Consider the following 144,179-nt stretch of genomic DNA (forward strand, 5'->3'; position numbering starts at 1 on the left):
GGTACTGGCCTGGTAGAATTCTGGAACAGGTGATGATGTTGCTTATACTTCTTAAATTACATAACATTATATCAGTTTGTGCTACCAAGAGATAGACTACATAGATCCAGGAGCTAGACTGTCACAGTTGAAGATTCTTCATTCTCTATCACTCCCATTAACCCACTTGGCAATTACATTATCTTACACCATGCTTCCGCATCCTCTAGTTTTAGAAATCCTAATTATTTAAGAGGACACTATTCCACCGGGATGTCTAACAAGATTGGAACTAAAATTTAAACTGTACCTGAGGACTCAAAATTCCATGTACTAAAAAAAAAAACAAAAAACAGAAAGCAAGAGGGGAAAGTACAATCCTAGCTAGGTCAATTCACTCTCCTTATCAGAAGGACATTGATTCCATGTTGCAATGGAGATAAGAACTCAGATGATTCAATTTGAAAACAGATGATCTAATTCTCTTCTTTTTAGTACTCACTTTCCATACAGGAATTGTAAAAAGACCAGTGAAGTAGTTGTGTCTTGAGAAAATCATTGTGAGGAGGCTCAATTGATTTGGGCATATGTATGAGTTTCACTCAATCAGCTAAGTTGTAGAGACCAAAAGAAGTCCATTTAGGGGATCTAAAAAGAAGAGCAGAAAAAACACAAGATGACATTAATTTGACATTCAGTCTACACAGCTGTCAAAACTGTAATTAATTGCCCTGTTTTCCTTTTTATAAGTTTTTTTTTTCTTTCAGGAACAGACTCTCACCAGTACCATAAACTAAGTACAGAACTTTGACTGAAAAGCGAATTTTACCCTAACCCTAACCCTAACCCTAACCCTAACCCAAACCCTAACCCTAACCCTAACCCTGTGCTTTATGGCACCATAAGGACAGAAAGATTCATTTCCCAGACAATTGCTGAAAGTGGTCTTTTCAAAATATTTTCATCAGTAGAAGAGAGTTTTTCTGGCTATGACCATTCAAGGCTTCCAACACTCAAGACTGTTTGAGACTCATGTAAATCACACTCTATGTCTCAAGTAGGACCCAATATGAGAGTGCAAGACAACTCCAAAATTTTACTTGGAGTAAGCAGAAGCCTCCTTTGAGATAAGACTGCAAACCCAGATTCTGTGCACCCAAACAAGCTCCATTCCCTTTATTTCCATTGTGCTGATCTGAAGCACCCTACCTTAGAGACTTCCAAGATGCCTAGTCATGGTCTTAATCTCCCTCTTTGGGAGCCCTAATTAGAACTCAAATGCATCCTTCATCTGACTCCATACTTTCTGTTTTCCAGAAGTTCTTTGAAGTCTTTTGTCACTGGATATCACCTCCTTTTTTCATTGTGAATGTTTATCTCATTTTATGCTTCTATTTTACTGTTACTTTAATTCATTGTGCGTAAAATAGAATTGTATATTTGAAGATCCAGGTCTCTAAGTAAAATAGTTAGCTTAGTTTATGGGTTTATAATACACAGTCAAAAATGTTCAATACATTTTAATATGAATTTAGATCCATGATTATAATTGGAGGAAATAAAATAGGCTTTATAAGGATGTAATTCTGCACTACAAAATTATCATTTTGTTTCACAAAGGATAAGAATTTTGGAAGATAACATGACACCAAAAAAAAAAAGAATCACTATTTTTTATATATAGTTGTGCTTGAAAGAGAATAAAAACGTCACTATAAATTGATAATATAATATAAAAAAAGCATTATAACCATGTTCTTTTTTTTTTGACAAAACATATTTGAAGCAAAAATACCAAATCCATTAATCTCCTCCAAATACAATACAGTGAATAGCATTTCTACAGAAAATATATAATTATAATGATATTGTGTAAATTTTTCAGATATAGATATAGAAGCTAAAAACACTAATATTCTTTCTCAAGAAACCTTTAATTTGAAGCATAGTTCCATAAATCTGCAAATATAATTAAATTTTATTTATTATACACAGATCAGTACATCACAAATGACCAAATACCTGGAAATAATTCCTTTGATATTTCTATTTCCTAGACAATAAAGCAAGCTTTAATATAGTATATCTTCTACCTTTTCAGTGACACATAATTTTGAAATTTTAAGTAAACTTCTCCTTTAGGCTCAAAAATCACCATATAACTATGGTACTAATACTATTAGTGATGGATATTAGAAGAAAAATTTTTAGTACTTTTAAGAGAGTTGTTTGAAATGAAACACTAGATCAACACATGATCCTTCAAACAAATTATGATAATGCATGCACAGCAATAAATTTGAAATAAAGAAGGTATAGACATTTATTAGCTACAGGACTTTGAAACCTCATGCTTTGGACCCAAAAGACAATTATTTTGCTTTGTCATTACAGCACTTTTCATAACTGTGTGGGCAGTTTTAGGCCCATGTTTTTGTTTTGTGATCTCACATGCTTCATTTATTCAGATGTATTAATGTAATATATGCTTATATGAGTAGTTTGAAATTATATGCCTCTTTCTAATTATAGAATTGTCTAGAAATTCTTGTTCCTCACAGTTTCTAAATTAGAGAGCAATTACCATGAAAGCTAGAAAATGCACAGTGGCTTAAAGAACTCTTCATCCAGGTTAAATAATTCAGTGAGAAATCCATCTAACTTAAATTGTGAGTTTCAGACACAAATCAAGATTGTAGAATATATTTATGTATTAATGCATTAATCATTAATGAATTAAGTAATGCATTATTAAATATTAAGTAATGCATTTATTATTCAATGCCTTAAATTAATGCATTATCCTTCTAAAGCATTAATAAGTGGTTTTCTTTTTTTAATTTTTATTTTTGACATTTTATAATATACTTGGCTTAGTGCAGTGGTGCGCACCTCTAATTCCAGCAGTTCAGGAGGTTGATCCTGGAGGATTTTGAGTCAAAGCCAACCTCAGCAACAGCGAGGCCCTAAGCAGCTCAATGAGACTCTGTCTCTAAATAAAACCAAAATAGGGCTGGGGATGAGGTTCTGTGGTTGAGTGACCCTGAGTACAATCCCCAGTACAAAAATCAAAACAAACAAACAAAAATTTTGCATTATTTTTCTAAAGCCCAAATTGGGTGTTTTTTTTTCTCTTTCTCTCTTTGTTTTTAATATTTTTTTTTTGCAGACCTGAAAATGGAACTCAGTGCCTCTACCACTGAGCTACAGCCCCAGAAGTTTTCTCCTTACCCTTGACAATTTTTTAAAAATGTTTTTCCATATTAAGAATTCAAGATCATTTTTTTTTTGAAAAAAGATTTAAGATGACTGGTCTGAAGTTTAGTATAGCACATGCCTACCGTCCGAAAGGCCCTAGGTTCAATCCCAAAAGCCACAAAAAAGATGAAAGGTGCTTTCACTAGAAAGCCTCTGAGTTCTCATGTGCTTTGACGTGTGACAGTTGGACACTCCTCACCAAGGTTTCCGTGGGCAGTGTCAGTATTTGTCATCTGAATTACTTCCAGTCTCTGCTCAAGATTTTCTTAGGACCCTAGTGTTTGGCATGATTGTCACCATCGGCCAGTCCATTAAGAATGTGATGACAGGCATGGACAGGGACCCCCTCAAAGATGGGTTCTGGGATCTGCCTTCTGATCACCACTCAGGTGAACCCCCACTCTCACCCCGCTTCCTGAGTGACCCTGTTGTCCCTCTTCCTCCTCAGCAGTACTCAGCCAGAGCTGGGGCCAGGCCAGGCTCAGGGCTGGGCTCAAGGCTAAACACTGGCCTGAGCAGGGTAAGGCCCCGGGTTGGAGGCTGGTCACCGCCCAAAAAGAAATCAATCAAATAAAGACACTGCGCCCATCTACAACGAGAAATACTGAAATCAATAAAGGCATGCTGTCCACCTGCAAACCCCAAAACAATTAAGAAACAAAAAAAATATTGGGCCTGGGTCTCAGTGGCAGAGGTTCACCTGGCATGTACAAGGCCTCGGGCTCGATCCTCAGCACCCCATAAAAATAAAAAAAAGACATTGTGTCCACCTCCAACTAAAAAATAGATTTAAAAAAAAAATAGAGAATTGAAAGACCCTGGCTTTGGCTTCTGAATTTTCATGAGGCAGATTGAGGAAGGGTCTCTTATTTGGCCCTCATAGCAGAGAGCCCTGTCATTGAAGATGGAAGGAACCAGGGCACTGGGGCCAGTAACACAGAGTTCACTTTTATTAATTAATTTATTTTAATTCTGCAGTTCTTTGTGGCAGGCTTGATCGTCTTCCTTTTGCATGAGCTTCATTATAAAGGGCATGGCCTGGGCTCTGGCTTTTCCCTCTCCATCTCAAGCAACATCCTGGGGAAGGCCTTCAACCACACCACCATCAACACCGACCAAGGTAAGGGCCCTGCCTCCGGTTGGGTATATCTGCTGGAAGTTTTCATGTATGCAGAGTATTCCTCTGGGGGAAAATAACTGTTTCAGAATCATTTCTTCTGAATTTTCAGTGTGCAAATGTTTAAAATTATAGCTGAGTGCAGAAGCTCAAGCCTGTCATCCCAGCAACTCAGGAGGGCGAGGCAGGAGGATCACAAGCTGGAGGCCAGCCTCAGGAACTTAGTGAGGCCCTGTCTCTAAATAAAATATAATAGTAGCTGTGGACAGGGCTCAGGGGTTAAGTGGTCCTGGGTTAAATCCCTAGTACCAAATAATAATAATAATAATAATAATAATAATAATAATAATAATAAACAAGCATTTAATAGCCTTGTGCCTTGATCTTATACAATGTGAAAAATGAGTGTCTGTGGCTTATAAACCACCCAGTCTACCATAAATTATTATAGCAGCTTGATGAGAGTAAGGAAGTGCACCATGTGTGTCCTCACAGGATAAATTGAGAAGTTTCTTTGCAGCTCTCTTTTAATAAAGGACAATAATCCCATTCCATAGCTCTACCCACATGACTGAGTAACCTTCAAGACCCAACCTTTTTCTGCCTAGGCTTGTGATAAACTACCACAATATTACAATACATATTCACACAGGGTCTAGGACTGGTCATTTTGCCCCAAGTATGTATAACCAAGCTTCTGAAATCTGGACCTTGAAGTAACTGTCAAGTCCTCTATGTGTTCCTGGCAATAAACTTTCAAAGAATTCTTCAGTGCATATTAATAGTTGTATCTGTGTATTCACCAGGCTGCTCACTCAATATAAGAAGTGGCCTCTTCCATTGTAAACTCCAGTCTAATGGAGAAAGCATAAAACCCATGTTGTCCCTTGCTGCACTGACACTAAACATTGCATATGAATCCTGGGATCCATTATGGCTAATTACTGATCAGTAAATATTACATTGCAACAAGCATGTGGTAAAAAATTTAGGTAAAATATTGTTCACATTGGAGAAAAAGATCCTGGAAATCATGCAAGCTTAGGAAACTAATTAGGGGCTGGGTATCTGGCTCAAGTGGTATCATGCTCATCTGGCAAGCGTGGGACACTGGGTTCTATCCTCAGAACCACATAAAAATAAAATAAAGATGTTGTGTCCCCTGAAAAAAAAAATATATTATATATATATATTTTTTTCAAAGTTCTCTCTCTCTCTCTCTCTCTCTCTCTGTCTCTCTCTCTCTCTTAAAAAAAAGAAAAACAAAAAGATATTAGTCACCGAATAATGTGGTTCATGATTGAGTTGTCAGACTCTTACCTGTTGGGCTTGATTTTTTTTATTGATTTAATTCTGTGTTTTCAACATGGTTGTTGTTTATGTGGTTCAAATATAAACCCATGTTAAAGACTCAACTCTATTCCATCCCCATTAATCTTTTCCCATTGCCCTTCATGAACATCTGTTTTAATTGTTTTTAGTATATATTCTTACTGTTTCTTGTTCTGATAGGAGTCAATAACAATAATAAGTTATTAGGTAAATTTCTTTCTTACCCAAAAGGGAGTGCTCCTGTATATCCTGTCTGCCCCTTATTTATTACTCAATGAAACAACCTGGAAAACAACCCACATATGCAAAAATCTTACCTTTCCATGGTGTAGATAGACCAAAGTTGGAACTAAACAAATGATGGACATTTGGGCTATTCCTGAGCTTTATGTATTAACAATATTTCTGTATTGAATAGCTCTGGGAATCTATTTTATATTCTTGCAAATGTACATTGAATGTTCAGTCCTGCAAGAAATATTGCTTTATCAATGGCTACTTTTTATAATTTCAAGTAATAAAGCCCAATTCTTTGAAAGGTTAGAACATTTTTTCTTTCTGCCAGAAAGTATACAAGTTCATACTTTCTGTAGATGTCCCAGTAGACAGAGGCCACATTTTGGATATTCTTTGCACTATTACAGAATGCTGGTAATGCCTTCTTTTTCTGTGGGAACCATTTTCTCTTTCTGTAATTTATTTTTCTTTTTACATATGATTGATACCATGTCATGGTTACAGAAGAAAACATCAGTGTCCTACCCTTAATAAATCCATGGCTTGGTGAGAGTCCAATGCTGAAACCAATAATTTCTTCCCAGTACAATGATCACCAAGGATACAATGCATTTTGGTATTTTGTGTCTCCTAAAAAATTGATCTTTGTAATCTAAGTCCTTATACCTATGGGCTGAGAGATTTTAATATTATTTATTTATATTAATGTTCACATTTTAATAGTGATAACATCATTTATTTTTTAGTTAGAGGTTTTTCTATTTATTGAATTTTAGAAACACCTGAGAACATGAACCCTATAAAAAGAATTCCTGGAACATCCCAAATATTTAAAATAAATGCCTTAGAAAGTAATGCATCTGTATAATTATTCAGCATACAGTAATAAATATAAGATCATCTCAGGTCACATACATGCAGAATACCCACAGAAAACAAGGAACCACAGGCTCTGATGTGAGAATATATGGTTGAACGTTGCCAAGCAAGAGCTTCTGGGGCTGAGGTGTATGTCATAGAGAACACTCAGCAGGCAGATGGTAAAAATGGAGAAGCCCCCTCTCCAAACCTGTGAAAGTAGATTATTAATTTATATTTGATGTCATCTCCAAAATTCCGAGACAAAAACATCTGTAACTATAAACCCCATAATTATCAGCATCCCTAGATATGTTACGGCCAAGATACCAATGGTAAAGTTCTTGGGTTAGATCTTGTGCTAGAAAAGGCACGTGAAGTTGCAGAAGAAAATTACGGTGTTAGCTGAGATCTCAAGATGAACTTCAGAGGAAATCTTTCTTATACTAATAAAATAATATATTTTGTTGATCTTTATTTTCAAATTTCATATTAATAGTATATATCTTAAGAGAAAATGAAGCAGAAGCCCTTATTTCAAATAGTGTCATCTTTATCAATCTCAGCCTATCCTATTACTAGGGATATATGTGGATTCACCCAACACACATTTTTCCCACTTCACTTATCAACTCTCTCTACAATTCAACAGGTGCCATTCGAATATTATTACCAAATCATGTCTGGATTATGTAATAGTAGCTGTGCTCCCACTGTACATAGCCGTTCTTATAGATTCAGAATTACCATATATTCTCAAAATATTTCTTGATATTATCTTCTTTTGAGATTTTCTGAGGTAGAGTGTTAAGTTGATTTCATCTTTCTCTTCTTGATTAAGCAGTAGGAATATATTGAAAACTCTACAATTTTCAATGAATTGAAATGGAATGATTGTACAAAAGTAAAGAATTGCTACCTTCTCAAAAAATGAATCTCAATCTAGTAGGTGTGCACATAGATGTATTTTTTAGATCTATCTTTTGACCATTTATTATCAGACTTAATGCCTTTAATATATCATCTAAGATGGCACTGAGAAGCATATCCTCTAAGATGATTTTTTAATTTGTATTTGTAGTCTTTTATTGAGTTCAAGTGTTATGTTGGTGCTAAATCTGATCATTCTGTATTACATATATGGAGTCTTATTACATATATTTTAGAGCTATTGTGTATGAAAGAAGAACAAGGATAAAATATGGATGTGTTTCTGAAATAAAAAGTACTCAGTAGAAATGCTGGCCATTATCTTTTAATTATGTACTTCATCATCTATGTGATTTAATAGATTTAAAACTTTTCTTTTCATAATGGCTACATATGTTGTGGATTCAAATTATTTTCATGATATTAAAATTTTCTAGCAATATGTGTAGAAAGCTCTTTGACACTATTTAAGGCCTGTCTTTGAATCCCCAATGTAGCTATCCACCTTGCATATATGCTATTATCATGAGCAGAAAAACTATCTTAAGTGACCAAATCCAGCTATTGAATACCAGTAGAAATATATTATTATTGTTTTCTCCTTAGTCATCTGGAATAAAGGTGTAATTAAAGTCACAGTTCAGATAGACTCAAAGTCATTCCATTGTAAGGTTTCTAAATTAAAGGACAAGAATTTGACCCAAGCCTAAAAGACAAACTTCCATAAGAGTCCCAATATTCATCTGCTTGAAGTAAGCAATGCATTTCTCCAGTAAAGAAATCATGCATAAAATTGATACAAAAAATTTGATGTTAATCTGATGGAATATTTTTTTTTATACAAGGCATGTTGGATTTTAAGTCAAGTACCTGAAATAGTAGGTATGTATTTTAGCTTTTTTTCCAGCCACATATTAAAAAAATACCAGTCATCAGGGCTAAGATTGTGGTTCAGTGGTAGAATGCTTGCCTAGCACATGTGATGAACTGTGTTCAATCCTCAACACCACATAAAAATAAAATAATAAAATAAAGTGTAAACAAGTTTTGAAAATTAATAACAGTCATCAGAAATCCATGTAAATAAGTCTAAATCATTCCATGACTCTTTAGACCTTGCAGATCTAAAAGACATGACAGTAAGGGAAACCAAAACAGTGAAACATTCATGAACATAGGATACTATTTAAAAATCTGAGGTAATGTAGATATTTGGCTAAAACATCAAAGAATTTACTTCTATTTATTTTTATTTTTACCTGGAATCTACTCTTTGTACTTGGAAATGAGACCCATTGTTATAACTCGGCATGTGTTCATATTGTGTAATTATTAGATCAGGGTAATTTTCATCTCATTAAAATTATTATTCTGTGTTTGAAACTTTCTAAGTTCTGGCTATTTTGATTTATTTAAGTAGTTATTATACAATGTAATCACCTTATTGTGCTCTAAAACCTAAGAGTTACTTTCTGGATTTAATTGTTTTTTGCACTCCCTACACACAATCAGTCAGTTTTTCACTCTTATCATAAATCCGGGAAGTGTTTCTGTTCTCAGTTTCTGTGTGATTAACTTTTCAGCTTCAACACATAAATGCCACATGCAGTATTTGTGGGAAAATAAATGCCACTACTAGGAAAAACTAAAATATTATTCTCAATTAATAATTGTGGGAATTGGCATAAACCTCTGCATTCACTCATTCAGTGTTTAGAACTTGTCTACAATAATAAATATGGAAAAAAGAATAAAATATATAAATCAAATGTCCATATGTGTTTAACATTTTATGGGTCATATTTGGTCACTGGGAACAAGTGTTGTGACATCTATTTTTATAAAAATGACATATTCTAATTCTTATAACTTTATTTATAATAACGGAATATATTATGTTTTTATATTGTAAGTTTCAACAGATCCATATTACAATGGAATAAATAACTTTAAAAATTGTATAAGAGTTGGCTCAGTGGTGCAGGCCTGACATCCCAGTGGAAAAAATATTTTAAGAAAAAAAATATTTTAAAAAATGGGGATATATCTCAGTGTTTAACCACCCAAATGCACTCACCCTCTACCCCTTCTCCACCTGAGATGCCCATCACAACACATGAAAGAACAGTATCTCAGCCTGCCACCTATCCAGCAGTTCTCCTTTCACAGCCCATCCGAACCCATTCCTCACTTGATGCTCATCTTTTCATGCCACCCTGTGAGTATGCATTGGGCCTGAACTAAGCCACACCAGCACAACTGGTTGCTAAGGTCCAGGTGGCAGGTATCCCTCATTCATCCCACTGGGACCTTATATTTTTTTTTAAAATGGGTTGCTAATAATTCAAAATGACAAGTTTATGGCTGAAATTACAGCTCAGTAGTAAACAAATTTCACATGTGCCTGGCTCTGTGTTCCAACTCCAGCACCTAAAAAACACAGACAGGCCTAATGGCACATGCCTATAATTCCAGTGACTATAGAGGCTGATGCAGGAGGCTCAGAAGTCTAAGGACAGTTTCAGAAATCTAGTAAAGCCCTAAAAATCTGTCTCTAAAATTTAAAAAGGGTTGGGGATGGTTATTCAGTGATTAAGGAATCATAGATTCAGTCCCCACAACCAAATACAAAAAAAAAAACCCAAAGTAAAAGTGAAAAACAACTGTATTCCCCAATATCCTTTGCAGGTAGTGGTCTCTGTGATTTTGTGCTGGCCAATGAGATAACATTGGAAGCAACTGGGACTCTAGCTCTTTGTTTTTTTCCTTTTTCTTTTTCCCCTGATTGCTGTATTAAATGGATGGCACAATGAAAAACAGGAAGGGCCCTGGGGCATGATGGAATAGCTGGATAGCCATAGCAGCCCAGACTACCAATCACTGGGCTTTTTGATTTTCAAGTAAAAGGAAATATTTTCCAGTATTTGATGGGTTTACTTTTCTAGTATTGGAAAGACTGATGCATTGATTTTTCTCCTTGTTCTGCTTACTGTTCATTGTCTTCAGGTTCAGGAACAATGTAGGTAAAGAAAACCAGCCATCTTTGTCACCAATTGTTTTTCAGGTCTCTGGGGATGAAAGGAAAGTACAACACAGAACCTCTATAGTACCTAATCTGAGCCATTGGGACAGAGTTAGGCCTGAGTCATCTCCAGGGTCCCTCATCTGCCGCAGAATGTTCACAGAGAGTATCTTTCATCTTGATGCCAACACTCAAGTCCAAAATCTCAGGGCTCCCATGGTTCTCCTGAGAACTATACCACAACAGGCTGACACTGGTCCCAATCTCCAATCCTGCACTGATGGGCCATTGGGAAAGTGAGTTTAAGCAAGCTTTACTGTCCCCAATTTTCAAGTGTGTCTTCTCCAAAAAAAAACTTGAAACTTAATGAGCACTGAAGGAAGAAGTCAGGTTCCAAGGACTGAAGAAGAACCCTGCCACCAGAGAAACCTAGGATTTGAAAAAAATTCCAATTTAAGTGAGGTGGCAGGTAAATTATAGACCTTAACATAAAACAATAGCCTTACAGCAAAATGTCAGGTGTGGGCATGGAAGTATGTATGAAAGACTGACTTTTCACAGCCTCCACAACAGGTGAACATGAATGCTAAATTTGTAACACATAACATAAGAAAAAGGAACCACATTTTTTTCTTACTTGCCTATTTTTCTTTCTTTATTCTTTTTTTCTTTTTCTTTTTCTTTCGTTTTTTTTCTTTTTCTTTCTTTCTTTCTTTTTTTTTTGTACAAGGGTTTCAAACTAGGGGAACATAACTACTGAGCCTCATCCTCAGATTTTTTAATGTTATTTTTTAACTTTTGAGAAACATTGTTAATCACAATATTGAGGTATTCTTATATCAAACAAGCCATACTACAAAGGTTCCAGAGCTAGAGAGAAAATCCTGCAATCGCAGACTGTTAAATATGTCTGTGGAAGATGAGCCACATGGACACAATGTAGAAGATCAAATGGGTGGAGTGGGCATGGCTCTGCAGAACAGTGCAGGTAAGAGGCCAGATGCTGGGTGGAGCCTATGAAAAAAAGTGGAGAGGACATAGTGGGGCTTAGTTGTTTGGCAGAGTTGGTGAGGCAGAGTCAGGCTGAGTGAGTGGATCCCAACCATAAGAACAGTGGATGGGGAGAAGACAGAGGAAGCACGTTGGAAGCAGCATCCCACCCGGGACCCCTTAGGTGAGCACAGCCTAGGAACCAGGAGATGCAGTGATGAAGGAGCAGAGGGCATGGTGGGTGCATCCACAGGAAGCAAAGGGAGTCAGGAGAGGCATCCAGTAATTCTGTCAGAAGTCACTGTTGACCCAGTGGGGAAGAAGGGTCTTAGGGCTCTGAGATAGATATGTGACCTCAGGGTCTGCTCCACAAGGGGCCTCAGTTTACCCTCTTACACACTGAAGCAATGGAGGGAGGCTGAAGATGCCACAGCACAGCCTTTTTTGTTCCTCCCTCTCATGGGATGCAGTGCACTTTCCATTAATTTTTTCTGTTCTTCCAGGTCCAGGACAGTACCTAAATCTGTTCTCTAGACAACGATATTTGTAATAAACTCTTCAAAACCTTTTGGCAAGAATATCCGGGGAGAGCACTGTTTGGCTCACAGGAGCAAATAGGTAACGGCAGAATATGAGCCACCAGGACCAGACACTGATTTATAGAGAAAGATACTTTTCAAGAACCTCTCATGTTATCCTGACTCGGTGCCAAAAAATTATCCCCAGGTCCTACCCTGAAATCCTGAACTGAGGTCCCAAACTGGTAACCAGAGAAGCGCACCTAGCTCCAGGTTTTTGTTGGTTGGTTGTTCAATTTTAAAATTTGCTTGGGGTCTGAGGCTGTGGCTCCACGGTAGAGCGATCGCCTAGCACGTACAAGGCCCTGGGATTGATCTTCAGCACCACATTAAAAATAAATAAATAAATAAATAAATAAATAAATAAATAAATAAATAAATAAGATAAAGGTATTGTGTCCAACTACCACTAAAAAATAAATATTTAAAAAATTTGTTTGGAATTTTAACGCAATTCTTTTTTTGTATTTATTTTTTAGTTTTAGGTGGACACAATATCTTTATTTTATATTTATGTGGTGCTGAGGATCGAACCCAGTGCCTCACACATACTAGGTGAGCCCTCTACCACTCAGCCACGACCCCAGCCCTAGAACGTAATTCTTAAGATTCAGGAAAGTTTGCACAAAAACTCAGGTTTCTAACTGTCCTTCAAAGTCACCAGGAGATCTGGCAGCCCCAGACTGAGTTCTTACACAGCAAGGATTGCTAGCACTGTCCTGTCAGTTTCCATGACTCAGGAGTGCAGCCGAGTCCTCTTTGCCCCTTTTGTGTCTGGCCCTGGAGTCCTTGAGTGTTGCTAACACACTAAGCGTTAGATGAGCTGGGGCAGCAGGCAGGAATCAGCATGGAACTTCTGGTCCAGCCCTGCTTCCTGCTTGCTGTGTGACTTTGCTCCAGTCACACCACCTCTCTGTGCTTCAGTTTTCCTATCTGTCTGGAGGCCAATAGACTAGATCAGTGGTTTCCCAATTTAAGCCAAGGCAAGGCTGAGAGGTGGGCTGCCTTGTCTCCCTTCTCTCCTTTCTGAATTAGGCCTGGGCATCAGATTTTGCTTAGGTGACTCCCTGTTTATCCAGGGTTCAAAAATTCCTGGGTAACTACTTGTGTTAACCCCATAGCCAGGGCCTTGAGGTGTATTACAAGAGAAAAGAGACAATACCTTTTTCATTTTTATTTTTTTTGTGGTAGTGGGGATTGAACCCAGGGTGCTTTACTGCTGAATTCTATCCACAGCCTCCACCTCCTTTATTTTTGAGACAAGGTCTTCTAAGTTGCTGAGGCTGGCCTCAAACTGGTGATCTTCCTGCCTCAGTTTCCTGAGCTGCTGGGATTACAGGCATGCGCCAAGGCTTCTGGAACCATAATGTGTTTATAGATAGGAATGATGGAATTTGATGAGCAGCATTATTCTCCTACAAAGAGAGGCTCTCCTCCCCTGTTTTACAGATGAAGAAAGTGAGGTTTTGAGAGGCTGAGTAACTAGCCAGAGGTCTCAGAGCTACAAGTGGCCAAGAGCCCATGTTTGTGTCATTGCAGACAGTGAGGCCCTAACTACTTTTTCTGTCCCTTAGGTGGCTTGGGAGGAGGTGGGTGTAGAGAGGTGCCCTGCAGCAAAGGGGAGGCCAGTGCCCTAGGAGACCCTGCCACCTCTTGCACTAGCCCTTCTTGCAGGCCATCGGCACACACAGGGAAGTCCCCCTCTGGCTGTGTGCTCAGGACCAGGCTTCCCTCCCTCAGGGCTGACCCGGGTTGGGCTCTGGGCTCCAGGTGATCAGGAGGTCTGGCAGCCCTGGACTGAGTTCTTGCACAGCAAGGGTCAGTGGTCCTGTGCGCTGCCTTCAGATGGGGTAGGGAGTTGCACGCGAGGCCCATCGAGTCAAAAAACCCTTGTGGTTCTTTGCAGGTGTAATAATTGCTCACTGAGCTCCACAAGCCACATTCTTCAGCCCAGACAACTGCTGTGGTTGTTACGAGGAACCTGAAAAATGGTGGTTCTTGTAGTTCTCAGGACCCAGCGTGTCCTGTCTGAGTCTTGGTTCTCCCATCTGAGAAAGGATAACCCCTGTCCATTGCCACTCCTAGCCTGTGTCCCTTTGATGGAAAGGGCAAGTGAAACCTCCTCTGCCAGGCTCCCACTGCAGCTCATCCCTTCTGCAGCTCCTCTCAGGAAAGGGGCTGAATCCTCCCATTTACAGGAGATATCTGTAAAGGCTAATGTTATAGGCTCTGGCCAAAGTCCTCAGCTGCTGAGGGCTGGGCTTGTGACTGTTTCCAAGGCCTCATCCATCCCAGGCCTGGGTTCCCAATGGCTGGGGGAGCCTGGAACCAGCCAGGAACACCTGGCAGCCTCTAGCCAGTCCTTGGGCGCAGGCTGCCCTTCCTGCACTGGCTGCTTCCTGAGTGCTCTGGGCTCCAGGGAAAAAAAGTGGGTTCTCAGTGAGCCCCACAGCCCTCCAGGAAGAAAGAGATTGCTTTCTTCCTCCAGGTGGGGCCTGGGCCTGACTCTCCAGGGCGGAGTGGAGGGCTGCAGGCTCTCGGGCCTGCTGAGATCACCCTTCCCAGGTGGCTCGTGGGTGGGATGTGTGTGGAGATGTGCTTGGTCTTAGCGGCTGTCTTAGTAACAGGGCGCTATCCTGTCCATCAGGGTTCAGGGTGCACATGACAGAGGTGACAACATAGGCCCAAGAGGGATTTCCTGGCCGGGGAGAGCTGCTGGGATGAATGGGAGGAGGACTAGGGCTTGGTTGGCTCCAGACCCTAGGGGACCAAGGAATGGACCACCCTCCAGGGAACCCCAACGTGGGGAGAGGCCCTTGTCCTGGTGTCGCTGTGTCCCTGGGCTGCAGAACAAGGGCTTGGGGAAGCATATGCACTATCCTGGGTTAAAAGGGAGAGTCCCTCAAGGTCCGCACAGGGAATAGTTGGGTCTTAGGGCACAGTCAGGGTGCTGGCAGCAGAGGCGGGGCAGAGGCTGCCTGGAGGCGGGGACACCTGCACTGCTGCTGTTTGGGTGTGCTGTCCCAACATCTTGGGAGGCTTCATCGGCCTAGGTCGGGGTCATGGGGTGCCTGGTGGAGAGGTTTTTTGCACATCAGACCAGCTTTGGGCCCTGGATTGGGTTTACCAAGTCACAGCACATGGGACATTGGGATGGGAGGGGTCTTGGGGGAAACCTGGTCCAGTCTCATCTTGTACCACAGGGAAATGGGAGTCCAGAAAGGCCAAGAATTTCTCCAGGGCCCCACCACCCAGGAGGGACAGGTTGGAGAGAGGGGGTCGAGATGGAGCACCACAATACCCTGTCCTCAAGGGAATATGGGCACCCTGGGGATGGGGCAGAGCGTTGTAATGAGGACACACACACACTTTTAAAAACACTGACTGCTCATGAATGCTTATGGGACAAAATTAAAAACAACCCTCAGCCACCCTCCTGCATTTCCCAGAGGCCACCGCCATTCTAGTTTCTGATGCCTGGTAATAGGCAATTGCGTGTTCGACCACATGTGTGACAGACACAGACATCTTCCTCCTGTCACTGCACCACGCTGTGGTCTGTGTTGGTAACAATTCCAAACCCGTTCATTCAGCACCACTTCAGGACTTTCTCTTTCCCTCCCTTCCTCTCTGCCTCCTTCCTTCCTTTCTCTCTCTCTCTTCCCTCTTTCTTTTTTGGTACTGGATGTGAACCCAGGGCCACACATGCTTGAGAAGCACTTGACCACATAGCCACACCCTCAGCCCCTTCTGTTATTTTGGGAGGGGATTGAACTCAGGGGCACTCCACCACTGAGCCACCTCCCCAGCCCTATTTTGTATTTTATTTAGAGACAGAGACTCACTGACTGCTTAGCACCTCTCGGAGGCTGAGGCTGGTTTTGAACTTGGAATCCTCCCATCTCAGTCTCCCACACGTGTGTGGCCCCTACTGTTTTTGAGACAGGGCCTCACTGAGTTGTCCAGGCCAGCCTGGAACTTGCAATCCCCCATTTTCAGCCTTCCAAGTCACTGGGATTGCGGGTGTGTGACACCACATCTGGGACTTTAGTACTTTGTAAGTCAACTTGTTTTTGTTGATACTCGAAACACAGACAAGTCCACTGTCCACCAGCGTTTTCCAATGAGGAACAACAGGTCAAGCTTCCCAGGGGCCGACTGTGCTCCAAACTCTGCCCGAGGACAGTGGCTGCCCTCACTTGGAGGTTTTAATTGCTATGTGTTTGTTTTAGTTGCTTTTGGTTTGAAAAACCAAACCAAACCCCAAACCAAAACAAAACAAAACAAAAAAACCCAGCCGGCACACCCCACTGGAGATTTCCCAGGGAGGATTGCTTGGGATGGCAATTGGGGTGCTAGGCTTGGGGCTCTGATTCTGTAACACAGGATGGCTTAGGCTTCTCAAACCCAGTAATGACAGTGGGAAAACTGGAGGCCACAGGGACCTTATTTTCTCCTGCTCACCCTCATTCCAGTCCCACCCCCTTGACTGTCCACACACAGTCCACCATGCCTGCAAGACATGGCTCATCTGTCATGCTGCAAGACACAGACTCCCCAGGACAAGTGGGGAAACTTAGGAAAGTGGCTTAGCCTCTGCCAGTGTATGTGTCCCAGCCTCTACCAATAACATGACTCGGCTGTCTATCCTTCCTGCACCGTCAGAGCCTTGAGCGGGATAGGTGGGGGTCATGGGTGGAGCACCCACAGCGTCTGCTACAGCAAGTTACCCAGCCCCAGCCTCCACAGCTTCATCTGTTAAATTGGGACATCAGAACAATCTTGCTTGTTTGTTTTTTTAAATCATGTTGTTGTATTTTTTTAATGTATATTTTACTTATTTTTAGGTGGTGCTGAGGATCGAACCCAGTGCCTCATGCAATCTAAGCAAGCAGCTCTATCACTGAGCCCCAGACCCAGCTCTGGACAGCCTTGTTTAAAAAATAAGAAGCCAGTAATGGTGGCATGACTTTGTAGTCCCCGCTGTCCCCGCTGTACAGGATGCTGTGACAATGAGAATCACTGGAGCCCAGGAGTTGGAAGCCAACCTGGTCAACATAAGCAAGATCTCGCCTCAAACATAAGATAAAGCCAGGCATGGTGATGCCCACCTGAAATCCCAGCTGCTTGGGAGGCTGAGGCAGGAGTATTGTGAGTTCAAAATTGGCCTCTGCAAAAGTGAGGCGCTAAGGGTTGGGGTTGTGGCTCAAGTAACAGAGCACTCCCCTAGCACATGTGAGGAACAGGATTCCATCCTCATCACTATAAAAAATTAAAGATATTATGTCCACCTAGAACTAAAGAATATATATATATATATTTTTTTAAAAAAGGTGCTAAGAAACTCAGTGAGATCTTGTCTTTAAATAAAATACAAAATAGGGCTGCAATGTGGTTCAGTGGTCAAGAAATTAGGCTTTTTCCCAATTGTCTTACTAATGAGCACATGCCATTTAGAAAGTGATTTTTCCACTCTACCCTTCTGTCATAAATGTGCTTTGCCTCACTCCTTCCCTAAACAGGCTGTGAATTTTCCATATTTCTCTTTTAAATTATACATTTCAGCTTTAGATTATCCCATTGGTTCCAAGTTGTATAGAATACAATTGAAAGTAACCAGGAAGGAGCCTGAATGCTGTTTTGACTACATATTTTCTTCATTAGATATTATAGTCCATCAGTTCTAGATTTGGCCCTCCATAAGCTTTAGAGCATGGACACAGTTCAGCCACATTCACAGCAGAGGTGTGACAATTGTTGATTCCAGTTTCCAGTAGAATAGTCTTCATTTGCATCTGAGTTCTCATCAGCATGGTCCTTACTGTCTGTATTTCTATCAGCATTCTGGTCATGGCCATTTATCCCATCTTTCAGATATTTCAGATTTTTACAGGTTGAAGGCTCTGAGAGGAGTCCCTCTTGGATGCATCACAACATGGCAGGCGCCATGTTGTGTATCTCTCAAATCTATATCTTATCTCTTTCTCCTTATAAAATCACCAGAACTCCATCAAAGGGGCTCCATCCTAATGAAGGAATCAAACCTAATCATTTTCAAAGGCCCTACCACTAAACACCATAGTCCAATTAGTTTCTACCTTCTTTAATATCATTGACATAAGATTTTTGTAATTAAATTCCTTCATGAGTTCAGAGAGACAACCCATTTTCATACATAGCCTACAACGTATATTCAATTCATCATGGAAGAATTACTTAGACAACCTCTATCATATAGTCTTCCAACAATACTTTTATTAAAAAGTGAAGAAGTTTTTAAATATCCTTCAATTAGCATTTTGAAAAACAAAAACCATTAATATGATAATAAATTCACCTGTATTTTAAGTTTAACATGGCTTGTATTTTAGTGTTTTATCATACATCTGTATGTAAGGTGTGTTTATGAAGACTTCTGTTTAAATACAAAAATAGTGTGAATATAAACTTATATGCTTATATGTCTATATATGAGCAAACTCCCAATGAACATATTTTATACTTTTTTAACTTGAGCATTTGTAATCTAATGTCTCTGCAGACAAATAATCTTCAAAAATATTTTGAAACTATTTTACCATATACTATCATAGTAATAACGTGTAAGATATTAACCAATAGATTATTATTTATAATTCATACAAATAAAATTATAGAACACATTTTTATATAAATATTTAACCTGAATATCAAGAATGATTGAAATTGGAATTACTAGATCAAAAGTATACAGTTTAATAAAAGTACACACATACTCCAAAATTTTGGCAAATTTTTCTTCAGAAAGTTTAGGAAGTGAAAATTCTTATATCAGTTTAACTTTATTTTCATTTTCTTTAATGATGGTTAAATATATATGCATATACACATATATTTATCTGCATATATAAAGAACTGAAAGTTGATAGCTTAAAATGGCATCAAAATCTTGTTTTACTCAGTGGCTCAGGAGGGTGAAGCAGAATAATCACAAGTTCAAAGCCAGGCTTAGAGACTTAGTAAGGCCCTAAGCAAATTAGTAAGATATATATGTATATATATATATATATATATATATATATATATATATATATATATATATATATACACACACATATATAAATTTAAATTAGTAAGATATATATATATATATATATACATACACATACATATATAAATTTATGTAAAATATTTATTTATTTATAGGTTGTATATATGGAAAAGTTATAGATAATGTCATATATATATATATATGACATTATCTATATTTTTTATTTCTTTTATTCCAAATGAGTATGTTCAGTGATTCTAATGTTTTATTATTTATACTGCAAAATATAATAAACTTGTGAATTTCTCCTCTATTCCTAGTCTTACAACCTTCTTCTCAATTGCAAAATTAGTTATTCCAATGTTAGTTATCCACACCTTTTTCTTTGATTTCACTTCTTTGTTTCTAATTTTGTCATCTAAGTGTTGAGTCTTCCGGATGCAATGACACACACCTGTAATCACAGCTGGTTGGGTGACCCCCAAAAAATTTTGAATCCATCTGGGATTAATAATAGTATGTTATCAAGATCTAATTTGATTTTCAAATGAAGCAAATTTGTTCATTGAAAAAATTCTCTTCTTTGTATTGAATTGCAATTCTCTTTATTTATTTATGTATTTATTCATGTATTTATTTTAAATATTTTTTAGTTGTAGTTGGACAAAATGCCTTTGTTTTTTGTATTTTTATGTGGTGCTGAGGTCTGAACCCAGTGCCTCATATGTGCTAGGCAAGCATACTACCACTGGCCACAACCCCAGCTCCTGCAATTCTTTTTTTACTGTGTACATGAACATGTGTACACACTTGGACATGCACATTTGTATCCACATCTAAAGTAACATCTTCTCTAAGATTATTTGTTTGTTACCCATTTTTTTGGTTTTTAAAATGAGTTGTTTATTTAAATGATGTAATTCAGAAGCTCTCAAGATTTATTATCTATTAGCTCTATTTCAAATAAAATGTAAAAGCATTACTTTCAGTAAAAAGACTCAGTGAAAAACAATAAACTCTAAACCTGTTGATCTCCTAAAAGTTGAGAGTAGAACAGTGGTTAGGCAAGATTTAGAAGGGGTAGGGAAGTTGTCAATGGGAATAGTTTTATAGTTAAAAGGAATAATTTCTGGAGTTTTATTGTAAAGTAGAGTGACTTAGCAATAATGTATAAAGAATTGAAGGGAGATTATGAAGGTTCTTACTTTAAGAAATGATAAATATTTAAGAAGGATTTGTTGTTTACCATGAATCTATGATTATACAATGTATACAAGTGTTTAAACATCCTATTATATCAATCAGAAATAAAATAAAACCTAAAAAATCTCAATTGTTATATTCTCCAATCTTGCACAACTCTTATAAATTAATTGTCAAATAATTGACATTTATGCAATAATTAGTTTTCCCATGTAGGAATAAGACTCTGAGGAATTATATAATCATCCAAGGAACTTAATAATTGCAAGAGTATTGCATTTATGGGACACAGAGAAAATAAATATTACTTTTGTCCTGAATTAAAATGAAAATGATGGTATGATTTATACTGCATCTCTGACATTCACCTTAAATTATTAGACAGTTTTTCTTCTCTGTGTACTAGGGCTATCTCAGTGGCAAAGTGAGCTTGCAAACCTTCAGGACAGATCTGAGTATTGATAAAACCATTTTTTTAAAAAATCAAAGATAATATAGAGAGGACACATTCGTTCTATTTGTCTTCATTCTGTTATGCACACTATACTCTCACTCCCATTTTCTAATATTGATCACTTTAGTTAAAGAAGAAAACATTTTATATCATGGAAGTTATTGAATCATTTTGCTGAGGTAAATTTTAGTTTATTCAAGTTTTGAATGTTTGCTTTAGAACTGAAGGAAAAGGCATTGAATAGAAGGTTTCAAGAACTTAGCTAGGAACACTGGATGGGCAGTGATGTAAAGCAGAGCTCATTTTTCCTAACTGGGTGCTTCTGGGGAGTCCACCAGGAGGTGAGTTCCTTCTTTGGTTTTCATGCTAACTGTCTGAGTTCAAGACTGCTACAATTTCAGTTCTCAGGGTTCATGAGTCTTTCTAAAACTTATATTGGCAGCAATTTTTGATTTAGTGAAGAAAAAAAAGTCAATGAGTGTAGGAACCAGGGAATAGGATGCATTTTCCTTCTGAAAGGGAACTTCATGTGAGAAAGAAAGTTTATCTGTGAAACACTATATTGATATAGGCAGGAAGGTTGATAAGGGCATGCTAACTCAGGTTGTTGAACAGAATAAAATTGAAAAGTAGTGTTATAATGTGATCATCAGTTATTTTCTTAAAATAATTTTAGTTACAGATGTGCACAATACCCTTCTTTTATTTATTTCTTTTAATGTGGTGCTGAGGATTAAAAACCTATCACTGAATACCACAGCCCCACCAGTTATTTCTTGCAAAGGTTATTTTTGAGCTCATTATATGAATGAGGTACATTCTAAGTGCCAGGTATTTATCAGTTAACAGGCAAGTGTTTTCATATGTGCGAGGGGGTAAGTGGTTCTTACAGTTGCCTGATTTATAGAAGATGTTAAAATAAATGTCATTATAAAAAATAAAAATAAATGTAAGATCAAAGAAATATTATCACAGAATATATGTGTGTGTATTGACATTTGTATTTAACTTTTTGCAAATAATAATAACAGTTAATGTAAAGTGCTTGCAAATTTTTTCTGATCCTCATGCAATAACTAATCACCATGTTTATACTAGCAACATGTCATAAAATATCTATAGGTTAGAATAAGCTTTTTTTCCCATTTCCCTCACAACCTCTTATATGTAATTTTGTATAACAATGCGGGTCTCCTTGCATTTGCATGCAATTTCCCTTTTCTCTTCCTTTCCCACCGACCTCATGTCTCTGTTTAATGTTAATCTTTTCCTCCTGCTCTTCCTCCCTGCTCTGTTCTTAGTTGTTCTCATTATATCAAAGAAGACATTTTGCACTTGTTTTTTAGGGATTGGCTAGCTTCACTTAGCATAATCTGCTCTAATGCCATCCATTTCCCTGCAAATTCCATGATTTTGTCATTTTTTAGTGCTGCATAATACTCCATTGTGTATAAATGCCCATTTTTTTATCCATTCATCTATTGAAGGGCAGCTGGGTTGGTTCCACAGTCCAGCTATTATGAATTGTGCTGCTATGAACATCGATGTGGCAGTATCCCTGTAGTATACTCTTTTAAGGTCTTCAGGGAGTAGTCCGAGAAGGGCAATAGCTGGGTCAAATGGTGATTCCATTCCCAGCTTTCCCAGGAATCTCCATACTGCTTTCCAAACTGGCCGCACCAATTTTCATTCCCACCAGCAAAGTACAAGAGTACCCTTTTCCCCACATCCTCGCCAGCACCTGTTCTTGTTTGACTTCCTAATGGCTGCCAATCTTACTGGAGTGGGATGGTATCTTATGGTGGTTTTTCTTTGCATTTCTCTGACTGCTAGAGATGGTGAGCAACATGTCAGAAAATATCTATAGGTTAGAAGAAGCTTATGCTTGTTAGTATTTTTCCTAGTGTAATGATTCTGGTAGCACCAGATTCAAACTATAAAGAGCACTGCTTTTAAATAATAGACAATTATGAACAAATTTCCATTAGACTTTTAAGTTGGTTAATAATCATCTGCTATTTAAAAACATCTAGTTCAGATTTGTGTTTCTGAGGTTAACTACAAAGGTCTGCACACAAATCATTAAAAATTCCTGGGCCATTTTATATTTTTTGTTAACATAGTATTTTTTTAATTACTGTATCATAATCTTACCTGGAATTTAAATTTTCAATTTCAGCTTTGCTAATACACTTAAATTATTCAGCTAAAATATTTTACAGAACATTTTCAAGAATATATTCTGATATAAATTATATGTGTTGTTAATTATTCATTTGTAAGCAAATATTACCACAATAATATTATGTAATATTATTTAGAGTGTGAAAGTATATAGAAATATTTTGAATTTTATATATATATATATATATATATATATATATATATATATATATAAATATATATATATACACACTCACACACACATACACACATCACACATACACACAAAGCTTGAAAAAATAATTTGGTTATCTATTGGCTAGACAAATGGAAATTTAAATAAATTTAGCCTCAAACTTGCCATGTAAATTTGAAATAGTTATACATAGTACTGATTTACTTGTCATTTTCTATGTAACTGTATTGTTACTACATGTCATAATCAATTATAACACTATGAAATTTGTATTCAGTATGAGCATATCATTAACAAAAATCAATAATACATTATTGCATTTCTGTGAGTTTACAAATCTCCAGTCCTTCTTAGACTTACTATAGGCTTTGAAGGATTTATAAATTTAACTTATTACTGCAATGTGTTGTTGGGGTCCATTACTAAGAAAACAGATATTTTCTAGATGGCATTGAGATACATCTCTATAACTTTGATGAAAGTATGGAATGCAATCTGGGCAAAAGAATAAAAACTACCTCAGGCATCAAGAACCACAGGAACTCAAGCACCACAGCAGCAAATTGTTGAATGAGCACTGCACAGTGCATCTTAGCCATACTCATGATAACCTGGGAGTTCACAGCTATCAGATTGAGGAAAGATTGAATAATAGAGAGTTTACAATTCATGTTAAGAGTGAATTGGACCCAATTAATGGTCTTCCCTCAGAAAATTAATGTGTTTTTAAGGTACACGTACAATAATATCCACATATACCCAAAATGAAAATTGTAATTTGTTAAAACACAAAGACTATATAAGTCCTGTTACATTTTCATTTTTACATTTAATCATTTCATTAAGTTTACATGGAAATCTCTAGTCACATACTAGCTTACATATTTTTATGTGTTGTCAAATTCTTTTCATCAATTTCAATACTTAAAGATGAAACTAAACAATTCCATTATTATATTTTAAGAAATTACCACCATGAAGAAAATAGACAGGAAATTCATCTTGTCCTTAGTTTACTTTGCTTTCTTTGTGTATTCTCATGCAGTGCTTTTTATTTATGATCTTGAGAAAGCCATGGGAAGGTGAATTTACCTTCTTGCAAAAAAACAGAGAAATGTATTATAGAATGTTTAGTTGTTTCCTGGTGGTATCTTTTTCAAAAGGTATATGGAAATGACATTATAGACAATATCAAGTTACAGTTAAATATTTTTCTGTCAAGGAGAGAGGAGATTTCAGAAATATGAATCTGCTCCTCTTTGGGCCTATCTTAAATTCTGGCTCTTACACCCAGCCAACTGTCAGGCACAGATCTATGTAAACATGAGTGCCTCACGGGTGGGCCTGAGATCTTTCAATTCCAGTCTTTAAAGATAAAGTTTCTTGACAGATGATATTTTAGGAAGACATCTCCTGAGACTTTCTCACAGTTCAATCAGGCATGTCTCGATTTGTATAGGAAAATCTCTGCATTTGCTCTATTATTTCTTGTAAGAGAGAGAGTGTGCTCCCAATGAGTAGACACATTAAGATTTGCTTTTACAGAAGGTTTACCCATGATTGTTGAAACATGATATTTATGCATTATTATTTTTGTGGGATAATAAATTCAACATAAAGTATTCATTCCCATTTTAAAATTACAACCTTGGTTTCAGACTTGATAAGGGTATGTAAAATTTTCTAAAGAAAATATTTTATATAGAAGAAATCATGTAATACCTTGAATTTCAAAGAAGTTTCACATTTGACTGAACCATCATGTGGAATAAAAAATATCTGAAACGTCCAAAGTACAAAAACTACATGATAAAGGGTCCAGAATATGTAGGGATCTAAAACTATTTTTTTGTATGAAATACACTTAATGGTCTCTCCGATTTTACAAATTCATTGCTAGCTTATAAAACAAAAACTATTGAGTTACATTTTCCTTTGCAGATGCACAAAACACACAACAAAAGTCAGACAGAGATTAAAATATTCCAGCCTTCCCATGAGATGATATTATTTCCATAAACTTTATAAAGCAAAATTAAATTCTTCTCTAATTATAGCTAAATATATTCACAAAACTTTAAAGATTAATAATGATTTAAGAAATTTTTAAGAACTTAATAATACACTTAAGAAAAGGTCCTGAGTTATTGTAAAAAAATAGTTTAATGCTGTTTTGTTTTAGGCTTTACATAATAAATTTGCAAGAGAAAAATAAATGCTTTTTCATAATGATATAATATGTACTTAAGAGTATGCAGCTTAATATGTGTTTCTTTGTAGTGACATATTTCTAATAGTAAAAAAAATTTAAGAATTTAAATACTTAAGTGATTCTGTTTTTGTATGTTTTAGGAAAGAAACAAATGTGATGAGCTTATAAGGGATATTATCTCTGAAGATCAAGTTCATATCCATGAAGAAATTACAACCAAAAAATATGAACTACTTTGTAAAATATCCAAGTTACATATTCAAGTTTCATTTAAAACTTTTTTTTCCTTTCTCTTTTTCTGGGAGAGCAAGTGATTCAGTATTTTCCTCGTAGGAAAATTGAATTACTAACCAGTAATTACAGTTCTCTGAATGTCATATTCTCAGTGGATTTGTATCAATTGTCTAGGGGCATTTTGGCACATGAGTTCCAGTAATGTAACATTGTGAAATAAAGAAAATTAAGTTCTAATAGATTATATCTTAAATTTGTCTAGTATATTTCTATAAAGCCACTTTGAAATTTTTTTTCCAACAGTCTTGTGAAATAGATTCAGTTAACCCAAGATGTAGTTCTTTAGCACACAGAAAGATGAAATCCAAATCCAAGATCATAATGTCATTTATGAAGCTAGAAAAATCTGTGCATGATGAGGTACCACAGATTCACTCTGCTATATTGAGTCTGCAATTCCATTTGTTAAATTATGTAGCAAAGCAATATAAATGGGAGATACTAATCTTATAACATTTAAAATACCCTCGCTATCATTGTCTTGTAATTTTTAAGCATTTAATTCATTATAACATGCTACATATTAAAGTATGAATTACTAATTAATATGTGTATTTAAAAACTGAGATAAATGTAGAAATTCAATTACTAGGAGAGTTTTTGAAAATACAAGATATTATAATCTAGAATCTAAAGTGAAAATGTTTAAGCATAATTATTATATTTCCAGTTACATGAACAGTAAGAAATATCTTACCATTTTAGAACCCTTAAAGATAAAAATACATATTTCATTGAATCAGGATTTTGTTTTAGGGTATAATGCAACTAAGAATGAACTAGTATTTTTTTGGAGAACAGAAAGATAAAAATTTTACCTTATGTAATATTGATTTGGGGAAATTTTGAAGAAATACTTTAAAAAGCTTAATTTCCTTTAAATTTTAAATGTTTCCTTCCTATTGCCAAATTAAAAGATCCTACTTTTCCTTGACTTATATTCAATCAGTAAGGTTAAGTATTATTTTAAAACACATGAGCTTACTTATTAACTAAGAGGTATGAAAATGAAGAAAGCTATTATTTTAGATATTTGGATGGTAAAAATTGCTATTATGCAAAGGGATTTTATCTTAATTATTCTGGAAGATGATTCAATTTATTTACATTGCATATCGTAAAATTAGCATACATGATTTATTTAATCATATGATTATCTGGAAATAAATATTGAACTAAGAAAAGATTAAGTTTTATAATTAAAAATTTGGCTCTTTCCCTCTGAGTCAGTCTGAGTCAGGGGATAGGGGACTTTTCCAGAGAGATTTGCAACTCTAGGCCACATAACCTCCTGATCAGGGAGATTAATGAGACACTGGAGGACAGAAAGCCAATCAGTGCATTTGCTGTGAAGAGGAGGGTCATCAGAAAATGGAGACATCCCTGATGCTTCCGAGGGAAGCCACATGGTCAAGCAAGGCCTGGACCCATCCTAGCACAAATGGCACTAGCAGATGTGACAAGCTGCTGCAAGTTCCTGAGGACTCCCAAGGAAACTCAGCTGACTGTTAACAATAGATAGAAACAAAAGTCAGTTTGACTTGCTTCATCTTAAACACTTAGCAAAGACAGTCAAAGCCAAAACACAGCTATTCCTGGGCATTTTAAATAAAATAATAGTTAAATGTAACTTCCATAAATAAGTAAACAGGAGGCTTCAAAAGAGATTCTCAGACAGGAATGCCTGATTACTATCAAAAGAAACTGCCAGAGTAGTTTTTAGTTCAAGGCCTTTATTTCTAACCTACACAGGTAGCCTTAGTGTTTGCTAGTATGGTTATCCAGCCCTAAGTAACAGAATTAAATATTTCTCTATTAGACACAGAGGTCATACTAGTAAAAGGATTTTGCAAGCTCAGATGACATTAAGTTATTAAACTGTATCTTAAGGAAAAGGACATCTGTAACCCTAAAAGTTAAATGTTGTGTTTACACCCCTGACAATTCTGGCAATGTGACGAATATCCTTAACGATTTACATGCTCAGATAGAAGCCATGTCCTCAGCAACTTTGTCATGGAAACAATATCTTAGCTCCTGGTTCTTGGTACTTCCTGGTGGAAAACATTGTTAGTCTTTGTCTTTGCCATCATACTCATTGGCATATTCCTGTGCTATGGGATTTATTGCTGCATCAATCTGGTTCCAGTACTAATGAATTCTTGTTTCTCTTATAGACCACCCATCACTCAAATGGCCTTCCAGTCTATTACTTCTCAATCAGACTTCTATCATGGACCCACTCGATAGACCCGATTTTTAAAGGGAGATTCCAAACTGCTTGCCCCACACGGTCCCTTGTCAGCCTGAAGAAGCCAGAAAGATTTTCTTCACCCCCCTTGCTTACAGCAGTAAGGAGGTCCCAAATTAGAGGGGGGAATGAAGCCAGATTTAAAGTTAGGTAGTCAGTGTAGTTAGGTAAATTGGGTCTAATATCGAGTGAAATCTAAAATGGAGGCCATGCTGGGAATGACTCAGGGAAAAAGCAGGACAATTCATGGAATGTTAATGAAGTCCTGAAAAGGCCCTGGGCCAAAGTCCACCTCAAAGAAATGTTAATGGAGCTCAGGAAACAGCCCCCAACAGATTTGGAGATAGCCCATCCTAGAGAAATGATAAGCCCATCCCAAAAGGTGATAATTGGGCCCACCTGTGTCCTAACCCCTTCAACCTATATTCCATCACCAAAACTATAAAAAGGAGAAAGAACAGCCCTTCCACGGATTCCCACCTTTTGGGTCCCCTTCTTCCTCCGGGAGAAGTCTTTTCTGCTGTCCTTTTATAAATTTCTAATTTCTACTCTGAAAAAAAAATTCATCTTGTAATAAGCATATTTTGTTACTAATGACGTACATAACAGATTTTTTAAAGAGATTGTATGCAATACATATATTTGGGACTGGGAGTATACCTCAGTGGTAGAGCACTTGCATAGCAATTGTAAGGCCTTGGGTTTAATCCTCACCTTCACAGAAAAGGAAAAACAACCACAACCAATTATTCCCTAACACTTTTGTCCATATGTTTGTGAGTATAGTATAACTTGTATTTCAAATGAAGGGTTGTGTTTCTTATTTAAAGGAATGAGTAGTTTCAAGTTTCCAGTATCAAAGATGACTTCCAGGTAGACATGTTTGTCATTGCCATGAGAACTGGTTGCCTTTTTCACTACCCTAGAATAATATGTTAAGTGGAAAATACAATATAAATTGAGTGAGTATTTTCCCAGGTCCAAGTATGAGTTAAAGGTTTAGAAATATTTTATTGTCAAAAAGAGTACAAAGTGTGAAATGTCTAATAGTTTGTAGGTTGTTCATTTTATTAAAATTAGATTTTAAGGTAATAATAAAAGCAACTATCCTTTGAAACTAACTATGAGTGCCAAGTACCTTGCAAGCACTATTGTATTTGAGGTTTACAACACCATTGTCTAGAGAGCTGTGTTCCATGTTAAGTGGGAGAGGCAGAGATAGAATTCAGACTCAGAAAAGCATAACTCTAAAATGCAAACTTTCAACCCATGTACTATACTCCCTTCTGAGCCCCGAAGTTTTTTTTTTTTTTTTTTTTGATTTCTAAAAAGTAAATCCATTCCAAGTCTTAATTTACGTTTAATTGTATTAAAATTTTTTTTGGAAGGGAATATTCTTATTACAAAAGTAGAACATCCTGTGAAGTCTATAAAAAAAGGTAAATCAAAGAAAAAATTAATTACCCATAGTCATAATACTCCCAAATTAATTCATTCAATAACTGTAAATTCTGTAGATTTTTTAACATTAGGTATCTGTAGGCCCACATAGCCAAAGACTAGTGATGGTCTTCTTCTATCTAAAACTTAGACCCTAAAATGTGAAGGCATTAAGATTAAATGATGCCTCCCTGTTATTATATAGCAAGTGATAATGTTAAGTGTAGTGTTTAAAAAATATTTTTTTCTGATAACATTATAGTTTATTAAATGTTCATGTTGTCAATGTTTACAACATAATTGATAATAGTTCATGGTATTCCAGTAAATATGTAAGTATTTTAACACTTAGTTTCTTTAATTTTTTTTTTACCAACTATTGGAGTTTAGTAAAATTTTACCATGTTTATTTTTGTTTAAACTTGAATCCATGTACTTATTCATTATGCATGCCTACATGATTGCATTCCTTATTTATTTATTTATTTATTTATTTATGTATTTTGGTACCATAATAATAATAATGATTTTTAATCACTTCCCACTGAAGAAAACAATCACTATCCCCTTATTTTAGTGATTAGACACAGAGAAGTTTACCTTCTTGCTTATTGACACATGAATGTAGAGACGGAGGTCAGAGTATTCATATAGATTTGGTTCTCATTCATTTCTGGCAAATGTCATTAGTAGTTTGTTTATTGGCTTTTTTTTAATATTTACTTTTAGTTTTTGGCGGACACAACATGGGGTGCTGAGGATCAAAACTGGGCCCCCCACATGCCAGGGAGTGCTGTACCATTTGAGCCACAGCCTCTCTTGGGTGGCTTTTTAATGCAGTGCTGGGTGTTCAACCCAGTACCTCATTCATGCTAGAGAAGTGCTTTACCTCTTATCCATAACCCTAGTCCCCAAAGTCCTTTACTTATTTTTTGGGGGGGAGGAGAGTGTGTGTGCGTAGTGCAAGGGATTGAATCCATGGCCTTAATCAGCAAAACAAGCACTCTACTGACTAAGCTATATCCTCAGCCCTGATCTATTGTCTTTTAACAGTGACAATGGAGCAGCCTGTCATTCAGTCTTTGATTCTGCACCCACTTGGCTCAGGTTGGAGGCAGGGCATGAAACCTTGACCAATCAGTCTCTTAGGTGAGAACTGTCCAACCCTCATGCAGCCAGTGATGAGGGGGATGGCGTCCACAATCTTCTGTTCCCTTGGTGTCTGGAGCCCACCATTTTTTCAATCTTTTTGTTGGCTTCTGTCCTGGATCCAAGCCCAGGTGTCTGTGCTATACAGAAACTGAAAACAAATCACAGGGAGAACACTGAGAACCCTGAGAGTCAGGAAATGGTAAGTGTGCCTTGTTATCTTGAGACTGGGTAGGAAGGTGGCTTAAAACTGACAGAAGTGGCAATGGTGAAAACTTGTAGTCATGGCTAGGGAGTCCTCATGGTCCTCTCCAGAGTCTTGTGGCCAGAGGGTCTCTCTGTGGTAACTTAGCGTTCACCTCGCTCTGACTAGTCTAGTGAGGCTTAGATCAGCAGTTGAAAACCTGGGCATTTTGTTCCATAATTGTAAGGTGTTTCCAGCTTTTTTCTAAAGCCCTTTGTGGGCTTCCATGTCCCATGATTCCAGCATGTCTCCAGAATGCATAATGAAGACTGAGAAAATTACCAGGAGAGAACCACAACTCCATTTGTTGTATTCAAGCATGAGAGAGGCTGCTGATTTTAGGGCTTGTTACTCATGAGGGTTTGTTTGTTTGTTTGTTTATTATTTTTTTTGTGTGTGTGCGTGTGCGTGTTTGTTTGTTGTTTTCTTTTTGGAACCAGAAATTCAACCCAGAGGTGTTCATCCACTGATTCACATTCCCATCCTTTTTTAATATTTTTATTTAGAAACAGGGTCACTTTGAAGTTCTTAGGGCCTCACACATTTGATGATGCTGGCTTTTAACTCATTCTCTTCATGAGTCCTGAGATTTTTAAATGTAGCAGAAGCAGTATCTCAAATCCAGAACAAAAACCTGAAATCCAGAACTTCAGCTTATCTCTCCATAGGTCTCAGAATAAACCCGTAGTTTTCTAACTCTCTGTTCACATATCCAAAACTAGGGTTCTCTGTTCACAGAGAATAAGTTTAATAATGACCATGTAATGCAGATAATGGGCCTCACTCAAAGACACCTGGTGGCTAACTGAAAGATGTTAATGAACACCATTAAGGCCTATTTCAAAAGTAAAAGACCTTGAATCCCACTTGTGGGAACACCTTCTACAAAGTCCTTTGTCCCAGGAGTGATTCCTTATTGAATTTGAAGGAAAAAGGATGGGTCACAGAAAGAATAAAAGTGAACCCATATGGTAGTCAGGATGCCTTTTCCAAAGCCTATTTTAAATGCATTATGCTGCATGTTCTGCCCAAAACCATCAGTAAACTTCTAAGATGGCACAAAAAAATGATTTTTTTTTCTGATATCAATCTTCATACAACATGGTGGCCATTCTATTTCTTCTTGCTTAAATAATTTTTTTCTTCAAAATTTATGAAACAAACACCCAGATTCATGGAAAACTGAGAAATTTTGGTTCATCTAAAAACTTCACTTTCAGCATTATTAATCCTTATTTCCCCATGTTTTATTTCAAATGCATGCATCATTTGTAATGTTTTTCTTGAAGAACTGGAGGGCATTTTTAAATTATTTTAATTTATAATTCTGAGATTTTTCACATGAGAAAAAAGCAGAATAATATTAGGTGACATTAAAAATAATGAATCTCTCCTAAATGAGGTCTATGTGTCCCATTTAAAATTTTTTTAAAAACTGTAATGGGTCATCAATTGAGGGTGTATTTATTTATTAATTAATTTGTTTATTTACTTATTTATGGTCAGACCATTTCATTAAAATAACCCACAGAAGGGCCTGGGGTTGTGGCTCAGTGATAGAGCACTCACATATCACATGCAAGTTCTTGGGTTCGAAGCTCAGCACCAAATAAAAATAAGTAAATGATAAATAAATTAATAAATAAATAAATAACCACAGAAACATTCCAAACATTTCAGGAAACTCTTTTATTCTGGTGTGTCAGGAAAAAATAGAAGTGGGACTAACTTGAATTTAAATTACATGGAAGTTCAATCTCTCTCTCCCTCTCTACCTCTCTCTCTCTCTCTCTCTCTCTCTCTCTCTCTCTCAATCTCTGTACTGAGTTTTGACCCAAGGGCCTCATACTTAGAAGGCAAGCACTCTACATGCTGAGCTATTTACTCAGTCCCATTTTTTTGGGGGGAGAGAGACCAGGGATTGAGGTCAGGGGCACTCTAACACTGAGCCACATTCCTATCCCTATTTTGTATGAGTCAAATGAATATTTTTGTGATCTTTGAATGATATATGTTCCATTTAGATTTTGGACTTGCATATCTATTGCTACTTTTACATGTATTTAATATATATATATATATATATATATATATATATATATATATATATATATAAATTTCTCTCTCTCTCTCTCTCTCTCTCTCTCTCTCTCTCTCTCTCTCTCTCTCTCATATATATTATTTTTGAATGGAGTTTTCTCACCCCTTAATAGTTCCTGAAAGAATCAAGACCCACAGTGCCACCTACTTCATCCTTGAACGATGTCTAGACAAATACAGTGAATATTTGAAATTCTCATGACCAGGAATTTCTGAAATGGAGATCCATCCGATCTCCTGTTGCTAATCATTACTGAACCAGATAGTTCCTTTATTGACTGGAATTCATAAAAATGGTGTAGAACAGAGATGCAATTGAGTTGGAGCCTGCTGGGAACTGGTCTTGGAGCAGTGGAGTGCAGGTGTCTGATAAAACATCTGTGGTGGAGCCATGTGGATCTGTCATTGGCTTCCAAATAACATGTGACTGACATGGGACAGTCAGCAGACCCTTATATGTAAAGGCCTCTTGTTTTGGGGAGAGGTTTGGGGGTGATAATCAGAGTCAGATTGCTACTCTAAGTAGGAAAGATGTATGGGATAGCAGCCCAGTTGGTGTTTTCTCTTGCAAAACCTGACTCATCACATGTGACAGTACTCCCTCCACTGCTGTGTCCTAGTTTGTTGTAGGGACAAATGAAGCAAGGCACTGAAGATAGAAAGAAACAGTTTCATTTGGCTGCATCCAGGTTCAGAAAGCACAGCTTTTGCTGTTATCAATCAATCCCTCCAAGTTCAGGGAATTTCAGAGTTTTATACCCAGCATGTAAGTAGAGGGGCTCAGAAGTTTACAGTGTGCAGAAGTTCACATAAAAGCAGCTTTTTTCTTTCACTGTCTGGGCAAGTTAACCCTTCAAGGACAACACTTGAGAAGAGGAGAACTTCTTCTACCCTTTCTTCCTCCCTCTGCCAGCTGTTACCATGGAGCCAATTTGTAACTTATCTTAAAAATGTAGACATCTCTGTGAAGCCTAGCTCAAGGCCAGAGGCCTTGTTTGCAATTTCTTCAAAGTACTATACTGGATATATTTGTGAAAATAGTAAGGGGGTGTCCAGCACCTTGGCCAGTGGCCAAGTAAACAGGGCAGCACAAAAATAGAAAGTTTACCTACATTGAACTATTTTGCAGAGACTCTTTGGCTGACAGTTCCCAAATCAGCCATGGTGAAGTGGACTTTTCTGTGGAGAAAGCGGGTACCACTACATTGGGCCCCCCTCTTCCTCCAGGGAGAATCTTTTCTGCTGTCCTTTAATAAAGCTTCAACTTTCCACTCTAAACTTGTCTTCATGTGCTTCTCTGGTGTTATACTTCAGCATTGGAAAAGCAAGGCCTCATTACCAGTAAATAGCCATAACAGTAACAGTGAAAGGACAGAGATAATGCCAAAAGTAAATTCAACATTTAGAATTGAAGATAATAATAATCTTTAGTGATAAGAATTCCTTAATTTAATACTTTAAAAATAATAACAACATGTTTCCAGGGAGCAAATTTGTGACATTGCAGTCAAGGGGAGAAATAAAAAATATCCATGCATTTCTGCCCCTTTCAATTCTTTATTCACTCAAATTCTTAATACAACTTTACTCTATAGGTTCCTAATGAAGAAAACAACAATCCTTAATGATAGGCTCTGCAGTGGAGATAATCAAAAAACACCAAGCAATTGTAGATTAATTAATTCCCAGAAAACAATTTTAGATTAATTCTGAACATTGCAAAACAGATTTAATCATGACAGGCTAGTGACAGACATTTCCTCTGAATGCTAAGTTCAAAACTCTCAAGCCTTTGGCTTTATGTCCTGCAGATGCACACCCACTCAGACAGCAGTAATCAGGTCCCAAACCAAAACAGGCTTTTTCTGGTGGGGAGTGGATGACCAGTTGAGGAGAGGGTCACAGGGACAAGTTGCATCTCTCAGAAAGATCAAGACAAGGCGATAGAGTTTGAGAGCAGTGAGGATCACACAGAGAATAGGAAAATTTTGGCAAGTGATGGGATGTCAGTGTAGGTCCACATCAGGCTCTCCTGCTGGAGTACATACTTTTTTAGGCTGGCTAAATCACTGTTTATTAGCTCTATTTTTATACTAATTTTGTTTTTATTTTTTTATTTTTTTACCACACCTTGTAATTATCAGGTGCCACCAGATTTCTCATTTACCCTGAGGTCAGAAATAACTGGTCTGGTGGTCTCCATCCTGATATTCTCACCTTTCACTCTTATCAGGAGAGGAAAGCCTGCCAGCGACTTTATTTAGTTTACCAGGGTGAGGACAAGTAATGTGTCTGAGGCCATATTAGAGGGCTCTGTGGGTGTGCCTGGTGAAAATTGACCTCTAATAATAACCTCAGGTTTCAAAATGGAGTTTTTTAAATGGAGTGAGAAACTGATGTGACTCCCTTTTTGAGAAACCAGCCACCTCAGAGCAAAGCCTGTCCAAAGGGGGGAGTTACCTTTTTCCATGGAAAAACTAAGAGTGCTCCTAGGCATATACTAACCCTGCTGAGTTGTTTGTCTGTAAATAACTGGAGAGATCTTCCATGCCAAGTGATCCTGACTCAGTTACACTAGGTTAGGACCCATAGCAACCCCCTAGCTACCACAAAAAGCATGAGACACAGAAAATACCTGAAACACTAGGTGACCTTCCCAGTACTTTTGTTGATTGGTAACATGATTAGGCAAGTTTATCATATACACTCTTGCAACCTCTCATGGCCTAAACCACTCGGTTCAAAAGTATCCACAACTTGAACTAACCAATCACCCTTACACAACTTGTTCCTGCCAATGAATGTGCTAATCAATGTTAAGAGTTGTTGTTTGACTTTTCTGTGATGTGAAATGATTGGCTATGTGTTGTTGTGATGCATACAATATTCCCCAAAATCTATTAATCCTCAATGAATTAAGGGTCAAGACTCACTCATTGGGACCACTGTATCTGAAATGGTTGTGAGTCCAGGCTTGAGCTTACAATAAACACTCTTGTGTGACTGCATCAGATTCAGCTCCTGGAGGTCTATTGGGGTCCCATGAATCTGGCATTAGAAGAGTTGCTTAGGTTCAGGCCTAAGGCCATTCTCACACAACCCCTTTCACCTTGACAGCTCTTCTGCAGATAAACAGAAGCCATAACACATAACTCCTGTCTTCATAAACTCTATCTCTTGAGTCCAGTGTCATTTCAAGTTCTGGGTTTAAAAAGACATATTCATTTTCCTTGATGTTTTCAATAAGTCACACAGAATTCTTAGGAATGGCTTGGAAGGATAACAATGTTATATTGCAAAACTTCATGAACTTTCAAATTGCTTGCTGTGTGTGACTGACCAGTATGTGAAAGGCCTTGGGAATATGTGAATATATTATGAATATAATAGAACTCTTGAGACTTTTTTCTTACTGTACACACATCCTGAGGCCAAATGAGGCTGCTTACTAGAGGTCATTTCTCAAAGAAGAGATAGTGATCATAAAGGAATAAATTAACCTATATATTATAAATAAATCTAATATATATTTGATTAAAATTGATGACATATATGGCCATGCCAAATAGTTTGCTGAATCATTTCAATTACAGTTATTTAGTTATTTTAATGTTTTGCTTACTGTCTGCATTAGAGACATCGTTGACCTGCAATTCAGGAAAACTTTTAATTCTAGCACTGAATTTATCAGGTTTTGACACTTTGATATATTACTTATTGCCATAGGATCTCTTGTTCCTCAATGTGTATATTTGTAAATTTACACATTCTAGAAGGTTTTAGAAAGATAAAAGAAAATATGTATTAAAAGAGTAGTTTAAAAAGCTCTTTAATATACCATTGCTATGGTTATTAAATAGCATTTTCCTTTTAAGAATGTATTAACCTGGGGCTGGGGATGTGGCTCAAGCAGTAGCGCACTTGCCTGGCATGCATGCAGCCCAGGTTCGATCCTCAGCACCACATACAAACAAAGATGTTGTGTCCGCCGAAAACTGAAAAATAAATATTATAATTCTCTCTCTCTCTCTTTAAAAAAACAGAATGTTTTAACCAGCAATATGTATACAACAATAACATAATAAATAAATATGGTACAAACAAATAAACATAAATTAATAAATGTTATATGATTTATTTTATAATAATATTGGTAAAATATACCCAGAGGTGAAAATAAACATTTAAATAATGATACATATACATGTCCATTTTTATTAAGGTATAGTGAAATACATCTATTTTTGTAATATACTTTTGTTCATGAAAGCATCAAAAATATTATTATCAAATATTATTGTAGCTGCACAAAATTAAAAATCCAAATTGTACATATATCAGTAAATAAATGGCGTTTAGTGACTGAAATTTCTGAGTCTGTTATTGTGAAACACAAATATTCAGTAAAATATGCTCTGAAGAAAACCTCAATTTGAAAATGTAAAAACATAGAAAGGAGTATTTAGAGTTGTTTTACCATGAGATTAATTTAAAATACCTTTGATACCCAATCAAATACTCTGAAGTTTTTGCTCTTAAGAAATACATATGAAAGAATACAGCAATTCTGTCTCTGAGTAATGCAAGCATAAGAGAAAGATGATAAGAATATTAAGTAAGCCTCAAAAATCTGAGGATCATGAAATAAATAAATTCTTGGCAAGAAAATATCAATCAATTTTGATGTAAAGTCAAAACTAATAAGCATTCTAATTTACCAAATCTTAATGATTTTATATATTAGAGAAAAGAAGTCAGAATTTTAAGCAAATACATGAGAAATGGGTTTGCACAACAAGGTTTAACCTCAGAAAATTTTATACATCCCCTGTGTCTGTCCATGTGTCTCTCTCATGTCTTTCCAGTGTGACATCAAAAAAAAAATGAAGAACAAGTTTTTGAGTAATTATATTTAGGTCTTAAAAAAGTTAAAGAAAATAATTAGCTCTCTTTATCTATTTTTAGAAGTAATTTGCCTTCGTATTTCTTCAATAATTAATGATTACCCTGTGCTTGTTGCTGATAATACAGAATGTGTAGAACCACCCAGAATGAGAGCACTATTTAAATAATGTCAGAACAAAAAGTGCTACAGAAGAGTAGGAACTGAAAAACAAGGCCAAAGCCAGTGGAGGACCACACAGCATTTAGGGGTATATCAAAGAGGAATGGAGTTGGTCTTAAGAGGTCTGACTTCCCTTAGCCAAGACAAATAACTAGTACAAACTGTCTTAAAATGTTTTTCTTCAAATCTTATAATTTAATGGATACATGGTAAGAATCCATAAGTTAAATGTAAACTAGCAAATTTACATTCATTTCTGGGACACTTTTACTTCTAGTTCTATAGATTAATTAATTTTAATGCCTTTCTAGATATGGTAGATAACTTTTTCTTATTCAACATTTATCAGGTAATTTACAAAGGACTCCATTACAGAATTCAGTCATTTTTAAAAATTCATAAAGCAACAGATGAAATTGTTTAAAACACAGACACAGTAATATAACAGGATATAAATTCTGTGTAGACACCATGGTCTTTATGTTTAGCTCCTATTTTAAAGAAAGCTTAACTGGCTTGTGTGTTTAGTTTTAAACCAAATTTTATTTTTTCATGTTCTAGCTCTCCTTTTCTATATCTCATTTCTCTCATTTTATAATCATGTTAGGAAAATTTAATGTTCTTGTCTAATCTTCTGTTTTCATTCTGAAGGATCTTTTCAACATTATCTTTCAGGTTTTATAATGGCCATCTATTTAAAAAAAAAATTAAACTTGTTCTTAATATACAAATTCTCTGCCTTCATTTTTGAGTTTTGCACCTGGTGAGGTGTGATTCATTGAGTTCAGGTTTGAAAAAACAATCTTTAAGTTATAAAGTTTCAATTATATATTTTAAGATAAAGAAACAGTTTTAAAGTTACCGTATTTGCTATAATTTTTTAAGTACAATAATTTTAAATTACAAATATTTTAACTACATTAAATTTCTTTTTCATTTGGCAATCCTAATGAAGGCATAATGGCTCATTCTATTTTTACTTATAATTTTATTCTATTAAATATACCTTTTCATTTATTATTCATGCAAAATTATTAATAGAAATTCATCACTGGTTAAGAGACATGAGTCAGCCAAGAGGTAAGTTAAATAAAAATTCAAGTTTATCTCCATACACAACATAACTCTCTAAGCATACTTTTTGCTGGAAAAAAATACTTCAAGATGGCAAGTAGCACAAAGAACTGTGCTGAAGGCTGAAACTGATTCTGAAAGCTAATGCCTCTCCCACAGCACACCATCACAAAGTGAAGATTTCTAAAGTCTGGGAGACTAAGGTGGATATTTTTGATGGAAACACGTACTCTTGTGATACTAACAAATTGTAGAGAAAAAATGATTGATAAAACCCATGAAATGCAGGAACCCCAGAGTTCTGAAAACTATCTCAGATGTAAGCCACACAGTATACCTGCCTGACCATTAGATTTTGTTCACTTTAGACCTTTTAAAGTGGGAAATAAGCATTGATTAAATAAATCACTGAGATGTGGGGTTCTAAACAACATTTATTTTCTCAACTATACAGTCTAAAACATTACTCATAATGGATTAAAGCACAAGTATCTGGGACATATTTTTCAAGGCTTTTTAATTTTATTAGAATATACATTTAATGTGCCACATTCTTTTCCAAATTTCTTATGGAACAATATCAAAGATTTTACATTATGCTTGATGATACTTAGGGAGTCACTTAAAGAACTGTAGAGTCATTCCACTCACGCCAAGATAATATCATATTTACATAAAGAGTGAGTTTTTAGGTTATTTGTGGTATAAGGCACAGATTCTATTCAAAACATTAGCAAAAGAAAATACAATCATTGTCAGATGAAGTCCTGATATATAAAAATAAAATAACTTAAAAAAATTCCAAGCTGGGCATGGTGGCGAATGCCTGTAATCTTGGTTGGCTCTAGAGACTAAGGCATGAGAATTGCAAGTTCAAAGCCAGTCTCAGAAATTCTGCAAGATTAAGTCTCAAAAACAAAAAAAAGAAAGAAAGAAAAAAGAAAAGAAAGAGCTGATGTTTGGCTCAGTAGTTAATCACCTGTGGGTTCAATTCCTGATTTAAATAATAATACTAATAATAGTTCTAAATGACATCATGATAAACACAATAAAAATTAGTAACTGAACTTATTTTTTGGTGGTAATGGGGATTAAACCCAGGGCCTTGTGTATGTGAGGCCAGCACTCTACCAACTGAGTTATATCCCCAACCCTATAACTGAACATCTTACTAGACTCTAGCTTCCTTCTGTGACTTTTGTGTTTTTGCTATTCCTTCTATTATTCTATACTTTCTGCCAAAATTTTCTTCAGAAACGAAAAACTCACTCCTTCCACAAATTACCTTCATAAAGGAAAATTTCTGGACATCTTCACCCCTTTGGTAAGGATTGTCAAGTCTTCTGTTATGAGTTAAAAACTCTATCCTGTTCTTTAATTTGATACTTCTGCCTGTTTTCTATCCTTTTGTTTAAAATTGTGGTTTATAAGTGTATAGTTACAATTATGGTTTACATTGCTTCCTTGTCTTAGAACAAATATGCCTTTTGCACACTTATCTCTAAACACCAAAACTCATGCTTTCATTTTTCTTTGTGTTTTGCTACATCACCAAGGTGGCTACAGGTCTTAATGCAAGCAGTTTCTGTTTGATCGGATCCTGGCTTCCTCCCTCCGATGTATGGTGTCCAAATTTTTTTGAGCTTGGTGAGACTTTTAGTGAGGTTACATGTCATATACCAGTTTTGATGTAATGAGATGTTTTTTGAAAATGTGGTGCACGTGATAAGTGGATGTTATATTGGGACTTCATGGGGATAAGTGACTGCAGTGTCTACCTGTCCTGCTATGAGGTCTTCTTCATAGTACAAAACATTGTCTTATCCCTTGTTTACAAAACTTGAATTGATGGGGTATACGAAACCAAGGTTCATGTAGTTCTGATCTCAAAAGTTATGACCACTGCATGTCTACATTGTATAGAGCGCTTGCTTTTTTTCAGGGCTACTTTACTTTAGAGAACTCTGAAAATTTCTTTTATAACATATAAGTAAAGAAAACAGGGCTGGTGATGTGGCTCAAGAGGTAGTGAGCTTGCCTGGAGTGTGTGTGGCCTGGGTTTGATCATCAGCACCACATACAAACAAACATGTTGTGTCCGCCAAAAACTAAAAAAAATAAAATAAAATAAAATTAAAATTCTCTCTCTCTCTCTCTCTCTCTCTTTAATAAATAAATAAATAAATATTTTTAAAAAAGAAAAAGAAAACAATGTTGGGCATGTTCAAATTTTCCAGAAAAAACTGAGAGCAATTATTAATGATTGACAGATAAGCAAACTGAGAATTCCCGAGTTAAGTGATATATCATAGTTTATAAAGTTACTAAATGAGAAAAGCTAAGATTCTAATGAAATCTAGTTAAGGTTTTACACCTAAAAAATACTATAATATTCACAAAGTCTTACACCTAATACATTATGAGGCAAGGCTATTACTTTATTGGCTTCTCCATTTAATATTTTCATTTTAGAAACATTTTATTAGTAGAAATAATAGTATTTCTGATGATACATATATAAGAAAATATTCAACACCTTCAACATCCACAATGTTCATTAGAAACAATGTAGAGTTTTTATACCTTTATATCAGATTTTTAGAAAAAGCATTTATAATCTGATAGTAAAATCATTTTTTAAATTGTGGTAGTATAAACATTGTTGTAGCTGCATTCATGTAGTGTGCTGTGATGCCCTTCAGTATATGAATTGATAAAGAAAATGTTCTTTTTATACAAAATGGGATAATGCTCATCATTTAAGGGAATGAAATCATGGCATATGCAAGTAAATGGATGGAGCTGAAGAATATTATGCTAAGTGAAGTAAGCCAATCCCCCAAACCAAATGCTGAATGTTTTCTCTGACATAAAATTTCTGATATGTAATGGAAATGAGGGAGAAGCATGGGAGGAAGAGAAAAAAACTATAGATAAGGCAGTGTGGAGGAAGGGAAAGAAAGGGAGCATGGGGATAGGAAAGTGATGAAATGAGATGGATTTCATTATGCTAAGTACATGTATGAAGACATGAATGGTGTGACTCTGTTGTGTACAAGAGATATGAAAAATTGTACTCTATTTGGGTAATATGAATTACAATGCATTCTACTGTCTTTTATAATAAATTAGAATAAAATCTAAAAATTATGTTATAAAAGATTGTGAGCAAATTCAGAGGAAATCAAATATTTAAATACAAAAATAAAAAAGCATGTTTATATATGTTGAAATGTTGTATATATTCCATTGTGGAGTTTGTAAAACTCAAGAATAACTATAACATATTATGAAAAAAAGCAAATACTTTTGAAGCAACTAAAATATATTCATTTATTAAAAAATAATATATTGTCTCATTTAAATCTATTCTTTGAGTGAGATGCAGAAAGACAGAATACAAAGAGTGATTAAGAAAGTAAAACAAAATAGGTAGAAGTGAAAAACTAAATATACAAATGAAGAAAGAAGTCTTAATGTACTAAAGAATCCATGCTAAAAATAAGAAAAGAAGTGAATGCATGATAAGACCGTGAGGAATGACAGATTATGTATCCTCTGATAAATCTATGAAAACTTATTTTTTGGGGGATAAAGATAACATATGAAACTATTTCTCACAAGTTTAGACACGATTTTGTAATTACTTATTCGGGAAAGTGTATTAAATAATATCAATACTAGATACTTCCTGAAATTTTTCTCCAAGTCGATGAAATCTTATATATATTTTAGAATATGTATGTGCATGTGCACTCTAGAACACTATGTATAAATGTATATATGTTTAATCTAAGGTTAACTTTTTATATGTATGTGAAATAATTTGATTCTTTTATATTTTTCTAAATATAATGGTAAATAAAATATTTTTGTAGAAAATATAATGTGAGTGATCTGTTTATTTTAAAGTGTCTGAATTTTTTTTTTTTACATAACTGGCTTTGTAAAGCCAGTCATTTCTATATTTTAAATAAAAGGTGTGTTTGAAGAGGCTGGGGATATGTCTCAAGCAGTAGTGTGCTCACCTGGAATGCGCACGCCTCTGAGTTCGATCCTCAGCACCACGTACAAATAAAGATGTTGTATCCGCCAAAAACTAAAAAAATAAATATTAAAAATCTCTCTCTCTTTCTCTCTCTCTCTCTCTCTCTCAAAAAAAAAATATGTGTTTGAATAAAAATATTTTAAGAAAGCCTCCACTCAATGATGAATAAAATTCCCTATTAAAGAGTATTGGCCATTTTCATTTTTTTTAAGTAGAAAATGTTTCCCATAAAAAGAAGAAATGGATGTGAGCCCACAACAGTACGCTAAATCACCTTTCATAAAAACCTAGGGCAGGGATGCTAAGAAGATTATATTTCAAAGCACAATGGATCTCAAACATCAAATAAAACTTTTGGCTTAATGAAACCAAAAGAAAAGATTTGATCAGCATTTTATATTTACCGCAGAGCCTTCTCTCAAAGAAGTAGGCAGTCCTATGCTAAGTATTTGATAGCATACCCTTGGTGTCAACATTTCCTATTCTTCTATAACAATCACTGGAGGTCCAGATTTCCCCTCACAGTCAGAATTCTATTTTCTTCTATAGGGTATGCTCACAAAGCAAAACAAATAGGATTTCATGGAAAAGGAGTTTTTAACTCATATTTTTCTTACTCTTTTTTCTGGAAACAAACAGAATGCATCTGTCTTCAAAATTACTTTCACCATAGTTTACTACAATTTTCTAATCCCAATATTGGACTGCAGGAATCTCTTTTGTGGGAGCCAGTGTTGAGGGTCTTCTGCTGCCAAACAGAGGCCTCACAAGCCATGTGGAATTTGGATGATCCATGTCATGTCTTGTGAACTGCATGGCTTACACATTTGCTTTCCAAAAGAGTCAACCTGATGTGATCTAAAAGGTCCTCTATTATATAAAATATGATTTTCTTTGAAATTGGCCATCTTTATTCATCTCAGCTAGTGTGCTGCTCCTAATGGTCTCTGAATTAATATTAGTGAAACACAAAAGAGCAGTGGGCCTCAACCATTATTTTTCACCTGTTTCAATCCAAATATTCTTCAGGACTACTTCATGACTTTTTGTATAAAAAGCCCAACCATCTAAAATAGTTAAATATACCAGTGGATTAAAAGGCCCTATTCTTATAGCTTTATGACTCTAATTAGCTTGAATGCTTAAAATTGATTTAAGTTGTAAACCATGCTGTTTTGTTGCATAAATGGTATTTTGTATGTGCATCAAATCACTGTATCAATGTGAAGAAAATGTATGGATACTTAGATCAAGACAGCAGAGGCATGGGTGAGAAATTCTACACATCAAGAAAGAGCTGAAAGACCTGTGACCTGTGTCTGTGCCTGGATCTGGGATTGTGACTCAATGGTAGAACACTTGCTTAGCATGTTTGAGGCACAGGGTTTCATTTAAGTACTGCATATAAACAAAATAAACAAAATAAAGACCCATCAACATCCAAAAATATATATAAATAAATAAAGTGCTTAAGTACATTCTCAGAATTAGTCTATGTCATTTTAAGAAAATAAAAACAAAATAAAATGTTTCACCCCTTGTAGAAAAGCTATTACCTTCAATAAAGTGCAGGTTATAAATTTATTTCTTCTTTGTTATCCTGTGAGGAAATTACTTCATGTTAAAAATTCAGTTGTATGTTATCACCCAAAAGAATGATTGAATATCAGAGTTTTTCTTCCTATGCAATAATCACCACCCTTACTGTTATTGTAGGAGAAATTAATAAACACAGAAAGCTTGGCTATTCTCACAAAGTTTATGTAAACATGTTACTCTAAATTAAATTTATATAATCAATTATGATTTGCTACCAATGCAGATATCTTGTTACCATTTGGAACACATGAAGAGGTGATGAATTGATTGCTATTTCAGTTTCAAGAGAAACATTTCCTATAAGCGCATTTGTATTTTGTCAAGAAGATAAAACAAGAACAGTAAGGACTTATTGATTCCTGATCCATGCAAAAATAACTGAGAAAGAAGGGAGATATCACTTAGAACATGTACACAAGTCTATAAACCACTTTTTAAAAATCATATTAAAAATACATACAAAGAACTACAGATCCAGTTAAGAAAAAATCAGCTACTCCATGCAATAAAACTACAGGAGATATCACAATATCAATACTTGACAGAATAGAAGATGGCGGCGAAGGGAGTGCATTACCCCCGTGTACCGCATCTTTGTGTCAGGAGAATGACGAGTTAGAAAGGCTAAAAGCTATCTTGTTAGGAATTTCGAGCAAAATTGGGGTGCTCCAAAAGCTAGAGGAAGGATTTCCATCGCAGAAGACGGGGCTTGTCAGGACCGGTCAGGACTCACCCGTTGCTTTGGTCAGCCGGCAAAGGAGACAAAATGCTGCCATTCCCGTGGGATACCAACACGGCAGAGATCTGATGTCATCAGAAAGCGGCGGAGGAGAGAACTTCATCGATACCAGCGGTGACACAAACAGTTGGTCTCGTGGTAAAGAAAGTGAGTCACAAACACCCGAGTCTCTCTCACTTTGTCATCAAGCCAGAGGGGCAGAGCAGAGCTGCTGCCCGCTCCTGGAACAGGCCCAGCGGCCCGCCGGGATGACCCCAATTGGAGTAGGGACAGAGCAGAGCCACCACCCACGCCCGCAAAGTAGGCAGGCCTGTGACAGACCAGCGGATGAGACCCAGAGGCCTGCCAGCATGGTACACAGGTCACCCCAACTGGAGTAGTAGCAGAGCCTTCGTGCCCAGATCAGGGCAGTCCTCAGGTGTGGTACGAGGGGCAGGGCAGAGCTGCCGCCTATGCCTGCAAGGTAGGCAGACCTGTGACAGACCGGCAGATCAGGCCCAACAGCCTGCTGGAGTGGTACACACGTCACCCCAATTGGAGTAGGGGCAGAGCAGAGCCACCACCCACGCCCGAAAGGTAAGCAGACCTGCAACCGACCAGTGGAACAGGCCCAGTGGCCTGCTGGCACGATAGACACGTCACCCAATTTGGAGTAGGTGCAGAGCAGAGCCGCCGCCCGTTCCCGCAAGGTAGGCAGACCTGCAACCGACCGGTGGAACAGGCCCTGAGGCCGGCCGGGGTGGTAGGCACGTTACCCCTATTGAAGTAGGAGCAGAGCAGAGCCTTCGCCCGCGCCCGGAACTGGCCCAGCGGTACATGGGTGTGGTAGACATGTCACACCAATTGGAGGAGGGGCAGAGCAGAGCAGGCGCCCACATCTCCAAGGTAGGAAGACTTGCAACCGACCAGCGTATCAGGCCCAGTGGCCTGCCAGCGTGATACACACGTCACCCCAATTGGAGTAGGGGCAGAGCAGATCTTTCGCCCGCGCCCGAGAAAGGCCCAGCGGCCCGCCGGAGCGGTAGTCACATCACCGCAATTGGAGTAGGGGCAGAGCAGAGCCATCGCCCGCGCCTGCAAGGTAGGCAGACCGCTGCCCAACCCTGCAAGGGAGACTTTTCAACTATACAAGAGCAATATAAATATATAGGGGGAAAATTTTTTCAAAAACTCAACAGTTTCACCAAGCAGAAAGAAACGCAAGCAATATGAAAAGACAAGGAAAGAAAGGACCACAAGCAATGCAGGTCAACTCAACTTTAGAAGAGGTAACAGCTGCAGCAGGTGGAATGTCAGATAAAGAATTCAGGATATACATGCTTCAGATGATCTGGAGTCTCAAGGAAGACATTAGACAGCAAAATCAGACAATGAAAGATTACTTCGACAATGAATTACACAAACAAATCCAGGCAGCAAAAGATCAACTATACAGGGAGATAGAGGTTATAAAAAACAAACAAACAGAAATCCTAGAAATGCAGGAAGCAATAAACCAACTTAAAAACTCAATTGAGAATACTACCAGCAGAGTAGAACACTTAGAAGATAGAACATCAGACAATGAAGACAAAGTATTTCACCTCGAAAAGAACATAGACAGCTCAGCAAGACTGTTAAGAAACCATGAGCAGAACATCCAAGAAATATGGGATAACATTAAGAGACCAAACTTAAGAGTCATTGGGATACAGGAAGGTATAGAGCTCCAAACCAAAGGAATGAGCAATCTATTCAATGAAATAATACGAGAAAACTTCCCAGACTTGAAAAATGAGACAGAATCCCAAATCCTAGAAGCCTACAGGATGCCGAATGTGCATTTTGATCCTAAAGGAGAAGTTTACTTGAAATTTAAAAATTATGTGTCACTGAAAATGTAGAAGATATATTAGACCTTATTGTTTAAAAGATAGAAATATGCCAATGAAATTCTTTCCAGGTATTTGGTCATTTTTGATGTACTGATCTGTGTATGATAAATAAAATTTAATTGCATTTGTAGATTTAAGGAAATATGCTTCAAAATAAATGTGCCTTGAGAAAGAATATTAATGTATTTAGCTTCTATATCTATGTCTAGAAAATTTAGATAATATCACAAAAATTACATGATTTGTGAAGAAATGCTATTCACTGTATCTTTATAGTATTTTGAGGAGATTCATGGATTTTGAACTTTTGCTTCAAATATATTTTGTCAAAAATAAACAGAATTGGTCATAAAGGTTTTTCTTTTATATTATATCATCAATTTATGGTGACATTATTATTCTCTTTCAAGCACAACTATATATAAAAAATAGTGATTCTTTTTCTTGGTGCTATGTTATCTTATAAAATTCTTATCCTTTGTGAAAAACAATGATAACTTTGTAGTGCAGAATTACATCCTTATAAAGTATTGTATTTCCTCCAATTTTAATCATGGATCTAAATTCATAATAAAATGTATTAAATATTTTTGACTATAAGCGTATAAACTCAGCTAACTATTTTACCTAGAGATCTGGATTTTCATATATACAAGTCTATTTTACCCACAATGAATTAAAGTAACAGTCAAAGAGAAACATAAAATGAGATAAACACCACATCAACAGAGGAGGTGATCTCCAGTGACAAAAGACTTCAAAGAACTTTTGGAAAACAGAAAGTCTGGAAGCAGATGAAGGATGCATTTGAGTTCTAATTAGGTCTCCCCAGGAGGGAGATTAAGACCATGACTAGGCATCTTGGAAGTCCATAAGTGAGTGTGCTTCAGATCAGCACAATGGAAATAAAGAGAAGGAACCATCACAGAATCTGGGTTTGCAGTCTTATCTCAAAGGAGGCTTCTGCTTACTCAAAGTGAAATTTTGGGGCTGTCTTGCACTCTCATTTGTATTTCTACATGAGACATGGACTGTGATTTACATGAGTCTCAAATAGTCTTTAGTGTAGAAAGCCTTGAATGGTCATCACCAGAAAAACTCTCTTCTACTGTTGAAAGTATTTTGAAAAGACCACTTTCAACAATTGTCTGGGAAATGAATCCTTCAGTCCTAATGGTGCCATAAAAAAACAGTTCCCTATAGTGACACCTCAAAAATTCACTTTTCAGTCTAAGTTCTGTACGTAGTTTATGGTACTAGCGAGACTGTATTCCTTATAAAAAGGGAAGACAGTGCAATTAATTACAGTTTTGACATCTGTGTAAACTGAATATCAAATTAATGGTCATCTTATGTCTTTTCTGCTGTTCATTTTAAATCCCTTAAAAATACTTCTTTTGATCTTTATAACTTAGCTGAGTGAGTGAAACTCATACTCTTCCCCAAATCATTTGAGCCTGCTCACCATAATTTTCTCAAGAAACAAATACAACACTGTTTTTTTTAACCATTCCTGTAGGGCAAGTGAGTACTAAAAAGTAGAAAATAGGATCATCTGTTTTCAGATTGAATCATCTGATTTTTGTCTTTATTGCAACATGGAATAAATGTCCTTCTGGTAAGGAGAGTGAAGTGACCTAGCTAGGATTGTAATTTCTTCTGTTCCTTTGTGTTTTCTTAGTACATAGAATTTAAAGTTCTCAGGTGCAGTTTAAATTTTATTTGGAATCTTCTTCAACATCCTGTTGGAAAAGTGTTCTCTTAAATAATTAGAATTTCTAAAACTGCAGGCTGCAGAGGAATGGTGTAAGAAAATATAATTGCCAATTTATCGAAGTGATCATGAGTGAAGACTCTTCAACTTTGACACACTGATTCCTGAATCTATGTAGTCTATCTCTTGGTAGCACAATCTGATATGATGTGAAATTTAACAAGTGTTAGCAACACCATCACATTTTCCAATATCCTACCATGCCAGTAGCTTTTTGTTTCTTTTGTAGATGACAATACAGTGGATACCATGGTCATAGACAATAGTAATATCTTTATTTTTGTTAAATGTGGTCTGATTCAATTTTAGGCATGATCTATTGATACTTTATTAGTGATGCTTGCTTAGCATTTATTATCTGTAAAAGCAAAAAAAAAAAAAAACCACTTGTCAACTTGGTTGTCTTGTACATTGTCCATGATGTATGTGCTTTGGTATGTGATAGCATCAAATTCCATGATATTAACACTGCATTGACTCTCTCAGAGATGCATCCTTATTACTGTACCCCCCAAATTTTATAGTCATCAAAAGTTCCTTCTAGACACTTGACCAAGTCTTGATTTCTTTCTATTAGTTCATGTACCTTCTTACCTGAGGTAACTTCTTTTTCTACATGAAAGTGTGGATGAAGTGTGCTGCCAAGTATTCTGCTCTTTAGAAAGAGTTTTTTTTTTTCCATTTTTTTAAAGGCTAACCCTGAAAGATGCTGTACAATGGTGTTATTTTATTTCAGTTTACTTCTAAATGAAGATAACTCATATTTATTTCTAGTAATATTTTGATAGAGGTTGGCCAATTTACTTTTCTATCTGATTTGCAAAAGGGACCTTTTCCCAAAGAAGCAAATGAAAAGGTGTTGTATCACACCTTTGCTCTGAAATTGATTGGGGTCTTATGAGAAAGAGTGTAGGTTCATGACTAACTTCTTGGTTAGTTTTTTGCTTAGTGATTGGTCACACTCTACAAGTGTGACCTCAGGGGAAATGCCAAGGAAGATAGAGAGTAAAATAAGTAGAAGCTATCAATTGATTATGCTTTTGTAACTTAAGTAGGGTTTTTGACTTACATATCTCTCTGCTATCCATTTAAAGTGAAAATATAAAATTCATCTTTATTTTTTATGTATCATCAATAAATTTCTAAAAATAAAATTTACACCTATTTTTTTCTAATCCTGTTCATGATTTCTCTATTTTCTTGAGTATATGAATTTTTTATAACTGATACTAACTTGATAATCTGTATCAATTCCTGGTTTACAAACACTTATTGATATTTGCCTCTTTTTAGTTATAGTTGGCCTCCAGTAACAAAGGGAAAGATCCCTTTCTGTCTGTTCCTCCCAGCCCTGATCCAGCCTGTCAGCTTCCCAGACCCTTATGCAGTTGGTTGTAAATTCTGCCAAAATTTTTCAATATTTTTCAAGATTAAAAGAAAAATCAAAAACTTTAAAAAATACTTTAAAAAGAAAAATGTGCAGGGAGAAAGCAGCAATATATTTTTTCATAATTAGGCGTTTTAAATTTTTTTAATATTTGTCTGTATTTAATGTAGGTCAGCCACTGATACTTCATCAAAAAAACAGTTTCTTTGCTGAGTTCAGGTGACCAAGGAATAGCCACACCCTATGAAAAAAACAGAACACACACACACACACAAAAAAAAAAATAAAACACAGAATCATCTTTAACCTAACATTTTATATGATGTTTCAGATCCCCGTAACTTTGCACACAAGATTCTGTGTTCAGTTGAATTTTAACTTCTTTTTGTATTTGTATAGAGTGTGACTATTGAATTGAAACATTTTATTCTAAGCGTCTTTGTGGTTTCTTGTGAGGTTAAGTGGGTGAGAGGGAGAAGGGAAAGTGGGGGATTCTTCTGTATCATAACATGAAGTTTCCCACACAGTCTGCTCCCAGGTGCCAGACTTCAAGTTTTTCTTTCACTGGTATACTTTGATTATTCTTACTTCCCCTTTACCCATAAGTTAAAATTTATGGTAACAGCACTTTATCAAACTGCACTTATTAAGAACAATTTTAAAAATATAGTTATAGTTCACTTCACCAGTCTGCACTTATTGCTTATGGTTTCACTCATCTGCTATGCCTGTTTTTGGTGTCTAAAAAACCAACATTGTATTTTCAATATTTTACCCAGTTTCCTACATGTATATACTGGAAAGAAAATCTGGTCTGGAAATATTCCATTTTGATTGAATGCTATAATCAAGAAAATAAAATTTAAATATGCTAAATGTATCTCCAGAATTTCTCAAGTAGCTATGCTTAAAACAAAGAGAATATCCTGAAAAGAAAAACCATGGTCAGCTTCAAGAAAGCATGAATAGACCCCAAGTACTTATCACTAATGATGGATTATAGATGATAAATACAGAATAACCTCAAGATTTAAAGGAAAACTAGTATTCAACCTGGTATTCTTAACTGAAGCAGACTGTCCATTAATGATAAATAATAATAGATTTTCATTAATGATAAAATTCTAAAAAGCTGTATTCTGTGCCTCATTTCAAAGAGAGTTACTCAATATAGAAGAAAAATCACACAAAGGAAGCAGAGTTTGTGGATGAAACAGTGGCTCTAACTACAGAGCTGATGAAAGTTATGCTGATTATGCAGTAGACCTTGAAAATAGTTTTGTTAGCATACCTCAGTCTTACCTTTAAAATGATGCTTTAATAGAAATATTAGCTAGTGAGTAGTCAAGTGATTGAATGTAGCAAAAGTTAGAAGATTCTAGTGGTCTATTTTCTTCACCACACACACACACAAAATTGAATATTACAAAATATAGAGAAAAACAAAGTGATGAAAAAGAAAGTAAAAACACACTAAACACAAATAATGGAAAGTCAAGTTTTTCGTATGAAACACAGTAAAATGTGCACTTTTTGTAGCATTTGATGCGATAGAAGAAAGTAGTATTGATTGTTCTTGATGGTAAGAACATCCCTCCATGAGCACCATTCATGTCCTGATATTGGATGTCAGAAAGGCTAATAAATTAGAGAAAGAAATCATTCTTACTTCTGGTGTGTGTTTTGCGATGAAAACTAGTTTAGAATCAAATTTGTGAAAATGATTACTGGTTTTTAACCTTCATAAATTTTCTGTAGACAAAGAATGCAACACATAATTATTTTTAAAATAGAATAACTAACTGATGATGAATGAACACAGGACTTGTAACTATTAAATAATAGACTGGGGTGTAGTGGTCTGTACAGATGCTCATACTCAGAAATAATAAAGTGCCCAATGCAGATTAAGCAGAAAATCACATAATAATGATTACATAAATGATAATCAATTAAACACTAATGCCTTTTAATATTTGACTCATTGGCCTTAAGAGAAAGAAGTGGCCCCATAAGCCAAATTGGTTTTCTTCCCTCTCTCATTGCCATTCGAAAAAATAATGGGAACCCCTAATACTTTGGGTCTTCCATGTATTTATTTCAAAATTATGGTCAATATCAGACAACTAATAGTAGGTATGGCTAAATTTAGTTTCCTTTTAGAACTTTACATAGTTGCAGATAGAGTGGAGGCTGCTGATTTGGGTGTAAATTTTGAAAACTACAGTTTTATATAGTCCTGGGGTTTGAACCCAGGGGTGCTTTATTACTCATATATATTCACAATTCTTCAATATTTTATTTTGAGACCTGGTCTCTGTTACCAAGCCTGGCCTTGAAGTTGTGATCATTCAGCCTCATACTCTATGATTTTTGAGATTACAGGTATGTACCACCACATCAACCTGGACACTTCCTTTTATTTTTTTACACGAATCTAATAATCAAAAGTATTTTAAATATTTCTGCTTTTTCTTTGATATAAAATATTCAATACTAACTTTCCAAATTGGTTTTCACCATCACATTCTTTTTTTTTTCAAAAGGCCAATATTCATGTTGTGTAGTTGTACATTTTTTTTACCCCAAAAGGTATACTCAATAGATTGTATTCTGAGTTAGCAAGTCAATTTTATATGTTTCAGAAAAACAAATTGCCATAAATTGTTCTGGTTATGCTCTTAATAGAAGTACCTTACTCTTAGTCATTATAAAAAAAAAAAGAAGGGAATTTAGTAAAGTCAAAAGGTACGATCCAACAGTTGGCTAGTTGTTTCAACCAGATGTTTATGATTTGATTGTTTCTCTTTTAAATTTCTTATTCTGATTGCTCTGATGGCTTTTCCTATGATATATAGTAGTCAGCTCAATTTAAAAGAACTAGTTTATGTGAAATATGGATACTAAGGGAAATAAATATCTGGAACAAATTAATAGTACTCAATATGTTTCTGATGATTATATACAGCTTCCTCCTACCATTCTGAGATTGCAATTCATAGAGCTTTAAATGACTTTCATTCCTCACTATATTTCACTAATTAGCACATGCAGAAATAATTTTTCAACAAATTTATATTAAATAAGTAGCAATTTAAAGAAAAACAGATATAATTCACACCTGTGAAATTAAAACATGACATTTTGCCAAAGAATATTTGGCATATTCAAATAATAAAATGAAGAATTGTTGCTTTCCTTTATGTGGTAGGACACAGTTTATTGTCATGTTGTTTCAAAAAAAAAAACATTGACAGTTTTCTTATGAAAAAAAACAGTTGTTATTGTTTAACATGGATTTTACTTGAAATTTTTTTTTTTTTAATTTTTACCCATTTGAACACTGAGAAGCTATTTGCTGCGGTCAAACACAGTGAGATACTGTTGTAAGATGTATCTCTGAAACATCAGCAGTTCTTTTCATTTTATGTAACAGCATCATGCACACCCAGCATGAGAAGAGGTTGCTCATTAATTTTGGTATCAATACTGGCTTAGGTACATTGAAAAGATGTTGAGAAAATTACATCTATAATGGTGGAATCTCCCATTTCTTTGTTTTCATTTTTCCTGTGGTGCTTCTGCTCTTGATATTAGTTATGTTAACTTTAATTTGAATTGTCCATACAGTTTCTTAAAACATAAGACACTTAGAATTGAGGAAATTACTTATAGCATATTTATTTCATAAACTGATATAAGATTCAATGAAAGACTTCAGCATTATTAATGCACATTTTATCAAAATTCCTTTAAGTCACAACTTGAGATACAGTATTAAAATCTTACATAGCTAAAGGTTTTTTAACAATGAATTATAGGCACCCTAAGCAAGTATGTAGTTCCAATTATTCATTTACTTTACTTCATTCATTCATAATATCATAGTTGATAAATACCACACATCAGAGTGTCTGTTTTTGAAAATAAATTGCTTGGTAAATTACTAACAATGCAGCATGCAATTTTTATTTATTATTGGTTCATCATACCCACATCTTACCCACATAGTAAGATTGCTATAATATTCAATAAGTTGTAGCTAAAAACATGAAATACCACATAACCTATTGTACAGATTATATAAATGCTCTTATTATTTCTTCATCCTTTTCACAAATATTTATCAGGAATTTACTATATGATAATTAGAACTAAGATCATCCTAATTATTTCAGATATTTGAAAAAAATGCAAGACCTCATTTAAAAAGGGCAATATAGATTTCAGAAGTAACTACTGTTTCTCTAGTGAATAATGTGTATAGAAATCTGTTAAGGTCTTGGGGTATGCAAATATATTTGAGTTGCATCAGAGAGTGCATATGAAAAAAACATAGTATTTATCATGTTACATAAATGAAGTGAAATATCATACCAAAATGTTAAAAAAATTAACTTTTGGGAAAAAAGCAAAAGTGTACACTAGTATTTGAAATAAGGTAATAATAATTTTTACCATAATTAGTTGTTTCTGAGTCTCATTTCACTCTTTACTTTAATTATCAATCCATTTTGTTAAGTACCCCTATAGGTGTTATTGGAAAATATTGGCATTTAGTGAATAATGCCACCAATTTTCTGTTCTGCAATATTAAAGAACTATTTCAGATTTATTGCAATGAATAGTTTTGCTTAAATGTAACAGTAGTTTTTCAATGTAGAAATTACTAAGATAACTCTGGGTGTTCTCAAAGTCTATAACAACCATATTTGATGAAATTTGTGGCATAGTGTATAAGAAAAGATGCTTCTCTACCACAAAGCAGACATCATTGAAATAACCTTGTGTAGTATCAGCATATACAAGTTTGGATGAGGACTTTTGCATCTTTTCTCCTTTTACTTCCCACCTACAACATGGCTTATTTTTCATAAGCAAATTTCTATACTTGTTAAACCTCTCATACATCTCAGAATTTACTAGGAGGGATCCATGACAACCTAGAAACAAACATGTGAGACAGTGTGTAGATTAATATATGAAGATGTTCAAGAAAATATTGGTCTGGTCAAGAGATGGTGCAGCAACTATATAGAAAGCTTAAAATTGAAATTGAAAGAAAGATAATACTGCCAAGATTTACTAAGAATCATGTAGTCTTTGGAAGCAGATATTTTAATACGAAGCTCTTGAGACTGATGTCCACTGCATCTTTCTTATGAATATTTGCTCTGGTTTTGAGGGCCACCACATCTAGCCAGTACACATTTGGCTTGATATAGCATATTCATAAAGCACACCATTTTCTTTATAAACCTAGGCATGGTTTACTATACATCCACTGAGTTTTTGCACAGACTTTTCCCTTCTTTTAATATACCTAGCCCATTAGTCTTGTCATATTTAAATTTATTCATTCTTCAAGAAGTAGTTTAATTGAATTCCCTATTGTCTTTAAAATAAATTCTCCACCTAAAATAATTTATATATTTTAAAGCATTTTATTGTAGTATCTAGAATCTTTATAAGTACAAAGAAATGACATTCTATGTCTCATTTTTACCATTGTCTTTCTCATATAACTTTCATTATGAATTGAGTATGTCCCTCAAGTACTCATGTGTTGGGAACTTGGTTTCCAAGGGGAGAGAGTTGGAAAATAGTAGAATGTGTAAAAAGTGAGATCTAGTAGATTGTGGTTAGATCATTGGGGGAGATGCCCTTGAAAGAGTTAATGAAATTTTCATGGGACACAAGATAGTTCCTATTAAAGCAGATTGTTACAAAAAGAGCAAGTCTTCTTACTGTATTTCTCTGACTTCCTGTGTCCTTATGTTCTCTCTACCTCTCAAATGAGCCCTAACCATAATTCCATCTCATGTGTAATGCTGGTGAAGGGGCTGTAACAGGAGCTGCGAAGATTCTGGTACAGAGCACTTAAATCTTCAGAAGTATGTACTCAAAAAATATTTATTTATTTATCTATTTGTCTGTTTATTTGTTGTAGTTGGACAGAATACCTTATTTTATTTATTTATTTATTTTAATGTGGTGCTGAGGATTGAACCCAGATTCTTGCATGTGCTAGGTAAGCACTCTACCACTGAGCCGAAACACCAGCCCCTCAGAAAATATTTTTATGCATTTATACCTCTTTTTATACATTTGCCTGGTTCTGGTATTTTTCTATAGCATTATAAAATAGACTATAACAACAAAAAAAATGACTTTGAGTCTAAGGCTTCTTACTATAAGAGTGAGTAGAACATCTAAGATTACATTTTATAAGCCCTGGTATAGTTTAGATGGTAATGGCTTAGCATTTATGATTCTTATTTTTTTTATATTTCAAAGGTGATATCTTGTATTTCTTATATTCCTCACGGTGCTTAGGTTAATGTATTGCCATTTACTTTGGGACTCAACAGTGTGGAATTGATTCTGTTTTGCTAAACAAAAGCAAGAGTGGCTCCTTAAAATATAACAAAGACTCTATGAAAATGTTTTGAGTTTTAATGGGAAGAATTGCTATTGATTATAGAGGGAATTTGAATACATGGCTCCATCTTGATGATACTCATTAATCAGAAATGGTCTGAACTGACTAGATTAAAATCATTAGAATACCATGAATAAAGAGGCAGATTAAAAAAAATAGGTTTATCTAGTACCATTTTGAGTCTCCTATTACAATACAAATTATAGTATTTTTTTTACCAGTGAAACGACTCAAACTCATGTAGCTGCATTTTAAGCCTCATGTATTCACCCATGTCATATAGGTAAAGAATCCACTATAAGTTGGGCAGGATGGTCCATGCTTGTAATCCAAGAAATTTGGGAAACTGAGTACTTTCAGAAGTTTAAATTCAGCCTCAGCAACTTAGTGTGGTTTCAAGCAACTTAGCAAGACAGTCTCAAAATTTGAAAAAGTGGGGAGAGGGCTTAGGAATGTGGCTCCGTGTTTAAAAATCCCTAAATATAAACTGAAATACAAAAAAGAAATACAGTTTAAAATGCTACAATTTCGTGTTAAAACTAATAAAAAAATATTTCATATAATTCTTTTCTCCAGTATTCAAAAATGAAAATAGTAATTTTTTTATTTAAATAGGTAATGTCTTTTACTGATCCTCATATACATCAAGGTGTAATGTAGAGATAATGACTTTACTATACTCTCTTATTTGTCAAAGTGTTTATTATAAATGATTCATTTTTATATAAGGTATACATTTTGGACAAAATCTGTTCAATGTTCACTACTGGTATGAGTTTTCAGATGTTCAATGAATTTAAAATTTGAATAAGTTTTCAAAATATCATTTAACTTTTTAGGGTTTCTGGGCACAATGAATCCTCCAAAAATAAGTAGTGTTAAAGAAACATGTGGTTATGAAATGTTTTTTTCCATTTGTATTCTCTCTAACTAGTATGTATCCACAGGTGCTGAGTATTGGTGAATAAATTTTGGAAGCATTGTCAATTGTCAATTTTCACATTTCACAACTTTGTCTCTTCTATGGTTGTTGTGGTGAGGATTAAATGTTGACTCTTCCTTAGAGAAATGGTACGATGGTCTCATTTGTAAAGCTTCTCTTCAGTGTGTTTTCTCTGATGTCTAATAATATATGATATATAATTTAAAATATTTCTATATTATCTACATTTATGTCTTCTTTCCAGAATAAATAGTTTAGTGGTGAAAATGAATTGATTTCTTATTAAAAAGTTTGCTAATTTGTTTTCATTTGTAGGGGTTCTTTTCTGTATAAATTCTGTTGTTAATGAAGTTTAGTTTTTCTTTAAAAGTATTATCACTTTATTTACATTTCACATTCACCAGGGTGTCTTCTGCTGTGTTGAATAAATTTTTATTTTTTATTAAAAGTTTTGCCACACATTCACATTCGTAGGGCTATTCTCCAGTGTGAATTCTGTTCTGGCAAATAAGGGTTGATATTTGAGTAAAAACTTTGTTACATACTTTGCATTTGTTAGGCTTCACTCCAGTGTGAGTTCAGCTGTGGAAAATAAGGTGTGATTTTTGACTGTAAGCTTTTCCACATTCATAAAATTTGTAGGGCTTCTCTCCAGTGTGAATTCTGCTGTGCCTAAAAAGGTCTGGTTTTTGACTAAAAGCTTTGCCACATTCTTTACATTTGTAGAGCTTCTCTCCAGTGTGTGTTCTCCTGTGGCAAATAAGGTGTGATTTTTGACTGAAAGCTTTGCCACATTCTTTACATTTGTAAGGCTTCTCTCCAGTGTGAGTTCTGCTGTGCCTAAAAAGGTCTCCTTTTTGACTAAAAGCTTTGCCACATTCTTTACATTTGTAGGGCTTCTCTCCAGTGTGAGTCCTGATGTGGCCAATAAGGTGTGATTTTTCACTATAAGATTTTCCACATTCTCTACATTTGTCAGGCTTCTCTCCAGTGTGAGTTCTGCTGAGGCCGATAAGGTGTGATTTTCAACTGAAAGCTTTGCCACATTCTTTACATTTGTAGGGCTTCTCTCCAGTGTGAGTCTGCTATGGCCAATAAGGTTTGTTTTTTGACTGAAAGCTTTGCCACAATCTTCACATTTGTAGGGCTTCTCTCCAGTATGTGATCTGCTCTGGCGAATAAGGTGTGATTTTTACTGTAAGCTGTGCCACATTCTTTATATTTGTAGGGCTTCTCTCTATTGTGAGTTCTTCTGTGCAAGTAAGGCCTACTTTTTGACTGAAAGCTTTTCCACACTATTTACCTTTGTAGGGCATCTCTCTAATGTGGGTTTTTCTGTGGTAAATAAGACCTATATTTTACTATAAGTTTTGCCACATTGTTTATATTTGTAGGGCTTCTCTCCAGTATAAATTCTCTGGTAGTGAACAAGGTCTGAATTTTTACATGATTTCTGGTGTTCACTCTCACTAGTAGTTTTCCATATTTTCTCTTGTTGTAAACAGTCAAGATTACAACTTCTATATTTTCCACTTATCACACTGTGAAACATATGTTTTATGCCCTTTTCTGTTGAATATTCTTGAATATCTTGAGGAGTCATGGCTGAAATAAACAAAAAAATAAAAATAACAATACCTATTAGAGTAGGATGAATATACTTTGCATACATAACTTGAAATTAAGGTAAAATAAGTACATCAGGAGTGTAACAGATTAGTACATTCAAAGTCATCATAAACTCAAAAATATATCACTTCATTAAAAATGTACAGACACAATTAATTTGAGAATATTACCAAAATTCTTTTAGAGACCACAGTATCCAAGAGGAGTACATCATTAAGAAGAGTATTATAATAAAGACAAGGAAAGTATGTTACTCTTATCATCCACAGCTTTTTGTTCTTCATAATATAGCATTACATATTTAGGAAATATCTACCAGCTACCTTTACTCTCAGTAGAATAAGAGAAATGTAAAACATATACAAACATTTGTGGCTTTTTCAAAGAGTGTCCAAAAACTGGTTTTTTTCTAAGATGATATAGAGATGTGAAAATAACTGGCAGATTTTGTGTGATAATGCCACAAATAGTCAATAAGGGTAAAGAGGCTATGGACTCTTAACAAGAAATATGAACAAAAAATTTACTAAGAAATATACACATATATGTCTCTAAAATTTTCCATAAAAACATTTTAAAAGACTATAAAAACCTGGCATAGCCTATGCCATAATACTTGGCTGAAGTCAACAGTTGACAATCAAGTATAATAAATTGATTTTCATATTTTTAAATTCATTTGATATGATGATTTTTTTCACTGACAAATACTACTTTATTTACTAAATGTATCATGGTATTTCATACTATATATAAAAGGTAAAATGACTAAACAGAACTGATTAACAAAATCATTATTTAATATAAATATCAGTTTTGTCTTACAAGGTATTGTATTCCTTCTACTAGTAGTATTAATGAAGAACATAATACACTCAACATTTGGTAAAAAAAAAAAAAAAAAAAAAAAAAAAAAAAAAAAAAACTCTTGACCCTCTTAAGCTCAATAAAATAAAAAATAATATAAATAATATTAATAAATATTATAATATTAATTATAATATTATAATATTATAAATAAATAAAATTAAAATACGGAGACTTTCACTATAATATCAACCATACAAAAAACACAGTACCTGGTGAGCACAATTTTTCTCACTTAAATTTTGACTTCCAGATGCGAATCAAATGTTCCTGCAACTTAATCCCTGCCTGTCACATTTCACTTAATGCAAAGTCCTGCATGTATTTTTTAAAAAACTATGAGAACAAATATTTTCATAACTAAATAATAATTGTATATAAATGCAATATTTTTACTCATTTGATCATTGATGGGCACACACATTGAGTCCCTAGCTTTAATACTTAGAACAATGTTTGCACTAATCACAAAAGCAGAGGTATCACTCCAATTTGCTAATTTAATTGTTCATAGATACATATTTAGTACTGGCATTTCTGAATCTTTAGGTCATCCAACTGTTAATTTTTCATGTGTGGTGCTTGAGATTAACCCCCAAAATTCTATATCCCTGAACTACAACACAATTTTTTAAAATTTGTTTGAGTCATGCTGTTTCTAAATTTCTGCGACTTCCCTCAAAAATGAAGTAATTTTGGATGGCCTCTCAATTCTCACATATTACAAGTATACAGCACTGTTCTTGTGTATTTTTATTTATTTAAATATTTTTATACCTTTTTCCCCAAAATGGACTATATAATCTACTGCTGACTCCTTTAATGAACAAATAAAAAATAGTACAGCAATATAAAGAAAGAGAAGCATGGCTTAATCCAATTAACAAAAGAAGAAAAAAAAAACTTTAAGAACTGAATATTAGGATATTGACAGTTATTAATTACTCAATAAACTCTAAATAACTATTTAAAGAAAGTTTAGAGAGTAAAATTGAGACAAAAAATATTAATATAATTAGGCACAAATCGTGTATGTGAATAATTCCTTAAGATTAAATGAGACGGGGATTCCTAGTGTGCAAAGCTGAAATTCTACCAATATGGGAGAGCCTTATCAAACAGGACTAAGGTTAAGACAAGTCTAAGCAACTTGTGAAATACTGTAATAATTAAAAACCTGTAGGATATATAAAGGGAAGATATCTATATATATCTATATCTATATCTATATCTATCTATCTATGTAAAGAGAAGTGTGAAACGAATCCAAGCATGTTCCAGAAATTAAATCATTAATAAAAATAAAAAAATAAGAAATATAGAAAACAGCTTACAAAGTAAAAGTATAATGAGGTATTCACTTCAAAATATTTATGATTATTAATGCATTGTTGCAAGCCACAAAACAAAAGAAAAAATTGACTAATAGAATTGAATCTAAAAAAAAAAAAAATCTGCCAAGTCAATTCCAACAGAGAGCATGGAGAGAAACCAAGCATGATCTGCTCCTTGAAGCCCTATTTGTTTAAAGATAGGAAATGACCCTGCCTTTGCATCTCATCATTTTGCACAATTTTTAATCAATGAGATATAGTTTTAAATAATAAAATTTCTCATAATCTTTTTGGACAAGCTTTTTTGAGTGAGCAAATTGTATCCTAATACTTGCCTTTTAAAACAGAGAAATACAAACAAAGATATAGCCTCTCTCATTTTAATATGCATTAAATATTGTTTTATTTACTGTTACTATGCTCAATATACAACATAAAGTTTATACTCATAGTTAGTCATCTGCATTGAATAGACATTCTATTCTGAAAAAGTCATTACCAAAATAAAGTATGCAATATATAAGATTTCACCTGACCAGCATGATGAGATCCTATGCCTTTGATCACCTGGGGAAAAGCATACACTGCTACACTTATGTCAACATGTCCTGTTTGGACTCTAGCTTGATGTATGAAATATAGCAATTATAAATGTAAATCAAGGACTTCTAAGCTGATTCATAAGTTTCATTTAACCCTGGAAGAGAAGAGTTCCTTCAAAGAAGAAAATAATCATTCTCCTCAAATGAGGAGAAACATTATAAGAGGAACCCATGATACTATAATTATTTCCAGGTACTTGGGGAGATATAAAACCATTACCAGCCTCAGCTCAAAAGATGTTGGCTCAAATAGGTTAGAATGTACTTTGGATAAATTAGTTACTGCTTTGGTTGCTAAACTCACACAAAACTCTGTAAATGTTTTGGTCTTAATAATAATGTTGCTCTGTTTTTTTACACCAGCTATGGGAAATTCAGTACTGACAGATCCTGGACTTCTATAACCCAGTACAATATCTTGTCTCACTTGAATGGAATTGTTATATACCTGAAAAAATATCTCATGGTATTCTTTGTTGTCTTAGCAGAATAACTGTTTCCTTATCATAGTATTTAATAGGTCACCATCCTGTGAAATTTGTTTATTAAAGAGCTATTCCTCTTGATAAAAACTGTGATAATTCAGTAAACCTTCTCTCTAAGGCAAAATTTGATGTTTTGCATTCTCTTTATAGGGTTTCCCTGGACTAGCCCTATGGGCTTAGAAAACTATTATGAAACTCACTTATGCTATCATAAAAAGTATTAGCCATGCCTCCATGGCCGTTAATATGCTTAATAAAGAACAAAAACAACCTTGTCAAGCCATACTTGACATTCATGCTGCAATTGATTGTCTGGTATTGTTACACCATAATGGATATTCAAAGTTTAATAACATGTGTTCCTTCAATTTAAGTGATAATAGTAATTTTATTTGAAAAGGGTTCAATTACCTTAAAGATATCATTAATAAGGTCCAACAAGATGATTGATGTTTAGACTTGATGGATTGGATAATTTCATGTTTATTCAATTTCATCTGTGTCAAAAAATATTCGTAGGTGGATATTTACTGATGTTGGCACTTGCTATTGTCTATAGCTGCCTTATTTTTTGCACCCACCAGCATTAAGAAGATAAGTAATATTATTTATTCAAAAGGCCTTTAAAAAAGAGGGAAGACTGTAGGTATTCTGACCTTAGAAATAGACAGGAAAGTGTGGGGGTGATGATAACTGGCACCGTGATATCCACAATTAGTAATGCCTAGCAGTTTCTCCCTGAAGCTATTGAGACAACTCTACAGGTGCACTATCTAGTTTCTCTGGTAATGTCGTTAGGGAGAAAGGGCTCTATGTTTGTAGTAACTGTACCTTATCATGGTTAGCTAGCACTTGGGGTTAAAATAACACTAGGTTAGAATGTAGTCATGGTAACAGAAGCTATGTAATTCTGGAGTATACTATGTGCAGCCATGAAGAGGAGTGGCCAGTATTTTTTTTCTTATTTCTTTTTACTGTGAGTGTGTCTCTCTCTTCTGTTAGCTTCTTTACAGGTTTCCTCACAAGATTTGTAACTGATTATGCTGGCCCTCACAACAAAAGGTAAGTTTTGATGGTTAATCTGAATGAACTGGGACATCAGTGAAGAAGAAAACCGAAGAGTACAAAGAATTTGAAAATTTAATAAATGTAGGGCAGTATGTGTTCAATGATTAAAATCAAAAGAAATAAAGCTAAGCTTCTGAAAATTGTTTTCTGCTGAATAACTAGTCTTTCAACATTTTTTAGTTTGGTTTTCTCCATTTGAACTTCTCAACTCTGTCCCCTGCTATGTGTAGGCTACAATAGTTTACATCACTAAATCATGCTAGGTACTATTTATCTAAAGTGACGGATGTATAACACACTGAGAAAGAGAAAGATTAACGTGCAAAATAATATATATTAAAGAGTAAAATATCTATATAAAAATTCCCTTTTTCTTTGAAACACAAATCTGAAACTCATTCTTATTGAGAAGTTCCCAGAAGATACAAGATAAGTAAATTAAATAATAATTATTAATTAAAAATTTTAAAGGAAAATTAAACTTACCAAGGAAGGCAAAGTTTCTATAGTTCTTTAACATCACATCTTTATATAAGTTTATCTGAGCAGGCTGAAGGCATTCCCACTCCTCTTCAGTAAAATCAATGGCTATATCCCTGAATGTTAACAGTACCTGAAATAAGAATATGTAAATAAATAACACATTGACCACATGAACTTTTGCACAGTCTGTAAGGTAATCGAAGTTGAAATGAGAGTTAGAAGACTATCATGTAGGTGGTTTTGGAACACAATGATACTATTATCTACTTCTGCAGATAAAGTGATTTAAGTTCAAAAAAATATATATAATCCGCATTTATGAAACACAATATGAAACTCAGACATTACTACAAAAATACATATTTTGTAATTTTTAAATATTATGATCTAAAATATACATATTTTTCAGATGAGAAAATTATGGTAATTAAAAAAGGGAATCCTCAAATTTTAATTATACAACCACTAATCAGAGATTTACTAAAGTGTAGAATCTTATTTGTAATTTCTCTGATGGAGCTGGCTCTTCTGAATATGTAGTGAGAACTCTAACAATGGTATAATAGAAATTTTGAAATTTAACAAGGTAGACAGACCACTTAATGGAAATATTTAACAGTGAATTTAAGTTCAAACATTTTATGGTACTTATGCATGTTATTAATATAAAAAATAGCAAAAGCAATCCTGTTTGGATTTTCCTTTTTATAATTTTAACAATTTATAACACAAAAATAATATATACATATGCATAAAAACTTTGTTTGATGTATATATTGTATGATGTTTATAATAGAACATACATATAGCTTTTCAAACAAATATAATTTGTTTTTTTATTTTATTGGTTCTTTCTAATTCTACCTGATTGTAAAATCAATTTTTATGACATTATGCAAGCATAGGATATATCTTATCCTAAATAAAATCCTGTTCTTGTTGGTGGTTATCATGGTAGGATTTATATATATATCTTTAATATTTTCATCCCCTTCCCTTTTATTTGTTAATTCATTGTTTACCATTATGAAATCTACTGATTTTTTTTCTTACCCTTTTCCGCTTTATGAGCTTTAGATTTCACATATCAGCAAAAACTTTCAACCTTTGGTTTTAAAGAAATGGTTTGTTTTACTTAGCAATAAAATCTCCAGATTCATCCATTTACTGACAAATATCATAAAGTCATTCTTCTTTATGGCTGATTCATAGTTTATTGTGTACATAGCATAAAGCAACAATTTTTTATCCTGTCATCACTGAATGGACCCATTTATCATGGAATGGTTGGCTTTATAGCTTAGCTATTGTGAATTGTGCTGCTATAAATATTAATGTGACAGTTTCAATGTAGTATGCTGATTTTATGTTCTTTGGGTATATACTGTACAGTCAAAAAATGGGCAAAATTGTGGTTCCATTTATTTAACAATATCCATACAGGTTATTATGTTTCACTTAGACCTCCATACAGCTAAAAAAATGAAATTCATCTAAACCTGAGGTTGAAATAAAACATACAAAAAATATTAAGCCGTAAAATGACTAGAATTTATTATCAAATCATCCATCCCAATAAAAAGTAAATTTTATAAACTAAAAGTAAGAAAATCTTTAAAAAATGAGCAAAATTAGAAGCTATTAAAGATGAACATAGCAGAGAGAGAGTTAGCAATATCCATGTTGGTCCTTTTATAAAGCAAATGAGCCAGGTCTAGTGATAGATAATTTTAGTTCCAGTGACTGAGGAGGATAAAAAAAGATCATAAGTTCTAAGACTATTGTCTTATTGACAATAAGACAATACTATATATATATATATATAGTATTGAGCAACTTAGTGAGCACTTAGCAACTCAGCAAGACTCTGTCTCTAAATTAAATATAAAAAAAGGACTGAGGATGTGGCTTCATGGTTAAGCACTTCCGAGTTCAATCTTCAGTACAAATAAATAAAAAGCAGATACAATTTAAAAAGCACTAGCAAATTTGAAAATTCAACAAATAAAAATTATATCAATTATACAGTTTATAATTGCAAAAATATGCCTATATACTAATTTCTCACTTGATGGAAATACACTCTGGAAAATTTCTCCTAAGAATCTTCTGCAATTTTCCAATTCTCTGAGTGTAATGACAAGAATCTAGATGGTATAGACTAGTACATGGCTAAGATATTTGGTATATCCACTGTTGTAGATAAAGTCTCCTCCTGACCAAACTACCATGATGCCACATGATTGATGTTATGAAATTAAATCAATCAGAGGAAACCTCATAATAAAATAAATGGTGGAACTACAGAAAACCAGAACAACAAAACTCTTTATAAGTCTCTTGTTATTTAGGCAGTGATACATAATGAAGATTACAGTGCAGGGAAGAGAAAAAAATGGTATTCATTTCAAAGAACCATGCTCGCATATTGGGGAAAACAGTGTGATAATAAAATGCTATTTTATGCCTTCACTCATTAAATATTACAACATATTTTGACTTTAAATTCTGAATATAAGTTATTAATAAATAGTACTGAAATATATAAGAAAGTACAAAGCTCAGAAGTTTTCATACAAAAGATAGGGTGCATATGGTGGTGCACACCTGAAATATCTTCTATTCTGGAGTCTAAGAAATAAAGTTGAAAATTTAAGGCCAACTGAAGAAATTGAGCAAACCTCATCTGAAAATAAAATTTAAAACAGAATTGAGAATATGCTCAGAAATACGACACTTTGGTTGATCCCTAATATCACAAAAGAAAAACAAGTTTTTGTTTTCAAAATTATACAATATAATATGTGTAAATTTATGAATTACAAAATATTAATAAAAAATCTATTAATCAAATTATTACATTAAATGTACAACAGTGACAAGGTAAAAAAAATCTAATTTCCTCATATAATCAAGAAACAAAATATAAAACAGACTGCAAATGAAAAGCAGAATAAATTCTTGAAGAGACACTTTTAAAAGGATATATCTAAGTGTTCAATAACCATAAAAACTCAAAATCTTTAGAAATTTTGTAACATTGAATAAAATCACATCATATAGATGAATTAAATAGTATTGATGAATATGTGGAATGAATGCATTCACAAAAGTGGGAAATAATAATTTAAGCTTTTATTATCCATTTGTACAAACTGTTTTGTAATCAAATGTATATGATGTACCCACACAAGAAACAGAGACTAAAATTAAAACAACTGTACATATGAGAATACAGCCATATTCCTCCAGTGTTGAAACCAACGGGCATGGTTACAGAGAAAGAAATAATTATTAAATTTTATAAATAGTAAATTCAAAGAACTAGAATTATTGTTCATGTATTATATTCAGTTTGACAAAACTACAAAATACCATGTATGTTTTATGCCAATGTCACATGAATATTGCATTTCAGATGCAAGTATATTTAGAAAATGAATATGCAATATTTGAGAAAATAAAAATATAGAAAAGCATATAAAAGACTCAAATATTTAACATATTTACAAAGGATAAATCTATTGTAAAAATGACCATTTTCCCAAGTTAACCTATAATAATAACTGGTAAAATTTTACCATGCTTTAGTTTTTGTTAAAGAAGAAATCAAAGCAAAATCTTCTAAGATTTTCCTGGAAATTTAAATGTATACAAAATTAGCCAAGAACTCTCTCATATATAAGAGCAAATGTACTAGTGATTATTTCCTGACACTAATACATGTTATAATATTGCAACAGTGTAGTAATTTTAAGATAAAGAAATCACAATACAGAAAACTACATAGGGAAATTCATATGTAGGCAAATATCTTTTTATTGTTAAGTATAATAAGTATATAAATCAAAACATATCAATAAAATATTTAATATAAGTGAAAAAATGGTATTCATTTCAACCTCAATCCAACCTCAATGTACATGTTAGAACCATAGGCACAGATCACAAGTAGGGACTTGTGTGCAGAATGTGTGTGACACTGGAATTATACACAAGCATCCACCAAACCATAGATATAAAGAGATAATTTTAAAAATAAAATAAAAATAAAAGCAGAATATAAGCCTCCCTCTGTTTATGAATACACCAAATAAATATTTACTCCTGTTTCGAGGCCTTCTTAAAACTGTAAAGGAATTAGGGGCACACACATTGGAAAAAAGAAAAAATATATATATCGACCAAGAGATAAGTAGAATGCACTTGAAGATTTTCCTGATTTGAGCAATATGCAAAATTACTGGAACAAAATGCCCAAATCCAGTGTTAATATAAATAAAGGAAGATTGATTTGGTTTTGAAATATATTATTTAACTCTAAATTGCCTGTAGTTTAAATGCTAATTTATCTGTACACAGAGAGGAAGAAATAAGATATACTTGAGTATCAACTCCAGAGGGAAAAATAAGTGGTTTTCTATGGTCATGCAAGATCCATGGGCTTTATTCCATTAGACTAGAGTGAAAAATATGTTAAATCTTAAGGAAACCCCTTAATCCCTTAGAGGGATTTGCCAACATTCTCTAAAAATTCAAAGAGCTGTTGTTGACAGTTCAACTTTTATCTAGACAGTACCAAAAAATTAACAGGGAAATACAGACCACCACTGAAAACCGAAGTGTCAGTTTAGCACTTCCTCAGCTCTCTCACCCAGCTCACTTTACTAATAACACCAGAACTAACCAATTCTTTCTGTAAGTAATTTTTCCCGATATTAACTTTTTCCATTCAATAGACTATATCTGAAACCTCAGAGCATTGAAAGCTCTGGTAACTGTGCAGGTGCAAATCTCCCTAGATCAAAAAGGAGTGGTTTCACATTGGTGTGCAAACATTCTAATGGGCTAAAATCTCAAATATTATGGAAAAAATATGGTTACAATCACAGATACCTCTTTATTTCTAATATAGGTGTATATCTTTTTTTTCCAGTGAGCATAAGGCACCCTGGAATCTAAAAAGCTTACATCAGAATTTTAGTGCACAGGCCAACTATAAGATCTTCTGCATTAGCACATCTGTTAGAATGGCAACTCTCAAAAAGTGGAATAGTACATAGTACTCCAAGTGTATTGATATGGTAGAAAGAAACACTGTGCTAGACAATAAAATTAGTGGACATTAAAAAACAATGGAAGTTGAGAGTTCTCTCAGTTACTTCCTTGAGAAACTATACTATCTACATTTATACTGCTTTTGAATAAAATAAGCCCCTAATACTGGTCTGGACTTATGAGAGGCATTAGATTTGACAGGTGTGGGATCCTCATATTACATACGTTCTGAAACACAGTTCCAGGAAAATACCAGAGTAGGGAATGAGAATGCTCTCATATACATTTCACAAAAGAAAATCTGAGCATAAAGACACTCTGATAGGTTGACTGCCCTTGGAGACATAAAGAAAGAATAGAAACACATGATTTTTCCAAGATCAAAGGATTCTTCTTTACTTTTCAATCATGTAAAATGCTCATAAACAACAACAACAAAATTTTTGCTTTTGATTTTTATCCATGGTACTGGGGATTTGAAACAGGAGCATGTTAATTCTGGGCAACATACCCAGCCATGTTTTAAAATTTTGAGACAGGTTTTTCTAATTGTCTAATTGGTCTACCTAAGTTCCTGATGCTTACCATGAAATTGCAATCTTTCTTACTTAGCCACTTGACTCTCTGGAATTAATATGCATGTATCATTGTACCCAGAGGGAAAAAAAAGATTATTTTAAAAGTCTCATCCAGTTTTTGGTATAACAATTGAAAATACCATGTTCATTTGAAATATAATATGGGTAAAGTAACTGATAATACTGCAAAAATGTAACTGATAATACTGGGAAGGGGGAAGTTGTCATTGAACAGTAAGCTAAAATTTTATATATAAATACAACTCACAATACTGGCACACAAATTTAAAATCACACTCAGCAACTGTCTGGAGATAAAAAAAAAAAGTACCAGGTATGTAGCTAAATGGTACAGTACCTCTGGCTTAATCCACAATACCACAATCTCCAAAAAGAAGGAGAATGAATTCAGGAGTAAAGAAAAACTGAGATACCTATAGAGTATCTCATCCCTCTCCTGGAGGAAAAAATACATGGAGTTGTGATTGTGATGATGTCCTGACTCCAGAATCCATAACACAATCTGAGAAGATTCGGAAATATTGCCACAAATGTTCTCAAATAGAATTTAAAGTAGGGGATGAAGATATTCTATAGAATACTATAGGACTTGCAGGGTCTACTTTTAATATATGGTCCAGTTGACTGGCCAGTGGAGATTCATGGCTGACCTTTCTCAGAAGAAGACACAGGACTGGAGAAACCAAAGATTACACCAGGGATTCTAGCCAACAATTGCCAGTTCCCACCATAGTAAGTGCAGCCAGTTTCAACCAGACTCACCATCCAGTCTCAGGATTTCACTGCACACTCATCATTTACTGTATTTTTAGGAACCAAGTGTCCTCTCTATAAATCACACAGTACCTATACAGGAGCAAAAATCAGGTTCACTGAACATAAGTGAGAGAGCCTAGAAATGGATACTCACACTGGCAGGCTTCACACCAGATGGTCAAAACTTGCTTCTCTTTACTGAATATGTGTAGATTGGACAATGCTTATATAAGGGATCCTGATTGGACACAACTTATGTCATCATATGCTCAATCTGAGCCTAGTGAGTTTTTTGAGTGACAGGAGATAACATCAAATCTAAAAATAAATGATGTCACAATTGTAGGGTCTTGTCTGTACATTTATTTTTTTTTCTTTTGAGGCTGCAGCTAATTTAAGGCTAGGTATCCTTGGAGAAGTAAAATCCAGCCAACCCAGAAAAGCATTTGCATTTAAACTTGCATATGAGGCCTTTTGAATTTGTAGATTATATATGTAAATATATTATTTATGGAGGAAAATAATACAGTGAAAATCCCGTAAAATTTCAGTTAACTTCTGTTGTATGGAAACAGATTGAGCATTAAAATTATATGGGGTGGAAAGTTAATTATTTTTTAGAATTCATATAAAAAATAGTAAAAATTGAATTTTATAGTATAACCCATAATTTCCACTATGTGAAAATCACCATTATGTATTTAAAATATTCCTAATAAAGTAGATGTATTTTTGGAACAGCACCCTCAAATTGGTGACGACTCTAAATTGGTGACACCAATCTTGGAAAGAATAAGGAGATTCCTTAGAAAACGTGGAAAGGAACCAAAATTGATCCAGCTATCCCAATCCTCAGTTTAGACCAACAAGAGCTAAAAATAGCATAATACAGTGGCATATCCACATCAATGTTCATAGCAAAATAATTCACAATAGGTAAACTATAGAACCAATCTATATGCTCTTCAAGAGATGAATGGATAAAGAAAACATGGTCTATATACACAGTGAAATATTACTGAGCATAAAGAGAATAAAATTATGGAATTGGGAAGTAAATGGATAGAGTTGGAGAATATCATGTTAAAGAAAGTAAACCAATCCACTAAACCAAAGACCTAATGTTTACTCTGCTAAGTGGATGCTGATCCACAATGAGTGAAGTGGGAGGTAGCATGGAAGAAATGAAGAAACTTTGAATAAGACAAAGGGAAGGAAGGTGTTGGTAAATGGTATAGAGGTAAGTAAGATGGTGGAATGAGATGGAAATATTTTGTACACAGAGTTACATGGGTTTTGTAATTATACTTTCTGTATAAGAGAAATAAAATTTTGTGCTCCACTTGTGTACTATGAAGTGAATTGCATTCTGCTCTAATAGCAAATTATAACAAATTCATAAATTAAATGATTTTTTAAAATTCAGGAAAGAGACTTGCTTTCTCCTAGATCTATACATAAATATATATATATTCTATGTATAACATGCACATATTTAATATATATAATTTATAAACATTTTTTTCATATTATTTCAATTTTTTAAATAAATGATAACAGAAGCATTACAATTCTTATTCCATGTATAGAGCACAATTTTTCATATCCCTGGATGTATATAAAGTATGGTAATACCAATTGTGTCTTCATACATGTACTTTTGATGATGAACTCTATTACATTCCACCATCCTTGCTAATCCTTTGCCCCCTTTTTTTTTCTTCCCACCTTTCTGGTCTATCTAGAATCCATCTATTTCTCTCATGCTCCCCCTCCCTACCACATTATGAGTCAGCCTCTTTATATCAGACAAAACATTTGGCCTTTTTTTTTGAAATTGGCTAGCATCACTTAGCATTATCTTCTCCAATGCTATCCATTTACCTGCAAATGCCAGATATGATTATACACCTAAAAAACTCAAAAAGCTCCACCAGAAAACATCTAGAACTAGTAAATAAATTTAGCAAAGTAGCAGGATATAAAATCAACACCTATAAATCAAAGGCATTTCTGTATATTAGTGAAAAATCTTCTGAGAAAGAAATAAAGATAACTACCCCATTTACAATAACTTCGAAAAAATAAGATACTTGGGAAGCAACTTAATGAAAGAGGTGAAAGATGTAAACAAGAAAAACTACAGAACCCTAAAGAAAAAAAAATAAAAAAAATACCATAGAAGATGGAAAGATGTACCTTGCTCACGAATAGGCAGAATTAATATAATTAATATAATCAAAATGACCATGCTACCAAAGCACTATACAGATTTACTGCAATTCTGATCAAAATCCCAATGGCATTCCTCATAGAAATAAAAAAAGCAACCATGAAATTTATCTGGAAAAATAAGAGACCAAGAATAGCTAAAGTAATCCTTAGCAGAAAGAGTGAAGCAGGTGGCATCACTATACCAGACCTTAAACTAGACTACAGAGCAATGGTAACAAAACAGCATGGCATTGGCAATAAAAAAAAAAGACTGGTAGACGAATGGTACAGAATAGAGGACACAGAGACTAACTCACAAAATTACAATTATAATATATTAGACAAAGGTGCCAAAAACATGCACTGGAGAAAAGATAGCCTCTTCAACAAACCATTATCTCTCACCATGCAGAAAACTCAACTCAAAGTGTATCAAGAACCTCAGAATTAAATCAGACTCTACATCTAACAGAATAAAATGCAGGCTCTAATCTTCATCATGTGGGATTAGGCCCCAAATTGATTAATAAGACACCTATAGCATAAGAATTAAAAGAAATAATTAATAAATGGGATGGAATCAAACTAAAAAGTTTATTCTCAGCAAAAACAACAATTTGTGAGGTGAAGAGAGAGCCTACATCCTAGAATGATTTTTTTACCCATCACACATCAGATAGAGCACTAATCTCTAGGGTACACAAAGAACTCAAAAAGCTAAGCAAATAATGATAATAATAATAATAATAATAACAACAACAACCCAATCATGAAATGGGCCAAGAATCTGAACAGAGAATTCTTAGAAGAGAATATACAATCAATCAACATTTTTTCTATATATCTGATTGGTTATGGTGCCCCCTTCAAAAGGCCAAGCATAGTTCTGGTTCAGTTTCTAAGGAAGGGGAATACAAGAAAGAAGTATTCTCAACTCTCCTTTATAAATTATTAAATACAATTTTCTATGTCATTTTCTAAACATAGCTAAACATGGAAAATATTGGCTTGAAGCAGAGAACTTTTTATTAGAAACACAGTGTAAAAGAAAGACAAAAAACATAATTATTTGCACCACATTGAACCATAAAAGAAATGGAACCTGGAGTTCAGAAAAGAAAGATTCAAACTTTTATACTTGGGAATGTGGATGACATGGATGCCTAAAGTGAAAAGATTAATACAAGCTTTTGAAAGAAAATTCATGTGAGTGGCAGATAATGGTTAACCAACTAGAATCTGCACAGTGTCTCCCAGGGCTTTCTCAGCTGTGCACTACAGAACACACAGGTATTCATAGCGTCCATGAAGAGCATTATTCATCTGTACCCTCTAAAATTATTCACATAGTATATGAAAAATCATGTGTATGTGGATACTAAATGGCAATTCAGCAGACAAGAGAAAACTACCCAGAGACAGAATTGTAGAAATTTCTTCAAAGATCATCAATTTATATTTAGCTCCTGACACAGGGATGTCAGTCTGGGGAAATATTATTTTCTCTCCATTTTGAAGAGAGTGCATTGAGAATACATTTCAGGGGCAACACAAATACTTTTTTTTCTGTCATTTTAAGAAAATCTTCAGAAACAGAGCTCAGAAGACAGATTTCTTAGAAGGGTAAATGCCTGGAGATTACAAAATGGAAAAAAAAAAAAAAAAACACATCAGTGGCCCTGAGTGACTCAGTAAGGAAATAAATCTAAAAGGCTTATTAGAAACTGAAAAGGAAAAAAGTAAGTATTTCTAAAAATAAATATGTTCATTAGTTGCTATCTCCACAACATGTCATTAAGTAAACAACAAATTATGTATAAATTTTTATAGGAGTGGCCAAATTTTATTCCATATGATTTTATATTAAACTCCAAAATCCAGATAATAGAGTTCATGATTCACTGCCAAAAATATTACAGAAAAAAATTTTAATGAGTGGATGTTTAGTAAATATGTCATTTAACAATTTTATTACCATATAATTTTAAAGAAATTTAATCACTTTCATGCAGCCATAGTGTAGAGAAATTTCTTATTTATTTTTCCTGTAGTAATTAACAAAGATAAGCCCTGGAATCCACTTTAAATAACCTACCTTTACAATCATACAAAAAAATCTATAATAAAAGATGAGGAAAGAAAAATGTCAATTTAAAAAAATAATTTAAAACTTTTTCTTTTTCTTGAAATCAATTGCTAGCTGCATTTTTAGATTCTTTTCTCATCTTTTAAGCCAAAAAGATATAAATGACAGAAGTTTGAACTACAAATTTATACATGAGATATGTTTATTAAGTATAAAATTCAAAAACTTTAGAAACTTAAGAAATACAAAAAAAAACCATCATGGGAAAAATTAAGTAATATTGATAAACATTTAAAACAAATCAATAATCATTAACTCAAAAGGAGTTTAAATTAGTATCTATTTGTGGAAACTAGTTTGCTATTGAATATACATGATACTCCCCATCACAGAGACTTACTGAAATTAGAGCATATGTGATCATAATAACATATAAGTACTCAATGGTACTCACCCAAACACTTGAAGCCCAAGGACACGGCTCAATACAATATAGATCATGGAAGAGATAAATAATAATCTGTAGGAAAATTGGTAACTAGAGCCAGTTACATTCCATAATATATCCAGTTTACAAAAGAACATAAAACACTATGCATAAATTTTACATAGGTGCCTTATGCAAGTGGTATTTCATATGTGTACATTTTTAGAAACTAAATATGTAAAAATTATGAGAAAATGAAAGTCACAAAAAGCACATAAAATACTGAATTATACATCCCATGTACAGAGGATAAAACTCATCATTATAAAGATGATAATTTTCATTCAAATTAAACAATATATCTCACCAAATTTCTATGTACAAATATGAACATATCACATGAAGTCTACTTTTATGTGTATTCTATAAAGCAATAATTTTTTTAAAAATGACAAATAAATATAAGATAGAAGAAAATAGGAGAATAGGCAAAAGGGAACTACTGGATACCTAAGGGGGGCAAATTATATTCCATGTTTTATGGTTATGTCAAAATAAACCTGACTATTAAATTCAGCAATAATGCAATAAGCATAAATTTTAAAAATTCATCTACAAAGTTATTTGTAACTTTAGTCAAAAACCTTTTCAATTATAAGAGCAAAAAACGAACTTATCATGACATACTATTCATAGATATTGTGAAATTATAATATTACAATAATCATCAAAGAATCACAATATAAATAAGATCCCCATATGAACACATATATATGTAAAAACAGTATGCTTTATTGCAATAGAAAATTCTAGATAAATCAAACCATAACAAAAATTATCTCAGCAACTTAGCTAGGGCCTTTCTCAAAATAAATTTAAACCTGTTAGGGCTGTTTATGGGTGAAGAGTCCTTGCTTCCCAAATGCTGAAGTATAACACCAGAGAACTGTGCCAAGGCAGGTTTAGAGCAAAAAGTAGAAGCTTTATTAAAGGACAGTAGAAAAGACTTCTCGCAAGAAGAAAAAGGGGGGCCAAAGAGGTAGAATCCATGAAAGGTATTTTTTTTTAAACTAAGGTCTTTCAGCTTTTTTATAGCTAAGTTCTTCCTTCAGCTATCCCTCATTTCTATCACATTCCTGTTCTTTGTTCTGTTATCTTGCAGTGTTGGAATGTAGGTGGGAAGACCCAAAGTGTGGAGGACAGGTGGGCTGAAGGAGTAATATGGTCAGGAAGGGCTTTTGGATTAGCATCCTCATGTTTGCTGTGAGCTGCTTCATTAAAATTTCCTTGCGATGGGCTCAGGGCCTTGGGGACATTTTCAATTCCCCTTATTCTTGACTCCATCCTCAATATGGTGTTCATTCTTGATCTTACTGGCTATTAGACCCAATTTACCTAAATACACTAACTACCTATCTGTAAATCTGGCTCCACTTCCAAGGATATGGCTAAGTAGTAAAGTATCCCTGAGTTCACCTAACTTTTACAAAATAATAATAATGAAGAAAGTAAAAATAAAAGAATGTCAAAATGAAAATTAGCTAGCCCAAAAGGAAATTAGGTACCATAATGACAAAATGACAGCCCCTCTCCTGCAGGAAAATTGCCCTTGGAGATTTGATTTTGATAATTATTTCACCTGTCAATCTCCAGCATCTGGTAAGACACTGGGCTGCAGGAACACACCTGCCACATAGTATTTTATGCAGATTCTGAGGATGCCCTCTGAGCTTAAGGAAGGCAGCAAAGAGTCTCTGCCAGTGACATGTTCCCCATCTGGTTGGCCAGTAGGACTTAGGACATAGTGGCCTAGTGGAGGACTTAAGCCTGCACACTCCAGAGACTGCCCAAGGTCCCAATCTGCTAGCTCCTGTTTTCAACACAGCCAGTCTTGTGGTTCCAATAGTCTTCCTCCCCCAGCCTCCCTTGCTAGGCCAATGCACACTCACCATTTCATGGTTCTCAGAAGTAGGGCTACTTGGGATCCTCAGTTCCTGCATAGCAGAACAACCTGTGACTCTAAAGTATGAGACTACATATGGCAAAAATGGAGGACTCAGGAGATAAGAAGCGAAAGCCCACCCTCCTACTCCCTTATGACACACAGGATTGGACAGTTCCCACAAAATTCTCTTGATTGGAAGGGACTTCAGATCATGAACATTGGATCTGAGAGAAGTGAGCCCTTTTTTGAGTGACAGGGAATATTATCCAATCCAGGCAAGAATAAGGGCTAGAATCTCAGGTCATTGAGTGCTGTTTTTTTTTTTTTTTTTTTTATTCTGAGAAATGTACCCCAGTGTCTCAGGCTGCTGTTATTTTTAAGACAAGGTTGTTTTCCCATAAGTGGAAACTAATTTAAATTTAAACTTACATATAAAGTTATTTCAGTTTATGAATTACATATGCTTGTATATTATTCAGGAATTAATATAAAATGATAACAATAATTATAAAATTTTATTGATTGATTGATTTATCTCTGTTCTTTTTAGGTGACAGATTGAAGTTTGAACTGGGAAGAAACCCCCTAAAGTAAAAATGCCCAATAAAAATAAGACATAAGGGGCTGGGACTGTGGCTCAGCAGTAGAGTGCTCACCTCCCATGTGCAAGACCCTGGGTTCAATACTCAGTACCACATAAAAATAAATAAGTGAAATAAAGGTATTGTGTCCAGCTACAGCTAAAAAAACATACATAAAAAACCCATAAGGTATAAGGTGAGAAACCAGCCTCTACCTCAGTGCAAACACTGTTGAAGGAAGGGGGCTTGACGCTTGTCCTTGGAAAGACACACAGAGCACTCCTAGGCTCATACCCAACCTGCTGAGTTGTTTATCTACAAATAACAGAGGACATCTGCTGGGCCTGGTGTCTGTGACTCAGTCAGGCTAGGTGGGGATCCATAGCAACCCCTTAGCAGCCACCAATCAGCATGAAGCAGGGAAAATTCCTGGGATTCCAAATGACCCTTACAGTAGTTTATGGTGGTTGATAACATTTTGGGAAACCATACAATTCAGCATACACTCCCCTTGTGGCCTAAGCCAGTCTGTTCAAATGAATACCCATCTTGTACTAATTAATCACGCTTACCCAACTTGTTCCCACCAGTGAATGTGCTAATCATGTTTTACAGTTGTTTATGATTTTCCCAAGGTGTGTGATGATTTGCTAAGAGATGCTATGATGTATGTGGGGTTCCTGCCCTCCAAAAGAGTTATAAAACTGCTAACCCTGGGCTCAGGGCCTCTAAGCCACCAGTTGCTGTATGTGTGGAGGATTGAGCTAGATTGCAATAAACATCTCTTTGGTGCTTACATCGATCTTGGTCTCTGGTGGTCTTTTGGGGGTCCCATATTTGAGCATAACAGTCTCTCCTGGAACCCATGGTAAAAGAAGACACCATTCCAGTTCTCTAGGACTGTAGTTTTATAGCACAAAAGGTTGCAAAAGGGGGGTGTCTTGAGAACTTACACGAATAACAGGATTTTCATAAGCATAATACAAATGCAGGTAGTAGTTTAATGGTCTAAATGGTTCAGCACCTAGGGATTAAATTTAGATAACAACATCAGAATTTATGATGCACCACTAAAGTTTCAGAGTGAGTTGTTATTTGGTCAGGGAAAGCCAGAATTTATGAGTCATCACTAAAGTTTCAGCGAGGGTTGTTATCTCATCAGGGAAAACCAGACATGGATGAGTTCAAGGCACTGGAATGCATTCCAAGCAAGGTTACAAATCAAGGTAATTTATAATGAAGCAGAAATTAACTTTTCATGCCTTTGTGATGAGATGGCTTCCAGTCTTAAATGAAAATTAGGCTGGATTTTTCACTTGCTATAGCCATAGCTTTTAAAGTATATGTTTCATACTTTAAAAGAATGAGCATTAAATTATTAATATTGATTACTACTAATTTTTTAAAAGACAGAATAAAATAGGGAATTAGATATTTGTTATTAAATGCATCAAAATTTTGATGAATATATTGATAATATGAACATGGAAAATTTTGACAATGATAAGAAGACATTTAATATAAGGGCTTCAATATTATAAGTCCTCATGTTCAATGGGTCATCTTTCAATGATTTTTTCATTTTTTAGGTCATTTTGAATTACACTTCTTCAAATGTTTGTGAAGTTTATAAATTTAAGATTTTGTATTCTGTAAAGTAGAAAAATGGCAGATTTGAGCTTCTGTCAGGATTTTAAACTTCTAAGCCATGTGGGGCATCTTAGCACTTATTTTTCATATTTGCACACAGTCCAATTCTATAGAGGAATGAGTTGGAGACATAGTATACTGTCCTGAGAAAAGAGAAACATAGTCTACTATCCTGAGAAAAGAGAAATTGCCTTAGGCTATTTCTAAAGCTTTCAACTTTTCTAACTTTTCAGAATTTCTGGTGATTTAAAAAAAATATTTATTTTAACAAATGAATAGTTTGAAATTAATTATCTATCTTTCCTGCATTATTTTTCACTTTCATTGAGTTTTTTTAAAAGAAGTAACAGTACAGAATTCCAAAAGTCCTCCATGTATATTTAAAGTTATGATTCCAATGATCAAGATAGAAAGCAGGAGCAAAACATCATCTAGTTTGGTGGTTCTGTCTCAAACTAGAGAGTTACTTATTTCTGCCATTATTCACTAGGTTCCTGAGGTTCCAGAAATCACCAACCAACACAGAGAAATGTCTTTTTAGTTTGTTTCTCACAACCAATTCAAGCTAACGTACACTAGTAGCACTATAGTTTCAGATCAAAGTGTGTTTCTAAATAATAAAATATGTATATATAAACATATAAATAAATTTAAAATAAAATATAATATTAAATAGATTTTTTTCCTCGATAATCATTTTGTAAATATTTCCCTTTAGACACAGTTCTGGAAACAAAGTGTCACAAATAAGACATAAATCCTACATTGCTACACAGAGTAATTAAGGCACATACTAAGAGCTTGGTATAAAACATAGAGACAAAAATAACTAGAGAACACCATAGAGAATTATACCTAAGTGCTAAGCAGCAAATTCATAGTCTTTAAGTACATGAAGAGACAAGTTATCATAGCAAATTTTATAACTCAGTTGCTGCTAATATACAGAGATAGAGATATTTATTAAGAGATGGTTTTATGCAGATTTTTGGTTTAAAAAGGGAAAGATCAAATAATGTAGGTGATTCAAACATGAGCAATAATATTTTTCTGCATTCAGTACCTTTTTTGAAGATATATGAATTATAATTAGTTCCAACCAGTAAAATGCAGAAATAGTGTAAAGATAATTCACTGTGAGTAAAACTACTTAAAATAGAACCAAAACTTCCATTCTTATCCAAATGTTTATTCCTGACAAAAAGACAGCTTCTTTGAACCATTTCTGTAGATATGATTTTTTGTAATAAATATTTTGGTGACTTTTTTTGCATATTACTTAATATATTCATGCTTCACATTTTCTCTTTTGTACTATTTTACTACCAATATTCTGAAAGAAATAAAATTTCTACCTCCTAAACTCTCTTGATATTTGAGAGATCTTTTATATCATTTCTATAATGAATACTGTGCTTTCAGTAAGGAATGACTATTCTTCTGCACCTGGCTCATTAACAGGAGTTTTGTTGTGTTCTTTGGTTTTATTTACAGTAAACTTAAAAAAAAAGGTTAATCTTAAACCAAAACACAAAGTAAAGACCACCAACTCCAATTTTAAATCAAATTAAATCAAGATTGTATTGTGTAGACAAAAGCTGGCCAGGACTGTCTCTTACAAGACCCCATGCTAGAGATCATCCCCCTGATTTTCAGGAAAATATTTTTACAGCACAAAAAGTTACAAAGGAGGTGGGTGCTAAGGTACTTACAGCTAACAAGATTTTGAAAATCATAATATAAAGGCAGATAGCAGGTTAAGGATCTACATTGCTAACATTTCAAGGGAGGGAATAAATTCAGCTCCAGACTTAGAATTTATGAGCTGCCACTGAGATTTAGAGAGAATTGTTATTGGGTCAGTGGGAGCCAGAATTTATGAGGCACCAGTAAAGTTTTAGAGAGGGTTGCTATCTGGTAAGGGATAGCCAGGTATAGGTGAATTCAAAACACAGGTAGAAATTGCAAGCAAGTTTAAAACATCAAAATATTGTCAGGCCAAAGAGAAATTTTAGTTTTCTTATAGAAAACAGAAATAAACTTTTTACCTCTGAAAGCTCTAAGAGAAGATTTTATTTTTTGTATTTTCTCACATCTAATGGCTTTTGGCATTCCTTTGTTTGTGAGCATAAATGCTTCTCTTCTGTGTTCACGGGGCTTCCAAACCAAACAATCTAGGTAAGCCCTTCTCATAGGGAAGATGTTGCTAACATAGCAAGTAACTACCTTTTAACCCACAAGGTTTGACAACCATATTACAGGATATGAAAGACCCTCCAATATGCTTGTTCTTCCAACCATTGTTGGCAAAGACTTACAAAAGTCAATTCATTGCACAGAATGAGTGAGGTGGATCTCTGCTCTGCAGTCCAGAACAGGAGGTAAAAGATCCCCAAAGGGAGTTTAGACAGGGCTTTACATGACATATCTGACAAAATCCTAAAAACAAGAGAAAACATAAATTCAGAGAGAACCATACTCACATAATCTCATTTGACAGAATCAAATTCATTAGAGGAACAGATGACCGAGGCAAATCTAAAGGGATTTAACTATATTTTCTTTTTCTAAATTGCTATTAATGTCTCCCACAATTATAGAGTTCTGGATCTCCTCAGTTATTACTTTATCATTACCTTCAACCTACAATGCATGAGGCATACTGAATTTACCCTACTCATGTACTTATCACTTATTTTTTTCTATAGAAATGCATATGAATATGAATATATTTTTTCCACATTTCTAAGATTCTACCCTGAAAATTTCTGTGACATCACTTTCCTGAAATGCATTTTTATTATTTCATGTCAGTTCATCTAAGTATTCCATATCATGTGTTGGAAAAGATGAGACCACACTAAGGCCCTTCTTATTTGACTATTTATGAACTATAATTAAAGGTCAACCTCAGTACCTCCACAGAACTTATGTCTCATTCACCTTTCTCATTCATAGTGCTTTATTTTTAAGTAGGTAGCAGAAATTTTATTTTGAAGAAGAGTAGTGATTTAAAGCCATTCAGTGTACTTTAGAGGATCCCAAAAACCTATGTTTGTGGTTCTTAAACAACCTTACCACTGAAAGACCTGGATTATACTCCAGGTTGGACACTTATACTATGCTTCCAATGGAAATGGTTTCTTGGTTATGAATATTGTCTTTCCCTTTCTTCTATAGTCTTGGAAATGTGTAGATTGTGTGAAGTTTTAGAATCACTATTTTCAACACACTTAGCATGGACCCATTTGATAATAGAAGAAATCTATATTCTGAAAAAAAAAGGCCCTTCACCAAGGCCTAAAGAAGTGATAAAATAGTCTCTGGAAAGAAATAACAGTCATCCATTAGATTATTTTTAAAAAATACTAAGAATAAGTTTAGTTAGTAATGCATTACTGTACTAGGAAAAGTGATATAAATGCAATTTCAATTTTTAAAGTTGTTTCTGATTACTACAAAGAGAGTATAAAAAGCTGGTTACATGGGCTGGAGTTGTGTCTCAGTGGTAGACTACTTTGCTAGCATGTGCAAAAGCACTGAGTTTGATTCTCAGCAATACATATAAATATTATTTGTTTTATTTTTAAATACATGACAGCAGAATGCATCGTAATTCTTATTACACATATAGAACAATTTTTCATACCTTTGTTTGTATATAAAGTATGTTCACATCAATTCCTGTCTTCATATTTGTACTTTATTTTTTTAAAGAGAGAGAGAGAGAGAGAGAGAGAGAGAGAATTTTAATATTTTTATTTTTTAGTGCTCGGTGGACACAACACCTTTGTTTGTATGTGGTGCTGAGGATCAAACCCCGGCCGCACGCATGCCACATCCCCAGCCCCATACATGTACTTTAGATAATAATGTCTATCACATTCCACAATCCTTGCTAATCTTTACTCAACACTCCTACACTGGCTACTTCACATAAACTGCCTCAGGGATTTAATGCAGTAATCAAAAAATTTTCTGCAGCCTATGCAGTTCTGTTGGAATGGCTATTATAAAAAACTAAAATTGTCATGCATGGTGGCATTTAATAAATATATTTTAAATAAATTTAATAAATATCTTTTCTAAAAGGGTTAAGATTCTTTAAAAGCCCTAAACAAAAATGCACATAATCCACTAGTAATAACTTGGGGTAGAAGTGCAAGGTCGTACATGCCTGTAATCCCAGTGGCTTAGGAGAATAAGAGGTAGAAAACTAGGGGTTTATTCTCAAGTTAAAGACCAGCCTCAAGAACTTGGCAACGTCCTAAGAAACCCAGTGAAACCCTCTCTCAAAAATCAATCAATAAATAAAAGTGTTGGAGATTGGGTATGTAGCACACTGGTAAAATTCCCTGGGGTTATTCTCCATTATTTAAATAAATAAAAAAATATAAATAATAATTCTTGGTAAAAAAAAATGCCATACAATCTGCTAATAATAACTCTGGGTATATATGTAAAAAATTTGGAATCCTTTTGCTAAATATATTGCCACACATCTATTTTTATTGTAACTTTATTCACAGTATCTAATAAAAAGAAACAAATGAAGTACCTTTTAGATAGAAAGTATATCATAAAATGCCTTCCAGTTGCAACGCATCCAATTAGTCCATCCCTTCAGAAGCTACATACTTAAAATTCAAACTGGTCCCTAGAATGCAAGACTCAGATAGTGGTGTTTTCTAAATACTCCAAAAAATTTGGAATCTCTGAGATCCTTGTTTCAGATATTCTAAAACTCAGAACTAGGTCATATGGGAAGTCAGAATGAGAACACAACACACAGTAAATTCTTTAATGGGGAATCTTAACTCAGACACTGTCATAACCAAAAGCAGTGTTGGAGATAAAAAATAGAATCTGTTTCACTATTATGTATTCAAATCAAATATATATTAGAAAAAAGTTAAGGGTACTGGTTAAAATCTACCTATAACAGGTATTAAAAATGTAGCAGGGGCTGGGTGTGTGGGTGCAAGACTGTAATCCCAGTTGCTGAAGAGGCTGAGGAAGAGTTATCAAAAGTTCAAAACCAGCCTTAGCAGAATCGAGGTGCTAAAAAACTCAGTGAGATCCTCTCACAAAATAAAGTAAAAAACAAAACAAAACAAAAATCCTGGGGATTTGTCTTAGTAGTGAAGTGTTCGTGAGTTCAATCTCCAATATCCCCAATAAAAAATGTTCCAGGGGGCTAGGGCTGGAGCTCAGTGGAGCTCTTGTCTGACACATCTGAGACACTGGAATCAATTCTCAGCTCCAGATATAAGTAAATAAAACATAAGGTCTATCAACACCTTTATATATATAGTACCAAGATACTGACATGGACTTTGATCTAATTTGCCTGTACTTTAGCCCTTAAGATTGAAGTTGGCAAGGCATAATGGTGCATGCCTGTAATATCAGCTGTTTACAAGACTGAGAAATAAAATTAATGAATTCAAAACCAGTCTCATCAATGGTGAGGCACTAAGCAAATCAGTGCAACCCTGTCTCTAAGTAAAATACAAAATAGGGGTAGGAATGTGGCTCAGTGGTAGAGTGCTCCTCACTTCAATCCCTGGTCTCTCCCCCCCAAAAAATGGGACTGAGTAAATAATTCAGCTTGCAGAGTTCTTGCCTTCTAAGAATGAGGCCCTGGGGTCAATCCTCACTACAGAGAGAGAGAGAGAGAGAGAGAGAGAGAGAGAGAGAGAGAGAGAGAGAGAGAGATGGAGAGAGGGAGAGAGAGATTGAACTTGCATGTAATTTAAATTCAAGTTAGTCCCACTTCTATTTTTTCCTGCCACACCAGAATAAAAGCGTTTCTTTAAATGTTTGGAATGTTTCTGTGGGTTATTTATTTATTTATTAATTTATTTATTATTTACTTATTTTTATTTGGTGCTGAGGATCGAAGCCAGGACTTTGCATGTGATAGGTGAGTGCTCTATCACTGAGCCACAACCCCAGCCCCTTCTGTGTGTTATTTTAATGAAATGGTCTGACCATAAATAAGTAAATAAACAAGTTAATTAATAAATAAATGCACCCTCAATTGATGACCCATTACAGTTTTTAAAAAAATTTTAAATGGGACATATAAACCGCATTTAGGAGAGATTCACTCTTTTTAATGTCACCTGATATTATTCTGCTTTTTTCTCATATAAAAATCTCAGAATGATAAATTAAAATCTTTTAAAAGTGCCCTCCAGTTCTTGAAGAAAAACATTATAAATGATGCATACATTTGAAATAAAACATGGGGAAATAATGATTAATAATGCTGAAAGTGGAATTTTTAGATAAACCAAAATTTCTCAGTTTTCCATGAATCTGGGTGCTTGTTTCATAAATTTTGAAGAAAAAAGATTATTTAAGCAAGAAGAAATAGAATGCCCACCATGTTGTATGAGGATTGATATCAGAAAAAAAAATCATTTTTGTGTGCCATCTTAGAAGTTTACTGATGGTTTTGGGCAGAACATGCAGCATAATGCATTTAAAATAGGCTTTGGAAAAGGCATCCTGACTACCATATGGGTTCACTTTTATTCTTTCTGTGACCCATCCTTTTTCCTTCAAATTCAATAAGGAATCACTCCTGGGACAAAGGACTTTGTAGAAGGTGTTCCCACAAGTGGGATTCAAGGTCTTTTACTTTTGAAATAGGCCTTAATGGTGCTCATTAACATCTTTCAGTTAGCCACCAGGTGTCTTTGAGTGAGGCCCATTATCTGCATTACATGGTCATTATTAAACTTATTCTCTGTGAACAGAGAACCCTAGTTTTGGATATGTGAACAGAGAGCTAGAAAACTAGGGGCTTATTCTGAGACCTATGGAGAGATAAGCTGATGTTCTGGATTTCAGGTTTTTGTTCTGGATTTGAGATACTGCTTCTGCTACATTTAAAAATCTCAGGACTCATGAAGAGAATGAGTTAAAAGCCAGCATCATCAAATGTGTGAGGCCCTAAGAACTTCAAAGTGACCCTGTTTCTAAATAAAAATATTAAAAAAGGATGGGAATGTGAATCAGTGGATGAACACCTCTGGGTTGAATTTCTGGTACCAAAAAGAAAACAACAAACAAACAAGCACACACAAAAAAAATAATAAACAAACAAATAAACAAACCCTCATGAGTAACAAGCCCTATAATCAGCAGCCTCTCTCATGCTTGAATACAACAAATGAAGTTGTGGTTCTCTCCTGGTAATTATCTCAGTCTTCATTATGCATTCTGGAGACATGCTGGAATCATGGGACATGGAAGCCCACAAAGGGCTTTAGAAAAAAGCTGGAAACACCTTACAATTATGCAACAAAATGCCCAGGTTTTCAACTGCTGATCTAAGCCTCACTAGACTAGTCAGAGGGAGGTGAACGCTAAGTTACCACAGAGAGACCCTCTGGCCACAAGACTCTGGAGAGGACCATGAGGACTCCCTAGCCATGACTACCAGTTTCCACCATTGCCACTTCTGTCAGCTTTAAGCCACCTTCCTACCCAGTCTCAAGATAACAAGGCACACTTACCATTTCCTGGCTCTCAGGGTTCTCAGTGTTCTCCCTGTGATTTGTTTTCAGTTTCTGCATAGCACAGACACCTGGGCTTGGATCCAGGACAGAAGCCTACAAAAAGATTGAAAAAATGGTGGGCTCCAACACCAAGGGAACAGAAGATTGTGGACGCCCTCCCCCTCATCACTGGCTGCATGAGGGTTGGACAGTTCTCACCTAAGAGACTGATTGGTCAAGGCTTCATGCCCTGCCTTCAACCTGAGCCAAGTGGGCGCAGAATCAAAGGCTGAATGACAGGCTGCTCCATTGTCACTGTTAAAAGACTATAGATCAGGGCTGAGGATGTAGCTTAGTAAGTAGACTGCTTGTTTTGCTGATTAAGGCCATGGATTCAATCCCTTGCACTACGCACACACACTCTCCTCCCCCCCAAAAAATAAGTAAAGGACTTTGGCGACTAGGGTTATGGATAAGAGGTAAAGCACTTCTCTAGCATGCATGAGGTACTGGGTTGAACACCCAGCACTGCATTAAAAAGCCACCCAAGAGAGGATGTGGCTCAAATGGTACAGCACTCCCTGGCATGCGGGCGTCCCAGTTTTGATCCTAAGCACCCCATGATGTGTCCGCCAAAAACTAAAAGTAAATATTAAAAAAAAGCCAAAAAACAAACTACTAATGACATTTGCCAAGAATGAATGAGAACAAAATCTAGATGAATACTCTGACCTCTGTCTCTATATTCATGTGTCAATAAGCAAGAAGGTAAACTTCTCTGTGTCTAATCACTAAAATAAGGGGATAGTGATTGTTTTCTTCAGTGGGAAGTGATTAAAAATCATTATTATGTATAAAGTACTTTAAATGTGAAAAATCTATTTTGGACATGTATAATGATTTTGGACATGTATTAAAATATTGTATAACTAACAATAATTTGTAATTTTGTTATATAGTAGTAAATAAGAACCACAGAGATGCTATACCTATAAAGAACAGTCATTCTTTTTCTTTAATGAAAAAAAACATCACCATAGTTTGAACTTATAGTTATTATGAAGCTAGTCATACTTAAAATTCTTTCTCCATTCAGTATTACTATTTCAACAATGTTTGTTAGTTTATTTTCACAACATTATGGTGTTTCTTTTTTTTCTTTCTTTTCTTTCTCTTTATTATTGGTTGTTCAAAACAATAAAAAGTTCTTGACATATCATATTTCATACATTAGATTCAAGTGGGTTATGAACTCTAATTTTTATCCCAAATACAGATTGCAGAATCACATCGGTTACACATCCACATTTTTACATAATGCCATTAGTAACTGTTGTATTCTGCTACCTTTCCTATCCTCTACTATCCCCACTCCCCTCTTCTCTCTCTACCCCAGCTACTGTAATTCATTTCTCTCCTTGTTTTATTCCAATTCCCCTCACAACCTCTTATATGTAATTTTGTAAAACAATAAGGGTCTCCTTCCATTTGCATGCAATTTCCCTTTTCTCTCCCTTTCCCTCCCACCTCATGTCTGTGTTTAATATTAATCTTTTCCTCCTGCTCTTCCTCCCTGCTCTGTTCTTAGTAGCTCTCATTATATCAAAGAAGACATTTGCATTTGATTTTTAGGGATTGGCTAGCTTCCCTTAGCATAATCTTCTCTAATACCATCCATTTCCCTGCAAATTCCATGATTTTGTCACTTTTTAGTGCTGAGTAATACTCCACTGTGTATAAATGCCACATTTTTTTATCCATTTATTGAAGGGAATCTGGGTTGGTTCCACAGTCCAGGTATTGTGAATTGTGCTGCTATGAACATTGGTGTGGCAGTATCCCTGTAGTATGCTATTTTAAGTTCTTCAGGGAATAGTCCAAGAAGGGCAATAGCTGGGTGAAATGGTGATTTGACCCAGATTTTTTCAATCAAAAATTCTAAAGTATAAATCATCTACTATGACTGTTTAGCCTAAAGCAAGATACTCATTGAATACAGTATAAGAAGAAAGCCATAATTTTGTCAGAAAGACAACACTTGTAAATTCAGGTACTATCTATAGTTACTGGCTTGGTTAGGTATCTAATTGTTACTATCTATAGAAACCAATCAATTGAACAAAAGTTTCAGGCAATTAATACCTGAGTAAAATAGTGCTTTTGTTTATGTAGTAATACTAAGTTTATATATCTTTCTTTTCTAACAAGCTGAACATAGCATCAAAACCCCAATCTCTCAATATACAGGAATTTAACCAAGACTTTTTACTGAACAACCAATTTATTCAATTAAGTGAGTTTAGTGATTGCTGTCTGAGCCAAAATGTTTTTTCTCTGCATGCAAATCTGGGTCAGCTTCATGTAACATAAGGTCAAATGATTATAGGAATCCTCAAAGTTCAGCACTGCAGAGAAACAGCATGAATAATTTTCTTTCAAAAATGTTAAAAACTGATGTTACCAATCTACCATTGCATTTATTGAAAATCACAATGTTTTACCCAGGAGACATCTAATTTTCTGCACCACAACTCTCTTTAAAAGGCTCCAGTGTAAATTCATTGCAGAATGTATTTCTAGGTAAATAAATAATTTGACCCATGTATGGAATTTTTGAATAGATGCCAAATAAACAGGAGAGAAGAGCTGAAAAAATAAATTGTCATTTTAATTTTAAAGTAGTTGATCTTGAGCTATTACCATTGACAATAGTTAGAGAGTCGGGCCATTTCTCTATTGAGGGCTCTTAATTTGTGAAAATAGTATCATACTATCAGCACAGTAGAAAACACCTCTTTTGAATTCTCTAAGGCAAAAAATGTATCATTTTCTCAAGTTTCTTTGAGTGAATAATTGTCTCAAAAAAATTTCTACTCTAAAATAGTGCTATTATATAGTCTTGCTCAATCCACTGTTTTCTCAATAGACTTAAAACCATTACACATTGTTAGCAGTCTTACTTCAAAATTCCTTTGGTGGTATTCCTGAAAAATATGAATACTGAGACCTTTTACTTCCTACAGGGAAATCCTCTTCCATCATCTTATAATCCTAATAAAGAGTGGAAAGAAGTATCTTGTTTTTCAAGTTTTTATACCTATATATGTTTGTATACAATTATATATAAAATTCTTTAAAGTAATTTATATATATACCCACACATTGCCTACATAAAAATTAGTTTAAGGATAATACGTTTTATATACCTGGAGAATTTAACTGCAATGTGGTCTCTTGTACATGAATTCATGTAGCTGGTTTCAGTGGTACACGCCAGAGTCTTGGGATGCTGAGGCAGGATGATTGTGAGTTCAAAGCCAGCCTCAGCAATTTAGCGAGTCCCTCAGCAACTGAACTCAGTGATATCCTGTTTCTACATAAAATACAAAAAAAGGGCTGAGTATGTGGATCAGTGGTTAAGCATCACTGGGTCCAATCCTTGGTACCAAAATAAATAAATAAATAAATAAATAAGGAATGCATTTCTGCAATCATGTAGGCATGCATAATGAATAAGTACATGGATTCAAGTTTAAACAAAAATAAACATGGTAAAATTTTACTAAACTCCAATAGTTGGTAAAAAAAATTAAAGAAACTAAGTGTTAAAATACTTACATATTTACTGGAATACCATGAACTATTATCAATTATGTTGTAAACATTGACAACATGAACATTTAATAAACTATAATGTTATCAGAATAAAATATTTTTTAAACATTACACTTAACATTATCACTTGTTATATAATAACAGGGAGGCATCATTTAATCTTAATGCCTTCACATTTTAGGGTCTAAGTTTTAGATAGAAGAAGACCATCACTAGTCTTTGGCTATGTGGGCCTACAGATACCTAATGTTAAAAAAACTACAGAATTTACAGTTATTAAATGAATTAATTTGGGAGTATTATGACTATGGGTAATTAATTTTTTCTTTGATTTACCTTTTTTTATAGACTTCACAGGATGTTCTACTTTTGTAATAAGAATATTCCCTTTCAAAAAAAAATTTAATACAATTAAAAGTAAATTAAGCCTTGGAATAGATTTAGTTTTTAGTAATCAAAAAAAAAAAACAAAACTTTGGGGCTCAGAAGGGAATATAGTACATGGGTTGAAAGTTTGCATTTTAGAGTTATGCTTTTCTGAGTCTCAATTGTATCTCTGCCTCTACTACTTAACAAGGAACACAGCTCTCTAGACAATGGTGTTGTAAACCTCAAATACAATAGTGCTTGCAAGGTACTTGGCACTCATAGTTAGTTTCAAAGGATAGTTGCCTTTATTATTACCTTAAAATCTAATTTTAATAAAATGAACAACCTATAAACTATTAGGTATTTCACACTTTGTACTCTTTTTGACAATAAAATATTTCTAAACCTTTAACTCATACTTGGACCTGGGCAAATACTCACTCAATTTATGTTGTATTTTCCAATTAACATATTATTCTAGGGTAGTGAAAAAGGCAACCAGTTCTCATGGCAATGACAAACATGTCTACCTGGAAGTCATCTTTGATACTGGAAACTTGAAACTACTCATTCCTTTAAATAAGAAACACAACCCTTCATTTGAAATACAAGTTATATTATACTCACAAACATATGGACAAAAGTGTTAGGGAATAATTGGTTCTGGTTGTTTTTCCTTTTCTGTGAAGGTGAGGATTAAACCCAAGGCCTTACAATTGCTATGCAAGTGCTCTCCCACTGAGGTATACTCCCAGTCCCAAATATATGTATTGCATACAATCTCTTTAAAAAATCTGTTATGTACGTCATTAGTAACAAAATATGCTTATTACAAGATGAATTTTTTTTTCAGAGTAGAAATTAGAAATTTATAAAAGGACAGAAGAAAAGACTTCTCCCAGAGAAAGAAGGGGACCCAAAAGGTGGGAATCCGTGGAAGGGCTGTTCTTTCCACTTTTTATAGTTTTGGAGATGGAATATAGGTTGAAGGGGTTAGGACACAGGTGGGCCCAATTATCACCTTTTGGGATGGGCTTATCATTTCTCTAGGATGGGCTATCTCTGAATCTGTTGGGGGCTGTTTCCTGAGCTCCATTAACATTTCTTTGAGGTGGACTTTGGCCTAGGGCCTTTTCAGGACTTCATTAACATTCCATGAATTGTCCTGCATTTTCCCTGAGTCATTCCCAGCATGGCCTTCATTTTAGATTTCACTGGATATTAGACCCGATTTACCTAACTACACTGACTACCTAACTTTAAATCTGGCTTCATTCCCCCCTCTAATTTGGGAACTCCTTACTGGTGTAAGCAAGGGGGGCAAAGAAAATCTTTCTGGAATCTTCAGGCTGAAATGGGACGGTGTGGGGCAAGCAGTTTGGAATCTCCCTTTAAAAATTGGGTCTATCGAGTGGGTCCATGATAGAAGACTGATTGAGAAGTAATAGACTGGAAGGCCATTTGAGTGATGGGTGGTCTACAAGAGAAACAAGAATTCATTAGTACTGGAACCAGATTGATGCAGCAATAAATCCCATAGCACAGGAATATGCCAATGCGTATGATGGCAAAGACAAACAGTAACAATGTTTTCCACCAGGAAGTACCAAGAACCAGGAGCTAAGATATTGTTTCCATGACAAAGTTGCTGAGGACATGGCTTCTATCTGAGTATGTAAATCTTCAAGGATATTCGTCACATTGCCAGAATTGTCAGGGGTATAAACACAACATTTAACTTTTAGGGTTACACATGTCCTTTTCCTTAAGATACAGTTTAATATCTTAATGTCATCTGAGCTTGCAAAATCCTTTTACTAGTACGACCTCTGTGTCTAATAGAGAAATATTTAATTCTGTTACTTAGGGCTGGATAACCATACTAGCAAACATTAAGCCTACCTACGTAGGTTAGAAATAAAGGCCTTGAACTAAAAACTACTCTGGCAGTTTCTTCTGATAGATATCAGGCATTCCTGTCTGAGAATCTCTTTTGAAGCTTCTTGTTTACTTATTTATAGAAGTAACATTTAGCTATTATTTTATTTAAAATGCCCAGGAATAGCTGTGTTTTGGCTTTGACTGTCTTTGCTAAGTGTTTAAGATGAAGCAAGTCAAACTGACTTTTGTTTCTATCTATTGTTAACAGTCAGCTGAGTTTCCTTGAGAATCTTCGGGAACTTGCAGCAGCTTCTCAGATCTGCTAGTGCCATTTGTGCTAGGATGGGTCCAGGCCTTGCTTGACCATGTGGCTTCCCTCGGAAGCATCAGGGATGTCTCCATTTTCTGATGACCCTCCTCTTCACAGCAAATGCACTGATTGGCTTTCTGTCCTCCACTGGTCTCATTAATCTCCCTGATCGGGAGGTTATGTGGCCTAGAGTTGCAAATCTCTCTGGAAAAGTCCCCTATCCCCTGACTCAGACTGACTCAGAGGGCAAGAGCCAAAATTTAATTTTAAAACTTAATCTTTTCTTAGTTCAATATTTATTTCCAGATAATCATATGAATAAATAAATCATGTATGCTAATTTTATGATATGCAATGTAAATAAATTGAATCATCTTCCAGAATAATTAAGATAAAATCCCTTTGCATAATAGCAATTTTTACCATCCAAATATCTAAAATAATAGCTTTCTTCATTTTCATACCTCTTAGTTAATAAGTAAGCTCATGTGTTTTAAAATAATACTTAACCTTACTGATTGAATATAAGTCAATGAAAAGTAGAATCTTTTAATTTGGCAACAGTAAGAAAACTTTTGAAATTTAAAGGAAATTAAGCTTTTTAGAGTATTTCTTCAAAATTTCCCAAAATCAATATTACATAAGGTAAAATTTTTATCTTTCTCATTTCCAAAAAATACTAGTTCATCCTTAGATACATTATACCCTAAAACAAAATCCTGACTCAATCAAATATATTTTTTTATCTTTAAGGGTTCTAAAATGGTAAGATATTTCTTACTGTTCATATAACTGGAAATATAATAATTATGCTTAAACATTTTCACTTTAGATTCTAGATTATAATATCTTGTATTTTCAAAAACTCTCCTAGTAATTGAATTTCTACATTTATCTCAGTTTTTAAATACACATATTAATTAGTAATTCATACTTTAATATGTAGCATGTTATAATGAATTAAATGCTTAAAAATTACAAGACAATGATAGCGAGGGTATTTTAAATGTTCTAAAGATAAGTATCTCCCATTTATATTGCTTTGCTACCTAATTTAAAAAATGGAATTGCAGACTCAATATAGCAGAGTGAATCTGTGCTACCTCATCATGCACAGATTTTTCTAGCTTCATAAATGACATTATGATCTTGGATTTGGATTTCACTTTTCTGTGCACTAAAGAACTACATCTTGGGTTAACTGAATCTATTTCACAAGACTGTTGGAAAAAAAATTCAAAGTGGCTTTATAGAAATATACTAGACAAATTTAAGATACAATCTATTAGAACTTAATTTTCTTTATTTCAAAATGTTACATTACTGGAACTCATATGCCAAAATGCCCCAAGACAATTGATACAAATCCACTGAGAATATGACATTCAGAGAACTGTAATTACTGGTTAGTAATTCAATTTTCCTAAGAGGCAAATACTGGACCACTTGCTCTCCCAGAAAAAAAAGAAAGGAAAAAAAAAGTTTTAAATAAAACTTGAATATGTAACTTGGACATTTTACAAAGTAGTTCATATTTTTTGGTTGTAATTTCTTCATGGATATGAACTTGATCTTAAGAGATAATATCCCTTATAAGCTCATCACATTTATTTCTTTCCTAAGACATACAAAAACAGAATCACTTAAATATTTAAATTCTTAATTTTTTTTTTACTGTTAGAAATATGTCACTACAAAGAAGCACATATTAAGCTGCATACCCTTATGTACATATTATATCAATATGAAAAAGCATTTATTTTTCTTTTGCAAATTTATTATGTAAAGCCTAAAACAAAACAGCATTAAATATTTTTTTACAATAACTCAGGACCTTTTCTTAAGTGTATTCTTAAGTTCTTAAAAATTTCTTAAATCATTATTTATCTTTAAAGATTTGTGAATATACTTAGCTATAATTAGAGAAGAATTTAATTTTGCTATATAAAGTTTATGGAAATAATATCATCTCATGGGAAGGCTGGAATATTTCAGTCTCTGTCTGACTTTTGTTGTGTGTTTTCTGCATCTGCAAAGGTAAATATAACTCAATAGTTCTTGTTTTATAAGCTAGCCATAAATTTGTAAAATTGGAGAGACCATTAAGTGTATTTCATACAAAAAAAAAATAGTTTTAGATCCCTACATATTCTGGACCCTTTATCATGTAGTTTTTGTACTTTGGACTTTTCAGATATTGTCTATTCCATATGATTGTTCAGTCAAGTGTGAAACTTCTTTGAAATTCAAGGTATTACATGATTTCTTCTATATAAAATATTTTCTTTAGAAAATTTTACAAACCCTTATCAAGTCTGAAACCAAGGTTGTAATTTTAAAATGGGAATGAATACTTTATGTTGAATTTATTATCCCACAAAAATAATAATGCATAAATATCATGTGTAAACAATCATGGATAAACCTTCTCTGAAGGCAAATCTTAATGTGTCTACTCATTGGGAGCACAGTCTCTCTCTTGTAAGAAACAATAGAGCAAATGCAGAGATTTTCCTATACAAATCGAGACATGCCTGATTGAACTGTGAGGAAGTCTCAGGAGATGTCTTCCTAAAATATCATCTGTCAAGAAACTTTAGTTTTAAAGACTGGAATTGAAAGATCTCAGACCCACCTGTGAAGAATTCATGTTTACATACATCTGTGCCTGACAGTTGGCTGGGTGTAAGAGCCAGAATTCAAGATAGGCCCAAAGAGGAGCAGATTCATATTTCTGAAATCTCCTCTCTCCTTGACAGAAAAATATTTAACTGTAACTTGATATTGTCTATAATGTCATTTCCATATACCTTTTGAAAAAGATACCACCAGAAAACAACTAAACATTCTATAATACATTTCTCTGTTTTTTTGCAACAAGGTGAATTCACCTTCCCATGGCTTTCTCAAGATCATAAATAAGAAGCACTGCATGAGAATACACAAAGAAAGCAAAGTAAACTAAGGACAAGATGAATTTCCTGTCTATTTTCTTCATGGTGGTAATTTCTTAAAATATAATAATGGAATTGTTTAGTTTCATCTTTAAGTATTGAAATTGATGAAAAGAATTTGACAACACATAAAAATATGTAAGCTAGTATGTGATAGAGATTGCCATGTAAACTAAATGAAATGATTAAATGTAAAAATGAAAATGTAACAGGACTTATATAGTCTTTGTGTTTTAACAAATTACAATTTTCATTTTGGGTATACGTGGATATTATTGTACGTGTACCTTAAAACACATTAATTTTATGAGGGCAGACCATTAATTGGGTCCAATTCACTCTTAACATGAATTGTAAACTCTCTATTATTCAATCTTCCCTCAGTCTGATAGCTGTGAACTCCCAGGTTATCATGAGTATGGCTAAGATGCACTGTGCAGTGCTCATTCAACAATTTGCTGCTGTGGTGCTTGAGTTCCTGTGGTTCTTGATGCCTGAGGTAGTTTTTATTCTTTTGCCCAGCTTACATTCCATACTTTCTTCAAAGTTTTAGAGAAGTATTTCAATGCCATCTAGAAACTATCTATTTTCTTAGTAATGAACCCCAACAACACATTGCAGTAATACGTTAAATTTATAAATCCTTCAAAGCTTTTAGTAAGTCTTTCTAAGAAGGACTGGAGATTTGTAAACTCACAGAAATGCAATAATGTATTATTGATTTTTGTTAATGATATGCTCATACTGATTACAAATTTCATAGTGTTATAATTGAATATGACATGTAGTAACAATACAGTTACATAGAAAATGACAAGTAAATCAGTACTATGTATAACTATTTCTAATACACATGGCAAGTTTGAGGCTACATTTATTTGAATTTGCATTTGTCTATCCAATAGATAACCAAATTGTTTTTTCAAGCTTTGTGTGTATGTGTGTATGTGTGATGTGTGAATGTGTGATGTGTGTATGTGTGTGTGTGTGTGTGTATATATATATATATATATATATATATATATATATATATATATATTTAAAAATATTTCTATATACTCTCACACTCTAAATAATATTACATAATATTATTGTGGTAATATTTGCTTACAAATGAATAATTAACAACACATATGATTTATATCAGAATATATTCTTGAAAATGTTCTGTTAAATATTTTAGCTGGATAATTTAAGTGTATAAGCAAAGCTGAAATTTAAAATTTAAATTCCAGGTAAGATTATGATACAGTAATTTAAAAAAATACTATGTTAACAAAAAATATAAAATGGCCCAGGAATTTTTAATGATTTGTGTGCAGACCTTTGTAGTTAACCTCAGAAACACAAATCTGAGCTAGATGTTTTTAAATAGCAGATGATTATTAACCAACTTAAAAGTCTAATGGAAATTTGTTCATAATTGTCTATTATTTAAAAGCAGTGCTCTTCATAGTTTGAATCTGGTGCTACCAGAATCATTACACTAGGAAAAATACTAACAAGCATAAGCTTCTTCTAACCTATAGATATTTTCTGACATGTTGCTCACCATCTCTAGCAGTCAGAGAAATGCAAAGCAAAACCACCCTAAGATTGGCAGCCATTAGGAAGTCAAACAACAACAGGTGCTGGCGAGGATGTGGGGAAAAGGGTACTCTTGTGCATTGCTGGTGGGACTGCAAATTGGTGCGGCCAATTTGGAAAGCAGTATGGAGATTCCTGGGAAAGCTGGGAATGGAATCACCATTTGACGCAGGTATTGCATTTCTCGGACTATACCCTGAAGACCTTAAAAGAGCGTACTACAGGGATACTGCCACATCGATGTTCATAGCAGCACAATTCACAATAGCTAGACTGTGGAACCAACCCAGATGCCCTTCAATAGATGAATGGATAAAAAAAAATGTGGCATTTATGCACAATGGAGTATTATGCAGCACTAAAAAATGACGAAATCATGGAATTTGCAGGGAAATGGATGGCATTAGAGCAGATTATGCTAAGTGAAACTAGCCAATCCCTAAAAAACAAATGCCAAATGTCTTCTTTGATATAATGAGAACAACTAAGAACAGAGCAGGGAGGAAGAGCAGGAGAAAAAGATTAACATTAAACAGAGACATGAGGTCAGAGGGAAAGGGAGAGAAAAGGGAAATTGCATGCAAATGCAAGGAGACCCTCATTGTTATACAAAATTACATATAAGAGGTTGTGAGGAAAATGGGGAAAAAACTTATTCTAACCTATAGATATTTTATGACATGTTGCTAGTATAAACATGGTGGTTACTTATTGCATGAGGATCAGAAAAAATTGGCAAGCACTTTACATTAACTGTTATTATTATTTGCAAAAAGTTAAATACAAATGTCAATACACACACATATATTCTGTGATAAAATTTCTTTGATCTTACGTTTATTTTTATTTTCTTTATAATGACATTTATTTTAACATCTTCTATAAATCAGGCAACAGTAAGAACCACTTACCCCCTCGCACGTATGAAAACACTTGCCTGTTAACTGCTAAATACCTGACACTTAGAATGTACCTCATTCATTTAATGAGCTCAAAAATAACCTTTGCAAGAAATAACTGGTGGGGCTATGGTATTCAGTGATAGGGTTTTAATACTCAGCACCACATTAAAAGAAATAAATAAAAGAAAGGTATTGTGCACATCTGTAAACTAAAAATATTTTTAAAAAATAACTGATGATTACATTATAACACTACTTTTCAACTTTATTTTGTTAAACAACCTGAGTTAGCATGCCCTTATCAACCTTCCTGCCTATATCAATATAGTGTTTCACAGATAAACTTTCTTTCTCACATGAAGTTCCCTTTCAGAAGGAAAATGCATCCTATTCCCTGGTTCCTACACTCATTGACTTTTTTTTCTTCACGAAATCTAAAATTACTGCCAATATAAGTTTTGGAAAGCCACATGAACCCTGAGAACTGAAATTGTAGCAGTCTTGAACTCAGACAGTTAGCATGAAAACCAAAGAAGGCACTGACCTTCTGGTGGACTCCCCAGAAGCACCCAGTTAGGAAAAATGAGCTCTGCTTTACATCACTGACCATCCAGTGTTCCTAGCTAAGTTCTTGAAACCTTCTATTCAATGCCAATAAAACTCCAGAAATTATTCCTTCTAACTATGAAACTATTCCCATTGACAACTTCTCTACCCCTTCTAAATCTTGCCTAACCACTGTTCTACTCTCAACTTTTAGGCGAACAACAGGTTTAGAGTTTATTGTTTTTCACTGAGTCTTTTTACTGAAAGTAATGCTTTTACATTTTATTTGAAATAGAGCTAATAGATAATAAATCTTGAGAGCTTCTGAATTAGATCATTTAAATAAACAACTCATTTTAAAAACCTAAAAAATGGGTAACAAACAAATAATCTTAGAGAAAATATTACTTTAGATGTGGATACAAATGTGCATGTCCAAGTGTGTACAAATGTTCATGTACACAGCAAAAAAAAGAATTGCAGGGGCTGGGGTTGTGGCCAGTGGTAGTATGCTTGCCTAGCACATATGAGGCACTGGGTTCAGACCTCAGCACCACATAAAAATACATAAAACAAAGGCATTTTGTCCAACTACAACTAAAAAATATTTAAAATAAATACATGAGTAAATACATAAATAAATAAAGAGAATTGCAATTCAATACAAAGAAGAGGATTTTTTCAATGAACAAATTTGCTTCATTTGAAAATCAAATTGGATCTTGATAACATACCATAATTAATCCCAGATGGATTCAACATTTTTGGGGGGTCACCCCACCAGCTGTGATTACAGGTGTGTGTCACTGCATCCGGAAGACTCAACACTTAGATGACAAAATTAGAATGAAAGAAGTGAAATCAAAGAAAAAGATGTGGATAACTAACATTGGAATAACTAACATTGGAATAACTAATTTTGCAATTGAAAAGAAGGTTGTAAGACAAAAAATAGAGGAGAAATTCACAAGTTTATTATATTTTGCAATATACATAATAAAACATTAGAATCACTGAACAGACTCATATGGAATAAAAGCAATAAAAAAATATATAATACCATATATATATATATATATGAAATTATCTATAACTTTTCCATATATACAACCTATAAATAAATAAATATTTTATATAAATTTATATTTGCATGTGTATGTATGTATGTATATATATATATATATATATATATATATATATATATATATATATATATCTTACTATTTTAAATTTATATATGTATGTGTGTATATATATATATATAACTTACTAATTTGCTTAGGGCCTTACTAAGTCTCTAAGCCTGGCTTTGAACTTGTGATTATTCTGCTTCACCCTCCTGAGCCACTGAGTAAAACAAGTTAAACTGATATAAGAATTTTCACTTCCTAAACTTTCTGAAGAAAAATTTGCCAAAATTTTGGAGTATGTGTGTACTTTTATTAATCTGTATACTTTTGATCTAGTAATTCCAATTTCAATCATTCTTGATATTCAGGTTAAATATTTATATAAAAATGTGTTCTATAATTTAACTTGTATGAATTATAAATAATAATCTATTGGTTAATATCTTACACCTTATTGCTATGATAATATACGGCAAAATAGTTTCAAAATATATTTGAAGATTATTGATCTGGAGGGATATTTGATTACAAATGCTCAAGTTAAAAAATATAAAATATGTTCATTGGGTGTTTGGTAATATATAGACACATAAGCATATAAGTTTAAATTTACACTATTTTAGTATTTAAAAAGGAGTCTTCATAAACACACCTTACATACAGATGTATGATAAAACACTAAAATACATGCCATGTTAAACTTAAAATACAGGTGAATTTATTATCATATTTATGGTTTTTGTTTTTCAAAATGCTAATTGAAGGATATTTAAAAACTTCTCCACTTTTAAATAAAAGTATTGTTGGAAGACTGTATGACAGAGGTTGTCTAAGTAATTCTTTCATGATGAATTGAATATACGTTGGAGGCTATGTATGAAAATGGGTTGTCTCTCTGAACTCATGAAGGAATTTAATTACAAAAATCTTATGTCAATGATATTAAAGAAGGTAGAAACTAATTGGACTATGGTGTTTAGTGGTAGGGCCCTTGAAAAATGTTTAGGTTTGATTACTTCATTAGGATGGAGCCCCTTTGATGGAGTTCTGGTGGTTTTTTAAGGAGAAAGAACTAAGATATAGATTTGAGAGATGCATCCAAGAGGGACACCTCTCAGAGCCTTAAACCTGTAAAGATCTGAAATATCTGAAAGATGGGATAAATGGCCATGATCAGAATGCTGATAGAAATACAGACAGTAAGGACCATGCTGATGAGAACTCAGATGCAAATGAAGATATTCTACTGGAAACTGGAATCAACAATTGTCACACCTCTGCTGTGAATGTGGCTGAACTGTGTCCATGCTCTGAAGCTTATGGAGGGCCAAATCTAGAAGTGATGGACTATAATATCTAATGGAGAAAATATGTAGTCAAAACAGCATTCAGTCTCCTTCCTGGTTACTTTAAATTGTATTCTATAGAACTTGGAACCAATGGGATAATCTAAAGCTGAAATGTATAATTTTAAAGAAAAATATGGAGAATTCACAGCCTGTTTAGGGAAGGAGTGAGAAAAAGCACATTTGTGACAGAAGGGTAGAGTGGAAAAACCACGTTCTAAATGGAATGTGCTCATTAGTAAGACAATTGGGAAAAAGCCTAATTTCTTGACCACTGAGATACATCTGCAGCCCTATTTTGTATTTTATTTAAAGACAAGGTCTCACTGAGGTCCTTAGCACATTTCTTGTAAAAAAAAAATATATTCTTTAGTTTTAGGTGAACATAATATCTTTATTTTTTTATGGTGATGAGGATGGAATCCTGTTCCTCACATGTGCTAGGTGAGTGCTCTGTTACTTGAGCCACAACCCCCACTCTTAGCTCCTCGCTTTTGCAGAGGCCAATTTTGAACTCACAATACTTCTGCCTCAGCCTCCCAAGCAGCTGGGATTTCAGGTGGGCATCACCGTGCCTGGCTTTATCTTATGTTTGAGGCGAGGTCTTACTTATGTTGACGAGGTTGGCTTCCAACTCCAGGGCTCCAGTGATTCTCATTGTCACAGCTTCCTGTACAGCGGGGACAGCGGGGACTACAAGGTCATGCCACCATGACTGGCTTCTTATTTTTTAAACAAGGCTGTTCCAGAGCTGGGTCTGGGGCTCAGTGGTAGAGCTGCTTGCTTAGCTTGCATGAGGCACTGGGTTCGATCCTCAGCAGCACATAAAAATAAGTAAAATAAACATTAAAAAAACACAACAACATGATTTAAAATAGACGAACAAGCAAGATTGTTCTGATGTCCCAGTTTAACAGATGAAGCCGTGGAGGCTGGGGCTGGGTAACTTGCTGTAGCAGACGCTGTGGGTGCTCCACCCATGACCCCCACCTATCCCGCTCAAGGCTCTGACGGTGCAGGAAGGATAGACAGCCGAGTCATGTTATTGGTAGAGGCTGGGACACATACACTGGCAGAGGCTAAGCCACTTTCCTAAGTTTCCCCACTTGTCCTGGGGAGTCTGTGTCTTGCAGCATGACAGATGAGCCATGTCTTACAGGCATGGTGGACTGTGTGTGGACAGTCAAGGGGGTGGGACTGGAATGAGGGTGAGCAGGAGAAAATAAGGTCCCTGTGGCCTCCAGTTTTCCCACTGTCATTACTGGGTTTGAGAAGCCTAAGCCATCCTGTGTTACAGAATCAGAGCCCCAAGCCTAGCACCCCAATTGCCATCCCAAGCAATCCTCCCTGGGAAATCTCCAGTGGGGTGTGCCAGCTGGGTTTTTTTGTTTTGTTTTGTTTTGGTTTGGGGTTTGGTTTGGTTTTTCAAACAAAAAGCAACTAAAACAAACACATAGCAATTAAAACCTCCAAGTGAGGGCAGCCACTGTCCTCGGCAAGAGGGTGGAGCACAGTCGGCCCCTGGGAAGCTTGACCTGTTGTTCCTCTTTGGAACACGCTGGTGGACAGTGGACTTGTCTGTGTTTCGAGTGTCAACAAAAACAAGTTGACTTACAAAGTACTAAAGTCCCAGATGTGGTGTCACACACCCACAATCACAGTGACTTGGAAGGCTGAAAATGGGGGATCGCAAGTTCCAGGCTGGCCTGGACAACTCAGTGAGGCCCTGTCTCAAAAACAGTAGGGGCCACACACGTGTGGGAGGCTGAGATGGGAGGATTCCAAGTTCAAAACCAGCCTCAGCCTCGAAGAGGTGCTAAGCAGTCAGTGAGTCTCTGTCTCTAAATAAAATACAAAATAGGGCTGGGGAGGTGGCTCAGTGGTGGAGTGCCCCTGAGTTCAATCCCCTCCCAAAATAACAGAAGGGGCTGAGGGTGTGGCTATGTGGTCAAGTGCTTCTCAAGTAGGTGTGGCCCTGGGTTCAAATCCAGTACCTAAACAGAAAGAGGGAAGAGAGAGAGAGAAAGGAAGGAAGGAGGCAGAGAGGAAGGGAAGGAAAAAGAAAGTCCTGAAGTGGTGCTGAATGAACAGGTTTGGAATTGTTACCAACACAGACCACAGCGTGGTGCAGTGACAGTAGGAAGATGTCTGTGTCTGTCACACATGTGGTCGAACACGCAATTGACTATTACCAGGCATCAGAAACTAGAATGGCGATTTCCTCTGGGAAATGCAGGAGGGTGGCTGAGGGTTGTTTTTAATTTTATCCCGTAAGCACTCATGAGCAGTCAGTGTTTTTAAAAGTGTGTGTGTGTCCTCATTACAACCTCTGCCCCATCCCCACGGTGCCCATATTCCCTTGGGGACAGGGTATTGTGGTGCTCCACCTCGACCCCCACTCTCCAACCTGTCCCTGCTGGGTGGTGGGGCCCTGGAGAAACTCTTGGCCTCTCTGGACTCCCATTTCCCTGTGGTACAAGGTGAGACTGGACCAGGTTTCCCCCAAGACCCCTCCCATCCCAATGTCCCATGTGCTGTGACTTGGTAAACCCAATCCAGGGCCCAAAGCTGGTCTGATGTGCAAAAAACCACTCAACCCAGCCCACCCCATGACCCCGACCTAGGCCACTGAAGCCTCCTAAGATGTTGGGACAGCACACCCAAACAGCAGCAGTGCTTGGGCAGGTGTCCCCGCCTCCAGGCAGCCTCTGCCCTGCCTCTGCTGCCAGCACCCTGACTGTGCCCTAAGACCCAACTATTCCCTGTGCGGACCTTGAGGGACTCTCCCTTTTAACGCAGGATAGTGCATATGCTTCCCCAAGCCCTTGTTCTGCAGCCCAGGGACACAGCGACACCAGGACAAGGGCCTCTCCCCACGATGGGGTTCCCTGGAGGGTGGTCCATTCCTTAGTCCCCTAGGGTCTGGAGCCAACCAAGCCCTAGTCCTTCTCCCATTCATCCCAGCAGCTCTCCCCGGCCAGGAAATCCCTCTTGGGCCTATGTTGTCACCTCTGTCATGTGCACCCTGAACCCTGATGGACAGAAGAGCGCCCTGTTACTAAGACAGCCGCTAAGACCAAGCACATCTCCACACAAATCCCACCCAGGAGCCACCTGGGAAGGGTGATCTCAGCAGGCCCGAGAGCCTACAGCCCTCCACTTCGCCCTGGAGAGTCAGGCCCAGGCCCCACCTAGAGGAAGAAAGCAATCTCTTCCTTCCTGGAGGGCTGTGGGGCTCACTGAGAACCCACTTTTTTTCCCTGGAGCCCAGAGCACTCAGGAAGCAGCGAGCACAGGAAGGGCAGCCTGCACCCAAGGACTGGCTAGAGGATGCCAGGAGTTCCTGGCTGGCTCCAGGCTCCCCCAGCCATTGGGAACCCAGGCCTGGGATGGACGGGGCCTTGGAAAAAGTCACAAGCTGTCCTCAGCAGTTGAGGACATTGGCCAGAGCCTATAACATTAACCTTTACAGATATCACCAGTAAATGGGAGGATTCAGCCCCTTTCCGAGAGGAGCTGCAGAAGGGATGAGCTGCAGGGGGAGCCTGGCAGAGGAGGTTACACTTGCCCTTTCCATCAAAGGGACACAGGCTGGGAGTGGGAATGGACAGGGGTTCTCCTTTCTCACATGGGAGAACCAAGACTCAGACAGGACACGCTGGGTCCTGAGAACTACAAGAACCACCATTCTTCAGGATTCTCGTAAAAACCATAGCAGTTGTCTGGGCTACAATATGTGGCTTGTGGAGCTCGGTGAGCAATTGTTACACCTGCAAAAAACCACAAGGGTCTTTTGACTCGATGGGCCTCGTGTGCATCTCCCTATCCCATCCAAGGGCAGCGAAGAGCACCACCGACCCTTGCTGTGTAAGAACTCAGTCCAGGGCTGCCAAATCTTTTGATCACCTGGAGCCTGGGAGCCCAGCCCGGGTCAGCCGTGGGGGAGGTAAGCCTGGTCCTGAGCACAGAGCCTGAGGAGGACTCCCCTGTGTGTGCCGATGGCCTTCAAGGAGGGCTAGTGCAAGAGGTGGCAGGGTCTCCCAGGGCACTGGCCTCCCCTTTGCTGCAGGACACCTCTCTACACCCACCTCCTCCCAAGCCACCTAAGGGACAGAAAAAGTAGTTAGGGCCTCATTGTCTGCAATGACACAAACATGGGCTCTTGGCCACTTGTAGCTGTGTGACCTCTGGCTAGTTACTCAGCCTCTCAAAACTTCACTTTCTGCATCTGTAAAACAGGGGAGGAGAGCCTCTTTTTGTAGGAGAATAATGCTGCTCATCAAATTCCATCATTCCTATCTATAAACACATTATGGTTCCAGAAGCCTTGGCGCATGCCTGTAATCCCAGCAGCTCAGGAAATTGAGGCAGGAAGATCACCAGTTTGAGGCCAGCCTCAGCAACTTAGAAGACCTTGTCTCAAAAATAAAGGAGGTGGAGGCTGTGGATAGAATTCAGCAGTAAAGCACCCTGGGTTCAATCCCCACTACCACAAAAGAAATCAAAGTAAAAAAGGTATTGTCCCTTTTCTGTTGTAATACACCTCAAGGCCCTGGCTATGGGGTTAACACAAGTAGTTACCTGGGAGTTTTCCAACCCTGGATAAATAGGGAGTCACCTAAGCAAAATCTGATGCCCAGGCCTAATTCAGAAAGGAGAGAAGTGGGACAAGGCAGCCCACCTCTCAGCCTTGCCTTGGCTTAAAGTGGGAAACCACTGATCTAGTCTATTGGCCTCCAGACGGATAGGGAAACTGAAGCACAGAGAGGTGGTGTGACTGGAGCAAAGCCACACAGCAAGGAGGAAGCAGGGCTGGACCAGAAGTTCCATGCTGACTCCTGCCTGCTGCCCCAGCTCATCTAACCCTTAGTTTGTTAGCAAAACTCAAGGCCTCCAGGGCCAGACACAAAAGGGGCAAAGAGGACTCGACTGCACTCCGGAGTCGTGGAAACTGGCAGGACAGTGCCAGCGATCCTTGCTGTGTAAGAACTCAGTCTGGGGCTGCCAGATCTCCTGGTGACTTTGAAGGACAGTTAGAAACGTGAGTTTTTGTGCAAACTTTCCTGAATCTTAAGAATTTCGTTCTAGGGCTGGCGTCGGGGCTGAGTGGTAGAGGGCTCACCTAGTATGTGTGAGGCACTGGGTTAGATCCTCAGCACCACATAAATATAAAATAATGATATTGTGTCCACCTGAAACTAAAAAATAAATATAAAAAAAGAATTGCGTTCTAATTCCAAGCAAATTTTTTAAATATATATTTTTTAGTGGTAGTTGGACACAATACCTTTATCTTATTTATTTATTTATTTATTTATTTATCTATCTATTTATTTATTTATTTATTTTTAATGTGGTGCTGAAGATCAATTCCAGGGCCTTGTACGTGCTAAGCGATCGCTCTACCACGGAGCCACTGCCCCAGACCCCAAGCAAATTTTAAACCTGAACAACCAACCAACAAAAACCTGGAGCTAGGTGTGCTTCTCTGGTTACCAGTTTGGGACCTCAGTTCAGGATTTCATGGTAGAACCTGGGGATAATTTTTTGTCTACGAGTCAGGATAACATGAGAGGTTCTTGGAAAGTATCTTTCTCTATAAATCAGTGTCTGGTCCTGGTGGCTCATATTCTGCCGTTACCTATTTGCTCCTGTGAGCCAAACAGTGCTCTCCCCGGATATTCTTGCCAAAAGGTTTTGAAGAGTTTATTACAAATATCGTTGTCTAGAGAACAGATTTAGGTACTGTCCTGGACCTGGAAGAACAGAAAAAATTAATGGAAAGTGCACTGCATCCCATGAGAGGGAGGAACAAAAAAGGCTGTGCTGTGGCATCTTCAGCCTCCCTCCATTGCTTCAGTGTGTAAGAGGGTAAACTGAGGCCCCTTGTGGAGCAGACCCTGAGGTCACATATCTATCTCAGAGCCCTAAGACCCTTCTTCCCCACTGGGTCAACAGTGACTTCTGACAGAATTACTGGATGCCTCTCCTGACTCCCTTTGCTTCCTATGGATGCACCCACCATGCCCTCTGCTCCTTCATCACTGAATCTCCTGGTTCATAGGCTGTGCTCACCTAAAGGGTCCCGGGTGGGATGCTGCTTCTAACGTGCTTCCCCTGTCTTCTCACCATCCACTGTTCTTATGGGTTGGGATCCACTCACTCAGCCTGACTCTGCCTCACCAACTCTGCCAAACAACTAAGCCCCACTATGTCCTCTCCACTTTTTTTCATAGGCTCCACCCAGCATCTGGCTTCTTACCTGCACTGTTCTGCAGAGCCATGCCCACTCCACCCATTTGATCTTCTACATTGTGTCCATGTGGCTCATCTTCCACAGACATATTTAACACTCTGGGAATGCAGGATTTTCTCTCTAGCTCTGGAACCTTTGTAGTATGGCTTGTTTGATATAAGAATACCTCAATATTGTGATTAACAATGTTTCTCAAAAGTTAAAAAATAACATTAAAAAAATCTGAGGATGAGGCTCAGTCATTATGTTCCCCTAGTTTGAAACCCTTTTACAAAAAAAAAAAGAAAGAAAGAAAGAAAAAGGAAAAAAGAAAAAAAAGAAAAAGAAAGAAAAAGAAAAAAAGAATAAAGAAAGAAAAATAGGCAAGTAAGTAAAAAATGTGGTTCCTTTTTCTTATGTTATGTGTTACAAATTTAGCATTCATGTTTACCTGTTGTGGAGGCTGTGAAAAGTCAGTCTTTCATACATACTTCCATGCCCACACGTGACCTTTTGCTGTAAGGCTATTGCTTTATGTCAAGGTCTATAATTTACCTTCCACCTCACTTAAATTGGAATTTTTTTTTTCAAATCCTAGGTTTCTCTGGTAGCAGGGTTCTTCTTCAGTCCTTGGAACCTGACTTCTTTCTTTAGTGCTCATTTAGTTTCAAGTTTTTTTTTTGTTTTGTTTTGTTTTTTGTTTTTTGTTTTTTTTTGGAGAAGACACACTTGAAAATCGGGGACAGTAAAGCTTGCTTAAACTCACTTTCCCAATGGCCCATCAGTGCAGAAATGGAGATTGGGACCAGTGTCAGCCTGTTGTGGAATAGTTCTCAGGAGAACCATGGGAGCCCTGAGATTTTGGACTTGAGTGTTGGCATCAAGAGAAAAGATACTCACTCTCTGTGAACATTCTGCAGCAGATGAGGGACCCTGGAGATGACTCAGGCCTAACTCTGTCCCAATGGCTCAGATTAGGTACTATAGAGGTTCTGTGTTGTACTTTCCTTCCATCCTCAGAGACCTGAAAAACAATTGGTGACAAAGATGGCTGGTTTTCTTGACCTACACTGTTCCTGAACCTGAAGACAATGAACAGAAAGCAGAACAAGGAGGAAAATCAATGCATCTGTCTTTCCAATACTAGGAAGGTAAACCCATCAAATACTGAAAAATATTTCCTTTTACTTGAAAACCAAGAAGCCCAGTGATTGGTAGTCTGGGCTGCTATGGCTATCCAGCTATTCCATCATGCCCCAGGGCCCTTCCTGTTTTTCATTGTGCCATCCATTTAATACAGCAATCAGGGGAAAAAGAAAAAGGGAAAAAAAAAAAGAGCAAGAGTCCCAGTTGCTTCCAATGTTATCTCATTGGCCAGCACAAAATCACAGAGACCCCTACCTGCAAAGGATATTGGGGGATGCAGTTGTTTTTCACTTTTACTTTGGGTTTGTTTTTGTATTTGGTTGTGGGGACTGAATCTATGATTGCTTAATCACTGAATAACCATCCCCATCCCTTTTTAAATTTTAGAGACAGATTTGTAGGGCTTTACTAGATTGCTGAAACTGTCCTTATACTTGTGAGCCTCCTGCCTCAGCCTCTATAGTCACTGGGATTATAGGCATGTGCCCTTAGGCCTGCCTGTGTTTTTTTAGGTGCTGGAGTTGGAACACAGAGACAGGCACATGTGAAATTTGTTTACTACTGAGCTGTAATTTCAGCCATAAACTTGTCATTTTGAATTATTAGCAACCCATTTTAAAAAAATATAAGGTCCCAGTGGAATGAATGAGGGATACCTGCCACCTGGACCTTAGCAACCAGTTGTGCTGGTGTTCCTTAGTGCAGGCCCAATGCATACTCACATGGTGGCATAAAAAGATGGGCATCAAGTGAAGAATGGGTTCGGATGGGCTGTGAAAGTAGAACTGCTGGATAGGTGGCAGACTGAGATACTGTTCTTTCATGTGTTGTGATGGGCATCTCAGGTGGAGAAGGGGTAGAGCGTGAGTGCATTTTGGTGGTTACACACTGAGATACATCCCCATTTTTTAAAATATTTTTTTCTTAAAATATTTTTCCCCTGGGATGTCAGGCCTGCACCACTGAGCCAACTCTTATACAATTTTTAAAGTTATTTATTCCATGGTAATATTGATCTATTGAAACTTACAATATAAAAACATACTTACAATATATTCACTTATTATAAATAAAGTTATAAGAATTAGAATATGTCATCTTTATAAAAATAGATGTCACAACACTTGTTCCCAGTGACCAAATATGACCCATAAAATGTTAAAAACATATGGACATTTGATTTATATATTTTATTCTTTTTTCCATATTTATTATTATAGACAAGTTCTAAACACTAAATGAGTGAATGCAGAGGTTTATGCCAATTTCCCTAATTACTAATTGAGAATAATATTTTATTTTTCCTAGTAGTGGCATTTATTTTCCCACAAATACAGCATGTGGAATTTATGTGTTGAAGCTGAAAAGTTAATCACACAGAAACTGAGAAAAGAAACACTTCCTGGATTTATAATAAGAATGAGAAACTGACTGATTGTGTGTAGGGAGTGCAAAAACAATTAAGTCCAGAAAGTAACTCTTAGGTTTTAGAGTACAATAAGGTGATTACATTGTATAATAACTACTTAAATAAATCAAAATAGCCAGAACTTAGAAAGTTTCAAACACAGAATAATAATTTTAATGAGATGAAAATTACCCTGATCTGATAATTACACACTATGTACACATGCCGAGTTATAATAATGGGTCTCATATCCAAGTACAAAGAGTAGATTCCAGGTAAAAATAAAAATGAATAGAAGTAAATTCTTTGATGTTTTAGCCAAATATCTACATTACCTCAGATTTTTAAATGGTATCCTATGTTCATGAATGTTTCACTGTTTTGGTTTCCCTTACTGTCATGTCTTTTAGATCTGCAAGTTCTAAAGAGTCATGGAATGATTTAGACTTATTTACATGGATTTCTCATGACTGTTATTTATTTTCAAAACTTGTTTACACTTTATTTTATTATTTTATTTTTATGTGGTGTTGAGGATTGAACACAGTTCCTCACATGTGCTAGGCAAGAATTCTACCACTGAACCACAATCTTAGCCCTGATGACTGGTATTTTTTAATATGTGGCTGGAAAAAACTAAAATACATACCTACTATTTCAGGTACTTGACTTAAAATACAACATGCCTTGTATAAAAAAAATATTCCATCAGATTAACATCATTTTTTTTATCAATTTTATGCATGGTTTCTTTACTGGAGAAATGCATCACTTACTTCAAGCAGATGAATATTGGGACTCTTATGGAAGTTTGTCTTGTAGTCTTGGGTCAAATTCTTGTACTTTAATTTAAAAACCTTACAATGGAATTACTTTGAGTCTATCTGAACTGCGACTTTAATTACACCTTTATTCCAGATGACTAAGGAGAAAACAATAATAATATATTTCGACTGATATTCAATAGCTGGAATTTGGTCACTTGAGATAGTTTTTCTGGTCATGATAATAGCATATATGCAAGGTGGATAGCTACATTGGGGATTCAAAGACAGGCCTTAAATACTGTCAAAGAGCTTTCTACACATATTGCTAGAAAATTTTAATATCATGAAAATAATTTGAATCCACAACATATGTAGCCATTATGAAAAGAAAAGTTTTAAATCTATTAAATCACATAGATGATGAAGTACATAATTAAAAGATAATGGCCAGCATTTCTACTGAGTACTTTTTATTTCAGAAACACATCAATATTTGATCCTTGTTCTTCTTTCATACACAATAGCTCTAGAATATATGTAATAAGACTCCATATATGTAATACAAGATGATCAGATTTAGCACCAACATAACATTGAACTCAATAAAACATTACAAATACAAATTAAAAAATCATCTTAGAGGATATGCTTCTCAGTGTCATCTTAGATGATATATTAAAGGCATTAAGTCTGATAATAAATGGTCAAAAGATAGATCTAAAAAAATACATCTATGTGCACACCTACTACATTGAGATTCATTTTTTGAGAAGGTAGCAATTCTTTACTTTTGTACAATCATTCCATTTCAATTCATTGAAAATTGTAGAGTTTTCAATATATTCCTATTGCTTAATCAAGAAGAGAAAGATGAAATCAACTTAACACTCTACCTCAGAAAATCTCAAAAGAAGATAATATCAAGAAATATTTTGAGAATATATGGTAATTCTGAATCTATAAGAAAGGCTATGTACAGTGGGAGCACAGCTACTATTACATAATCCAGACATGATTTGGTAATAATATTCGAATGGCACCTGGAGAATAGTAGAGAGAGTTGATAATTGTAGTGGGAAAAATGTGTGTTGGGTGAATCCACATATATCCCTAATAATAGGATAGGCTGAGATTGATAAAGATGACACTATTTGAAATAAGGGCTTCTGCTTCATTTTCTCTTGAGATATATACTATTAATATGTAATTTGAAAATAAAGATCAACAAAATATATTATTTTATTAGTATAAGAAACATTTCCTCTGAAGTTCATCTTGAGATCTCAGCTAACACCATAATTTTCTTCTGCAACTTCACGTGCCTTTTCTAGCACAAGTTCTAACCCAAGAACTTTACCATTGGTATCTTGGCCGTAACATATCTAGGGATGCTGATAATGATGGGTTTTTAGTTACAGATGTTTTTGTCTCAGAATTTTGGAGATGACATCAAATATAAATTAATAATCTACTTTCACAGGTTTGGAGAGGGGGCTTCTCCATTTTTACCATCTGCCTGCTGAGTGTTCTCTATGACATACACCTCAGCCCCAGAAGCTCTTGTTTGGCAACGTTCAACCATATATTGTCACATCAGAGCCTGTGGTTCCTTGTTTCCTGTGGGTATTCTGCATGCATGTGACCTGGTGTGATCTTATATATATTACTGTATGCTGAATAATCATACAGATGCATTACTTTCTACGGCATTTATTTTAAATATTTGGGATGTTCCAGGAATTCTTTTTATAGGGTTCATGTCCTCAGGTCTTTCTAAAGTTCAATAAATAGAAAAACCTCTAACTAAAAAATAAATGATGTTATCACTATTAAAATGTGAACATTAATATAAATAAACAATATTTAAATCTCTCAGCCCATAGGTATAAGGACTTAGATTACAAAGATCAATTTTTTGGGAGACACAAACTACCAAAATGCATTCTGTCCTTGGTGATCATTGTACTGGGAAGAAACTATTGGTTTCAGCATTGGACTCTCACCAAGCCATGCATTTATTAAGGGTAGGACACTGATGTTTTCTTCTGTAACCATGACATGGTATCAATCATATGTAAAAAGAAAAAAAAATTACAGAACGAGAAAATGGTTCCCACAGAAAAAGAAGGCATTACCAGCATTCTGTAATAGTGCAAAGAATATCCAAAATGTGGCCTCTGTCTACTGGGACATCTACAGAAAGCATGAACTTGTATACTTTCTGGCAGAAAAAAAAATGTTCTAACCTTCCAAAGAATTGGGCTTTATTACTTGAAATTATAAAAAGTAGCTGTGGATAAAGCAATATTTCTTGCAGGACTGAACATTCAATGTACATTTGCAAGAATATAAAATAGATTCACAGAGCTATTCAATACAGAAATATTGTTAATACATAAAGCTCAGGAATAGCCCAAATGTCCATCATTTGTTTAGTTCCAACTTTGGTCTATCTACACCATGGAAAGGTAAGATTTTTGCATATGTGGGTTGTTTTCCAGGTTGTTTCATTGAGTAATAAATAAGGGGCAGACAGGATATACAGGAGCACTCCCTTTTGGGTAAGAAATAAATTTACCTAATAACTTATTATTGTTATTGACTCCTACCAGAACAAGAAACAGTAAGAATATATACTAAAAACAATTAAAACAGATGTTCATGAAGGGCAATGAGAAAAGGTTAGTGGGATGGAATAGAGTTGAGTCTTTAACATGGGTTTATATTTGAACCACATAAACAACAACCGTGTTGAAAACATAGAATTAAATCAATAACAAAAATCAAGCCCAAAAGGTAAGAGTCTGACAACCCAATCATGAACCACACTATTCGGTTACTAATATCTTTTTGTTTTTCTTTTTTTTAAAAGAGAGAGAGAGAGAGAGAGAGAGAGAGAGAGAGAGAGAGAGAGAGAGAGAGAAAGAGAAAGAGAGAGAGAGAACTTTGAAAAATATATATATATATTGTTTTCAGGGGACACAACATATTTATTTTATTTTTATGTGGTTCTGTGGATAGAACCCAGTGTCCCGTGCTTCCCAGATGAGCATGATACCACTTGAGCCAATCCCCAGCCCCTAATTAGTTTCCTAAGCTTGCCTGATTTCCAGGATCTTTTTCTCCAATGTGAACAATAGTTTACCTAAATTTTTTACCACATGCTTGTTGCAATGTAATATTTACTGATTAGTAATTAGCCAAAAAGGAGCCCAGGATTCATATGCAATGTTTAGTGTCAGTGCAGCAAGGGACAACATGGGTTTTATGCTTTCTCCATTAGACTGGAGTTTACAATGGAAGGGGCCACTTCTTATCTTGAGTGAGCAGCCTGGTGAATACACAGATACGACTATTAATATGCAGTGAAGAATTCTTTGAAAGTTTATTGCCAGGAACACATAGAGGACTTGACAGTTACTTCCAGGTCCAGATTTCAGAAACTTGGCTATACACACTTGGGGCAAAATGACCAGTCCTACACCCTGTGTGAATATGTATTGTAATATTGTGGTAGTTTATCATAAGCCTAGGCAGAAAAAGGTTGGGTCTTGAAGGTTATACAGTCATGTGGGTACAGCTATGGAATGGGATTAATGTCCTTTATTTAAAGAGAGCTGCAAAGAAACTTCTCAATTTATCCTGTGAGGACACACATGGTGCACTTCCTTACTCTCATAAAGCTGCTATAATAATTTATGGTAGACTGGGTGGTTTATAAGCCACAGACACTCATTTTTCACATTGTATAAGATCAAGGCACAAGGCTATTCAATGCTTGTTGAGAAAATTTATAATGGGTAGAAGCTCCTGGCTGTGTCATAATGTGGTGGAAGAAGCCAGCTAGCCTGTAGCACCTTTTCATTAGAGCATTAATTCCACTGATGAAGTCTTCAGCCTCAGAAACTCAACACCTCTCCAAAGACTCACCTTCTAATACCATCACCTTATTGGAGAGAAGTTCAACCAAGATACTCAAAGGGACACAAACCTTCATATTACAGCTTTCTATGAAAAATCAGGATCTCAATAGTCAATAAATCTGTTGAAAAGTTGATCTTAGAAATCTGAGCTTTCAGAAGTCCACAAATAAAATTTGTTTTTTGCTTGTAAAGTATGTAGTTTCTAGAACTCCCTTAGAGCAGTTCAATCCGACTAAAGTATATTTCAAATGATGATATTGTCTTTTCAATTGTTCCTCCATTATGAACAGTTCTCTGATTTTTACACAGGTTATCAACTCTCTGGGCATCTCTCTCTCTCTGTATGTGCCTATGTACATGCACATACAACAGAAAGGAGTTTGGGACTTTCTGCCAAGCCCAATCCTCATATTCTGCATTTCTACATGTCAAATTTGAAAACCACCCGCTTGGCCCCATCCCTGCAAGGCAGGACCAGGCCTCCTGTGGTGTTATTCTCTGAGCTACCTCTTTATGGTTGGAGTGAAGCCTGCTTCTACCCTGTACTCTGGACTCTGCTCTCTCCTCCTCAGTCTTTGCCTATACCCTGGTTAGAGCCAGGCCTTCCATTGCACCCGTACCTCCTTTTACTGCTCTATAACCTGATCATTATGTGCCAATGCTTTACCATGCTCATTTGTGCATTTCTTCCCCTCTGTTCCCACAGATACAATGAAGCTGCCATTTGCTAGCTGTGTGACCTAAATCAAGTTAACTTGACACAGCTGAGCATCTTTGTCCTGCAACATGAGTGTAAACATGGCTTCTGCTCATGGAGTTCTTATTGCCAGTAAAGAGGGCAGGGATAGAAGTCTCAAAAACAATGTCCAGTACATGGTCATCAAGGGCTCCTGATGTCATTAAATGTTACCACTACTGCTGTCAATCTCATTTCACAACTTGGGAACATGAATCACTGAAAAGTAAAAAAAAATAATAATTATACTTAACTTCACCTGGCCAGTGGGACCAGGTCTGCTCTGACTCTAGATTCTCTGTCCCAACCAGAGCTCAGGGCCAAAATGAATACAAAGGTTCCACATTAAAAGAGGACTAATGTAAACCTGGTAAAAGCAGTTTCATGAATGGACAAAAGGGAAAGAATTGTGGGAAGGAACCATATCCTATATCTGACACCTGGAGAATCAGGAGATTTTTACCTTCACATTGATTACCTTCTCTTGAGAACAAAACTGTACTGAAAACAGACCCCAGAAACAGGTTAGTCATCAATGCAGACAATAAAGGACACTCTGGAAGTTACCAGGCTGTTTGGTGCATGTACAAGCAGTAAGAGCAACAGATCGGAAGACCTCAAATGGTTCACATGAGACCTCATTATTTCTGCATCTTCATTCCCTGGCTCACACAATGGCAGGCTGAGCTTGGAAACTCAAGGTTCTGTGTGCTGGCAGGTGATATACCCAAAAAATAGCATCTACACATCTTTTCACAAGTTTACTCATTCCACTCAGCCATAAACAACAGAGGAATTATATCATTTGTGGGAGATGAAGGAACCTGGAGCACATCAAATTAAATTAAATAAATCAGCTGCAGAAAGTCAATTTTCAAGTGCATTCTCTGATATGTGAAAGGTAAAAAGAAAAATGGAGTGAAAAAAGAAGTGGATCTCGAAAAAATTGGAGAGAGAATAGTTGAGTTTAGATTGATGGAAGAGAGGATAAGAGAGATGATTCAGGCACTGAGAAATGAGACTGATCAATGACGTTATGCCCATACATGTATATATTACAAATAAATATACTAATAAATTAATATAATGTCCTAATATAAATGACATTTTTGGCACCTGTGACTGAAATTCAGCATGCTTCACAATTGAGCAACATTTCTTCACCACTCCTTTTATGTATTTTTTTTGAAATAGGTTTCTGCTAAGTTGTTCAAGGCTTTGCCAACAGACAAAAAGCTGGGTGACCACTTTTTGTCTTTGTAAAAATACAAAGGTCTGTCATCCCCCTGGCTTATGGAGCACTCACTAGGCAACAAGTGCCAACTATTTATGACTTCATTTAATTCTCATCATAGTCTTGAGAAGCAAGTGGCATCATCCCCATCTTTAACATAAATAAATAATAGTGGCGAGAAATTAAAGATCTATTCAGGCTGAGTGAGGTGGCACATGTCTGCAATACCAGCAGATTAGGAGGCTGAGGCAGAAAGATTGTGAGTTCAAAGCCAACCCCAGAAAAACTGAGGTGCTATGCAACTCAGTGAGACACTGTCTGTAAATAAAATACAAAATAGGAATGGGGATGTGACTCAGTGGTCATGAGCCCCTGAGTTCAATCCCAAGTACCAAAGGAAAAGAAATCTATTCAAGCCTTAAAAATATATAAAAGCCAGAATACAAATATACAATATGTATTCAAGACCTTGGTCCATTAACATTTATTTTATACTAATCATAACATCTAGGAACCTCCCTGAAAGCTTAATAAATCCAATGCTTGAGAGTACTCCCCAGAGATTTTTGTTTCACTGTTTGGAGCTAAAGTCCAGGTATCAGGATAATTGACTCTAATGCTCACAATTAGGAATGGAATCACTTTTCTATTAAAAATCAGGGAAGCACAGACAAAGAGATTGGATTCACCTGCTCAATATTGTGTGTCAAGTCGACAGGAAAACCAGGGTATGTGTATATACTTCTGTAGCTCTCCAAAGAGCTCTCTGTGGCTCCAAAGAAAAGAAGACTCCACAAAGCTGGAGGCGGAACACAAGCCAAACCCTCTGCCACAACTCACCCCACAATACTCCAATTCTCCTAGACAATAAGTGTGCATATAGGAGACAATTCCAGATGGTACCTTGGTGATCAATGGGCGATATGCAAAGAAATAGGGCACAACCAACTTTAGAAAAGGCAGAGGTGTGGCTGGGCCAGGGTGGGTACTAGTCTAGAGGATAAACTTTTCCAGGGCACATGAAGTCCAGGGCTTCCTCCTCCCCAAAAGAGCCTTGCCTTATCACACATATGCTTGTTCAACTATTTATGCCCTTCTCCTATTTTATATTTCTCTTGCACATGGATTTGGAGGTCTTGTGCTTTGGCATTTCTTATATTTTTTAATGCATCTTTCAAACTACCACAAAATCAACCATGAGGAATATTACCTGTACAGGTTACAGTTTTATTTTACTACCATTTAGCTCAAGTTCCCAAATCTCTCTGAAATACACATTTTTTAGTTTTTATAATTTTATTATCCCTTTACATATTGACAATGCTTGTGATAAAGCAGTATTCTCTGATTTCAACACTTGGAATATCAGTGACCTGCTTAAACTGATTGTACTTTCTTTTGATTCTCCATCATAAGCCTCCTTTTTATTTTTTTACAGTATATGTAACTTTATATATAGTACAGAAAAGCCCAAGCTAATATTACATGGTTTCTCTCAGAGAAAGGGCAGGTACCTCCATTAGTGAGTATGAGGGCTCATCACAGCTTCCTTAGTTTGGCCTTCCACCATGGGCTATGACTCAGCTCAATGTTCAATCTTCCTGTGATCTCCTCAGCCTGTGGCCTTCAGCTCATCTTCTTCTTTTAAAATTTTAGATTAATTTTAATATTTTACAAAGACCCTGAATGACAAAAATGCCAGTTTGAAAATGGTGGCATACATAAACAACACTACCCAGAAATCAGGTGCTTCATGTGGGAACAAGCAAGGGAAGAGGAGCCTATCACACATGATAGACAGAGGATCTACAGAGCTATAGTAGAACCATTGGAGGATACAGAAATCCCTCACCTCAAAGTTGAGGCATTGTAAGTTGTTTAATGGGTCTGAACTAATGTTATCATACAATCAGAACAATAGCAACTGTGATTGGCACATGATTCCAATTGAGATGCCTTTCCAAATATGTCCAGAAAAATGTTTGGAGACCAGCTATCCCAGGATTGGTGTTATCAACCAAAAAAGAAAGTAAAATTAAGAGACAGCTGACATGTTACACTGGGAAAGCCACAGTTCTGTGTTTTCCAGGGGGATGTTTGTCATCTTTCTATAGACATTAAAATTATAGGCCTGCAGGGAAAGAACTTAAAGATGTCTTTCCTTAAAACATGCAACTCTTGTGGCTATTACCTGCACCACATTCTTCCTGGCCTCATCCATCTGGGTAATTGCCTCTGCATTCTTAGATTCAGAAGTAGTGTGCAGTTGGGTCATGGAAAGGCTGTGGAAGAAGGGAATTTTATCATATTGCTGAGGTTTCTTGTAGATGAAGAAGAGAGACTTCAGCTCCAACAGTTCAATGCAGCCCAGAAAACTTTGTTCTGTATGATACATTGAGGATATTTTCTTCTAACAATGTTTGCTTTATAATTCATATCCTCCTAAAATGAGTCATTTTTTAAATAGGGATTGATGATTAATTTTAGTTTCTCATTTGTTCTAAGTTTAATGAGTTCTACTGATACAACTTACATATAGAATGTCATCTAGAGATTTTAAACATTACTTATTTGTATACATATTATAAAAGAAGACATGAGTTTTAACTTGATATTTTATAAACATTTATTTTATTTACATGTGGATCTGAGGATCGAACCCAGGACCTCACACATGCTAGGCTCACACCACTGAGCCATATCATCATCTGTAATTTAGCATTTTTATTTATAAACTTGCTTCTGTAATATTAATAAATAAAATAGAACTACTATTGATGTGATTTCTATAATTTGAGTAATTATAAGTTTTTAAACTTTTAGAAGAAAATGAGATTCTATGTTCAAAACTTCATTTCATAGAGGGCAATATCACAATGCCATAAACTACATATATTTCTTATAAAGTCTTTGGATCCAATTTAACTCAAAGAATTAAAAATTTCCTGACCCTGTACTCTCTCAGTTAGGAAATGTCAAATGAGAGGATCATAATAAAAGTGTTTGGAAGCACACTGAAAATTTTTGAAAATCAAATGAACATACTAGTATTTTCCTAATTCTGGATTAATAATACACAGGAATATAATTTCCAAGTTTAGAGGAGGAATATTGGTGTTGATTAGTTCTTTATGTATTAGTTTTATGTGTATATATATGTGCCTATATACACACATATGTCTTTTCCAATTTCTATTACAATGGAACTGTCTGACTCTAACTTTTCTTAAAGGAACATTTAGGTCAGTGGAATCTCATCCTACCCTGTCACTGTATTTCAATTTCTGATATTTTCACAAACTCAGGTTATTTTTTAGTTGTTTTTTTTACTTGTTTGCTTGATTTTTTACATGAACAAGTAATTGTGAACCTGTCTCCTTCTCTGGTCACTGAAACACAAAGAACAAGATGACACAGAAAAGCCAAAGTTGTGGGGAAGAAAAGCAGGACTTGAATTTTACATAACAACATCAATCAGAGAGACAGACTGCCCTTTAGGAATCCATGGGTTTCCCAGTAATGAAAGCTTGGCATCTGTGAAAAAGCACTCTCTGGCTTTTTATTTCTTTACTTTAAGATTAAACAGATGTTAACTTTATGAACCATATAAATTTATTGACCATCAACTATGTGAAAAATTTAAGGCTTAACACTTGGATGAAGAGTTCTTTAAGCCACTGTGCATTTTCTAGCTTTCATGGTAATTGCTCTCTAATTTAGAAACTGTGAAGAACAAGAATTTCTAGACAATTCTATAATTAGAAAGAGGCATATAATTTCAAACTACTCAAATAAGCATATATTACATTAATACATCTGAATAAATGAAGCATGTGAGATCACAAAACAAAAACATGGTCCTAAAACTCCACACACAGTTATGAAAAGTGCTGTAATGACAAAGCAAAATAATTGTCTTTTGGGTCCAAAGCATGAGGTTTCAAAGTCCTGTAGCTAATAAATATCTATACCCTCTTTATTTCAAATTTATTGCTGTGCATGCATTATCATAATTTGTTTGAAGGATCATGTGTTGATCTAGTGTTTCATTTCAAACAACTCTCTTAAAAGTACTAAGAATTTTTTTCTAATATCCATCACTAATAGTATTAGTACCATAGTTATATCGTGTTTTTGAGCCTAAAGGAGAAGTTTACTTAAAATTTAAAAATTATGTGTCACTGAAAAGGTAGAAGATATACTATATTAAAGCTGGCTTTATTGTCTAGGAAATAGAAATATCAAAGGAATTATTTCCAGGTATTTGGTCATTTTTGATGTACTGATCTGTGTATAATAGATAAAATTTAATTATATTTGCAGATTTATGGAACTATGCTTCAAATTAAATGTTCCTTGAGAAAGAATATTAGTGTTTTTAGCTTCTACATCTATGTCTAGAAAATTTACACAATATCATTAAAATTATATGTTTCCTGTAGAAATGCTATTCACTGTATTGTATTTGGAGGAGATTAATGGATTTGGTATTTTTGCTTCAAATATGTTTTGTCAAAAAAAAAAACAGAACATGGTTATAAAGCTTTTTTTATATTATATTATCAATTTATGGTGACGTTTTTATTCTCTTTCAGCACAACTATATATAAAAAATAGTGATTCTTTTTTTGGTGTCATGTTATGTTCCAAAATTCTTATCTTTTGTGAAACAAAATGATAATTTTGTAGTGCAGAATTACATCCTTATAAAGCCTATCTTATTTCCTCTAATTTTAATCATGGATCTAAATTCATATTAAAATGTATTGAACATTTTTGACTGTGTATTATAAACCCATAAACTAAGCTAACTATTTTACTTAGAGACCTGGATCTTCAAATATACAATTCTATTTTACCCACAATGAATTAAAGTAACAGTAAAATAGAAGCATAAAATGAGATAAACATTCACAATGAAAAGAGGAGGTGATCTTCAGTGACAAAAGACTTCAAAGAACTTCTGGAAACCAGAAAGTATGGAATCAGATGAAGGATGCATTTGAGTTCTAATTAGGGCTCCCAAGGAGGGAGATTAAGACCATGACTAGGCATTTTGGAAGTCTCTAAGATAGGGTGCTTCAGATCAGCACAATGGAAATAAACGGAAGGGAGCTTGTTTGGGTGCACAGAATCTGGGTTTGTAGTCTTATCTCAAAGGAGGATTTTGCTTACTCCAAATGAAATTTTGGAGTTGTCTTGCACTCTCATATTGGGTCCTAATTGAGACATAGAGTGTGATTTACATGAGTCTCAAACAGTCTTGAGTGTTGGAAGCCTTGAATGGTCATAGCCAGAAAAACTCTCTTCTACTGATGAAAATATTTTGAAAAGACCACTTTCAGCAATTGTCTGGGAAATGAATTCTTCTGTCCTTATGGTGCCATAAAGCACAGGTCCCTATAGTGACACCACAAAAATTCGCTTTTCAGTCAAAGTTCTGTACTTAGTTTATGGTACTGGTGACAGTCTGTTCCTGAAAGAAAAAAAAAAACTTATAAAAAGGAAAACAGGGCAATTAATTACAGTTTTGACAGCTGTGTAGACTGAATGTCAAATTAATGTCATCTTGTGTTTTTTCTGCTCTTCTTTTTAGATCCCCTAAATGGACTTTTTTTGGTCTCTACAACTTAGCTGATTGAGTGAAACTCATACATATGTCCAAATCAATTGAGCCTCCTCACCATGATTTTCTCAAGACACAACTACTTCACTGGTCTTTTTACAATTCCTGTATGGAAAGTGAGTACTAAAAAGAAGAGAATTGGATCATCTGTTTTCAAATTGAATCATCTGAGTTTTTATCTCCATTGCAACATGGAATCAATGTCCTTCTGATAAGGAGAGTGAATTGACCTAGCTAGGAATGTACTTTCTCCTCTTGCTTTCTGTTTTTTTTTTAGTACATGGAATTTTGATTCCTCAGGTACAGTTTAAATTTTAGTTCGAATCTTGTTAGACATCCTGGTGGAATAGTGTCCTCTTAAATAATTAGGATTTCTAAAACTAGAGGATGCGGAAGCATGGTGTAAGATAATGTAATTCCCAAGTGGGTTAATGGGAGTGATAGAGAATGAAGAATCTTCAACTGTGACAGTCTAGCTCCTGGATCTATGTAGTCTATCTCTTGGTAACACAAACTGATATAATGTTATGTAATTTAAGAAGTATAAGCAACATCATCACCTGTTCCAGAATTCTACCAGGCCAGTACCTTTTTATTTATTTCTTTTTTGTAGGTGAAAATACAGTGAATAACATGGTCATAGACCCATATAATATCTTTGTTTTTGTTAACTGTGGTCTCATTCACTTTTATGCATGATCCCTTGGCACTTTATTAATGGTGCGTGCTTATGATTTATTGTCCCTAAAAGCAAAATGTAAAAAAAAAAAAAAAAAAAAAAAAAAAAGTTTGGGTTTTTCTGGTTAAAATTATTTCTTCATTAAAAGAGGTCCACTTGTTGATTTATGATGAGAGAATGATGAAAAGAATGATGCTGTCACAAGTACATAGAAATAGACCTCTCTTCCTAACTGGCTGGATATTTGTAAGAAGTATTTGATAGATAAAATGCAGTGACTGGAAACCACTATGGTACTCAGTCCTCATTCATCCTGTGCATCATCAGAGGCTGGATAAATAAAACTAGCGAAGTCAAGTTGTCAAGTTGGTTGTCTTGTACAATGTCCATGATATATTTGCTTTGGTATTTGATAGCATGAAATCTCATGATATTTACACTGCATTATCTCTTTCAGAGATCCATCCTGATTACTGTACCCCCCAAATTTTATAGTCTTCAAAAGTTCCTTCTAGACTCTTGAAAAGTCTTAATTTCTTTCTATAAGTTTATGTACCTTCTTAGCTGAGGTAACATTTTTTACAGTGTAATTAAGGGTGAAGTGTGCTGCCAAGTATTCTTCTCTTTAGAAAGAGCTTTTTCCACTTTTCATTTTTCAAGGCAAACCCTGAAAGATACTGTATAATGATGCTATTTTATTTCCATTTACCTCTAAATGAAGCTAACTCATATTTATTTCTAGTAACATTTTGTTAAAACTTGGCCAATTTCTTCTTCTATATGATTTATAAAGGGACCTTGTCCCAAAGAAGGGAATGAATAGGTGTTGTAGCAATTCTTTGCTCTGAAATTTATTGGGGTTTTCTGAGAAAAGTGTAACTTCGTGATTATCTTCTTGATTAGTTATTTGCCTAGTTATGGTCACACTTGTAGAGTGTGAAATGCAAAGGATGATAAAGAGTAAAATAAGTAGAAGCTATACATTTATTATGCTTTTGTAACTGAAGAAAAGTTTGTGAAGTACTTTATGACTTGCATAACTCTCTACCTTCCATTTAAAGTCATAAGATAAAATTCATCTTTTTTTTGTGTTTCACAAATAAACTTCTAAAAATAAAATTTACACATATTTTTCCTAAACCTGTTCATGATTTTTCCATTTTCTTGATTATATGAAATTTTCATAACTCATACTAACTTGATAATCTGTGTCATTTCCTGGCTTACAAACAATTATTGATTTTTGTCTCTTTTTATTTATAGTTGGCCTCCAGTGACTAAGAGGAAGACTCCTTCCTGTCTGCTCCTCCCAGGCCTGCTCCAGCCTCTCAGCTTCCCAGACCCTCATGCAATTGGTTGTAAATTCTTCCAGAAGCTTTTTTACTTTCTAATTTTCAGAACTAAAAATAAAAAATAAAATAAAAACTTAAAAAAAACGTTAAAATGCAAAATGTGGAGGGAGAAAGCAGTATATATATATATTTGCAATTAGGCTTTTTTAAAATTTTGAAAATATTTTTCTTTTTTTTAATGTGGGTCAGCCACTGATATTTCATCAAAATATAACAGTTTCTTTGTTGAGTTCAGGTAACCAAGGGATAGCCACACCCTCAGAACAAAATAAAACACACACATACAAAAAAAAAGAAAAAAAAAACGAGAATCATCTTTAACCTAACGTTTTATAAAATGTCTCAGATCCTTGTAACTTGCACACAAGCTTCTGTGTTCAGTTGAATTGTAACTGCTTTTTGTATTTGGAGAGAGTGTGACCACTGAACTTGAAACCTTTTATTTTGAGTGTCTTGGTGGTTTTTGGTGAGATTAAGTAGGTGACAGGGTGAAGAGAAAGTGGGGAGCTCTTCGTTTTTATAACATGAATTTTTCTCCACAGTCTACTCTCAGCTGCCAGACCTCAAGTTTTTCTTACACTGGTATACTTTAACTATTCTTATTTCCCCTTTACCAATAATTTTTAACAGCAGTTTATCAAACTACACTTATTAAGAACAATTTTAAAAGTAAAGTTATAGTTCACCTCACCAGTATACACTTATTGCTTATGGTTTCACTCACCTGCTATGCCTGTTTTTAGTGTCTGAAAAACATAGATATTATTTTCCATATTTTATCCAGTTTCTTACATGTATATACTGGAAAGAAAATCTGGTCTGGAAATATTCCATTTTGATTGAATGCTATATTCAAGAAAATAATATTTAAACATGCTAAACATATCTACAGAATTTCTCAAGAAGCTATGCTTTAACCAAATAGAATATCCTTAAAAAAAAAAACTATGGTCAGCTTCAATAAAGCAAGAATAGAACCCAAGTATTTATCATTAATGATAGATTATAGATGATACATACAGAATAACCACAAGATTTAAAGAAAAAATCATATTCAACCTGGAATTCTAAACTGAAGCAGACAGTCAATTAATGAAAAATAATAATAGATTTTCATTAATGATAAAATTCTAAAAAAGCAATTTTCTGTGCCTCATTTCAAAGAGAGTTACTCAATATAGAAAAAAAATAAAACAAAAAGAGCACAGTTTGTGGACAGAAATAGTGGTTCTAATTACAGAGCTCAAGAAAGTTATGCTGATTCTGCAGTAGACCTTGAAAATAGTTTTATTAGCTTACCTCAGTCATACCTTTAAAATGATGCTTTAATAGAAATATTAGCTAGTAAGTAATCAAATGATTGAATACGGCAAAAGTTAGAAAATTCTAGTGATCTATTTTTCATACCTCACACACAAAAAAAATGAGTATTGGAAAATACAGGAAAAACAAAGTGATAAAAAAGAAAGCAAAAACCCACTAAACAAATAATGGAAAGTCAAGTTCTGCATATGAAACACAGTAAAATGTGCACTCTTTGTAACATTTGATGAGATAGAAGAAAGTAGTACTGATTGTTCTTGATGGTAAGAACATCCCTCCATGAGCAGCATTCATGTCCTGATATTGGATGTTAGAAAGGCTAATAAATTAGAGAAAGAAAGCATTCTTACTTCTTGTGTGTGTTTTGTGATGAAATCTATTTTAAAGTCAAATTTGTGGAAATGCTTACTGGTTTTTAACCTTCATAAATTTTCTGTAAACAAAGAATGCAACACATAATTATTTTTAAAAGGGAATAACTAACTGACGAAGCGTGAACACAGGTACTTGTAACTATTGAAAAATATAGTGGGGTGTGGTGGTGTGTACAGATGCTGATACTCAGAAATAATAAAGTTTCCAATGTAGATTAAGCAAGAAATCACAGAATGCATATCATTCTGATTTCATAAATGATAATCAATTAAACACTAAAGCCTTTTAATATTTGATTCATTAGTCCTGAAAAGAAAGAAGTGGCCCCATAAGCTAAATTCGTTTTCTTCGCTCTCTAATTGCCATTGGAAAAAATAATGGGAACACCTAATACATTGTGAAGGGTCTTCTATGTATATATTTCAAGATTATGGTCAATATCAGACAACTAGTAGTATGTATGGGTACATTTATTGCGTTTTAGAACTTTACATAGTTGCAGATAGAGTGGAGGATGCTGATTTGGGTCTAAATTTTAGAAACTACTGTTTTATATGGTACTGGGGATTGAAACCAGGGGTGTTTTATCATTCATATATATTCACAATTCTTCAATATTTTATTTTGAGAACTGGTCTCTTTTAGTAACCAAGGGTGGTCTTGAAGTTGCGATCCTTCAAGGCCTCAGCCTCTATGATTTTTCAGATTACAGGTATGTACCACCACATCAGCCCAGGACACTACCTATTAATTTTTACATGCATCTAATAATCAAAACTATTTAAAATATTCCTGCCTTTTCTTTTATTTAAAATATTCAATACTAACTTTCTGACATTGTTGGAGAGCATCTTCTCCTTCCCTCCTCCCACTCTGCCTGGGGCACTCACAGAAAGAAACCAGAAAAACTGGTCTGAAAATATACTAAAATTCACTCTACAGTCATTCATTTCTAAACAGAACAAAAAACAAACAAACAATTATACTGAAGCCAGAGACAGTGGAACAGGCCTGTCATCACCAACAACTTTGGAGGCTGAGGCAGGAGGACTGCAAATTGGAGGCCAGCCTCAGAATCTCAGTGAGAGTCTGTCTCTAAATAAAATATAAAAAAGCCTGGGGATGGGGCTCAAGAGTTCAATGTCCCTGGGTTCCATTCCTGGTACCAAAAAAATAAAAAAAAATGCAGACTTCTTGTGCTCATGCTGGACATACCTGGAAATGGATGATTACAGCAAAGACAAAGATGGAGGCAATGAGATTCCTGAGATAGAGGAGATTCTGGTGCGAGAAAACCTCTCTAAGGGCTTGGACTTTGTCTGTGTTCATGGCCCAGAGATGGAACACTACAAGATGGCAACCTCCAATTCCATGTCTGTTGGCAGAGGAGGACACAAACGTGAAGGGAAGAACAAAGGGCTGGACTCCGCTGGGTCTTGGGCCTCCTCCTGGCCAAAGCAGAGGCAGGAGAACAGAATCAGCCAGGAGACTCAGCCAGGAGACTCACGGCACCAACAGTCACAGGGTCACAATCTGGAATTTTTTGGCACCAAGGATGGAACCCAGCGGCCCTCAGTCACTGAGCCCCACTCCCAGCCTATTTGTATTTCATTCACTGACAGCATCTCACTGAGTTGCTGAGGCCTTGCTGTTGCTGAGGCTGGCCTCCAAGTTGATATCCTCCTACCTCAGCCTCAGCAACAGGCAGAAAGGGGCCTGGCCTGAGGAAAAGGCAACAGACCAGCCAGGGACACTGCAGCACAGGGCACCAAGGTCTGAGCACTTCAGAAATGGCATGAGACTGACTTTAGAACAAGAACACAGTGGGAAACACTGTCACCATGGCCCCTGTGGCCCAGATCGGTGCTTCACTAAACGTGGCATCTGTGGGCAGAGTGGCTAACAGCTGGGGACTCAGATGTCCCAGTCTCTCCCTGGGACTGCATTTTCCTGTCACCCCAGAGTTGGCACAGCAGGACTCATGTCACCTTCTGGATGGCCACTCAGATGGGCCATTTGTCCTGTAGACCACATGGACAGGATATCTGTGACAGAAACGCTGTCCTAGCTTTCCCTGGCCCCCTGGCATACCCGTGGTGGTCTTCTTACAGCCCCTCTCCCTGCCACCTGTGCCTGTGTAGGACAACCGCTGATGTTTCTATGGTAAAGAATCTGGAGACATGAAACCTTGAGCATTTTGTAAAGGAGGAAGTTCAGCAATCTCAGTAGGAGAGAGTAGGGACTTGTCCTGGCTCCTCTTGCCACCAATGACCTCTCTGAATCCCTGCACTTGCTCCGCTGAGCCATAAGTGGACCCTCAAACAGACCAACTCATCTCTGCCCCAGGGCCTTTGCACCCGCCAGGTTCTCTAGATGGACCTGTATCACTCTTCCCCAGTCACCCCATCTTCCTTCTCTGCTCTATTCTGACCCCGGGGCCCTGGGATGACACTGACGCTCACATACCTTAAGTTCTATCCCTTTGTATTATTAGCACCCACAGAAGCACCTAGTGCTTAACAGCACCTTACTGACAAATGTCTGGAAAGAAAGGTGGGTGACATCAATGGCAGGGTGTGGGCCTTAGAAGCTTTCTGAATGTTTAACATTGTCACTTCTTGCAAATCACTACCCTCTGATCTCTAGGAAATGGGTTGTTTCATGCACTAGTGTTATGGGGGCAAGAGCCATGTGACATCTGTACTGTCCACCTCCCTCCCAGCCTGGACTGTCCCAAACCTCAGGGAAGAAGGACCAACTGCACTCTCCACTCTAGGGGCCCTTCCACACCCCACTTTACGGGTCACAAGCTGAGCCGTGGTGGCACTCCTGCTAACAGAAAAGCCTTTCAGCTGAAAGCTACCTGAGCCTGCTCCACCATCCTCTTGCCCGTCCTGGGGCTGTCCCCATGGCTCCACCATTTTGGCTCCTTACAGCACCACTCAAAGCCCCCCAGGTAAGATCTCTGCCCCAACGAGGTACCAGAGGTGGCCAAGTCAGCCACCTCCATGTCTCAGTTGTCTGTGGCCTTCATCTCTCCCTAAGTCCTAAGGCCCTCACTCTGATGTCACACTGGCTGACTCAGGCTGAATGGCTGTGCCACCTTGCCAGACATTTTCTCAGCCTGTCTCCAAGGGACAGCAAATCATTCCTTCAAAACTGTCCCCTCACTCACCATCCTGCTCCAGAGCAAAGTGGTCCTCTGGCTGGCTGCCACGGCCCAAGCCTTCGCTGACTGGTCCCCTATGGTCACCACTGCTCCCACTCTTTTTGAAGGCAGCCCGCCGCCAAAGCCAGGAGATCTTGGCAGACTCCTTAACTCCTACCCAGTTTCATCGCCACATCCACAGCTGGGGCCCAGCTGCTTTGCCCCCAGATCCTCAATTCAACTTAGATTTTCTGAAATTCTAGGAAGAGTCTCGTGTCACCTTTGCCTACTCTTCTGTAAGTGTCGCCGACACTCCTACCTGGGGTCCAGTCTTTCCCATGGGATCTCTCAGGCACCCTGCAGGGACTCATCTGCAGTTTCCTCAATTTGATGTCATGGCACTGAAAGCCAAGAACCAGCTCCACAGTCAATTTCAAAAAAAACACAAAAAATGCACACAAATATTTTCCATGAGAGACTTCCCAGCAAAAATCAGATTCAGGGATCAGAGGCCAAAAGAAAAAGAAAAGAAAAAAAAGTCAATTTCCCTCTTCTAAGAAGTCTCACATGTTTTTCAATTTTTATTTTATTAATATTTGTAAGCCAGGTGTCGTGGTGCATGCCTGCAATCCCAGTGGCTCTGGAGGCTAAGGCAGGAGGATTGCAAATTGGAGGCTAACGTCAACCAAATTGGGGCTCTAAGCAACTCAGCGAGACCCTGTCTCTGAATAAAATACAAAAGAGGGTTGGGGACGGGGCTCAGGGGTTAACTGTCCATGAGTTCAATCCCCAGTGCCTTCCTCCCCAAAATGGCAATACTGTGGGTTGAACCCAGGAACAGTCATTCTACCCATGACTGTTTTGAGACAGGGTCTCACTTATTTGCTAAGGCTGTCCTTGAACTTGTAATCATCAAACTAACTGCTCCTTCCCTGAAAAAGTGGTTTGGTGTAGAAATTTCATTTTTAGAATCTTATTCGCTAAGAACAACTGCTAAAATATGTGCAGATGATTGCCCAAGGATATTAACTTCGATGCTAACTGTGACTGAGAAAGAACTGAAATGTCCACCAGAAGACAATAGACTAAAATCAACACTTCTTTATCTTTTCAGTGCAGGTTCCTGCTAAGAAATTTGAGGCAGGATTACTCTGTGGCATGCTAGCTGTCCTTGAAATATTCTTATAAGACATGAAAGTTTAGATATCATTTTGATTGTAAGTGTTGTTGTTGTTATTGTTATAATAATTATAATATTATTATTATTATTATTATTTGTTACTAGGGATTTAACCCAGGACCACTTAACCCCTGAGCCCTGTCCCCAGCTCCTATTATATTTTATTTAGAGACAGGGCCTCACTAAGTTGCTGAGGCTGGCCTCCAGCTTGTGATCCTCCTGCCTCGGCCTCCTGAGCTGCTGGGATGACAGGCTTGAGCTTCTGCACTCAGCTATAATTTTAAACATTTGCGCACTGAAAATTCAGAAGAAATGATTCTGAAACAGTTATTTTCCCCCAGAGGAATACTCTGCATACATGAAAACTTCCTGCAGATGTGCCCAACGGGAGACAGGGCCCTTACCTTGGTCGGTGTTGATGGTGGTGGGTTTGAAGGCCTTCCCCAGGATGGTTTCACAAATGTTGCTTGAGATGGAGAGGGAAAAGCCAGAGCCCAGGCCGTTCCCTTTGTAATGAAACTCATCCAAAAGGAGGACGATCAAGCCTGCCACAAAGAACTGCAGAATTAAAATAAATTAATTAATAAAAGTGATCTCTGTGTTACTGGCCCCAGTGCCCTGGTTCCTTCCATCTTCAATGACAGGGCTCTCTGCTATGAGGGCCAAATTAGAGACCCTTCTCAATCTGCCTCATGGGAATTCAGAAGCCAAAGCCAGGGTCTTTCAATTCTCTATTATTTTTTTTTTAAATCTATTTTTTAGTTGGAGGTGGACACAACATCTTTTTTTTATTTTTATGGGGTGCTGAGGATCGAGCCCAAGGCCTTGTACATGCCAGGTGAACCTCTGCCACTGAGCCCCAGCCCCAATATTTTTTTTTTGTTTCTTAATTGTTTTTGGGTTTGCAGGTGGACAGCAGGCCTTTATTGATTTCAATATTTCTCGTTGTAGATGGGCACAGTGTCTTTATTTGAATGATTTCTTTTTGGGCAGTGACCAGCCTCCAACCTGGGGCCTTACCCTGCTCAGGCCAGTGTTTAGCCTTGAGCCTAGCCCTGAGCCTGGCATGGCCCCAGGTCTGGCTGAGTACTGCTGAGGAGGAAGAGGGACAACAGGGTCACTCAGAAAGCGCGGTGAGAGTGGGGGTTCACCTGAGTGGTGATCAGAAGGCAGATCCCAGAACCCATCTTTGAGGGGGGTCCCTGTCCATGCCTGTCATCACATCCATAATGGACTGGCCGATGGTGACAATCATGCCAAACACTAGGGTCCAAATAAAATCTTGAGCAGAGTGTGGCAGGAATATAGATGATAAATACTGACACTGCCCATAGGCAAGTGCTTTACTAAACTTCAGACCAGTCATCCTAAATTCTTTTTTTAAAAAATGATCTTGAATTCTTAATATGGAAAAACATATTTAAAAAATTGTCAACGGTAAGGAGAAAACTTCTGAGGCTGTAGCTCAGTGGTAGAGGCACTGAGTTCCATTTTCAGGTTTGCAAAAAAAAATATTAAAAACAAAGAGAGAAAGAGAAAAAAACACCCAATTTGGGCTTTAGAAAAATAATGCAAATTTTTTGTTTGTTTGTTTTGATTTTGGTACTAGGGATTGTACTCAGGGTCACTCAACCACAGAACCTCATCCCCAGCCCTATTTTGGTTTTATTTAGAGACAGCGTCTCACTGAGCTGCTTAGGGCCTCGCCGTTGCTGAGGTTGGCTTTGACTCACAATTCTCCAGGATCAACCTTCCGAACTGCTGGAATTAGAGGTGCGCACCACTGCACTAAGCCAAGTATATTATAAAATGTCAAAAATAAAAATTAAAAAACAAAACCACTTATTAGTGCTTTAGAAGGATAATGCATTAATTTAAGGCATTGAATAATAAATGCATTACTTAATATTTAATAATGCATTACTTAATTCATTAATGATTAATGCATTAATACATAAATATATTCTACAATCTTGATTTGTGTCTGAAACTCACAATTTAAGTTAGATGGATTTCTCACTGAATTATTTAACCTACTAACTTAAGATCTCAAAGACATGCTGTATGGAAGATGGCAGAGTAGAAAATTGTAAATATTGTTTTCTAAATAGCACATTCCAGTTAACAGAGGCTAGGCTTGGCTGACTCTGAGGCTGGACCCCATTATTGGGGCTGCCTATCATTTGATACAGCCAATACTCTTAACCTAGTTTAACAGCATGTAGAAACTGAGACTCCAGAACTATTATCTAAATTTCTTCCACATCAAAAAATCTAATCAACAGCAGAGCTGGACTGAGAGGATCACCTTTTTGCTCATTAAATCCTTTTAAATACAGAAGGAAAAATAGCACTTGCTAAATAACTACCATGTGTTAGGCACTGTGAGAGTGATTATTTAATTTAATCCTCTTTTTTTTTTTTATACTGAGGACTGAGCAGACGTGCTTCACCTCTGAGTCTCATCCCCAGCCATTTTTTATTTTATTTAGAAACAGGGTCTCACTGAGGTGCTTAGGGCCTCACTAAGTTGCTGAGGTTGACCTCCAAATAGTGATCCTTCTGCCTCAGCCTCCAAAGCTGCTGTAATTAGAGGCATACTCCACAGCATCTGGCTTTGATTGAATACTTATGACAGCTCTGAAGTAGATGTCACCTCCTTCGTGAGGTATGAAAATCATGGCTGGTGAAGGGGTGACCTCCATTCATTGATCCTTCAAGTCCATGCTCTGGGGCATTCCTGCCCTCCCCTGCCCTGCCTGGCCTTCCCCCATTCCCAGCACCTCCCAGAAGTGCTCTCTCACTAACAGGCCATGGAGCACCTACAGGGTCGGCAGGCAAAGCACACAGGCCAAACTGGGCTGTTTTAATGCCCCCAATTTTAGAGCCAATTCAAATTCTCAACTAGACACCAGAAATTTACAAATGATCTTTCTTGAAGTTCTGGGCTCACGTTGAAGAGGGCTTGGTCTTTTGGGGTGTCACCCACTTCAATCATCTTGGTGCAAGCCAAGAGCTGCATGATGAGGCCCAAGGTGACCATTGCAGAGATACTGAGCTCCATGAGTGTGCCTAAGGAAACGGGCAGCCACAAAGCCCCTGTGAGCTCAAGAAAGCAAGACATTATTTAATAAAATGAACCTACAGAATTGAATGTGACCCCTTTTCCACATTGGATGGGCTTCAGGTTGCTGGCAGCAATTATAGCATAACACCCCAAAACCAAAGATAAGAACACAACTGAGTCCCTCTGTCGAGCCCACCAGACACCATGTCATTCTGTTTGGAAACTCACGTACCCCTCAAGAGCCTGCTGCATTCCCATCCCCATGGACAGATCCATTCTTGATGGACAGAGGACAGAGAGGCCCGTCCTTCATCAGTTCATAAAACTGGAGAACATTCCAATCATTTCCTGACTCTGCAAATGGGGCTGGCACATTTGGATCTAGTTGGGAATCAACCTTCCCTTTCCATCATGTTCAGATGAGCTCTGATTCTGAGTGACTGGAACCTTTTTGGAACCCCATTTTTAAACCGTGTCCATCAAATGCACCATCAACATACACAAGAAAATCATTTCTAGACACACAGGTGACTGGTTAGATTTGACCCTCCACTGTCACTCGTGGTTTTGATCCATATATTTCACCTGTAGATATGAAAAAGATGCAGCTGAGAAACCACTAGAGAGTTCTAGAGAGTGTTCTATGTCTACTCACCATCTCATTTCAGGGATTTCAACCACTCTAGTTTTTTTAAGTTTTCAGAAATTCTCAAGCAGAGACTTATCTTGCTCTTCCAGGTTTTGTATTGCATTCAAACCCAACTCTAAAGAAGATGGTGTTTCCCAGGCTGAATGCACCGTTGATCAGGCTATTTGACATGGCACATGCAGACTTTCCAGGTCACAGAGCTACCCATTCTCTTAGCTCCACAGAAAGGCTGTAGTTCAACTAAATGGTGCTGGTCCAGCAGAAAAGAGGCACATTGAGTCTGAGCCTTCCTCTGTTGGAGGCCAGAATCCCTCACATCAAGTAGAAAGGGTCCACAGAATCTGAGGCCATAATACCAAACAAAGGATCTGGAAACAAGTAGAAACCAAAGGAGTGGCACATGGTTCTCCCCTCTCCCCCTTTCCCCAACAACAGCACAGGAGACCGGATTGACCTGACAGCAGACTAAGAAGATGAAAAGGGGGATGGCTCGCCACAGCACCTTTGCCTTCAACTGGATCTGCAGAAGAGGTAGAATCAGAGGACATGAAGTTTCCCAGTAAGTCATTAAAAATAGAGTCCAACAGACACTTTCTCTGATCACCAAGAAAGGCCAAGGTTGGCTGGGGGCACAGCTCCATGGGGAAGCACTTGCCGAGCATACATGATGTTCTGGGTTTAGTCTCCAACAGAAAACCTCCACCAAAAAAGCGAAGAAGCCAAAACATGCACCAAGCAGAGTCCTGAAAGGTGAGTCTCATGCTTTCTGTGAACAAAGCCAATGCGAAGATGTCCGTAGGTGTCACGTCTGGGAATGCTCATATTATACAGCATCATGATCTTCCCACTGCTTAAGTGAGTTCAATGGCAAAGCTGTACTCTTAACCATTGACATGAACAGTTTAGATCCTCAAGGAGGGGCAAGAGGAAGGCAAGTTCAAAGACAGCCTCAGCAAAAGTAAGGCAGTGAGCCACTCTATGGGACCCTGTCTCTCAATAAAAAAACAAACTAGGTCTGGAGACATCTCTCAGTGAGTGGTTGCTTCTGAGTTCAATCCTAGGCATAAGTAAGTAAGTAAGTAAGTAAGTAAGTAAATTCTTTCTGTTGTTGATATTTTTAAAATAATATTTATCTTTATTTTATTTACCTCTTCTCTGATGTTTAGTATTTTTTCTTCTACTAGCTTTGGGTCAGGCATGTTCTTGATTTTCTACCTGCTTGAAGAGGAAGTCTTGGTTGTTTTCTTTTTTGATATAGGTATGTACTGCTCTAATCCTAAAATTGCCTCTGCTCTATGATATAGGGTTTTTTATTTTGTGTTTCTATCATTTTTCTCAAGAATCTTTAAAAATTTCCATTCTGTTTGTCATTGACTCTGCTATTTGAGAGCTTTTTGTTATAATCGCAGACATGCAGGATGTTTCTGAAGTTCCGCCTGTTGTAGGTTTCCAGTTATATTACATTGGGTTCAGAAAAAAAGTTATTTCAAATGATTTTTAGCTTTTAAAATTTCTTAAGGTTTTTTTATGACTTAATCTGTTGTCTATTCTGGAGAATGTTGTTGGTACTGTTGTGAAGAATTTGTCGTCTTTTGGTTTTTGTTGGAAAGTTCAGTTAAGCCTATCTGCTCTGCAGTGTACTTTAAATTCTGTGTAAAGCAAGAAGAGACAGAAGCAAGGTGTTGTGTATGTTGTATTTCAGATAAGAGGCTCAAGTCTGTGAGATTTTCCAGAGTACTTATGGTTTTGTTTTTGTGACTTCTGGTAACAAATAGGGTTTATTGTGTGTGTGTGTGTGTGTGTGTGTGTGTGTGTGTGTGTGTGTGTAGGGGTGTTGTATGTTGTATTTCTGTGTGCATGCATACTCAGTGTTTGGTTATATCATGTGCATGCCTTCAGGAAGTGTAGAGTATATAGGAATGTATAAGCCTGCATTTGGAAAGTATACATTATCATTGCATGTCCGTCAGTACCTGGGTGATAACACGCAGGTGTATTTGTGGGTATGTATATATTTTTTTAGAAAGGAAGTGGTGGTGTGTGTATTTGGGGAAAGCAGGGATAAAGGTGATTTATGCATCTGTGTTTTTGTTGGAATGGCAGTGAGTTGTGGGTCATGCACCTGTTTCTAAATGTGAGGTGTTTTAATGATATCTGTGGTGAAAGGGGTTTTAATGAGTGTGCATCTTAACATGTATGTGCCTCAGCAAGACGTGTTCACAGGTCTCTGTGGCTGGGTGGCATGTGTGCATAAAAATCTCTTTGAACTTCCCTAAGATTAAGTGGAACCAGAAATACCCTGATTACAAAAATGTAACATTCTTAACCCTAAATGACACAGGTACAACCACCCACATACACACATAAACATGAGTCCATATTCCCAGAATCACTTGATACGCAAACACCAACTCCAAAAAACACATAAAGTTTCTCAACCCTCTCCAAATGTACACAACAATGATGTCACCTACAATCTACTCATTGTCATTTCCCAAATACATACATAACACATGTATTGCCTTAATACACATATTTTACCCTGCACTCTAATGTCACACCCTTCCCTAAACAAAAAAATGAAATTAAATTAAAAAATCAATATTTTGTGAATATCGAAAAGTATTCACCAAAATACTCCATTCAAACACTCTTCTTAATAATTATTCACAAGTTGCACCATGTCATAATAACCCATATACACTGTCAGTACCTAATCCTCTTAACTTGTATTCCCATATAAATATAACTTCTATATTATCTCAGTGGAAACACACACTACCCATCTACTATTTGAGAATGAATACTCAGCCATCACACTTCCTAAATACTTTCACAGTCCTAGATTATACAAGTCTGGGAACACACATGTCCATCTGAATCTACAAACCCACAGTACTCCCACAGACCTAAAGTACATTCAGCCACTCTCTCACTATTAAAGGGCACAGAACTCATTATTAATGTACAAAACTGCTCATTCTTTCTGATATACTCAGTTAACAGCACACAACACTGTGGAGCTCTAAAATCCTCAATAGCATAAACATCCAAAACATAATAGTAAGACAACATCCTAACTCCTCTCAAATGCATTCACAATAGTCATGTTCACAATAGTCCACAATGCCAACAACACCTACAGACGCACCACTAAAACCCTAAACACATGTCCTGCCAGAAAGGTACTCAGCCAACAATGACCAAAGAAATCACTCAGAAAATATTTACACACGACAACCAAACAGTCCCACACAGGAGAATTTATGGTGTCTTGTTTCATATCCTTTCCATACCTATACACATGAAACACATAAAAGCACAAAGTCCTGGTGCTAGAGAAAAAAGTTCATGTGTTTTCTCTCTCTCTCTCTGTCTCTCTCTCTCTCTGTCTCTCCTTCTCTCTCTTTCTCACACACACACACACACACACACACACATAAACAAACACACACACACACACACACACACACACATACAGAACATTACGTTACATACATAATCTGAACACTGACACACCCAGTTCAAGGATATTATCTTGTGGGCCCTGCACACAGAGGTAGAGGGGTGAAGATGCAGATTTCAGGCACATACCTTGCTCTTGAAAATGTAAGAAAATATAAAAGTGCAAAGGAAAGAGCACATTCCCTCCCATAAAACTGAAAGGTACTTGCCAGCCACTCAATAACTCCTCAATATAGAGAAAACTCTTCAAATAATAAGAGAGTACTCTCAGATAATGCTTCTGGAGATGAAGGTACTCTGGGACATTTAAGGGGTTTCTAAAAGAGAGAATCACCCCAAATAGATTCTTTTGAGTATCCACCATCAGCCGAGATGGATAGCTTCTAGCTAGAAAGCCAGACCATTGTGCAATGTGTGTTCCAATGCCAGGGCTTGACTTGTTCACCTGGGCTCCCCCCTAAGACACATCACCTCCAATTTATGAGTGGGGTCTGCAGTGTTCTCACACAAGAGGCCTTTGGAATCCTTACATGTCCAAATTATAATCTGAAGATATTACTGGCATGTTTGTTGGTCAAAAAATTAGTGAGTAAATTGTCAGCTTTTCTGTGTTACCTTCAGACAGAAGAGGTGAATCTGGTTAGAGGAAGGTCTGGGGCGTCTTATATTTTGGACAGCAGCTCTCCTAATCACTTTCCAAACCTGTGATAATATACCTGAGATCACCACATTCAAAGGAGCAGAGATTTATTTTGGCTCATGGTTTCAGAGATTAGAGTCCATGGTCACTTGGCCCTCTTTCCTCTGGACTTATAGCAAAGCAGAACATCTGGCCAAGAGTGTATGGCATAGGAAAACTGACTACCTCATGGCTGCTAGGAGGCAGAGAGAGACAGAGACAGAAGTGCATTAGGGTCCCAGTACCCCATCAGTGGCACATTCTCAATGAGGTAATTTTAATCAAATGGGCCCCAATTTCCACAAGCTTCCAACACCTCTCATAATGACTTCAGCTGGGAACCAGATGTTTAACAGGTGAGACTTTGAGGAACACCAAATGTTAATGCCAGAATATCTATCCATTGGCCCCAAAAGCTCATGTCTGTCTCACAGCAATAAATAATTAAAAATAAATAAATAAACAAGCATTTGGACTCCAAGAGTCCACAAATATCAACAGTGCATTCTCAATAGTTTTTGCCCAAAGTCTCTTCTGAGACTCAAGGGAACATAGTGACGCTGAACCCTGAATTGAACGTTTTTTTTTTTCTGCCATTCTCTTCTTTTTAATTTATGAGTATAGCTTTCTTTTCTCCCCACACCCTCAACCCTATCTTAAGGACTAACCATAGAGTCAGTAAAAAGCACGAAACTCAGTTAAAAGGGCCCTTGCACTGGGCACTCCACCTTTCTATGTCACAGGAAATGTCCAAATTAAAAGGTATTGGCAGAAGTGTACAGAAGACACTGACTAAGAGGGAAGCCAGACACACACACCTTCAGAATTGCAAGCATATAAAAAATCACATTATCTTAGATTCACAGGTCTGGGATGTGTCAGGGTCCACTGGACCCAGATATAACCCACAGAATCCCAACTACTTTAAATAACAGTTTTTTAAAAGAGAGAGAGAGAGAGAAAGAGAGAGAGAGAGAGAGAGAGAGAGAGAGAGAGAGAGAGAATTTTCTAATATTTATTTATTAGTGTTGGGCAGACACAACATCTTTATTTTTATGTGGTGCTGAGGATCACACCTAGCACTGCACACATGCCAGGCGAGTGCGCTACCACTTGAGCCACATCCCCAGCTCCTTAGTGACATCTATTTTTAGTTGTCCATCAATATTTCTTGATTTATATATGGTTCTAAGAATTGACCACTGTGCCTCACACATGCCAGGCACTCTCTCTACCACTGAGCCATGACTCCAGACCCCTCTAAAGGACAGTCTGTCAACACCAGTAAACTGTGCTTGTATCCACCTGCCCAAGACTGCGAGAACAATTCCACATAACACACTGTATACACTTTCACTCAGCAGTACTAAGCAAGATAAAACCAGGAGCTAGCCATTCATCTCTGAAATGCTGAATTGTTGCCAATGAAGCCTTTTCCTCTCCCACCTCTCTGCCTCTTCAGTTACTGACTTTCATGCATGGAAGCAAAGCAGAAGAATCAAACCTTTTGTAGCTGCATTGGCTGCAATCCTCATTAATAATCAAAAAAAATGTTAACACATTTCAAAGATACATCTACACAGGGGAAACACAACTAACCCAAAGGGAAGAAGAGGACAGTAGTAAGGAGGAAACTGAAAAAGCACAGCAGGCACACGTGAAGTCTAGTGCTCCATTAAGTCTAGTGCTCCAGGTGTGAAACTAGGGCACCTGATGGTGTAATATGGGTGCCCTAGAACTTGAGCATCCTAAACCCTCCAGCTTGGTCTGATGTGGGACCACTCCCTAGAGCTTCTGTGCTCACTGACTTTCACTTACCTGAGCAGGTGTTCATAGGCCTGCCACTGCTAACCTCCACCACAACACTGGCTCCACTCTCATAGTTTGATAAATCACTGTTTCTGGGGTTACTGGGTTGCACTCTGAATGTGATATGCGCATCCTGGTCACCAGCGTTTCCTCTGAAGTATGAATGCAAACCTTCACAACCCCTCAACTCTTCACTCTGTAAGCCTGATAACCAGCATCACATGGACAATAACAAGGTCAGCTGAGAATGAGGACAGTAGCCAGACGCACCTAGACCATGGCCTCTGTGAGCCCATATGATGTTAGTTACACAGCAAAATGAATCTGGACAAAGGATTCTGAGGCTGCCTTTTGTACGCAGGGCACCCTGATAATCTCTCCACAAGTCATTGAGCCTGCTAAGGGTGGTGTCCTTCCCATTCCTGAGATGCCTAAAGGTGGCTTCTGTGTAATGGAACTAATCTCTTTACCAACCACACCATTTTTGGCCCCAACATTACAAAGTTTTCTTTTCTGGAAAACCTGCAAGTATTTTAAATCTTTCTACCCTGGCTTTTGCTCCTGATCCCCATGGTATTTAAGGCTGAAAGCAGCTAGAAATACCCAGGTCATATCTCAAATGCTGTACTGCCTTTAATATTCCCTGCTGGATAAATTAGTCTGTGTTTTTAGTTGCCTTTTACATCACTGTGACCAAAAAAATCTAACAACAACAATTAGAGCAGGAGAAGTTTATGTAGCTCATAGTTTCAGGTCTCACTCCACTGACCACCAACTGCATAGCTCTGGGGCCAAGGTGAGGCAGAACATAGTGGGGGAAGTGTAGGGAGTCGGAAAGCAGCTCAGCATATGGCAATGAGGAAGCAGAGAGAGAGAAATCTGCTCACCAGGGACAAACTATGAACCCTAGATCCGTTTCCTCCACTTGATCCTCCTCTTTGTCCTCAGCCTGGGTGCGCTTATCTATCTGACTGTGGGTGACTGGGAAGGCGAGAATAGGCCGATAGCGTGACTTAACCTTTTTATTAGACCGCCTTGGGCCAGCTCGGGTTGACTCTGTGCCTAAGGCTAATGAGCGGAGCTCAGAGTCAAGAGATCTTGATTCTTTTAGAAGTTGGATGTGTTCCCGTCTCTGTTGGAGAGACTTGTGCAAGGGAGCCAGGTTAGGCAAGGTAAGTGGAGAAAAAATATCTGATGGGGCAGTTGGCCCCTAAAGGGCCAGAGCACAAAAGGCATGAAGGATATAGGAGGGAGGTGGATGTGTAAGTCCTATAGGCTGTGGCAGGGTCCTGAGAGGTGGCGGGTCTTCTGAATGGTAGCGAGCTGCTTCCTTCTCCAAGGTAGCCTCCTCCCCAGGGGTCAATATGTCTCTGGGATTTAAAACTGGATAAAGGCGGTTGGTAGCTGTTGGAGCCTTATTCATTAGGGTGGGATTTTGAGGGGGTTCAGGAAGGTTCCCAGGGTCCTAGGGTGACTGAGAAGGATCTATGTCTATACTAACTGAAGGGCATGCTGAGGGGGAACGAGAGAGATGAGAGGTCTTTTGCATAGCCTCTTCCCCAATCCTGACAAGTTTTAAGGTACCATTGTCAAAGGGTAAACTTTTAAGTATTTCATTAATTAAGTTCCAGTAAGAAAAGGTGGCAACAGGCACCTTTTCTGGGCCAAAGGATTCATAATAATCTTTTAAACAGTCTCCTACTCTAAGCCATCTTTTACCATCAATGGTCGCTTCAAGGGAAAACCATGGACACAATTCTCCTATGTATGAAAAGAATAATTTTAAGTCCTTTTTCTTAACACATGCCACCCGTGTCTTGAAGGCCTCCTTGAGGCCTGACAAAAACAAATCATGTGACAAAACTGCTTGTCCCATGGTGGGTCACTCACTGTGAGTCGTCCCCACTTTCCTCCTGGATCTGTCTCTCGGTCGTGTCTGCCAAGGCGATCGCTAGCTCCGCTTGGTCATGTGTCCCTGGAGGATGGTGTTCCTTCTCAGTCAAAGGCTCCAGCCCCAATCTTTGGGCGCCAAATGTTCTGACCCACAGAACACATCAATGTGGGTGGTGAACCTAGGTGGGGAGGAATGAAGGGACAAGAGACAAGAAGGATAAAAGCAAGACAGGAGTTCTGATCAAGCTGCAAACTTTTATTGTTCACACAGGGGTATTTATATGCTGGGGATGGGGAAGCTCTCTAATCAGCAATTGCTGGATGTAGGTGGTAAAACTGGCAGCTGCAAGATGTCTGATGTTCCTGATAGCCACAGGATGTTTCAGGGAGATAAGTAGCTGCAGGATGTCTCCCAGGCAGGATGTCACCCAGGGGGCTGTTTCTTGTAAATGTCAGGCTATTCTTTGAAGGAGAATTTCCTTCTAGCCCCTGACACCGTACCTCCCAGAAAAAGAAAATGAATTAACAGAGAAGAGTTCACACTGATCCTCACTGAAGTTCCCCACCCCACTCCACCCACAACATCCAAAAATGGCCTTAATAGTCATTGCAGCCACGTTGATGCAGCACCTCCTATGTGCTAGGGACTGCTCTGCATTAAAAAACTCCAGGATACACACCAGTATCTCCATTTAAGAAAGAAACTGAGGCACAGAGAGATTTATTAACTTACCCATGATCACACAGCTCAAGAGAGGCCCAGAGGGGTTTTAAACCCGGGACATTTGGTTTTACTCCAGACCCCTCAAACCAAAGATGCAGTAAGTGGGAGGAGAACATCAGACATATGATCTACCTATGGCAGGAGGTGACTTGGGTGAGTGGAGCCTTCTGTGACACAGACAGTGTACCCCCTCGGGGGCTGCCTCACCTGGTCCTCAGAGGCCCACTCAGCCTGGGGGAGAAGAGAGCCCCCTCCCAGCCTTTTGGTTTAAGAGAATGTTCACTTACCTGAGCTGCAACGTCCCCACTGCTCTGAGGAGGCGGGGCCACGTCATGTCAGAGATCCTTAGAGGTGACCTCATTTAAAGAAATAAGCCTGTGGCCAATTGGCCGAGATTGATTAAGTCAGGGGCCAGCACAGGGAGCCAGCAGAGGGGACACCATTGTAGAGATGACCCAGAGCAGGGTCCAAGGGCCTGAGGCATGGCCTGATCATGGCCCGGTGGCTCCCAGCTGACATGCTTCCTGCGCGGGAGATCCTGGAGACTGCCTTCATGGTGATTTTCAGGTGCATGCGTGGGAGACCCTGCTTGCTCCAGCCTCAGGGTAGGACAGAAAAGATTTCAGGCCTCATCAGACTATGGGCATGAGCTGGATGGTGGCCAGCAGAAGAAGACATCAAGGGCCTCCGTCTCACAGCAGTTTATGCATTGTTTGTTGAGCCCCTACCATGCATCATATGGATGTAGCTGGAAAGTGGATTTTTAGCATGTGTAAAGGACCTGAGGCAGCAGTGGGCTTGGTACATTTGAGGCTGTGTGGGGAGTTGAGGCTGGCCTGAGCCA

Source organism: Callospermophilus lateralis, unplaced genomic scaffold (genome assembly GCF_048772815.1).
Source record: "Callospermophilus lateralis isolate mCalLat2 unplaced genomic scaffold, mCalLat2.hap1 Scaffold_127, whole genome shotgun sequence".
Taxonomy (NCBI): domain Eukaryota; kingdom Metazoa; phylum Chordata; class Mammalia; order Rodentia; family Sciuridae; genus Callospermophilus; species Callospermophilus lateralis.